The sequence below is a fragment of the Carica papaya genome, chromosome 3 (genome assembly GCF_054855325.1).
Source record: "Carica papaya isolate Zhongbai chromosome 3, ASM5485532v1, whole genome shotgun sequence".
NCBI lineage: Eukaryota > Viridiplantae > Streptophyta > Magnoliopsida > Brassicales > Caricaceae > Carica > Carica papaya.
The window spans coordinates 27,980,120-28,124,298 of record NC_142311.1 but is presented as its reverse complement, the minus strand read 5'-3'; the positions used below and the strand labels follow the sequence as shown (position 1 = coordinate 28,124,298).

The following is a 144,179-nucleotide window of genomic DNA, read 5'->3' as shown; positions in this document are numbered from 1 at the left end:
TACGGGTGTCCCCGCTACACATGAACTATTTTTCTTAACAATCTTAATTCCAGGGCCGTCCCCATACCCTGTCTAGTATGAGCACCAAATGACCAAATCTCCATACCCATCCGGTATGAGACAACGTTCATAGTAGGGTTCCCTATGAACCCGGTCCGTCCACCATCTCTCAGGATATCTAGTGAGGCTGTCACCTTATCTGTTTATTAGATCACATCCCTTTCCTGTTTTTCCTTAATCTCCGTTACCAAATTAAACACAATCACATAAACAATGAACATGCACCCAGTAATACAATCATATATTAAATCCCAAAATCACACATTGGTCAAGTAAGATAGTAATACATGCATTTAAAACCCTAAACCAGATACCATAATGCCTTTAAACTATAAAAAAATCAACAGGAATCAATAGAGAACAATGTCTGATTTTGGGCTCCATTAGCAATCTGTAATTAATTATGCATATTTGTCTAACTTGTACAAAAGACCGTATTATTATTTATTCAAACTTCACATATATGATAGGAAATAGGGTATTTATTATTATTTTTTTAATTCTTACCTGATTTGAAGCCGAAAACTAAATGGTTACTGCGTCTACCGCCGCACCTAGGTTCCCTGAATTTTTCTTTGGTAACTAGAATGTGCTTATGGTACCTATAAATGTCCCAAATAAGCCCAAAAATCAGTCCTAGGGCCTACTCGGCCAATTTTGAAAATCCAACACGGTGGCTCCACCGTGTTCCAGCGACGGCATCACCACCCACGATGGTGACCCACCTCGGGTTAGCTGTTTTTGGCCGTTTTCAGCCAAATTTAGCAAAACCTGCATCGGGTCCTGCGAGAAAAAATACTTAGGGCCTCAGTGGGCCAAAAAAAATATAAAAAACTGAAACTCACCAGCGGTGGGGCTTTCTAGTGCGGTGGCTCCTCCGGCTCACGTTGCGGTTGGGTGTTTTGCTTCGGTCAACCTGTAGAGAAGGAAACGGTGATCACAACGGAGGAAAAATCACATCCAACAGGAATCGGGAAGGGCCTCATCGGAGGCATTTTTTCAAACACCTCGCGGCGGCACCGCCGAGCTTCAGCGGTGTTTTCCAGTCAATTGACCGATTCTTTCACTCCGATTTGACCATAGGTCGGTTTGAAATTGAATTTCGTGCAAGAGGAAATTTTTTACCATATTTGACGATCGAAAATTGCTCCGGTGATGCGGCGGGTGGTGGCGGTCAGCTTCCCAGCAGCTGGGCTGTCTTCTCCGGCGAGGGGCTCTGGCGGCTAGGGTTAAGGTTTGGGTGTGGATGGGGTTATTTATACCCATCCGCTTTTGATCTGGGCCGTCCATCGCTTTTAATCTGGACCATCCGAACGCGATTAAATAAGGAGTGAATCTGGGTTGTTCATCGCGATTCAATTTGGGTCGTCCGTGCGCGATGCAATCTAAGTCGTCCATGTGTGTTTTGAATCTGGGCTATCCGTGCACGCGGGAATGGATCTCAGTTGTTCGATCACGCGCACGCGGATAGCTCACGAGGCTCCCCCCGCGTGGCCTCCCGCTTTAGCACCTCTGCCACCTGACGTGTCCTGGTTGGTTGGGGCTGCTGACCGAGCATTTGACGTGGCGTAACTTTTCTAAATTGTGTTTTGACCCCTAGTTTCTGATTTTTCTTTCAAAAATACTGCCAGAACTCAAATTTTTACCCCTTTTTTCCAAAATTATTTTCAATTAAATCCTTAACTAATTTTTCACCTCTTTTATTATTATTATTATTATTATTTTCATTAAATCAAATTAAAATAAATTAAATTCAATTCAATTCAATTAATAAATAATTATATTTATAAAAAGATAAAAAAATAAAAAAAATAAATGTTGGATTGTATAAAAGATTTTTTTTAATGAGTGATAAGATGTTATATAACAAAAGATCGTTTTTAGTGATAGTTAAGACTTTATAATTACTTCATTAGAACTATGAGAAAAATTCTTCTGCTTGTTTTAACATTTATATAGGATATACTAATTTTCTAGACTGAGATGATCTTTAACCATGTGCTATTCTTTGGGGGTGGCTTTTTACCGTTCTATTTAATATTTTTATCTTTTGTCTCTCAAAAAAGATTTAATGATCTCATTTGTTTAGAATCCAAGAATTTTGAGTATTAGAAAATATCAAATTCTTTAATAAACCACTATGTTACAAGAAATAATATATGCATATATTTACAAAAAAAACCAATAACATATGACCAGTTTCTACTAAATTAGATTCTTTATTTCATTTAGGGATTTTAGTAAAATTCTCTTAAATAATAGGATTATGATAAATCAAAAAATAAATTTAAGGATACCTCATAATTCTTTTAAGTATTCTATATATGTACATATTTTACAAATATAAATATGCCTATTTAAATAATATGTAGCATTATTGTCAGAGAATTTTTAAGATAGAAAAAGAATATACATATACACACACACACACACATATATCCTCTATTGTCCTTAAGTTATTCTCTCATTAATTCCAAAAAGTTTTCTTTCTCTTCTCCAAATCTCAAATTCTAAACAAAAATTTTCAAGTCTAATCATCACACATCATACAATAATAAACACTTTTAATAAGAGCATCCAATGCATGGCCACCACAGAACATGAGAAAATGACATTAGAGAGTCTTGTCATCCACCACCTCCACCCCTAGACCCTATATAGATGTTGCCACCAGAATTGTAGGAATTTATGTACTATGTGGTGGAAGATGGCACGCGCATCCAAATTCTAATTGAAATCAAGATCGGGCCATTAATAAAAAACATGATCATACAATGTGAATTTTAAATATAGTTAACATAAACTCTGAAAGATGAAACGTCTAATCTGTATAATCATAAAGACGGAGTGATGATTAGGAGATATTAGGGTTGTGCATTGTACATATAATTAATACAGGTGCGGGACTGACAGTCCCTAAAGCGGCACTTGTAGCAACCAAAGCAGACACAAGAGATTCATTCTGCATTTTGGATCACTTGTACACCTTCTACAAGTTTTACGACTTCCCCTTTCTTCATCAGCATTGCAGTTTATCTTTTAGAAACATATATATACACATTACTCAGCATAACATGTAATGGATTTGCACATGAATATATACATATATAACAAAAATAATGATAAAGATTTACCTCTCATAAGGCCAATCGGGGCACCCCCACCTTTTATTAGCCAAAACATCATGGAAGAGTCATTCCTATTTATACCTTTTGCAGGTAATGAACTCCCCCCCGATGGAACTGCTGCTTTCCACCAGTGAGCCTTCATATGTTGTTTAGGTTTATAGAAAGCTTGTAGCATTTCATTTTGTACTTCTAAACAAACAAGAGATCTTATAGGTATTCCTTCTACCCATAAAACTCATGGGACAAATAAAAAATTGAATGATTTTTTACTTCTATAAAAATAGGAGATCTGGTACGTATTCTTTTTACCCATAAAAGTCGCGTGACAAATGATAGATACTCAAAAAAGTAAACTATGTCACATAGTTATATAAGTAATTAGTATCTTAATAGTAGTTTATTTTATCACAAGACTTAATATTTTGAAATAGTACACATTGAATTACTGATTGCTTCTCTTTGCCACCAATCCCACCTACTCAATATTAATTAATAATTCTAGCTTTTAAGTGTACATACACATCAATTTATACATAATGTGAGGAAATCATTGAGGCTAAAAATTAGTTTTAAGCCTAAAAATTGAGTTGAAAAAGAAGAGACAACATAATGTGAGTAAAAAAAAAGTTGATCGTGAGCTAAGAGGAAGAGAGAAGAAGTTGATTACTTGAATAGAAAAGCTTCCAAGGAGGATGAATTTTTCATATTGAAACTCTAATAGAACATGTGGTGGAATAATTGTTTTATGTATAATTATCTTTTAAATTTTCGTATTAGGTCAATAGTAAGTTAATACTAACTTAAAAAGCTTATAAATATATCACATTAATTAAACTTGAAATATTAGTAATAAGTTAAGTTAATGTTACAAAGTAAAGTTTGTACGAGTATACAATCATTTAACAGGCTCACAAGCTGCTAAATGTTGTGACCATATAAATCTTTGGTTTACAATTCAAAATGTTACCATTATCAACCTATATTTTTTATATTACACTATTTTGGATGTTAAAAGGTATTTTAAAATTTTCATTAACAAATAAATCATATTTGTGATATTAAATTTTACCTATTTTTTTATATTGGTATATAAACATATGATTTAAACTAAAATATTGCATTAAAATAATTAATCACACTAGTATATAAACATATGATTTTATCCAACTGTGCAGGCCTACTTTGCCGACGATGCCTGCATACGGCACACGGAGCTACTCCCATCTGTGTGCGATGGGAAGTGCACGCAGACTGCGCCTCCCGCCCCGCGCGAATGGGACTTACGCACAGTGCACATGTCCTGCGCTAGCCACGCGGCATGTGAAGCTCTTGCAGGCTTGATCCTTCCCGTGGGATTTTCGACCTTTTTCTCCATTTTTTCCTTGAAATATTTTTGAATGATAAATAAAATAAAATTTTCCTATGATAAAATAAAATAATTAATTTCAAGAATGATTTAACTTAATAAATACGAAATTAAAATGAAAAATACAATATTCATCTAGAAAAATTAAAATTACGAAATATTAAGGAGTTTTAAACATTCTTAGGGTTTGAATAAATAGGGATTCACATTACAAATTAAGCGTGAAGGTTTTTGGGGTGTTACAGGCACTTTGGTGAGAAATTTTCTATAGCTCCATTTATCATTTTAATTAAACAAAATGCCCTAAAGATAGCCTGCATGTAATAGAACATGTTTGAAGTTCAAATTAAACAAAAATCAAGCCATGCATACATGCATGAAAAATTGCATGCAAGTTTTGGGTTTATCACTAACCCGAGAAGGAAGTTTTCCCTATAGTTTTTTTCTCAACTTTGGGGAAATTTTTGGAGCTCGAATCATTTCGTAGGGACATCCAAATTGTAAGTATAATTAATTTGTAACATAAAGCCTTAAAAGATTAGTTTTTTATCGAATTTCGTTAACTAGATAAGAATTTACAAGCTTGCAAAGAGGGATTGGTGAGCTGGGTTTAAAACCCATCTAGGAAACTATCCAGGCAGTTCAAACCACCAGGAAAGGTTCTAAAATTTTCTGTTTGAGTTTTTCTTTAATGATTTTAACTCTATTTGCTTTATTTTATTTGTACATGTAATACCCCGCCCATCACTGTGCTCAATTAATTTAGAAAATCCTATTTATTCGAGCATTAGGCCATATTTAACTCATTTAATTTACTCCGCATATTATTTATCATAATACGTGAATTTTACTAATTTTTAATTATTTTAATTTTATTTAATCTTATTTAATTTTAATTATTTCTATTTAATTCTAATTTAATCGGAATAATTTTATTTATTTTATTTCAGTACAAAAAAATGAAAATTTGAAAAAACGGCGAAACATAAAACATCCTGTAGAAAAATCCCGTGTGGAAGGGAAGCTGCCCGCGCGAGATGCTTGCGCACTGTGCATGCGTGCACATCCAATTCCCTTGCGTGGCACGAGGTCAGACCCTGTGCACGTCCTGTTGCAGGTAGGCGGATCGTCCGCGCATCACGTCGCACTCAGACAAGCGACGCATACGGTGCACTCGTCATCTGCGCGGATAGGCCCTTGTGAGTGAGTCACTACCACCTCGGGCAGTATCTTGCCGCTGCCAACAGAGGAGACTTTCCTCTCTCTCTTCACCAGTTTTGCCACTTGGCGTGAATCTGATAGTTCTTAATTTCTATAAATAGGTCTTCACTTACCATTCTTTCCCACACTTATATTCTTCCATTTTTCAAGAATTAGAGAGAAAAAAGAGAGAGAATGAGAGAAAAAAAGGAGAACGATGAAGGAAAAAATATCAAGGTTTTAGTAAGGAATTTAGTATTTTTTTAGATGTCTAAAGGAGTATTTGTAGATAAAAAAGATTATTAAATACGATAATTGTGATTTTGCCTGTTATGCATGCTTTTGTGTTTGTAGGTCTTATAAGCTAAATTGTTCTTATTTTCAAGCATGTTATGTGATTTATAGACACTTGATGATTTGCATATAAAAAAAATAATATGAAGTCAATATTGTTATCTGGAAAACTAAAAATAAGAAAATGAAAAAAAAAAGAGAAAAGTGGAATGAAGCATGAATGGTCCAAAGTATGTATCTGTATTAACATGGATAATGCATCAAGTGTCTTGTTAGGCTTCTTATCTCTAAAGGGTATCTGTTCCCTTAACCCCATCTGGGATATATGTTCCCCTAACCCCATTCGAGGTATCTGTTTCCCAATCCCGGTCTGAAAAGATATAAGAGGACCACTCCTTGTGGATGACAGTGTACCCTCTAACGAGAGTGGTGATGCATATATCTATTAGGGGTCACCTTTGACTAAGTACTATTGTGACTGTAGATATCTGATAGGACCACTATAGTTAGTATAGCTGTGGTTGTAAATCATACCATGGTTTGGCTAACCGAAATTGTACCTAAGCAAATTGCTGTTATCTGTATCTGATCTGGTCATTCCACGTGGGTAGTTGAAAATCTATATCTGCCTTCAAAGATGGAAGTTGTAATGACTTCACGAAGCATGGCACAAAAATATGAGTATTTTATGATTTATTTGATTTTCTCTATTATCTGGCATGATGTATGTTTATTTGATTATATTAACATATTATTTTCCTAATAAATAAATTATTTTCCTAGTATAAGATAGACTTATGAAGTAGCCAAATAGTAAGTATTTATGTTAGAATAATTCACCTTTAAAACCTTACATTGTTATTTAATTATTATTTTTGTTACTGAGCATATAGAACTCACTCTTTCCATGCCCCTCCCACCCAGATGAGGAAAAAAATGAGGAACCGTAAGTTAACCTACCCATTGAAGTCTATGAGGATCCCGCACTTTGATGAGTCCAAAAGTATAGTGAAAGAAGTGGCCTTCTTTTGTATTTTGACCTTGTATTTTATAGCCACTTCTACCCTCAGTTATATATATGTAATTAGAACTCATATATATTTTTAAGGGGTTTGTATTAATTTGTTCCACTGAATAAAATTTCATCATGCACTCATTATTTTGTTTCTGTATCTAACACCCATTTGTCTTAAGTAGCATTTAGGATATCACAGATGGTATCAGAATAGAATTACGCGGATCAAATTCCTTATACTGAGGCTTAGATGGAAAGACCCTTAGTACCTAGGAAGAATAAGTCCTCTTATCAAAAAATTATACCACCAACTCATGTCTTCATTTCTTTTATAGGAATGAAACAAGGAAGGCCATCCGTAGAGCGTACTCAGTGACCTGAAGCCTTGGATCACCCGACCAAGGCTGAATTTGTCAAACTCTTTCGAGCCATCCAAGGATTGACTCCAGCCTTAGGATAAAATAAAGCCAACCCCTATCCTCCTCCTGCCTCCAAATAGCAAACAACTGAGAGGTCCATCTCCTAAAACATACCAGAGTTTAAGAAGCTTAATCCACCACATTTTGAAGGTGGTCCTAATCCTTAGTAGCCCAAGCCTAGATCCTATAGATAGAGAAATTTTTCTCTGTCCTAGGCCTGACTGAGGAATAGAAGTTTCCCCTAGCAGCCTTTATTCTCAATGGTATAGTCGAACAGTGGTGGCAACTCAAGAAGGAAGTCTTACCTACCCTTACCACCCAGGAAGTTTTAGTGGATGCATTCTTTGATAACTTTTTTCCTGCCTATGTCTGAGAAAAGAAGGAGGAATTTCAGGAACTCCGTTAAGAAAATCTGACGGTTGCCTAGTATACAACCCGTTTTGTCCAACTGTCTAGGTTTTCTCCTCTAATGATCACCTCCCGAAAGTTGAAAAGCTAGGAAATTTCTAAAAGGCCTTCATGCCAACATCTATGAACGGGTTGTGATTCTGAGACCCACCCAGCTCATATGCGGAGGTGCTATAACATGCCTATTTAGCTGAAGACCTCATCTCGGCCAACCACCAACGCATTGCCCAAGTCCGTACCCAACAACATCCCCAACAACGTAGGAGGAGATTGCCTGATCCAATAAGTAGCCACCCCGATAAATACACTACAGTTGCTTTTCCCCCTGCCTTGCCTCCACCTACAGTTTGACCTACCCAACCTAACCAACCTTGTTAGCATTTTGGTTGCTTGCATGGTGACCTGCCCTATTGGGGTATCAATCACGCTTGCTATCAGTGCAGAAGCACCCAACATCGCATAAAAGATTGTCCCCAACGAGCAAAAGACGTACCCAGGCCTGTATCTTAGGTAGCAAGTTTTTCTTTTTAGCATCTCATTCTAAGTACACCACACATACACCTCCAATAAATTTTTTTACTCTAATATTCACAACTATCTCTATTATTTTTAAACAACTCTAATGGGGCTTTTCAAATGTCGATTCGCACTTATAACCATCTCTTAGGAATTGTAGCTAATATTTCATCTCTTCACACTATAAATGGTTGTCTTTGATTACATATTGAACATGACTTGTTTGAGAGTTGCCTATTCAAAAAAAATTAATTAATTTTCTCTTATGTTTGGGTGAATATCAATACTCATAAAGAACTCTCTAAAACATATCTAGAATTGTGTGCTTTAAAAAAATAAATTAAATTATCTATCATGTGATGAGTGAGATGTAACGTAAAATGCACTCACAATGAAAGGAAAAAAAAAAGAGAGTGCAAATAATAATCTACTCTTCTAGTCAAATTACTATGAGTAACACTAGTAGCCACTTAAAACTGGTGACCAACTGAGTAACTAGGTGCATTCATCACAAATGTTTGCCCTTCCCTCAAAAGGTTGGTGACAATTAGATCAAAAGTATCGTGAAAAGTCAATTACCTTCTCTATGTATTTTATATTGTTATCATTATTAAGTTATGTTTTTATATTATGCTATACTTTGAATATGATGTTAAAAGGTATTTCCAAATTTTTATTAACAATTAGATCATGTTTCTAAGGTTAATTACTAACCAATCTTTATATATTGGTATATAAATACATGATTTAAAGTAGAGATATTACATTAAAATAACTAGTCACCTTATTGTAAAGTACAGTCGACGTTTTTCTACAACGTGGCTTTTTATCTTATGCATGGTGATAAACTTCTATCATTATCTCAATAGAATTTTGTTTTAACTTTTAAAAAAATAAATGACCAATAAGTTCTTTAGCACATGGATTAAAATTTAAAAGTTAATTTTAGTACAGTTGGCGACCATAGAATTAATCAAATCAATATTTTTACTTATTTTATATATATGAAGTAAGATATCATATGAATATAATAATATTACATCTCAAATAGCAATGGATTCTTCATTTAAGTTCAAGATTTCAAAAAATAAAACCACTTGGCAAATAGCCATAAATTCTTTATTTAAAATAAATGATTTTTATAATACTCCGCTCACCATCATGCCAAATTTGTATCTTGAAACCCCTATTTATTCGGACCTTAGGGCCACTTGAACTCATTTAAATTTATCTTATAGTTTTATATCATATTTTGTGATTTAAATTAGTAATTTTACTTTTATACTAATTTAATTATTATTATTATTATTATTTGTTATGTTTTTATTAAAATAATTTTTAGGAGAAAAATTAAAAAAAAAAGGGGCAAAATCCTGCAGGAAAATGCCCGCGGGAAAGGCCTGCCTGTGTGGGCATCGCTCGCTGTGCGCGCGGGGCTAATGCTAGATGTGCGCACATCCCATCTGTGTAGGGTACGAGGCCTATTTATGCACGCGTCCCATCGTGCTATAGGCCCTGCACCCACCAGGATGGGTCGGTGCCTACAGGCTAGGCCTACAGCATATGGCTAGCTTGGGGAGGCGTACTGCTACCTCTTGAGCATCTGCGCCTCCTTGGGTGATGTGCCACCACCACTTTGGGTGGAGAGCCACCACTTTGCATCACCGTCGCGTCGCATCATATCACTCATCTTCCACTCAACTTTCTCTCTCTTCACCAGATTTTAACACTTAGTCCAAATCAAATGGTCCCTATTTTCTATAAATAGCGACCCCTTTCTTTCATTTTCCTCATCACTTCTATTTCATTCTTCCATCATCCAAGAGCTTAGAGAGGGAGGGAGTGATCTAGAGAGAGAAGGAGAGGAGAAGAAGAAGAATGGTGTAGGAAAAGTTCAAGGTTTTAGCAAAAAATTTAGTATTTCCTTAAACGTCTTAAGTAGCGTTTCTAGAAATCAAAATTATGAAATTTGAGTTTTATATTTTGCACAATTTATTTTTAATAGTTACAATAAAATGATTCATTCTTGATTAAACATGGATGTGATTTTATAGACACTTGATGATTTGCATGTAAATTAAATAACATGAATATGGTGATAATTTTCTGAAATATAAAAAAAAGGGGGAATGAGCCTGTAATGGTCTGAAAAATAAATGTATCTGTATTGACATACATAATGCATCAAGTGTCTTGTTAGGCTTTTTATCTCTGAGGGATTCCTCTTTTCCCCTCCCCCATCTAGTCTAGAAAGATATGAGAGAACTGCTCTCTGTGAATGATGGCGTACCCTCCAACAATACTTGTTACACGAATATCTGTTAGAGGTCACGTTTGGCTAAGTACTGTTGTGGCTATAGAATATCTGATAGGACCACTGTGGTTGGTACAACCGTGGTAATAGATCGTACCATAGTTTGGCAAGCCATAAATGTGTTGTGAGCAAATTACGGTTATATATTTGATCTGGTCATTCCACATGGGCAGTCAGAAATACATATCTGCCCTCAGTAGATGGAAGTCATAACGACTTTTGAAGCATGACACAAAAGTCTGAGCATTTTATGATTTATTTGATTTTTCTCTATTATCAGCATGATTTGATTTGATTGATATGACTATGATATGATCGATCTGAGGTTTTCTTTAATAAATAAAATTATTTTCATAAAGTAAGAAAGGACCCTTATGATGTTATTTAAATATTATTTTCCTTACTGAGTATATGGAACTCACCCTTTTCATGCCCCCCAGATGAGAAAGATAGTGAGGAACTGATCGCTAACCTACTCCTTAAAGTCTACGAAGATGTTGTGGATCCACCAACTTTGAGTGCATGGCTTGTCCCGCACTCTGATGAGTCTATTCGCATAGTGAAAGAAGTGGCCCTTTTAGTATCTTAATATCTTGTATTTTGTTGCCACTTTTGGCCTCAGTTATATAAGTGTAATTGGAACTTATATATTTTAGTAAGGGATTTGTAATAATTTACTGTGCTACATATAGTTTTTATCATGCACTTGTAATCTGTTTCTATATCTAACACCCTTATGCCTTAATTAGCACTGGAAATGTCACAATTTTATAAATTGTAGTATAATAAAATCTACATTTTTTACAGCCTATTTAAAATTCTCAACCGTATGTCATTTATCCTCCCATCACAATTCAATTCTTCTTCAATTAAAATTAGTCTTCTTAACTGGTGCAACAAAGAAGTATAGTGAAAAGTTAGTTTTTCAAAGTCTATATAACTTCTAAAGTTATTTATTATAGATTAAACTCAAAGGTACACACTTAACCTTCATTCATTTAAAAAAAAAAAAAAGTTTCTTTTCATTCTTCTTAATCTTCAGGCAGAAATACAAAATCTAGATGTTCGATGTTAATATTTTCTACAGTCTAAATCTTAGGTCATAAGGTTCAAAGGAGGAAGCTTTAGAGAAGATTTGTACTAGCAAACTCTTACGGGACCCAAGACCATGTTGTACTCATTTTCACTAGGTAAGGCTTCCCTTGTGCCATCCATACCATCATCCTTTTCCACTGTAGATGAGTTTTCCTCTGATGGTTTTTTTTATATGATAAATTACTAACTATATGTATAAAATTAAGATTAATACTGCAGCTAAATGACTTCAATTTCATTCACACATTTCACTAGGAGTCTCACTAGAAGAATAAACTTGACATGTTTGTTCCTGATCCATACAAGATTAAGTTTAACAAGATATTAGGTTACAAGTTTGATGAGCATGAAATAGAGCTGGTGAAGTTTTTTATGAGAAAAACAATCAACTTGGGAATTTGGTTCTTGTAACTCCTAAGAAAAATTCTCTTAAAATTGATCATAATATTGCATATTATTATAGCAATCTTTTTCTATCCTAAAGTGCATCGAGACAAGCTCGAATATCAATTTATGAGCCTTCCAACAATACTGATCATCTCTTGATTTAAATTTGGCATATAATTGTGCGTTTACTATTGTTTTGACGAAATATGATAAATGAATCAAATACACTTAGTTTAAGTATATTATATTGAATTATTAATGAGATATATTACTATAATATTAGTTATCCCATCAAAAAAAATTTTTTTTTAAAGAGTGATAAGATGTTATATAATAGAGATAGTCTATAGTGATAGTTAAGACTTTATAGTCACTTCAATAGATCTTTGAGAAAATTTCTTCTACTTTTTTACCATTTATATAGGATACAATAATATCTTAAGCTAAGACAATCTTTGACCATGCACCATTCTTTGGTGGTGGCTTACTACCAATCTATTTAATAATTTTATCTTTTATCTCTCAAAAATTTTAATGATCTCATTTTTATATAACCAAAGAATTTTGAGTATTAAAATAATTATCCAATTCTTTAATAAGCCATTATTTTTTAGGAAATAATACTGCATATATTTAAAGAAGTTCAATAGCATATCACTAGTTTCTACTAAATCTTATTCTTTACATTATTTAGGGACAGTAAAATTCTCTTAAATAATAGGATTATGATAAGTCAAAAAATAAATTCAAGAATACCTCATGCTTGTTTTAAATATACTTTATTCGTACATATTTTACATATATAAATATGTCTACTTAAACAATATGTAGCATTATTGTTATAGAATTTTTGAGATAGAAAAAGAGTATACAAATATACATATATATGTATAGATCCTCTATTGTCTTTTATTTTTTCTCTCATTAATTTCTAAGAGTTTTCTTTCTCATCTCCAAAACCCAAGTTCCAAACACAAATTTTCAAGGCTAATCATCACCCATCATGCAGCAACAAGCACTTTTGATAAGAGCATCCAATGCATTACCACCATAGAACCTGAACAAATGATTACTTGTTACAGAGCCTTGTCATCCACCACCACAGCGCCCAAAACCTCTGCAGATGCTGCTGCCAGCACTATAGAGATTTGTGTACTATGCGATCAAAGATGACACGTGCATCAAGATTCCAATCGAAGGTGGTGATCAAGCTCGAACCGTTACTCAAAAACATGATCATGGAGTCTGGATTTTACGTATAGTCGACATAAAATCTGAAATATGAAACTTTTAATTTGCACAATCATTAAGCCAGAGTAATGATTAGGGGAGATTAGGGTTGTGCATTCTGCATATAATAAATGCAGGTACGACACTAACAGTTCCTAAAGCGACACTTGTATCAACTAAAGGAGACACAAGAGGTGCATTCTGCATTTGGATCTCTAGTACACCCTCTGCAAGTTTTGTGACTTGCCCTTTCTTAATCAGCATCACAATTTAACTTTTAGAAATACATATATACATATTACTCAGTATAACATGTAGTCGATTTGCACATAAATATATATATATATATAACGAAAATAATGATAATGATTTACCTCTCATAATGCTAGTCGGGGCACCTCAACCTTTTAGTAGCTAAAGCATCACAGTAGAGCCTGTAATCTCTAGTAGTGCAGAGGTAGAATTGTTAGTCCTTTTTACTCCTTCTGCAGGTAATGAACTCACCCCAATGGAACTGTTGCTTTCCATCAATGAGCATTGATCTGTTGTTTAGGTTTACAACAAGGTTGTAGTATTTGATTTTGCACTTCTATACAAATAGAAGATCTTGTAGGTATTCTTTCTGCCCATAAAAGTCATGAGACAAATGAAAAATTTATTAATTTTTTACTTCTATACAAATAGGATATCTTATACATATTCCTTGTACCTATAAAAGTCATGTGACAAATGACAGATACTCAAACAAATAAAGTAAGTCATAATATTATAAAAGTAATCAGTATCTTAATAACTGTTTACTTTATTACAAGACTTAACATTTTCGAATAGTACACATTGAATTGATAATTGTAGCTCTATGTCACCAATCCCACTTAATATTAATTGATAATTCCATCTTTTATATATATATATATATACATCTATTTATACATAATGTGAGGAGAAAATTGAGGCTAAAAAATAGTTTTAAGGCTAAAAAGTGAGGTAAAAATTAAGAGACAATATAATATGAGGAAAACAAATGTTGACTGTGAGCTAAGAGGAGAGAGAACAAATTGATTACTTTAATAGAAAAACTTCCAAGGCTGATGAAATTTTCATTTTTTAGCTCTAATAGACCATGTGGTGGAATAATTTTTTTATGTATAATTATGTTTTAAAATTTCGTATGAGTTCAGTAATAAGTAAAAGCTATCTCAAAGAACTTATAAATGTATTACATTAATTAAACTTACAAGATCAGTAATAAGTTAAATTAATATTACAAAATAAAATTTGTACGAGTGTTCAATTATTTAAAAGACTCACAAGGCACTAAATGTTGTGACCATATAAACCTTTAATTTACATTTTAAAATGTTATAATTGTCAACTTATATTTTTTATATTACACTATATAGGATGTTAAAAGATATTTTAAAATTTTTGTTACCAATTAGATCATGTTTCTAATATTAAATTTTAACAAATTTTTATTTATTAGTATATAAATATAGGATTTAAATTAAAATATTATATTAAAATAACTAGTCACATTATTGTAAAGTATAATAAATTTTTCAAAAGAAACAAAAAATGTGTCATGTTAATTAATAAGAACTACACAATCAATGAAAAGAAACAATGAAAATTTGGGGATGAAATAAAAAATTTATTATTGTAATCAAGCACTCATACTTAACAAGAACTAATGATCACATTTTTTATGAATTCAGGGGAAAATTCAGGGAATTTAGGGACAGCCTGTAGGCGCACTGTAGAGCCGATTTCAGACCCTAAAACAAGTAAGGATTTCTCACCCTATTTTCTATCACTGCATTAAAGCCTAATAATTGATAAAACGGTATTTTATGACTTTATAGATATGTATAATTGATTGAAGTTGCCAATGGAGTCCGAATATGATATATTGTTGGTCAGTTGTATTTTGATCTATTTTTCAGTATTAAATGCAGTATGGTATTTGATGTATTTATTTTATGGTTTTGTATGCATGAGTCATGGTTTCTTTTATTATGGCTTGAATTATGGCGAACACGATGTTGTGTTGTTTTGTTTGGTATTATTATTGCTTTACGTGTTTGTGTATGATTGGAAAATTGAGACAAGAAAAATGGAAAAAAGGTTATGTGAATTGGTAAATGGATAATGTGGACAGCCTGACTAGATATCTTGGGAGATGGTGGACGGACCAGGTCCATAGGGAAACCTATCGGGAACGTGGTCTCTCATATTGGACGAGGTATGGAGACCTTATGTATTTTGGCGCCCATACCAGACGGGGTATGGGGACGGCCCGTTTCACCTTCATACCGGACTGGGTATTGAGGTTCATGGTTTTGGCGCCAATACCGGACGGGGTATGGGGACGGCCCTGGAATCAGATTATTAATGTTAATGGTTCACGTGTAGCGGGGACCCCCTATGGATCCCCATGGATACTAGTAGGCTGGTAAAAGAGGAAATTTATTGTCCGATTATTGAAGTGCAGAGTATAACATGTGTTATGTTGCAAAGCGTATATGATTTTATGATGGTTATAATGTTATTGTTTCCATATGATATTTTCATGAATCTCACCGAGGTAAATGGACAGTAAAAGTTTTTATTGTTGATAAATGAGTTTATTAATAATTATGCTCTATTGGTCGTTTTTGTTTTCTACCAACCTTTACTTCTGTGGCAGTGAGATAGTGTGATGTCTTTACTGGGCTAGTGTAGCTCATTCCTTACTTAACCATTTCAGATCAGGAAGACGTGGTTCCCGTGCCCGTTCCACAGGAAGACGGCAAGTTAGACGTCTATAGACTTTATAGTTCTATTTATAGTTTTTATTTCGAGTATTTCTTTTAATCAACTTATTCTTTCATACGTTAAATACGTTTATGGTTATTGTATAAGGGATGTTAATCAGAATTTTTATTTCGCTTCCGCATTTAAGATTTTTTATACATACATCTTCATTTAAATTTCTGGGGTCGTTACAACAGTTGTCGACCATAAATTAATCAAATCAATATTTTTAATTATTTTATATTTATTAAGATAGATATAATATAAATTTGACAAAATTGCATCTCAAATAGCAATGGATTCTTCATTTAAGTTCAAGATTTCAAAAAATGAAACTATTTTCCAAATAGCCATAGACTCTTCATTTAAGTTCAAAGATTTTATAAGTTATAGTATAATAAAATCTATATTTTCCACGACCTATATAAAATACTAAATTATATGTCATTTATCCTCCCATCATAATTCAATTGTTCTTTAATTTAACTCAATCTTCTTGATTGGTGCAACAAAGAAGTATAATGAAAAGTTGGTTTTCCAAAGACTATATAACATCTCAAGTTATCTATTATAGATTAAGCTCAAAGGAATGCACTTAACCGCCATCCATTCGAAGGAAGAAAAAAAAACAAGTTTCTTTCCATTCTTCTTAATCTTTAGGCACAAATATAAAATCTAGATGTTCAATGTTAATATTTTCTATAGTCTAAATCTCAAGGCATAAGGTTTAAATGAGGAAGCTTTGGAGAAGATCTGCACCAGCAAAATCTTATGGGTCCCAAGACCATGTTGCACTCGTTTCCACTCAGTAAGGCTTCCTTGTGCCATCCATACCAACATCCATTTCCATTATAGAATTTTTTTCTTTTTGGTTTTCTTTATGATAAATTACTAACTATATGGATAAAATTAAAATTATTACCACAGCTGAATGGCTTCAATTTCCTTCACACATCTCATTGGGAGCTTCAGTTGAAGAACAAACTTGATATGTTTGTTCCTGATCTATATAAGTATGATGAGCATAAAAAAGAGTGGGTGAAGGTTTATTTGAGGAAAACAATCAACTTGGGAATTTGGTTCTCATAACTCCCAAGAAAAATACTCTTAAAAATTGATGATAATGTAGAATATTATTATTGCAAGCTTTTTTATTCCTCAAGAGCATCGAGATAAGCTCAAATTTCTATTTATGAGCTTTCCAATAATACTGATCATCTCTTGATTTAAATTTGACATATAATTGTTCATTTACTATTTTTTTAGTGAACTATGATAAATGAATCTAATGCACTTAGTTTAAGCACATTAGATTAAAGTACTAATGAGATATATTACTTCAATATCAGTCATCCCATTTAAAGAAAGATTTTTTTAAAGAGTGATAAGATATTATATAATAGACATAGTTTATGGTGATAGTTAAGACTTTATAGTCATTTCAATAGAATTTTGAGAAAATTCTTTCTACTTTTTTTACCATTTATATAGGATATACTAATTTCTTAGGCTGAGACGATCTTTGACGATGTACCATTCTTTGGTGGTTGCTTACTACCAATCTATTTAATAATTTTATCTTTCATCTCCCCAAAAAATTTAATGATCTCATTTTTCTAGAAACTAAGAATTTTTAATATTAGAAAAAACATCCAATTTTTTAATAAACTATTATTTTTCAAGAAATAGTATATGCATGTATTTAAAAGAAAGCCAATAGCATATCACTAGTTTCTACTAAATTAGATTCTTTATTTCATTTAAGGATTTTAGTAAAGTTCTCTTAAATAATAGGATTATGATAAATCGAAAAATAAATTCAAAGATACCTCCCACTTCTTTTAAATATACTTTATATGTACATATTTTACAAATATAAATATGCCTATTAAAATTTTGTAGCATTATTGTTAGAGAATTTTAGAGATAGAAAAATAATATACAAATGTATACATATATTTATATATATATATATATACATATAACAAGTTTCTTTCCATTCTTATTAATCTTCAAGCACAAATACAAAATTTAGATGTTGGATGTTAATATTTTCTACAGTTTATATATCAAGTCATAAGGTTTAAAGGAGGAAGCTTTGGAGAAGATTTGTACTAGCAAAATCTTACAGGACCCAAGGCTATATTGCACTCGCTTTCACTTTGTAAGGCTTCCCTTGCGCAATCCATACCAACATCTTTTTTCATTATAGATGTGTTTCTCTTAGATGATTTTTTTTTATGATAAATTACTAACTATATGGATAAAATTAAAATTATTATTGTAGTTAAATGGCTTCAATTTCTTTCACACATTTCACTAGGAGCTTCACTAGAAGAAAGAACTTGATATGTTTCTTCATGAGCCATACAAGATTAAGTTTAACAATAAATCAGGTTACAAGTTTGAAGAGCACGAAATAGAGCTAGCGATGTTTTTTTTGAGGAAAATAATTAACTTGGAAATTTAATTCTTGTAACTCCAAAGAAAAATGCTCTTAAAATTTATCGTAATGTTGTATATTATTACTGCAAGCTTTTCTATTCATCGAGAGCATCGAAACAAACTCGAATATCTATTTATACTGATTTCATTGTTTTATTTTATTTTATTTATTAATATTATTATTATTTGTTATGTTTTTATTAAAATAATTTTTAGGAGAAAAATTAAAAAAAGGGGAAAATGCTCTAGGAAAATGCCCGCAGAAAAGGCCTGCCCATGTGGGCATCGCAAACTGTGCGCACGCGGCTAGTGCTGGACGTGCACACTTGCGCACGTCCTGTCTGTAGGAGGCACAAGGCCAGTCTGTGTACGCATCCCATTGCGCGCAGATAGGCCAGTCTGCTCGTGTCACATCACGCATGGCCAAGGCCAGGTGTCATGCGCCCTGTGCGCGTGTCATTTGCCCAGTAAGCTTGCGTAGCATGCATGGGCCTATGCACTATAGGCCTTACACCTGCAGGATGGGTCGGTGCCTATAAGCTAGGTCTACAACGTGCGATTAGCTTAGGGAGGTGAATTACTTCCCCTTGAGAGTCGTGCTCCTCCTTGGGCAATGTGCCGCCGCCACTTTGGGTGAAGAGCCACTACCAGTTGGAGTATTCCTCCTTCTTTTTTTGGATCGCCGTTACGTCACATCATATCACTCATCTTCCACACAACTTTGTCTCTCTTCACCAGATTTTGCCACTTAGCAGAAATCCAACGGTCCCCATTTTTTGTAAATTGGGACCCCTTTCTTTCATTTTCCTTATCGCTTCTATTTCATTCTTCCATCCTCCAAGAGCTTAGAGAGGGAATGAGTGATCTAGAGAGAGAATGAGAGGAGAAGAAGAAGAAAGGTGTAGGAAAAGTTCAAGGTTTCGATAAAAAATTTAGTATTTCCTTAAACGTCTTAATTAGCATTTCTAGAAATCAAAATTATGAAATTTGAATTTTATGTTTTGCACAATTTATGTTTAATAGTTACAATAAAATAATTTGTTCTTGATTAAGCATGCTATGTCATTTTATAAGCACTTGATGATTTACATGTAAATTAAATATCATGAATCTAGTCATAATTTTCTAAAATATAAAAGAAAAGAGGGAATGAGCTCGTAATAGTCTGAAAAATAAATGTACCTGTATTGACATGCATAATGCATCAAGTGTCTTATTAGGCTTTTTATCTTTAAGGAATTTCTATTTCCCTCTCCCCAATCTGGTCTGAAAAGACATGAGAGGATCGCTCTCTATGGATGATGGTGTACCCTCTAACAAGAGTGGCTACGCGAATATCTGTTAGAGGTCCGTTTGGCTAAGTACTGTCGTAGCTATAGAATATCTAATAGGACCGCTATGGTTGGTACAACCGTGGAAATAGATTGTACCATGGTTTGGCAAACCATAAATGTGTTGTGAACAAATTACCGTTATATATTTGATCTGGTCATTCCACATGGGCAGTCAGAAATCCATATCTGCACGACTTCGTGAAGCATGACACAAAAGTCTGAGCATTTCATGATTTATTTTATTTTCTCTATTATCAGTATGATTTGATTTTATTGATATGATTATGATATGATGGCAGCCCAGATGAGGAAGATAGTGAGGAATCGATCGCTGACCTACTCTTTGAAGTCTATGAGGATCTTGTGGATCCACCAACCTTGAGTGCATGACTTGTCTCACATTCTGATGAGTCTATTCACATAGTGAAAGAAGTGGCCCTTTTTGTATCTTGATATCTTGTATTTTGTTACCACTTTTGACCTCAGTTATATATGTGTAATTGGAACTTATATATTTTGGTAAGGGATTTGTAAAAATTTGTTTCTGTATCTGGCACTCTTATGCTTTAATTAGCATTGTGAATGTCACAATTTTATAAGTTTTAGTATAATAAAATCTACAGTTTTTACAGCCTATATAAAATTCTCAACCATACGTCATTTATCCTCCCATCACAATTCAATTCGTCTTCAATTAAAATCAGTCTTCTTAATTGGTGCAACAAAGAGGTGTAGCAAAAAGTTAGTTTTTCAAAGCCAATATAACTTCTAAAGTTATTTATTATAAATTAAACTCAAAGGTACGCACTTAACCTTCATTCATTTTAAGAAAAAAAAAACAAATTTCTTTTCATTCTTCTTAATCTTCAGGTAGAAATACAAAATCTAGTTGTTTGATGTTAATATTTTCTACAGTCAAAATCTTAAGTCATAAGGTTATAAGGAGGAAGCTTTGGAGAAGATTTGTACTAGCAAACTCTTACGGGACCCAAGACCATGTTGTACTCATTTTCACTTGATAAGGCTTCCCTTGTGCCATCCATACCATCATCCTTTTTCACTGTAGATGAGTTCTTCTTGGATGGTTTTCTTTATAATAAATTACTAATTATATGGATAAAATTAAGATTAATACTGCAGCTAAATGACTTCAATTTCGTTCACACATTTCACTAGGAGCTTCATTAGAAGAATAAACTTGACATGTTTGTCCTGATCCGTAAAAGATTAAGTTTAACAAGATATCAAGTTACAAGTTTGATGAGCATGAAATAAAGCTGGTGAAGTTTTTTCTAAGAACCTCTGCAGATGCTGCTGCCAGCACTATAGAGATTTGTGTACTATGCGATCAAAGATGACACGTGCATCAAGATTCCAATCGAAGGTGGTGATCAAGCTCGAACCGTTACTCAAAAACATGATCATGGAGTCTGGATTTTACGTATAGTCGACATAAAATCTGAAATATGAAACTTTTAATTTGCACAATCATTAAGCCAGAGTAATGATTAGGGGAGATTAGGGTTGTGCATTCTGCATATAATAAATGTAGGTACGACACTGACAGTCCCTAAAGTGACACTTGTAGCAACCAAAGGAGACACAAGAGGTGCATTCTGCATTTAGATCTCTAGTACACCCTCTGCAAGTTTTGTGACTCGCTCTTTCTTAATCAGCATCACAATTTAACTTTTAGAAATACATATATACACATTACTCAGCATAACATGTAGTCGATTTGCACATAAATATATATATATATATAACCAAAATAATTATAAAGATTTACCTCTAATAATGTTAGTCGGAGCACCTCAACCTTTTATTAGCTAAAACATCACAATAGAGCCTGTAATCTCTAGTAGTGCAGAGGTAGAATCGTTAGTCCTTTTTACTCCTTCCGCAGGTAATGAACTCACCCCAATGGAACTGCTACTTTCGATCAATGAACATTGATCTGTTGTTTAGGTTTACAGCAAGCTTGTAGTATTTGATTTTGCACTTCTATACAAATAGAAGATCTTGTAGGTATTCCTTCTGCCCACAAAAGTCATGAGACAAATGAAAAATTTATTAATTTTTTACTTCTATACAAATAGGATATCTTATACATATTCCTTGTACCTATAAAAGTCGTGTGACAAATGACAGATACTCAAACAAACAAAGTAAGTCAGAATGTTATAAAAGTAATTAGTATCTTAATAATTATTTACTTTATTACAAGACTTAACATTTTGGAATAGTACACATTGAATTAATAATTGTAGCTCTATGCCACCAATCCCACTTAATATTAATTGATAATTCCATCTTTTATATATATATATATATATATATATATACATCCATTTATACATAATGTGAGGAGAAAATTGAGGCTAAAAAATAGTTTTAAGGCTAAAAAGTGAGGTAAAAATGAAGAGACAACATAATATGAGAAAAACAAATGTTGACTGTGAGCTAAGAGGAGAGAGAACAAATTGATTACTTTAATAGAAAAACTTCCAAGGCTGATGAAATTTTTATTTTTTAGCTCTAATAGACCATGTGGTGGAATAATTTTTTTATGTATAATTATGTTTTAAAATTTCGTATGAGTTCAGTAATAAGTAAAAGCTATCTCAAAGAACTTATAAATGTATTACATTAATTAAACTTACAAGATCAGTAATAAGTTAAATTAATATTACAAAATAAAGTTTGTACGAGTGTTCAATTATTTAAAAGACTCACAAGGCACTAAATGTTGTGACCATATAAACCTTTAATTTACAGTTTAAAATGTTATAATTGTCAACTTATATTTTTTATATTACACTATATAGGATGTTAAAAGATATTTTAAAATTTTTGTTACTAATTAGATCATGTTTCTAATATTAAATTTTAACAAATTTTTATTTATTAGTATATAAATATAGGATTTAAATTAAAATATTATATTAAAATAACTAGTCAGATTATTACAAAGTATAATAAATTTTTCAAAAGAAACAAAAAATGTGTCATGTTAATTAATAAGAACTACACAATCAATGAAAAGAAACAATGAAAGTTTGGGGAAGAAATAAAAAATTTATTATTGTAATCAAGCACTCATACTTAACAAAAAAAAGAACTAATGATCACATTTTTTATGAAGGCAAGACTTTTGAATATTAGGAAAAATATCTAATTTTTTAATAAACTATTATTTCTCAGAAAATAACAAATGCATTTGAAGACAAAAAATAATCCAATTGCATATCACAAATTTCTATCGAATAAGAATCTTGTTATCTTATAAGGATTTTGATTAAGTTCTCTTATATAATAGTGTTATAACAAAATCAAAAAAATAAATTCAACTTTACCACACTTTTTTTACATACCCCATATGTGTATATAAAAAATATTAAACATTTGCAGCTTTGAATTTAAATAATTAGCCAATTTTTGTAACATATTTTTTATTCTTAAATCACTAATTTGAAATAAAAAATTATTAAGTGATTGTGATCCGCTAAATTTTGTTTCTATAAGTTTTTAGCAAAAATTTATGGTATTATAGTTGTATGGTTGACAAATTTATTTATATTCTAAAGAAATTAACACATAATTATCTAATTTTAATTAATTATCAAGGTAATAACTCTACATACATATGTATGTACAGTGTGTTAAAAAAATGTGAATATGATAAACTTAGTTAACCGTTATCATTAAATTGGTCTTTGAAAGACAAAAATTAGGAAATTAAAAAGTAGTTAGCAGAAAATATTCAAAGGTATTTCCATCTATCTCATTTTCCTTAATGCACTTTTCCTTTTGAGCTTCATTGTTTTAATAGCACTCACTATCTTCATCTAAAATTCCCAATTCCCATGAAACACATCTTCTAAAAATTGACAAAACATTGTAAAACTATATAAATTGTTAGAGCATTTCTCATATTAAAAAGACTAGAAGGTCAAGTTTTTGTTGCTTATAAGTCAAAAGAAATTGCGGCGTGATAAACTTTTAGTATTATCTCAACAAAATTGTTTCTTACTTTCTAAAGTAAATTGCTTATAGGTTCTTCCGCACAAAGATTAAATTTAATAGTAAATTTTATTTGAAGTCACTCATTTTGTACTACAATGGCGGCAACTAAACTAATAAAATCAATTTTCATCAGAATTTTATATAAATTAAGTAAAATATCCAATAATTATAATAAAATCACATCTCAAATAGCCATAGATTCTTTATTTAAGAAATCACATTTTAAATAGTCATAATACTTTATTTACTTTAAATAATTTATGATTCTTTATTTCAATTCAAAGATTTCATAAGTTATTGTATAAAATAATCAACCTTACACAATTATTCTCTTCTCAAATTGTAATTATTCTTCAATAATTAGTTTGTCATCTTCATTGATGTGAAGAGGAAGTATCATGGAAAGTTGGTTATCTTCTCTATATATTTTATATTATTATCGTTATCAATTTATATTTTTATATTACACTATACTTCGAGTAGGATGTTAAACGGTATTTTAAAATTTTCATTAACAATTAGATCATGTTTCTAAGGTTAATTACTAACAAAACTTTATATATTGGTATGTAAATACATTTCTAAAGTAGAGAGATATTATTAAAAAAACTAATCACATTATTGTAAAGTTAATATTTTTTTGTAACTTTTTACCTTATGCGTGTTGATAAACTTCTTTCATTATCTCAATAAAATTGTCTTTTTTAACTTTAAAAAAAATTAAATGACGAATAACTTCTTTAGCGCATGGATTAAAATTCAAAAGGTAACTTTAATATGATTGGCGACCATAGAATTAATCAAATAAATATTTTTAATTATTTTATATATATTAAGTTAGATATCACATAAATATTATAAAATTGTGTCTCAAATAGCGATGGATTCTTCATTTAAAAAAAAATTACTATCCAAATATCCATAGACTATTTATTTAAGTTCAAAGATTTTATAAGTTATAGTATAATAAAATCTACATTTTTCACAGTATATATAAATACTCAACCGTATGTCATTTATCCTCCCATCACAATTCAGTTGTTCTTCAATTAAAATTAATCTTCTTGACTAGTGCAACAAAAATGTATAGCAAAAAGTTAGTTTTCTGAAGCCTACATAACCTCTCCAGTAATTTATTATAAATTAAACTAAAGGGTACTTAATCTCCATTCGTTCAAAGAAAGAAAAAATGAACAACTTTCTTTCCATTCTTCTTAATCTTCAAGAAAAAATATAAAATCTAGATGCTTGATGTTAATATTTTCTACAGTCTAAATCTTTGGTCATAAAGTTTAAAGGAGGAAACTTTTGAGTAGATCTATACCAGCAAAATCTTATGGGTCCCAAGACAATGTTGCACTCATTTCCACTAGGTAAGGCTTCCCTTGTGCCATCCATACCAACACCCTTTTCTATTGTAGATGTGTTTTTCCTGGATGATTATTACTAACTATATGGATAAATTTAAAATTATTACTGCAACTAAATGACTTCGATTTCCTTCACACATCTCACTAGGAGCTTTACTAGGATAAAAATTGATATGTTTGTTCCTGATCTATGCAAGATTAAGTTTAACAAGATGTTAGGTTACAAGTTTGATGCACATGAAATAGAGCTGGTGAAGTTTTTTCTAAGGAAAACAATTAACTTGGGAGTTTGATTCTTGTATCTCCTAAGAAAAATGCTCTTAAAATTGATTTTAATATTGCATATTATTATTGCAAGCTTTTCTATTCCTCGAGAGCATCGAGACAAGCTCAAATATCTATTTATGGGCCTTCCAACAATACTGATCATCTGTTGATTTAAATTTGATACATAATTGTCTATTTACTATTTTTTAATAAATTATGATAAATAAATCCAATACATTTAGTTTAATCATATTAGATTGAATTACTAATCAGATATATTACTTCAATATTAGTCGTTCCATCAAAAGAAAGATTTTATTTTAAAGAGTGATAAGATGCTATATAACAAAGATAGTTTTTAGTGATAGGTAAGACTTTATAGTCACATCAATAGAAGTTTTAGAAAATTTCTTATGTTTGTTTTACCATTTATATAGGATATACTAATTTTATAGGCTGAGACATTTTGACCATGTACCATTCTATGATGGTGGCTTACCACCAATCTTTTTAATCATTTTATCTTTTATCTCTCAAAAAAATTTAATGAAATCATTTTTTTAGAACCCAAGGATTTGTATTAGGAAAAATAAATTCTTTAATAAACCATTATTTTTCAAGAAATATTATTTACATATATTTAAAAGAAAGATAATAACATATCACTAGTTTTTACTAAATCATATTATTTTTTTTCATTTAAGGATGTTAGTAAAATGCTCTTAAATAATAGGATTATGATCAATCAAAAAATAAATTTATGTATATCGCACACTTCTTTTAAATATACTTTTTATTTATTTATTTTATAAATATAAATATGCCTACTTAAACAATATATGGCATTATTGTTAGAGAATTTTTGAAATAGAAAAAGAATATACATATATGTATATATGTATATTCTCTATTGTTCTTTTATTATTCTCTCATTAATTTCAAAGAGTTTTCTTTCTCTTCTCCAAAACTCACACTCCAAACACAAATTTTCAATTCTAATAGTCACCCATCATACAACAACAAACACTTTTGATAAGAGAATCCAATGCATGGCCGCTAGAGAACCTTAACAAAGGAGGACTAGTTAAAGAGCCTTGTTGTCCACCACCTCCATACCCAGATCCTCTGTAGCTGCTGCCACGAGCACTATAGGGATTTATGTACTATGTGGTCGAAGATGGCCCATGTATCCAAATTTTAATTAAAAGCTTTGATCAAGCTTGGGCCATTAATAAAAAAACTTGATCATGTAGTCTGAGTTTATGTATAGTCAACATAAATTCTGAAAGATGAAACATGTAGGGCAGATTAGGGCTATGCATTTTACATATAATAAATGTAGGTGTGGCATTTACAATCCTTAAAGCGACACTTGTAGCAACCAAAGGAGACACGAGAGGTGCATTATGCATTTTGGATCTTTTGTATGCCCTTTGCAAGTTTTACGACTTGCTCTTTCTTAATCAGCATCACAGTTTATCTTTTAAAAACACATATATACACATTACTCTACATAATATGTAGTGGATTTGCACATAAATATTTGTATATACAACCAAAAAAATGATAAAGGTTTTCCTCTCATAAGGCTCGTCAGGGCATCTTCACCTTTTATTAGCCAAAGTATCATGATAAAGGCTGTAATCCCTAGTTGTGTAGAGGTGAAAGCATTGGTCCTTTTTACACCTTGTACAGGTAGTGAACTCGCCCTGATAAAACTGTTGTTTTTCGCCAATGAGCCTTGATCTGTTGTTTAGGTCTACAGCAAGTTGTAATATTTGATTTTGTACTTCTATACAAATAAAAGATCTTTTACGCATTCCTTCTACCCATAAAAGTTGTGGGACAAATGAAAAATTGAATGATTTTTTACTTATATACAAATGTGAGATCTTGTGTGTATTCCTTTTAACTATAAAAGTCATCTGACAAATGAGAGATACTCAAACAAGTAAATTATATCACAAAGTTATAAAAATAATCAGTATTTTAATTGTAGTTTATTTTATCATAAGACTTGATATTTTGGACTAGTACATATTGAATTGCTAATTGCATCTTTATGCCATCAATCCCACCTACTTAATATTAATTAATAATTCCATCTTTTATATATATATATATATGCATCCATTTATACATAATGTGAGGAAAAAAAAAGTTGACTGTTAGCTAAGAAGAAGAGAGAACACATTTATTACTTGAATAGAAAAACTTCCAAGGAGGATGAATTTTTCATTTTTAAACTCTAATAGACCATGTGGTGGAATAATTTTTTTATGTATAATTATCTTTTAAAATTTCGTGCAAGTTCAGTAATAAGCTAAAGGTAACTCAAAAAATTTACAAATGTATCACATTAATTAAACTTAAAAGATCAGCAATAAGTTAAGTTAATATTAGAAAGTAAAGTTTGTATGAGTATACAATCATTTAAAAGGTTCACAATGCGCTAAATGTTGTGACCATATAAACCTCTAGTTTACAATTTGAGTAAAATCCAATAAGTATAATAAAATCACGTCCCAAATAGAAATGGATTCTTTATTTAAGAATTCACATTTTAAATAGCCATAATTCTCTATGTACTTTAAATATTTTATGATTTTTTTTTGAGTTCAAAGATTTCATAAGTTATAGTATAAAATAAGGTTTACATTTTTCACAACTTGTATAAAATAATCAACCCTATACATTTATTCTCTTCTCATATTATAATTGTTCTTCAATAATTAGTTAGCCCTCTTAATTGATGCAAAGAAGAAGTATCGTGGTTACCTTTTCTATGTATTTTATGTTTTTATTGTTATCGACTTATTTTTTTATATTACACTATACTTTGAGTATGATGTTAAATGGTATTTTAAAATTTTTATTAACAATTAGATCTTGTTTCTAAGGTTAATTACTAACAAAACTTTTATATATTGGTATATAAATACATTTCTAAAGTAGAGATATATTATTAAAAAAACTAATCACATTATTATAAAATAAAGTTAATTTTTTTTGTAACGTGGCTTTTTACCTTATGTGTGTTGATAAACTTCTATCATTATCTCAATAAAATTGTCTTTTTTAACTTTTAAAAAAAATAAATGATGAATAATTTTTTTAGCGCATGGATTAAAATTCAAAAAGTAACTTTAATACAGTTGGCGACCATAGAATTAATCAAATAAATATTTTTAATTATTTTATATATATTAAGTAAGATATCACATAGATATTATAAAATTGTGTCTCAAATAGCGATGGATTCTTCATTTAAGTTAAAGATTTCAAAAAAATGAAACCACTTTCCAAATATTCATAATTATTTATTTAAGTTCAAAAATTGTATAAGTTATAATATAATAAAATCTACATTTTCCACGGCCTATATAAAATACTCATTGTATGTCATTTATCCTCCAATCACAATTCAATTATTCTTCAGTTAAACTTAGAATTCTTGATTGGTACAACAAAGAAGTATAGTGAAATGTTTTTTTTTTCTAAAGCCTACATAACCTCTCAAGTTATATATTATAGATTAAAGTCAAGGATACATATTTAATCTCCATTCATTCGAAAAAAGAAACAAAAAAGTTTCTTTCCATTCTTTTTAATCTTCAGGCATAAATATAAAATCTAGATATTCGATGTTATATATAGTCAAAATCTCAAGTCATAAGGTTTAAAGGTGGAGAAGATCTGTACTAACAAAATTTTACGAGACCCAAGACCATGTTGCCCTCGTTTCCACTCACTAAGGCTTCCTTTTTGCCATCCATACCAACATCCTATTATTATTGCAAGCTTTTCTATTCCTCGAGACTAGTTTGAATATCTGTTTATGTGCCTTCCAAAAATATTGATCATCTATTGATTTAAATTTGACATATAATTATCCATTTACTATTTTTGTAACGAACTATGACAAATGAATCCAATACAATTAGTTTAAGCATATTAGATTGAACTACTAATGAGATATATTACTTCAATATTAGTCATCCAATCAAAAGAAATATTTTTTTAGAGAGTGATAAGATGTTATATAATAGAGATAGGTTTTAGCGGTAGATAATACTATATAGTCACTTCAATAGAACTTTGAGAAAATTTCTTCAATTTATTTTACCATTTATATAAGATACACTAAATTTTTAGGCTGAGATAATCTTTGACCATGAACCATTCTTTGGAGGTGGCTTACTACCAATCTATTTAACAATTTGATCTTTTATCTCTAAAAAAAAATTAATAATCTAATTTTTCTAATACCCAAAAATTTTGAGTATTAAGAAAAATATCCAATCCTTTAATAAACTATTATTTTTCAGGAAATAATATATGCATATATTTAAAAGAAAGCCAATAGCATATCACTAGTTTCAACTAAATTAGATTCTTTATTTCATTTAGGGATTTTAGTAAAATTCTCTTAAATAGTAAGATTATGATAAATCAAAAAATAAATTCAAGGATTATAATCAATCAAAAAATACATTTATACATATGTATATCCTCTATCGTTCTTTATTTCTTCTTTCATTAATTTCAAAGAGTTTTCTTTCTCCTCTCAAAAACCAAATTCCAAACACGAATTTTTAAGTCTAATAATCACCCATCATACAACAACAAGGACTTTTGATAAGAGTATCCAATGCATGGCCACCACAGAACTTTAACAAAGAATGACTAGTTAGAGAGATTTGTCAATCACCACCTTCATGCCCAAAGCCTCTTTAGATGCTACTGCCAGCACTATAGCGATTTGTGTATTATACGGTGGAAGATAGCACGTGCATCTAGATTCCAAATGAAAGTGGTGATTAAACTCGGGTCATTAATCAAAAAACATGATCATGCAGTCTGAATTTTATATATAGTAGAAATAAAATCTGAAAGATAAAAATTCCAATCTACGTAATGATTAAGCCAGAGTGATCATTAACGGAGATTAGGGTTATCTATTCTACATATTATAAATGTAAGTGTGGCACGATATTCCCTAAAGCGACACTTGTAGCAACCAAAGCATACATAAGAGGTGCATTCTGCATTTTGGATCTCTTGTATCCCCTTAGTAAATTTTGCAACTTGCCCTTTCTTCATCAGCATCATAGTTTACCTTTTAGAAACACATATATAAATAATACTTAGCATGATGTGTAGTGGATTTGCACATGAATATATACATATGCAACCAAAATAATGATAAATATTTACCTCTCATATGGCCAGTTGGGGAACCTCCACCTTTTATTAGCCAAAGCATTAGTAGAGCTTGTAATCCATAGTAGTGTGGAGGCGGATGTGTCGGTCCTTTTTACACCTTGTGCAGGTAATGAACTCCCCCCGATGGAACTATTTTTTTTTCCACCAATGAGCTTTAATATGTATTTCTGGACAAATAGGAGATCTTGTAGATATTCCTTCTGTCCATAAAAGTATTGGAACAAATGAAAAATTTAATAATTTTTACTTTTATACAAATAGGAGATCTTGTACGTATTCTTTCTACCTATAAAAGTTGTCTGATAAATGATAGATACTCAAAAAAATAAACTAAGTCATAAAGTGATAAAAGTAATTAGCATCTTAATAGTAGTTTATTTTATCACAAGACTTAACATTTTAGAATTGTACACATTTGTAACGACTCCGGAAATATTAAAATGAAATGAGTATTTAAATATATCAAATGCGGAAGCGAGATCAAAATTTCATTTAACATCCCTTACACGAAAACCAAAAACGTGCTTAAAATATAAAAGATTAAACTAACTAAAAGAGAAACTCGAAAATAAAGCTATGAGTATGACTACAGAGTCTCTAGGCATCCCTTTCGTCGTCCTCCTGCGGAACGGGCTCGGGAACCATGTCTTCCTGATCTGAAATGGTTAAATAAGGAGTGAGCTACACTAGCCCAGTAAGAACATCACGATATCTCACCGTCACGGAGGTAAAGGTGGGTAGAAAACACAAAAAGACCAATGGAGCATAATTCACAATAAACTCATTTATCAGTAATAAAACCCTTTACCATCCACTTACCTCGGTGGAATTTATGAAACAATATAAGAAAAACAATAACATTATCATAATCATGGAATAATATAAGCTATAAAACATAACACTTATCACGCCTCTTGTAATTCAATCATTATACAACATATCTTTTTCTCATTTACCAGCCTACTAGTATCCGTGGGGGTCCATAGGGGTCCCGCTACCCGTTAACCTTTAACATTCATAATCAGTTTCCAGGGCCGTCCCCATACCCCGTCCGGTATGGGCGCCAAAACCATAAACCTCAATACCCCGTCCGGTATGAGGGTGAAACGGGCCGTCCCCATACCCCGTCCGGTATGGGCGCCAAAACCATAAGATCTCCATACCCCGTCCGGCATGTGAGACCACAATCCCGGTAGGGTTCCCTACGGACTCGGTCCGTCCACCATCTCCCAGGATATCTAGTCAGGCTGACCCCATTACACAATTATCAATTTATACAATCTTCCATTCTTTTTTCCCTCAATCAGCATCGTCAATTCACATTTAAACAAGCAAATCGTAATTCATGCCAAACAGACAACATACAGTATCAGTTTTTCAGTCATTCAACCCATAATTAATAAAAACGTAGTATATGCACACAAATCTGTAAAATGAACACATCAAACCTCATTTTGTATTTAAAGTTGTAAACAGGCCAAATAACAGTAAATCACCAATCACACTAGACTCGGGCTCCATTAACCACCTTAAGCAATTTCACACATTCGTTAATTCAAGAAATACCGTTTTATCATTTTGAACTTTAATACCGTGATAGGAAATAGGGTGAGGGGTCCTTACTTGTTTCAGGGTCCGAACACGGCTTCACAGTGCGCTTGCAGGCTGTCCCTAATTTTCCCTGAATTTTCCTCGGGGAACTGAAACACACTACTGGTACCTGCACGTGTTCAAAAAAAAAATCCCAAATTAGGCCCAGGGCCCCTTTCGGCCCAAATCGCAACTCCGGCACGGCGGCTCCGCCGTGCTCCGGCGACGGCGCCGCCGCTGGCGGTGGCGAGTCACCTCGGGTTGGCTGTTTTCGGCCGTTTCTGGCCGAATTCGGCCACACTCGCATCGGTCCCTGTGAGAAAACAACCCTAGGGCCCTCGGGGGGCCAAAAAATCACGGAAAAACGAAGCTTATCGGCGGCGGCGCTCTCGGGTGCGGCGGCTCTCCGGCGAGGTTCATGTTTTGGTGATTCGGCTCTGGTCAACCTGTAGAGAAAAGAATGGTGATCACGGTGATATAAAAATTGCATCAAACAGAGGCCGGGAAGGGCCTCATCGGAGGTAAAAACTGAGAAGGGGCGCGGCGGCGCCGCTGGGCTTCGGCCGTGTATTCCGGCCGTTTGGCCGGGATTTTGGCTCCGATTTGGCCATAGGAGGAATCAGCGTGGAAAAACGAGTCGGGGGTACGAAATTTACCTCGATCGGCGGTCGGAAGTTCCTCCGGTGCGGCGGCGGGTGGCGGCAGCCGGCTTCTGGTTCGTCTTCTCCGGCGAGCGGTAGGTGGCTAGGTTTTGTGGTCTGGTGTGGGGGTTCTATTTATAACCCCTTGCCCTTTGATTTCAGCCGTCCATTTTGTTTTAATCTGGGCCGTCCATTTTTTGATTAAATCTGGGCCGTCCGTGCGTTTAAATCTGGGCCGTCCGATCGCCCGCTTGATCTGGACCGTCCGATCGCGCCCACGCGGATCGCCAACGTGGCCCTTTTTAGAACGACGTGGTTTTGCCACGTGGCAGGTCTCGGTTGGCTGGGACTGCTAACCGGGCCTGCTGACGTGGCTGCTGACGTGGTTTTTTTTTTTTTTTTTTTTTTTTTTTTTCTCTTTCCTCCTCCTTTCCGGGCGCTACGACATTGAATTGCTAATTGCATCTTTATGCCACATGTTACCCCTACTTAACATTAATTGATAATTCCATTATATATATTTCTATACATCCATTTATACATAATGTGAGGAAAAATTTAATGCTAAAAATAAGTTTTCAAGCTAAAAATTAAGGTGAAAGTAAAGAGACAACAAAATGTGAGGAAAACAAAAGTTTATTGTGAGCTAAGAGGAAGAAAGAACAAATTGATTACTTGAATAGAAAAGCTTCCAAGGAGGATGAATTTTTTATCTTTTATTTCTTCTACTTTTTTACCATTTATATAGGATACACTAATATCTTAAGCTGAGACAATCTTTGACCATGCACCATTCTTTGTTGGAAGCTTTTCTATTCAAGTAATCAATTCGTTTTATCTTAAGCTGAGACAATCTTTGACCATGCACCATTCTTTGTTGGTGCCCTACTACCAATCTATTTAATAATTTTATCTTTTATCTTTTATCTCTAAAAAATTTTTAATGATCTCATTTTTATATAACCAAAGAATATTGAGTATTAAAAAAATGATCCAATTCTTTAATAAGTCATCATTTTTTAGGAAATAATACTACATATATTTAAAGAAGTTCAATAGCATATCACTAGTTTATACTAAATTTTATTCTTTACATTATTTAGGGATAGTAAAATTCTCTTAAATAATAAAATTATGATAAATCAAAAAATAAATTCAAGAATACCTCATGATTGTTTTAAATATACTATATTTGTACATATTTTACATATATAAATATGTCTACTTAAACAATATGTAGCATTATTGTTATAGAATTTTTGAGACAGAAAAAAATATACAAATATACATATATATGTATAGATCCTCTATTGTCTTTTATTTTTTCTCTCATTAATTTCTAAGAGTTTTCTTTCTCTTCTCCAAAACCCAAGTTCCAAACACAAATTTTCAAGTCTAATCATCACCCATCATGTAGCAACAAGCACTTTTGATAAGAGCATCCATCACAAAACCTGAACAAATGATGACTTGTTAGAGAGCTTTGTCATCCACCACCACTGCGCCCAGAACCTCTGCAGATGCTGCTGCCAGCACTATAGGGATTTATGTACTATGCAATCGAAGATGACATGTGCATCCATATTCCAATCAAAGGTGGTAATCAAGCTCGAACCGTTAATCAAAAACATGATCATGCAGTCTTGATTTTAGGTATAATCGGCATAGAATATGAAAGATAAAACTTTCAATTTGCATAATTATTAAGCCAGAGTAATGATTAGGGGAGATTAGGGCTGTGCATTCTGCATTTGAATCTCTTGTATACCCCTTTGTAAATTTTGCAACTTGCCTTTTCTTCATCAACATCATAGTTTATATTTTAGAAACACATATATAAACATTACTTAACATAATGTGTAGTGGATTTACACATGAATATATGCATATACAACCAAAATAATGATAAATATTTACCTCTCATAAGGCCAGTTGGGGCACCTCCACCTTTTATTAGCCGAAGCATTGGTAGAGCCTGTAATCCTTAGTAGTAGGGAGAGAGATGTGTCGGCATTTTTTACACCTTGTGCAGGTAATGAACTCCCCCCGATGGAACTACTTCTTTCCACCAATGAGCTTTAATATGTTGTTTAGGTTTACAGTAAGCTTGTAGTATTTGATATTGCACTTCTAGACAAATAGAAGATCTTGTAGATATTCCTTTTGCCCATAAAAGTATTGGAACAAATGAAAAATTTAATAATTTTTTACTTTTATACAAATTGAAGATTTTGTACGTATTCTTTCTACCTATAAAAGTCGTGTGACAAATGACAGATACTCAAACAAATAAACTAAGACACAAAGTTATAAAAGTAATCAACATCTTAATAGCAGTTTATTTTATCACAAGACTTAACATTTTAGAATCGTACACATTGAATTATTAATTGAATCTTTATGCACATATTTCCCCTACTTAATATTAATTGATAATTCCATTATATACATCCATTTATACATAATGTGAAGAAAAATTTGATGTTAAAAATAAGTTTTAAGGCTAAAAATTGAGGTGAAAGTAAAGAGATAACAAAATGTGGGGAAAAAAAGTTCACTTTGAGCTAAGAGGAAGAGAGAACAAATTTATTACTTGGATAGAAAAACTACCAAGGAGGATGAATTTTTCATTTTCAAGCTTTAATAAACTATGTGGAAGAATAATTTTTTTATGTATAATTATCTTTTCAAATTTCATACGAGGTCAGTAATAAGTTAAAATTAACTCAAAAAACTTACAAATATATCACATTAATTAAACTTATAAGATCAGTAATAAGCTAATTTAATATTAAAAAATAAAGTTATGTACGAGTATACAATCATTTAAAAGGCTCACAAGGTGCTAAATGTTGTGACCATACAAACCTTTCATTTAGAGTTTAAAATGTATTCATTATCGACTTATATTTTTTATATTACATTATGTAGGATGTTAAAAGGTATTTTAGAATTTTTATTAACAATTAGATCATTTTTCAATATTAAACATTAACCTATTTTTATATATTGGTATATAAATATATAATTTAAACTAAAATATTGAGTTAAAATAATAATGACATTATTGTAAAGTATAGTAAATTTTTCAAAAGAAACAAATAAATGTATCAAATTAATTAATAAAAACCACACAATCAATGAAAAGAAACGAAGAGAGTTTAGGGATGAAATGAAAAATTTAGCATATTGGTCAAGCATTCATACTTAAAAAAAAAAAGGTAATGATCTAATGAAGTCGAGAGTTTTATGTAACACCCAACATTTAATTATTTTTATTTTTATTTAATTATTATTTCTTTTTTTATAAATATAATTATTATTTATATGATTTTAATTTAATTTATTTTATTTTAATTTGATTTAATGAAAATAATAATAATAATAATAATAAAAAGGGTAAAAAATTTATTAGGGATTTAATTGAAAATAATTTTGGGAAAAAGGGGTGAAAATTTGGGTTATGGGGGTATGTTTGAAAGAAAAATTAGAAACTAGGGATCAAAATGCAATTTAAAAAAGTTACCCACGTCAGCTGCCCGGTCAGCAGCCTCGACCAACCAGGACGCGCTAAGTCGATGAAGAGCTGACGCGGGAGGCCACACGGGGGGAGCCACGTGGGCGATCCTCGTGCGCGTAATCGAACGACTGAGATCCATTCCCGCACGCACAGACGACCTAGATTGAAAATGCACACGGACGACCCAGATTGCATCGTGCACGGACAGCCCAGATTGAATCGCACATGGACAGCCCAGATTGAATCGCGATGAACGATCCAGATTCACTCCCTATTTAATCGCAATAGGACGGTTCAGATTAAAAGCAATGGACGGTCTAGATCAAAAGTGAATGGGTATAAATAACCCCATCCGCACCCAAACCCTAACCCTAGCTGCCAGAGCCCCTCACTGGAGAAGACAGCCCAACCACCACCCGCCGTCGTACCGGAGTAATTTTTGACCGCCAAACGAGGTAAAAATTTCCTCTCTTGCATGAAATTTAATTTTAAACCCACCCATGGCAAAATCAGAGTGAAAGAACTGGCTGATTGACCAAAAAATGCCTCCGATGAGGCCCTTCCCGATTCTCGTTCGATGTGATTTTTCCACCATTGTAACTACCGTTTCCTTCTCTATAGGTTGACTGAAGCAAAACACCCAACTGCAACGTGAGCTGGAGGAACGGCCACACCGGAGAGCCCCACCGCAGGTGAGTTTTGATTTTCTATGTTTTTCAGCTCACCGAGGGCCCTAAGTGTGTTTTCTCGCAGGAATTGATATAAGTTCGATTGAGTTTGGCCAAAAACAGCAAACTTGAGGCAGATCGCCGCCGTAGGCATCGGCGCCATCGCTGGAGCATGGCGAAGCCGCTGTGCTGGAATCCCAAAATTGGTCGAGTAGGCCCTGGGTCTGATTTTTGGGTTTATTTGGGACACTTGTAGGTACCGTAAGCACGCTTAAGTTCCCGAAGGAAAATTCAGGGAACCCAGGGACCGCCCGTAGGCGCAGTAACCATCTAGTTTTCGGCGTCGAATCAAGTAAGGACCCTTCACCCTATTTCTTATCATAGATTTGAAGTGTGAATAAATAATAATACAGTCCTTTATACAAGTTAGATAAATATGCATAATTAATTATATTTTTGCTAATGGAGCCCGAAATCGGACATTGCTTTCTGTTGATTCCTGTTGATTTATTTTACAGTTTAAATGCTATCTCGTTTATTTATTCTATGGTTTTAAATGCATGTATTACTGTATTACTTGACTACTGTTTGATTTTGGGAATCTAAGATATGATTGCATTGTTGGATGCATGTTACTTGTTTATATATTTATGTTTGATTTGGTGACAGAGACTAAGGACAAACAGGAATGGGATGTGATCTGATAAATGGATAAGGTGACAGCCTCACTAGATATCATAGGAGATGGTGGACGGATGGGGTTCATGGGGAACCCTACCATGAACATTGTCTTATACCGGACGGAGTATGGAGACTTGGTCATTTAGCGCTCATACCGGACGGTGTATGGAAACGACCCACTTCACCCTCATACCAGACGGGGTATTGAGGTTTAATATTTTGGTGCTCATACCGGATGGGGTATGGGGACAGCTCGCTTCGCCCTCATACCGGACGGGGTATTGAGGTTTAATTTCTTGGCACTCATATCGGACGGGGTATGGGAATGGCCCTGTAATTAAGATTGTTAAGGAAAATGGTTCACGTGTAGTAGAGACATCCCTATGGATCCCCATGGATACTAGTAGGGTGGTGAAACGAGAAGCGGTGATGATTAATTATTGTTAATGAATACGAATTTATGATATGTTCTATGTTACTGATTATATATGAAATTGTGATCTGTATGATATTATTGCTTTTATAAATTGTTTCCATAAATTCCACAGTGGTAAGTGAACTATAAATGATTTTATTTATGATAAACGAATCTATTTAAATCTATTGCTCCATTGGTTGTTTTGATTTTCTACAAACCTTTACTTCTATGATGCGATATAGTGTGATGTCCTTACTGGGCTAGTGTAGCTCACCCCTTATTTAACCATTTCAAATTAGGAGGACCCGGTTCCCAAGCCCGATCCGCAAGAAGGCTAAGAGTAGATGCTAGATACTTTATAGTTTCCTTTATTTTTTCTATTTTTCGTATTTCTTTTAGAGAATTTATTCTGTGATGTTTGTTAGTACTTTTGAGTTATCGTGTAAGGGATGTTAACCTTAACCTTTATTTCGTTTCCGCACTCAAATTATTATATGCATTTCTTTTTAAATTTTTGGGGTCGTTACATTTATGTATTAGAAAAAATATCTAATTCTTTAATAAACTATTGTTTCTCAGAAAATAACAAATGCATTTGAAGACAAAAAAAATCAAGTTGCTTATCACAAATTTCTATATAATCATAATCTTCATATCTTGTAAGTATTTTGATGAAGTTCTATTATGTAACACCCATTATTATTATTATTATTATTATTATTATTAATTTTTAATTTATTTTATTTAGTTTATTTTGTAATTATTGAAATTTTAATTGATATTTTTTTTATTTAATTTAATTTAACAAAAATAAAGATAATAATAATAATAAAATTGGGTAAAAATATTATTTGGATTTAATTGAAATTGATTTTGGGAAAAAGGGGTGAAAATTTGGATTCTGGGGGTATTTTTGAAAAGAAAATCAGAAACCGAGGATCAAAACATAATTTAGAAAAGTTGTGCCACGTCAGCACCACGTCAGCAGCCACGTCAGCGGCCCGGTCAGCAGCCCCGGTCAACCAGGACGCGCCGCGTGGTAAGGACACGCTGACCAGCGGACGGGCCACGGGGGTGATCCACGTGCGCGCGATCAGACGGCCCAGATCAGTTCCCGCACACACGGACGGCCTAGATCAAACTTGCGCACGGACGGCCCACATTCACGCGCACGGACGGCCCAGATTCACGCGCACGGACGGCCCAGATTCAATCAGGCACGGACGGCCCAGATTGTATCGCGATGAACGGCCCAGATTTAATCCCAATTAAATCGCGATCGAACGGTCCAGATTCAATCTTGATGGACGGTCAAGATTAAAAGGCGAAGGGTATAAATACCCCACCCACACCTGACGAAAGAAACCCTAGCCGTCAGTGCTCGCCGGAGGAGCCGGCTGCCGCCACCCGCAGCCCACCGAGGAAATTTCTGACCGCCGATCGAGGTAATTTTTCTCCCCCTTGCTCGTTTTTTGACACTGAGTCCGCCTATGGCCAAACCGGAGCTAAACCACCAGCCAAACGACCGAAAAACTCAGCTGAAACCCAGCGGCGCCGTCGCGCCATTCCTCAATTTTTGCCTCCGATGAGGCCCTTCCTGGCCTCCGTTTGATGCAAATTTTATACCACTGTGATCACCGTTCTTTTCTCTACAGGTTGATCAGAGCCAAACATCAAAACGCGACTCACGCCTGAGGAGCCGCCGCACCCGAGAGCACCGCCGTCAGTAAGTTTCAGTTTTTTGTGATTTTTTGGCCCACCAAGGGCCCTAGGGTTGTTCTATCATAGGGACCGATGCAAGCGTGGTCGAATTCGGCCGAAAACGGCCAACCCGAGGCGAATCGCCGCTGCAAGCGGCGGCGCTGTCGCCGGAGCACGGCAGAGCCGCCGTGTCGGAAGTGCGATATTGGCCGAAAGGGGTCCTAGGTCTAATCTGGGATTTTTTGGGACACGTGCAGGTACTAGTAGTGCGTTTTAGCTCCCCGAAAAAAATTTAGAGAAAATTAGGGGCAGCCTGTAGGCGCACTGTAGAGCCGTATTCAGACCCCGAAACAAGTAAGGACCCCTCACCCTATTTCCTATCACCGTATTAAAGTTCAATAAATGATAAAACGGTATTTCATGAATTAATAGATGTGTGAAATTGTTTAAGGTCGCTAATGGAGCCCGAGTCTGGTGTATTTTTCAGTTAGTTGTTATTTGTTCTATTTTACAGTTTTAAATGCAGTATGATGTCTGATGTTCTCCTTTCATAGTTTCGTGTGCATATATCACTGTTTTATTGATTATGAGTTGAATGACTGAGAACCCGATGTTGTGTGTTATCTTGTTCGGCATAAACAACTGGTTTACATGTTTGTGTGTGATTTGATGATGGTGACTGAGGAAAAAAGAATAAAAGGTTACATGAATTAATAAACGGATAATGTGGACAGCCTGACTAGATATCCTGGGAGATGGTGGACGGACCGGGTCCGTAGGGAACCCTACCGGGAATGTGGTCTCTCATACCGGACGGGGTATGGAGACCTTCGGTGTTTTGGTGCCCATACCGGACGGGGTATGGGGACGGCCTGTTTCACCCTCATACCAGATGGGGTATGGGGACGGCTCTGGAATCAAGTTATAAATGTTAAGGGTTCATGGGTAGCGGACCCCTATGGATCCCCATGGATACTAGTACGCTGGTAAATGAGGAAAATATGTTGTGTAATGATTGAAATGCAAAGGCGTGGTAAGTATTATGTTATACAGTTCATATGATTTTATGATGATGAAAATTTTATTGCTTTCGTATGTTGTTTTATGGATCTCACCGAGGTAAGTGGACAGTAAAGGATTTTATTATTGATAAAAGAATTTGTTATAAATTATGCTCTATTGGTCTTTTTGTGTTTTCTACCCACCTTTATCTCCGTGGCAGTGAGATAGTGTGATGTCTTTACTGGGCTGGTGTAGCTCATTCCTTATTTAACCATTTCAGATCAGGAAGACATTGTTCCCGAGTCCGTTCCGCATGAAGACGGCGAAGGGGACGCCTAAGGACTCCGTAGTTATATTTATAGTTTTATTTTCGAGTTTCTCTTTTAGTTAGTTTGTTCTTTTATACTTTAAGCACATTTTTGGTTTTAGTGTAAGGGATGTTAATCAAAATTTTTATTACGCTTCCGCATTTGACATTTTTAATACATATATTTCATTCTAAATTTCTGGGGCCGTTACATATTATATAATAGTGTTATATGAAAATCAACAAATTAAATTCAACTTTTCCACACACTTTTTTATACTATATGAGTACATAAAAAAATGAAATATTTGTACCTTTAAATTTAAAAATTAGATCATTTTTGTTACGTATTTTTTATTCTTAAATCTCTAATTCGAAATAAAAAATTATTAAGTAATTGTGATCCTTTAAGTTTTGTTTCCATAATTTTTTGACAAAAATTTATAATGTCATACTTGTATGATCGACAAATTTATTTATATTTTAAAGCACTTAACACTTAATTATAAGATAATAACTATACATATATATTTATGTACAGTACGATAAAGAAATGTGAAGAGGGTAGACTTAGTTAACTGTTATCATTAAATTAGTCTTCTAAAGATGAAAATTACGAAATTAAAAAGTAGTTAGCAGAAAATATTCAAAGCTATTTTCATCTATCTCATTTTTCGTTCCTTCACTTTTCCTTCTGAGCTTCATTGTCCCAATAGAACTCACCATCTTCATCCAGAATTCTGAATTCTTATAAAACTCATTTTCTAAAAATTTAAAAAAATGTTATAAAACTATATAAATTTTTAACATTATCTCAACAAAATTATTTCCTACTTTTCAAAGTAAATGTCTTATAAGTCCTTCCACATAAAGATTAAATTCTAAAGTAAATTTTATTTGAAGTGACTTGTTTTGTACTATAATGACAAATATAGAACTAATAAAATAAATGTTCATAAAAATTTTACATAAATTAAATAAAATATCTAATAAGTATAATAATATTAAGTCCCAAATAGCCATGCATTGTATATTTAAGAAATAATATTTTAAATAGCTACAATTCTTTATTTACTTTAAATAGTTTATGATTCTTTATTTTAGTTCAAACATTTCATAAGTTATAGTTTAAAATAAGACATATGTTTTTCACAACTTGCACAAAATAATCAACCTTACACATTTATTCTCTTCTCACATTGTAATTGTTCTTTAATAATTAGTTAATTCCCTTTATTAATGCAAAAAAGAAGTATCATGCAAAGTTGGTTACCTTCTCTCTGTATTTTACATCGTTATAGTTATCGACATGATTTTATATTACATTATAGCTTGAGTAAGATGTTAAAGGGTATTTTAAAATTTTTATTAACAATTAGATTAAGTTTTTAAGGTTAATTACTAACTAATCTTTATATTGGTATATAAATACACGATTTATAGTAGAGTATTGCATTAAAATAACTAATCACATTATTGTAAAGTACAGCTGATGTTTTTGTATGACATGATTTTTTATCTTATATGTAGTGATAAACTTCTATTATTATCTCAATAAAATTGTCTTTTTTAACTTTAAAAAAAATAAATGATGAATAACTTTTTTATCACATGGATTAAAATTAAATTGTTAATTTTAATACAACTTGCAACCATAGAATTAATCAAATCAATATTTTTAATTATTTTATGTATATTAAGTAAGGTATCACATAAATATAATAAAATCACATCTCAAATAGTGATGGATGCTTCATTTAAGTTAAAGATTTCATAAAACTAAACCACTTTCCAAATATCCATAAATTATTTATTTAAGTTCAAAAATTTTATAAGTTATAGTATATTAAGATCTACTTTTTCCTTGGCCTATATAAAATACTCAACTGTATGTCATTTATCCTCCCATCACAATTCAATTGTTTTTAATTTAACTTAGTCTTCTTGACTAGTGCAACAAATAAGTATAGTGAAAAGTTTATTTCCCAAAACCTAAATAACCTCTCAAGTTATATATTATAGATAATAGTCAAGGGTACGCACTTAACCTCTATTCATTTGAAGAAAGAAAAAAAAAGTTTCTTTCTATTGTTTTTAATTTTCAAGCCCAAATATAAAATATAGATGTTCGAGGTTAATATTTTCTATAGTATAAATCTCACATCAAAAGATTTAAAAGAGGAAGCTTTGGAGAAGATCTGTACCAACAAAATCTTACGAGACCCCCAAGACCATGTTGCACTTGTTCCCACTTGATAAGGCTTCAGTTGTGCCATCCATACCAAAATCCTTTTCCATTAATTTTATTGTAGATGTGTTTTTCATGGATGGTTTTCTTTATGATAAATAACTAACTATATGGATAAAATTAAAATTATTACTATAGCTGAATGGCTTCAATTTCCTTCATAGATCTCACTTGGAGCTTCACTAGAAGAACGAACTTGACATGTTTGTTCCTTATCCATACAAGATTTAAGTTTAACAAGATATCAGGTTATAAGTTTGATTAGCATGAAATAGAGCTGGTGAAGTTTTTTTGGAGGAAAATAATCAACTTGGGAATTTGGTTCTTGTAACTCCTAAGAAAAATACTCTTAAAATTGGTTGTAATGTTGCATACTATTATCACAAGCTTTTCTATTCCTTGATAGCATCAATATAAACTCGAATATCTGTTTATGAGCCTTTCAACAATACTGATAATCTATTCAATTAAATTTTATATATAATTGTCCATTTACTATTTTTTTAACAAACTATGATAAATGAATCTAATACGCTTATTTTAAGCATATTGGATTGAATTACTAATGAGATATATTATTTCAATATTAGTCATCCCATCAAAGGAAAGATTTTTTTAAAAAAGTGATAAGATGTTATACAACAGAGATAGGCTTTACTGATAGTTAAGACTTTATAGTCACTTCAATAGAAATTTGATAACATTTTTTTTTGCTTATTTTATCATTTATATAGGATATGCTAATATTTTAGGCTAAGATGATCTTTGACCATGCACCATTCATTGTGGGTGGCTCACTACCAATCTATTTAATAATTTTATATTTTAACTCTCAAAAAGAATATAAGTATCTCATTTTTCTAGAACCCGCAGATTTTGAGTATTAGGAAAAACATCCAATTCTTTAATAAATCATTATTTTTTAGGATATAACATCTGCATATATTTAATAGAAAGCTATTATCATATCACTAGTTCCTACTAAGTTAGATTCTTTATTTCATTTAGGGATTTTAGTAAAATTCTCTTAAATAATAGGATTATGATAAATCAGAGAATAAATTCAAGGATACCTCACACTTATTTTAAGTATACTTTATATGTATATATTTTTAAATATAAATATGCCCACTTAAATAATATGTACCATTATTGTTAAAGAACTTTTTAGATAGAAAAAGAATATATACATACATATATATAATCAATTGTCCTTTAGTTCTTCTCTCATTAATTTCAAAGAGTTTCCTTTCTCTTCTCTAAAACCCAAATTGCAAACACAAATTTTCAAGTCTAGTCATCACCCATCATACATCAACAAAAATTTTTGATAGGAGCTTCTAATGCATGGCCACCACAGAACCTTAACAAACGACTAGTTATAGGGCCTTGTTGTTTATCACCTCCACACCCAGAGCCTCTGCAGATGTTGTTGCTAGCACTGTAGAGATTTGTGTACTACGCAGCCAAAGATGGCATGTGCATCCATAATCCAATTGAAAGTGATGATCAAGCTTGAGCCATTAATAAAAAAAACATGATCATGCAGTCTAGATTTTACGTATAGTCGACATAAAGTTTGAAAGATGAAACTTTCAATCTGCATAATCATTAAGCAAGAGTGATGACAGGGAGATTAGGGTTGTGCATTCTGCATATAATAAATGCAGGTGCGGCACTGACAGTCTCTAAAGCCACACTTGTAGCAACCATAGCAGACACAAGAGATGCATTCTTCGCTTTGGATCTCTTCACACTCTCTGCAAGTTTTGTCACTTGCCCTTTCTTCATCAGCAACACAGTTTATCTTTTAGAAACACATATATACACATTACTCATAACATATAGTGGATTTCACATAAATATATACATATACAACAAAAATAATTATAAAGGTTTACCTCTCATAAGGCCAATCGGGGCACTTCCACCTTTTATTAGCTAAAGCATCATGGTAGAGGCTATAATCCCTAGTTGTGTAGAGGCAAAAACATCGGTCTTTTTTACACCTTGTTCAGGTAATGAACTTGCCTCGATGGAACTGCTGCTTTTTGCCAATGAACCTTGATATGTTGTTTAGGTTTACAGCAAGTTGTATTATTATTTTTTACTTGTATACAAATAGGAGATCTTGTACGCATTCCTTCTGCCCATACAAGTCATGAGACAAACGAAAAATTGAATGATTTTTTACTTCTATATAAATAAGAGATCTTGTAGGTATTCGTTCTACCTATAAAAGTCGTCTCACAAATGGTTGATACTCAAACAAGTAAACTAAGTCACAAAGTTAAAAAAGTAATCAGTATCTTAATGGCAATTTATTTTATGAGAAGACTTGACGTTTTGGAATAGTACACATTGAATTGCTAATTGCATCTTTATGCCACCAATCCCACCTATTTAATATTAATTAATAATTTCATCTTTTATATATATATTTATATGCATCAATTTATACATAATGCGATGAAAAAATTGAGGCTAAAAAGTAGTTTTAAGGCCAAAAATTGAGGTGAAAATGAAGAGACAACATAATGTGAGGAAAAAAAAAGTTGATTGTGAGCTAAGAGGAAGAGAGAACAAATTGACTACTTAAATAAAAAAGCTTCCATAGAGGATGAATTTTTTATTTTTAAGCTCTAATAGAACATGTAGTGGAATAATTTTTTTTGTATAATTAATTTTTAAATTTTGTACGAGGTCAGTAATAAGTTAAAACTAACTCAAAAAAGTTACAAATGTATCACATTCATTAAACTTACAAGATTAGTAATAAGTGAAGTTAATATTACAAAGTAATGTTTGTAGTATACAATTATTTAATAGACTCAAAAGGTGCTAAATATTGTGACCATATAAACCTTTAGTTTACAGTTTGAAATGTTATCATTATGGACTAATATTTTTTATATTACACTATATAGGATGTTAAAAGTTATTTTAGAATTTTAATTAACAATTAGATCATGTTTCTGATGTTAAATTTTAACTGATTTTTATATATTGGTATATAAATATATGATTTAAACTAAAATATTGTATTAAAATAACTAATCACATTATTGTAAAGTATAGCAGATTTTTTAAAAGAAACAAACAAATGTATCACATTAATTAAAAAAAATGACGCAATCAATGAAAAAAAAATAAGAATTTAGGAATTTTGATGAAGTTCTCTTATAGAATAGTATTATATCAAAATAAAAAAAATAAATTCAACTTTACCACATACTTTTTTATAGCATATGTGTACATAAAATATGTGAAACATTTGTACCTTTAAATTTAAAAAATTAGCTAATTTTTGTTACGTTTTTTTTATTCTTAAATCACTAATTTTACATAAAAAAATTATAGAGTGATTGTGATCGTCTAAGTTTTGTTTCTATTATCTTTTAACAAAAATTTATAGTATCATACTTGTGTTATCCACAAATTTATTAATATTCTGATGCACTTAACATACATATTTATGTACAGTATTGTAAAGAAATATGAAGATGGTAGACTTGGTTAACCATTATCATTAAATTTGTCTTCTAAAGATAAAAATTTTGAAATTTAAAAATAGTTAGCAGAAAATATTTAAAGGTATTTCCATCTATCTCATTTTTCTTCCTTCATTTATTCTTTTGAGCTTCATTGTTCCAATAGCGCTCACCATCTTCATCAAGAATTCTGAATTCCTATAAAACTCATCTTCTAAAAATTGAAAAAAAAGTTGTAAAACTATATAAAATTTTAACATTTTTTCAACAAAATGGTTTCCTACTTTTCAAAGTAAATGGCTAATAAGTTTTTTCTACACAAAGATTAAATTCAAAAGTAAATTATTCTTTGAAGTGATTCATTTTGTACTATAATGGCTACCATAGAACTAACAAAATTAATGTTAATAACTATAATAAAATATCTAATAAGTATAATAATATTAAGTCCCAAATAGTCGTTAATTCTTTATTTAAGAAATAATATTTTAAATAGCCACAATTTTTTATTTACTTTAAATAGTTTATGATTCTTTATTTGAGTTTAAATATTTCATAAGTTATAGTATAAAATAAGACTTACGTTTTTCACAACTTGCACAAAATAATTAACCCTACATAGTTATTCTCTTCTCACATTGTAATTATTCTTCAATAATTAGTTAATTCCCTTGATTGATATAAATAAGAAGTATTGCGAAAATTTGGTTACCTTCTCTATGTATTTTACATTGTTATCATAATCGACTTATGATTTTACATTACACTTTACTTTGAGTAGGATGTTAAATGGTATTTTAAAATTTTCGTTAACAATTAGAACAAGTTTTCAAGGTTAATTACTAACCAATCTTTATATATTGGTATATAAGTACATGATTTAAAGTAGAGATATTGTATTAAAATAACTAATCACATTATTGTAAAGTACAGTCGATGTTTTTTTTACAACATGACTTTTTACCTTATGTGTGGTGATAAATGCGTCTATCATTATCTGTAACGACCCCGGAAATGTGAAAATGAAATGAGTATTTAAACACATAAAATGCGGAAGCGAGATCAAAATTTCAGTTAACATCCCTTACACGAAAACCAAAAACGTACTTAAAATATAAAAGATTAAACTAACTAAAAGAGAAACTCGAAAATAGTACTATGAGTATGACTACAGAATCTCTAAGCATCCCCTTCGTCGTCCTCCTGCGGAACGGGCTCGGGAACCATGTCCTCCTGATCTGAAATGGTTAAATAAGGAGTGAGCTACACTAGCCCAGTAAGAACATCACAATATCTCACCGTCACGGAGGTAAAGGTGGGTAGAAAAACACAAAAGACCAATGGAGCATGATTTACAACAAATCTTTTTATTTATGATAAAACCTTTACCATCCACTTACCTCGGTGGAATTCATGAAACAATATAAGAAAAACAATGACATTATCACAATCATGGAATAATATAAGTTGTAAAACATAGCACTTATCACGCCTTTTGTAATTTAATCATTATACCACATATCCTTTTCTCATTTTCCAGCCTACTAGTATCCATGGGGGTCCCTAGGGGTCCCGCTACCTGTTAACCTTTAACATTCATAATCAGTTTCCGGGGCCGTCCCCATACCCCGTCCAGTATGGGCGCCAAAACCATAAACCTCAATACCCCGTCCGGTATGAGGGTGAAACGGGCCGTCCCCATACCCTGTCCGGTATGGGCGCCAAAACCATAAACCTCAATACCCCGTCCGGTATGAGGGTGAAACGGGCCGTCCCCATACCCCGTCCGGTATGGGCGCCAAAACCATAAACCTCAATACCCCGTCCGGTATGAGGGTGAAACGGGTCGTCCCCATACTCCGTCCGGTATGGGCGCCAAAACACATAAGATCTCCATGCCCCGTCCGGCATGTGAGACCCCAATCCCGGTAGGGTTCCCTACGGACCCGGTCCGTCCACCATCTCCCAGGATATCTAGTCAGGCTGACCCCATCATACAATTATCAGTCTACACAATCTTTCATTTTCCTCTTCCTCAGTAAGCATTATCAATTCACATTTTAAACAAGCAAATCGTAATTCATGCCAAACAGACAACATACGGTATCAGTTTTTCAGTCATTCAACCCATAACCAATAAAAACGTAATATATGCACACGAGACTATAAAATAAACACATCAAACCTCATACTGCATTTAAAGCTGTAAAACAGGCCAAATAACAGTAAACCATCAATCACACTAGACTCGGGCTCCATTAGCAACCTTAAGCAATTTTACACATTCGTTAATTCAAGAAATACCGTTTTATCATTTTGAACTTTTAATACCGTGATAGGAAATAGGGTGAGGGGTCCTTACTTGTTTTCGGGATCCGAATACGATTCACAGTGCGCCTACAGGCCGTCCCTAATTTTCCCTGAATTTTTCCTGGGGAACTGAAACACACTAATGGTACCTGCATGTGTTCCAAAAAAACCCAAATTAGGCCCAGGGCCTCTTTCGGCCCAAATCGCAACTCCTTCACGGCGGCTCCGCCGTGCTCCGGCGACGGCGCCGCCGCTGGCGGCGGTGAGTCGCCTCGGGTTGGCTGTTTTCGGCCGTTTTCGGCCGAATTCGGCCACACTCGCATCGGTCCCTGTGAGAAAACAACCCTAGGGCCCTCGGGGGGCCAAAAAATCACAGAAAAATGGAGCTTACCGGCGGCGGCGCTCTCGGGTGCGGCGGCTCTCCGGTGAGGTTCGTGTTTTGGTGATTCGGCTCTGGTCAACCTGTAGAGAAAAGAATGGTGATCACGGTGATATAAAAATTGTATTAAACGGAGGCCGGGAAGGGCCTCGTCGGAGGCAAAAATCGAGAGGGGGCGCGGCGGCGCCGCTGGTCTTCGGCCGCGTATTCTAGCCGTTTGGCCGGGATTTTGGCTTCGATTTGGCCATAGGAGGAATCAGCGTGGAAAAACGAGTCGGCGGTATGAAATTTACCTCGATCGGAGGTCGGAAATTTCCCCGGTGCGGCGGCGGGTGGCGGCGGTCGGCCTCTGGTTCGTCTTCTCCGGCGAGTGGCAGGCGGCTAGGGTTTGTGGTCTGGTATGGGGGTTCTATTTATAACCCCTTGCCCTTTGATCTCAGCCGTCCATTTTGTTTTAATCTGGGCCGTCCGTTTTTGATTAAATCTGGGCCATCCGATCGCGCGATTGATCTGGGCCGTCCGATCGCGCCCACGCGGATCGCCAACGTGGCCCGTTCAGGAGTGACGTGGTCTTGCCACGTGGCCCGTTCCGGTTGGCCGGGCCTGCTGACGTGGCTGCCGACGTGGCTTTTTTTTTTTTTTTTTTTCAGCCCTTTTCCGGGCGCTACAACTCTCCCCCCATAAAGAAATTTGGTCCCCAAATTTGCCTCATTACTCTTGATCAAACAGATGAGGATATTGGGCCCTAAATTCTGATTCCAGTTCCCAAGTCGCCTCCCTGGGCGTGTGGTTCTGCCACATGACTTTTACAAATGATATTTCCCGGTTGTGGAGTATTCTGCTTTCTCGGTCCGTGATGCTGACCAGTACTTCTTCATAAGACAAGTCCTCTCGGAGTGGAAGCGGTTCATGAGCCAAGACATGAGAAGGGTCCGGATTGTACTTACGTAGCATAGATACATGAAACACATTATGAACCCGGGAGAGCTCAGGAGGCAGTGCAAGTCTGTAGGCAGTGGTACCAATCTTGTCTAAGATTTCAAAGGGTCCAATATATCTGGGGTTTAATTTTCCCCTCCTGCCGAACCTACTAATTCCCTTGAAGGGGGTGACTTTAAGAAACACCCGGTCGCCTTTCTCAAAGGCCAGGTCTCTCCTCCGGGTATCAGCATAACTCTTCTACCTACTCTGAGTTGTCTGGATGTTCTTCTTGATCTTAACTATCTTGGACGTGGTTTCTTCTACCAAATCCAGGCCAAACAATCTTCTATCGCCCACTTCTTCCCAACAGATCGGCGACCTGCACAGACGCCCGTATAGCGCCTCGTATGGGGCCATGCCGATGCTTGCTTGGTAATCGTTGTTGTAAGCAAACTCTATCAGGGGTAGGTGGTCGTCCCAATGGCCCCCGGAGTCAAGGACACAAGCTCGGAGCATATCCTCCAGCGTACGAATTGTCCTCTCTGATTGTCCATCGGTTTGGGGGTGGAAAGCAGTACTAAGAGACAGCTTTGTTCCCATAGCTTGCTGGAAACTATTCCAAAACTGAGAAGTGAATCTGGGATCCCTGTCGGATACCACTGTTACTGGAACTCCATGTAGTCTGACTACCTCCCGGATATACATTCTTGCCAACTTGTCCAAAAGATCAGTCATTCTGATGGCCAGGAAATGGGAAGACTTAGTGAGTCGGTCAACCATTACCCATATAGCATCATGTCCCGATCGTGCCTTGGGTAGTCCCGATACGAAGTCCATGGTGATATGTTCCCACTTCCACTCTGGAATCGGTAAAGGCTGAAGTAACCCGCCCAGGCGTTGATGTTCTGCTTTGACCTGCTGACATACCAAGCACTTAGATACAAAGTCGGCTATATCTCTCTTCATCCCATTCCACCAGAACCGAGGTCGCATAGTTTGGTACATTTTCGTACTTCCTGGATGCATGGCGAACCTTGAACTATGGGACTCTATCATGATGTCTCTTCTTAACTCACTGTCGTCTGGGACACACACTCTGTCCCTAAAACTAATCAATCCGTCGGCGGAGATCTGAAATTCTGAGCTCACTCCCTGTTCTGCACTCTTCTTGTGGGTTACCAGGGCGGGGTCGACTGACTGGGCTTCCTTTATTCTTTGGATTAACTCGGGTTGGACTGCTAGGTGGCCCAAACATGTGACTCTCTTCAGGTCTCGCAGGCGAACCTGCTGTGTAGCCCCAATGGACCTACATTCTGAAACCATCAGATGGGCTAGGGTGCCTGCACTTTTCCTGCTGAGGGCATCGGCCACCACGTTGCCCTTACCTGGATGGTATAGGATGTCACAATCATAGTCCTTGAGGAGTTCCATCCACCTTCTCTGACGCATGTTGAGATCCTTCTGGGTGAAGATATGCTTCAGACTCTTATTATCGGTGTAGATCTGAAAGGTCTCTCCATACAAATAATGGCACCAGGTTTTCAAGGCATGTATGATGGCGGCAAGCTCCAAGTCATGGGTAGGATAGTTCTTCTCATGATTCTTTAGCTGTCTAGACCCATATGCTATAACCTCTCCATGCTGCATTAGGACACAACCCAGGCCCAGATAGGAGGCATCACTATAAACTGTGTACCCTCCTGATCCACTCGGTAGAGCCAGCACTGGTGCAGTAGTCAGTCGCTTCTTCAACTCTGAAAAACTCCTCTCGCAGTTCTCATTCCATTCAAACCTTGCATTCTTCTTTGTGAGTTGGGTTAGAGGAGCTGCTAGACTAGAGAACCCTTCGACAAACCAGCGGTAATAACCTGCCATCCCTAAGAAACTGCGAATTTCCTTAACTGTTGTCAGTCTTTCCCAACGAAGTACTGCTTCAACCTTTTCGGGGTTCACCGACACCCCTTCCTTCGATATAACATGTCCTAGGAAGGCGGTTTGTTCGAGCCAAAATCCACACTTGCTCAACTTCGCATACAACTTCTTTTCCCTGAGTACCTGTAGGACTTGGGCAAGATGATGAGCATGTTATTCCCTACTTTTTGAGTAGACTAAGATATCATCGATGAACACGATGACAAATTGGTCCAAGAATTCTCTGAAGATTCTGTTCATTAGATCCATAAAGATGGCCGGGGCGTTGGTTAGCCCAAACGGCATAACCAGGAACTCGTAGTGTCCGTACCTGGTTCGGAATGCCGTCTTGGGGATATCCTCCGCTCTTACCTTTACCTGATGGTAACCTGATCGTAGATCTATTTTAGAAAAGATCTGTGCACCCTGCAACTGATCGAAAAGGTCATCAATCCGAGGAAGAGGATATTTGTTCTTGATTGTTACCTTGTTTATCCTTCTGTAATCAATGCACAGTCTCAACGTTCCATCTCCCTTCCTTGCAAAAGTAACCCCGACACCCCATGGGAAAACACTGTGCCTAATGAAGCCACTGTCTTGTAGCTCAGTGATCTGTTTCCTTAGTTCTTCCATCTCGATGCGACTCATTCGGTAAGGAGCTACTGAGATGGGCTGGGTACCTGGCTGTAAGTCTATGGTGAACTCGACCTCCCTGTCCCTTGGTAGACCGGGCAGTTCATCCGGAAATACATCTGGAAAGTCTCGGACTACTGGAATCTCTTGGATACAAACTTCTTTCTTGGGTTTACCTAGTTAGAGAAAATACAAGATTAAGGCACTGGAAATCAAGAAAAACTTGCCATTCGGGAAATCAGTACTGGATAATTTTATTAACTTGTAAAAGGCTCCCCGTTGGGAGGATTAAATACAATCTTTTTATTAAAGCAGTCTATGGTGGCGTGATACGCCGCTAGCCAATCCATTCCTAGGATTACATCAAAATCCCCTGTGTCTAACCCTATAAGGTCTACCCTCAATTTCCTATCTGCTATCTCCACGGCACATGCCCTGTAGACAACCTCTCCTAGCAATGTCTCCCCCCCAGCGGTAGATACAAGCAATAATGAATCAAGTCTATCAGGTGATACACAAATTTTGGAAGCAAGAACATGTGAAACAAAAAAATGTGATGCACCAGTATCAAACAAAATATGAGCAATGTGGCCAGAGATAGTATACATACCATGTACCACGTCCGGGTCTGCGTCGGCATCCTTCTGGGTAAGATTGTAAACTCTGCCCTGGATTGGAGGCCTCCCTTGATTCTGGTTTCTAGGGCACTCCCTCGCATAGTGCTGGGCACTGCTGCATATGCGACAGGTGTTGTTGAGGCGGTAACAGGGTCGGTCCCCATGATCCCTGCCGCAGTACTGGCAGATCTTCCCACGTGCTGCCCCCATAGCCTGAGGAGGGGCCTGAACGGCAGGCCTGGGCCTCTTACTGGTTGGACAGGCATGGTAGGCGCTGGCCTGCGGAGCGGGGCTGAGGGTCGGGAACTTCCCGCTAACTGAGGGCGGGTGTCGAAGCTCCTTTCTATGATCTGCGCCTTTGCCAGGACTGCCGAATATGTCTCGAGCTCCATCACCAATAAGTGCTGTCTGATCGCCGGGCGGAGGCCCCACTGGAATTTCCTGGCCTTTCGGCCCTCATCCAACAATGTCTCCGGGGCATGTCGGCCCAGCTCCAGGAACTTGTGGGCATACTTCGACACTGTCATATTACCCTGGACCAATTGAGAAAATTCCAATTCCTTTAAATGTTGGATGTGTTTAGGGAGATACTCCGCATGGAAGGCCGCTAGGAACTTCTCCCAAGTAACTGGTACAGGCAGGGTGGCCCGCTTGAGCTCCCACCAGCGTACCGCTTCCCCTACCAGCATGTAGGAGGCAATGGCAGTCCTCTGCTCAGGAATTACTCCCAAGGTCTCGAAAGCTCTCTCAGTCTCTGCCAGCCAGTATTGGGCTTCTTCGAACGAGGATCCCCCTGAGAAGGTAGAAGGGTTCAGTCTCCTGTACCTCTCTATGAAGCCGGGGTCGATCAAGGAAGGAGCAGGGTCCTGGGGCAGAGGGACTGGGACGGGCTGAGGGTGAACTGGGGGACCCTGTGGTGGAACCTGCTGATGTGGTAGGGGCACTGGAAAGTGCTGTGGCGGCGCCTGCTGGTACTGTGGCTGTGGTACCGGGTCGTACCGCGGCTGTGGTGCCGGTTGGTACTGTGGAGGAACAGGCTCCTGCCGGGGTGGTACGGGATCAGCCTGCTGTAGCGGGGGCTCAACCTGCGCTAGCGGAGGAGGTCCCGGTAACTCCCTTCTCTCCTCTTGCCTTCGCTGGGCAGCTACGAGAGCCTCCACAGTCTGTCAAGATCCTCCCGAAGTGAATTATCCTGAGCCGCTCGGTTTAGTGGGGGCCTTCCTCTCCTCATTCCCGTGTACCTGCATTCACAAGGAATGATTGAGTAACGATATATCGGTGAGTATTTATCTAAGGCACTATCGTGTAAGGGATGGGTCCGAGGAAACCTGGCTCTGATACCAACTGTAACGACCCCGGAAATGTGAAAATGAAATGGGTATTTAAACACATAAAATGCGGAAGCGAGATCAAAATTTCAGTTAACATCCCTTACACGAAAACCAAAAACGTACTTAAAATATAAAAGATTAAACTAACTAAAAGAGAAACTCAAAAATAGAACTATGAGTATGACTACAGAATCTCTAAGCATCCCCTTCGTCGTCCTCCTGCGGAACGGGCTCGGGAACCATGTCCTCCTGATCTGAAATGGTTAAATAAGGAGTGAGCTACACTAGCCCAGTAAGAACATCACGATATCTCACCGTCACGGAGGTAAAGGTGGGTAGAAAAACACAAAAGACCAATGGAGCATGATTTACAACAAATCTTTTTATTTATGATAAAACCTTTACCATCCACTTACCTCGGTGGAATTCATGAAACAATATAAGAAAAACAATGACATTATCACAATCATGGAATAATATAAGTTGTAAAACATAGCACTTATCACGCCTTTTGTAATTCAATCATTATACCACATATCCTTTTCTCATTTTCCAGCCTACTAGTATCTATGGGGGTCCCGCTACCTGTTAACCTTTAACATTGATAATCAGTTTCCGGGGCCGTCCCCATACCCCATCCGGTATGGGCGCCAAAACCATAAACCTCAATACCCCGTCCGGTATGAGGGTGAAACGGGCCGTCCCCATACCCCGTCCGGTATGGGCGCCAAAACCATAAACCTCAATACCCCGTCCGGTATGAGGGTGAAACGGGCCGTCCCCATACCCCGTCCGGTATGGGCGCCAAAACCATAAACCTCAATACCCCGTCTGGTATGAGGGTGAAACGGGTCGTCCCCATACCCCGTCCGGTATGGGCGCCAAAACCATAAACCTCAATACCCCATCCGGTATGAGGGTGAAACGGGCCATCCCCATACCCCGTCCGGTATGGGTGCCAAAACACATAAGATCTCCATGCCCCGTCCGGCATGTGAGACCCCAATCCCGGTAGGGTTCCCTACGGACCCGGTCCGTCCACCATCTCCCAGGATATCTAGTCAGGCTGACCCCATCATACAATTATCAGTCTACACAATCTTTCATTTTCCTCTTCCTCAGTAAGCATTATCAATTCACATTTTAAACAAGCAAATCGTAATTCATGCCAAACAGACAACATACGGTATCAGTTTTTCAGTCATTCAACCCATAACAAATAAAAACGTAATATATGCACACGAGACTATAAAATAAACACATCAAACCTCATACTGCATTTAAAGCTGTAAAACAGGCCAAATAACAGTAAATCATCAATCACACTAGACTCGGGCTCCATTAGCAACCTTAAGCAATTTTACACATTCGTTAATTCAAGAAATACCGTTTTATCATTTTGAACTTTTAATACCGTGATAGGAAATAGGGTGAGGGGTCCTTACTTGTTTTCAGGATCCGAATACGATTCACAGTGCGCCTACAGGCCGTCCCTAATTTTCCCTGAATTTTTTCCAGGGAACTGAAACACACTAACGGTACCTGCACGTGTTCCAAAAAAAACCCAAATTAGGCCCAGGGCCTCTTTCGGCCCAAATCGCAACTCCAGCACGGCGGCTCCGCCGTGCTCTGGCGTCGGCGCCGCCGCTGGCGGCGGCGAGTCGCCTCGGGTTGGCTGTTTTCGGCCATTTTCGGCCGAATTCGGCCACACTCGCATCGGTCCCTGTGAGAAAACAACCCTAGGGCCCTCGGGGGGCCAAAAAATCACAGAAAAACGGAGCTTACTGGTGGCGGCGCTCTCGGGTGCGGCGGCTCTCCGGCGAGGTTCGTGTTTTGGTGATTCGGCTCCGGTCAACCTGTAGAGAAAAGAATGGTGATCACGGTGATATAAAAATTGCATCAAACGGAGGCCGGGAAGGGCCTCGTCGGAGGCAAAAATCGAGAGGGGGCGCGGCGGCGCAGTTGGTCTTCGGCCGCGTATTCCGGCCGTTTGGCCAGGATTTTGGCTTCGATTTGGCCATAGGAGGAATCAGCGTGGAAAAATGAGTCGGGGGTATGAAATTTACCTCGATCGGCGGTCACAAATTTCCCCGGTGCGGCGGCGGGTGGCGGCGGTCGGCCTCTGGTTCGTCTTCTCCGGCGAGTGGCAGGCGGCTAGGGTTTGTGGTCTGGTGTGGGGGTTCTATTTATAACCCCTTGCCCTTTGATCTCAGCCGTCCATTTTGTTTTAATCTGGGCCGTCCGTTTTTGATTAAATCTGGGCCGTCCGATCGCGCGATTGATCTGGGCCGTCCGATCGCGCCCACGCGGATCGCCAACGTGGCCCGTTCAGGAGCGACGTGGTCTTGCCACATGGCAGGTCCCGGTTGGCCGGGCCTGCTGACGTGGCTGCCGACGTGGCCTTTTTTTTTTTTTTTTTTCAGCCCCTTTCCGGGCGCTACATTATCTTAATAAAATTACCTTTTTTGGAGATCCAAATGAGCAAATTAACAGCATCTATGAGTAGGTTAGAATCCAAAGACTAATTACCATATTAAACTAAGGCTTACGGAAAGATACAGAATCTGAAGCTACAGTTGATGGCAAGAAAATTGGAACAAAGATAGACTCTAACTAGGCAGCATCATTCATAATCCTTCCACCATTTCCACAAAGATTTGCACAATTAAGGAAAGAAAGAGAAGACAAGGAGATCCTATAAAATTTTCACAAAGTCAAGGTAAACATTCCTTTACTCAATATAATTAAACAGGTACCTCGGTATACTAAGTTTTAAAAGAGCTATGCACTAATAAGAAAAAGCTGAGCTGCAATGAAAGAGTAAGTGTGGGGAAAATTGTTTAAGCTATAATTCAGAGAAGACTACCCTCTAAATGGAAGGAACAAAGTATGTTTGCTATTTCTTGCAAGATAGGCACTTTAGAAATAAAGAAAACCATGTGTGATTTAGGAGCATCAATAAATGTCATGCCTTTATCTATTTATTCAAGGTTAAATGCTGGTCCATTAAAAAAAGTATGTGTTATACTTCAGCTAGCTGATAGATCAGTAGTTTATCCTGAAAGAGTTCTAGAGGATGTGTTTGTCAAAGTTGATAGTCTCATTTTTTCTACTGATCTTTATATGTTAGACATGGATGATAATAAATTATCTAATCCCTTTAATATTTTGCTAAGAAGACCTCTCTTTAGTACGGCTAAAACGAAGATAGATGTATAGGATGGTACACTCATTATGGAATTAAATGGAAAAATTGAAAAATTTAATGTTTATGATGATGTGAAGAATCCTAGTGATGCGTCTTGTGTGTATGGTGTTAATACTGTAGATCTAATAAGTCAAAGATATTTTGATTCAAGCCATGATGATAAACTGAACATTATGTTTTCTAATGATTTTGATGTAGACAGCTTAAGAATTTTAGAAGACGATCTTGTTGCTTAGAAGAATTCACAAAATATGGTGTTCGAATTGGAGTCACTTAAACCTCAAAGGAGCAATGCATTGTGTGTTGATCTTTCTATTTCTAACACAAAAAGTCCACCTTTTATTTTGCAAGCACCAAAACTAGAGCTCAAACCACCACCTGAACATTTGAAATATGTGTTCTTGGGAAGATAAGAGACCATTCTAGTGATAAGTTTTAACGAACTAAGCAGGATATAAGAAGATAAACTGATTTGAGTGCTTAAAAATTAACAATGTCGACCCTAGGACATTAAACAAGGGCACTTGATGGGAGGCAACCCATCCATTTTTCTTCATTCTTTTTCAATTTTTGTTATTTGCATTACTAATTTCAATTTATTTACAATATTTTTCTCTGAGTTAACATGAGTTCTATGGTGATTAGAATGCAGGGATAGGAAATTCAGGTGCTAGAGTAAAAAAAAAAACCAAACTCTAGAATAGCCGAACAAGCCTTGCCCAAGGCAAGTGTCAGGCCAATAAGACATGGCCGTGTGCTCGGGAAACATGGTCGTGTGACATGCCTCATCCATATGACACGGCCATGTGTTACCACAAAAGCATTTATGTGAGGGAAACACAACCATGTGTTCGCCCAACACGGCCGTGTGTCAATCTACACATAAGCCTTGCGTATGGCTTGTGCCAAACTCTTAAAACACGACTGTGTGTTACCACGAAAGCATTTTTGTAAGGGAAACACGGTCGTGTGCTTGCCAAACTTGGTCTTGTCATGTCTACAACAAGGAAATCAACGGAATACAAAGAAAAATACAATCGTATGCATGCCAGACAGGCCATATGTCATTCCCCACATAAACCTTGCCCCAAGACTTATATCACCTGGCAACACATTTGTTGGTTCTCAAAAAGTGATGTTTCCCAATGTATCCCACCTCCAAGTCAAGTAACCCAAGGAGCTAATATGTCACTTCATTTTGTCTTTTATTATTTGCATCACATTGGGGACAATGTGTAGTTTAAGTGTGGGGAAGAGGCATTCTGTATTCTGTATCTTAGGTGGCTAATTTTTCTTTTTAGCATCTCATTTTAGGTATTTAGATTTTGCCTAATTTTGTCCACACCACACATACACCTCCAATAATTTTTTTGCTCCAATCTTTATAACTATCTCTATTATTTTTAAACAACTCTAATGGGGCATTTCAAAAGTTTATATACCCTTATAACCATCTCCTAGGAACTGTAGCTTGTTTTTCATCTTTTCATACTATAGATGGTTATCGTTGATTACATATTGAACATGACTTGTTTGAGAGTTACCCATTCAAAAAAAAAAATTAATTAATTTTCTCTTATTATATCAATACTTGAAAGAACTCCTCTAAAACTTGTCTAGAATTATGTGCTTTAAATGAATAAATCAAATTATTTATCATGTGATTAGTAGGATGGAGCGTAGAACACACTCACTTTCAAAAACAGTTAGAGTAAAAGTGTGAGATAAAGCGTAAAATGCACTCACAATGGAAGAAAAAAAAAACAAGAGAGCACGAATAATAATCTACTCCTCTAATTAAATGACTATGAGTAGCTTTAGTAGCCACTTGAAACTAGTGACCAACTGAGTAACTAGGTGCATTCATCATAAATGTTTTCCCTTGCGCCAAAAGGTTGGTGAAATTTCAAGCAAGCAGAGGTGCTCAAGCTTTTTTATTTTTAGTATGAACCAATTGCACGAATCCTTATATCTGAAAAGGTTTGGTGGCTATTCTATTATGTATTGGCTTTTCCCCTCAATGAAATTTTTGTGCGCTAAATTTGTATAACTCTCTCATGTCGTGTTTGGATGTTGTCAAAGTGGTTATTTATTAGTGTGGTTATACGAAACTCAATCCTAAAAATTACTAATTGATGGTTATTTTTGCAATTTGAGGGTTGAGGTGTAACATACGTGTTGTGATGAAATGATTGGGAGTAAGTGAGTTGAAGGTGAAGAAATGGGGATTAATGGAGTGTATTATATAGTGCTTGAGGGCAAGAACAAGATAAGTGTGGGGGAGTTTGATAGTACTTAAAAACAACATCATTATCACCCACGTTTAGGTCATTAAACTTGATGGTGCGTTATCTAATCCGAGCAATTTTCTATGCTTTGTTGTAATACGAGATATAAGGAAGAAACGAGAAAAAATAGCATGAAAAGAGGAAGAGTTTGTGAAAAGAGTCGTCAGCCCAGAAACAAGCCTTGGGCAAAGCTTGGGTCCTGCCCCAAACAACTTAGCCTTAGGCAATGATAAGAGTCACACCCAGCAGTAGATTAAAATTAAAACGTGTGCTTTTCAAATCTGTAAAACAAATATTATTCAAGCAAATATATGGGGCTAAAAATAAAGGGCAAAATATTCTTGAAGGCTTGGGATATACCAAAAATCAAAGAAAATTATCCTAATCAACAAAAGAAGAAACTCTGATTCCTTTTCTATAAAGAGGGTGGTTATCAAAGTAAAATCATCATCTCTCTTCTTCCTGACACCATATACAGCAGCTTCTGCTACTTTTGCAATTTTTTCTTCATCTTTATTCTATTCTTCAAAAACTCATTTGTGTTAAAAACACACCATGAGTGGCTAATTTATTTTCCTTTTCCTACTTGATAGATCTATCAAACTCCAACAATGTATTTATGAGATCTAATCAAACTAATTTAAGTTTTGTTTCAAAGCTAGTGTTTATTTACTTCATGCACCTAAATATATTTATTATTTTGAATCTATTTGGACAGGGCTCGTCATACAAGAAGAGAAACCGCAAGCAACTAGCCAAAGGCCTCAAATATGTAATTGTTTGAGTGGTTTTGGCACCAAGTAGCGATCAGTGCCCCATTGAGGAGGTAAGTAGTCTAATTGACCAATTCACGCAGATGAATTCGACAACTTGAACCAGGTCCTTCTAGCTCTCAAGGCCGTTGACAAGTTAAATCCTGTGGATGTTTCCAGGATTGCTTGACAGTGAAGAACCAACTAACAAATGTTTCTTAGTTGGTTTAGGAACAAGGAAGGATTGGTTCTCGAATGTTTCCGACAACTATAACCAATTTGCCATATTTTGGGTAAAACCTATGATCAATTACGTTACTAGAGCTAGCTTTTTCGTCAACTAGAAATTCTTCTTACAATTGTTTTAGTTTCTAATTGGCATCCAAAAGTTTGTTTAATATTATTATGCTTATTGTATATTTTATATTTTGTGTATTGAATTTTACAAAACCCTTTCCCCTTATTTGTTTTTTACTCATTGGTCAAAAAATAAATTAGTTTCTAGTTCCCTGTGGATTTGACCCTTCTTACCACTACTACAATATTATTTTATTAGTTAATTAGGACTTTATTTTTGGTGGATTCAGCACTTATTGAAATTTTTAACATTATCTCAACAAAATCATTTCTTACTTTTCAAAGTAAATGACTAATAAGTTCTTTTGCACAAAGATTAAATTCAAAAATAAATTTTATTTAAAGTGACTCATTTTATTCTATGGTGGAAGCCATAGAACTAATGAAATCAATGTTCATAAGAATTTTTTATAAATTAAGTAAAATATCTAATAAGTAAAATAAAATCAAGTCCCAAATAGGTATGGATTCTTTATTTAAGAAATCACATTTTAAATAGCCACAATTTTTTATTTACTTTAAATAGTTTATGATTCTTTATTTTGAGTTGAAAGATTTCATAAGTTATAGTGTAAAATAAGACTTACGTTTTTCACAGCCTGCACAAAATAATCAACCCTACACAATTATTCTCTTCTCACATTGTAATGGTTCTTTAATAATTAGTTAGTCCTCCTGATTGATGCAAAGAAAAAGTATCATGGAAAGTTGGTTACCTTCTCTATGTATTTATATTATTATCCCTGTTGACTTATATTTTTATATTATACTAAACTTTGAGTAGGATGTAAAAGGGTGTTTTAAAATTTTTATTAACAATTAGATCATGTTTCTAAGGTCAATTACTCACAAATCTTTATATATTGGTGTATAAATACATGATTTAAAGTAGAGATATTACATTAAAATAACTAATAACATTATTGTAAAGTACAGTCGACGTTTTTGTGTTACGTAGCTTTTTACCTTATACGTGGTTATAAACTTATATCCTTATCTCAATAGAATTGTATTTTTTAACTTTAAAAAAAATAAATGACGAATAACTTCTTTAGCGCATGGATAAAAATTTAAAAGTTAGTTTTAAAATAGTTGGTGACAATAGAATTAATCAAATCAATATTTTTAATTATTATATGTAAGATATCAAATAAATATAATAAAATTATGTTTCAAATAGCGGTGGATTCTTCATTTAAGTTAAAGATTTAAAAAAATTAAACCACTTCCCAAATATCCATAGATTATTTATTTATGTTCAAAGGTTTTACAAGTTATAGTATTAAAATCTACATTTTCCACGGGTTATATAAAATACTCAATTGTATGTCATTTATCCTCCTATCATGATTCAATTTTTCTTCAATTAAACTTAGTCTTCTTGATTGGTGCAACAGAGAAGTATAGCAAAAAGTTAGATTTTCAAAGCCTACATAACCTCTTAAGTTATATATTATAGATTAAAGTCAAGGATACCTACTTAACCTGCATTCATTCGAAAAAAATAAAAGTTTTTTTCCATTCTTCTTAATCTTCAAGCATAAATATAAAATCTAGATATTCGATGTTAATATTTTATACAGTCTAAATCTCAAGTCATAAGATTTAAAGGAGGAAGCTTTGGAGATGATCTGTACCAACAAAGTCTTACAGGATCTCAGACCATGTTGCATTCGTTTTCACTCGGTAAGGCTTCCGTTGTGCCATTCATACCAACAACCTTTTCCATTTTAGAAGAAAATATATAGGTGAAGTAAAATTTGATTATAGATATGCATATGAATAATTAAACTAGGACATAAATTTATTAATTTATTTAGTTTATATAGCATGTATAAGTAAACATTAAGTATAAATAAATGAACAAATGTGTGTATAAATAAACACGCAAAAAAATAAACAGATATATGTATAAAAATATATATAAGTGTTATACAAATATATGGGAATATATATTTAGATACATATAGATATGTATATGTAATAAGAAAATAAACATATATACGTGTATTTGTGTGTATATATATATCTATAAGAAATGTAGTGATACCTTGATAAAATATATGTATAAACATTTATATTCAACTGTTGTATGCATATATATATGTAGGTATATTATATATATCTATGTGTACATAAAATAAACTAAAAAAATGAAATAAAAATAAAAGTAAAAGAAATTATTTTGAGTAGCTTGCTGCAAGAAATGATTAGCACTCAGGGGCAGATTGATTGCCCCTAATTTGCACCACTCACCGTTCCAAGTTGTGGCTAGAACTGAGCCACATGGTGAGCTACTGTGATGACCGACTAGGTGTCAATAAAACTAGCCATTTTTGTTAGTTGTGGTCGGCCATCCAACATATCAATGGTTGGGACGCCGTGCATGTGTTTGGATAGCTGAGATGTTGGATAAATTTAGATAAAAGCTTCCTTCTCTTCACAACTTCGTCTTCGTCTTCGTCTTCTTCAAACACAAAATTCTAGTTAAACAAGTGAATGAGAGTGAAGGTTGAGAGCAAAAAATAGTAGAGAGAGAGAGAGTGACGCACCAAAACAGAACACGTGTTATGTGTGAGTATCAGAGGAGAAATTGCTTCTTCTTGATGAGGTGAGTTATTTCTTCCTCTTCTGATTTGTTTTTTTTCAGTTTTTTGGTATCTTAAGACCATTTCTATTTTGAAAATTAGCTATTAAATTGTTGCTACTAGTCCCAGAACTTAGAACAGTAGCTGGCGCACCTGAACGACGCCTTTGTTTAGGTAGGCGTTTGTTCTCCATTCCAATTCTTTTTCTATTTCATTTTTTTTACAAATTCATAATCAATCATTAAGACAACGTGTTTAGAAATGTTAGAATTTATTTTTCAACAGTAAAACAAATCACAAACCCGAATCTAACCTGAAAACATCATTAAACTCTGCATGCATAGTCATACTGAATTGTAGAGAAGAATCTTCAAATTTTCAATAATTCTTTCGTGCGATTTAGCTAATGTCTCGTGTGTTTTTCAGGTAAAAAGGGTAATATTTTAGGTTATACAAAAAATGGCCTTTATAGATTAATTTGCATATGGTAAACTCTTTCAAAAATTAAAACTAAGCAGTGTTTTAAATGGATAGAGTGAGTGAGTGTCATTTGCATTTTTTTGGTAATTTTTATTTACTAATCTTATGAGTCTTAACATTTAATTATTATATTGATTTAGAACAAATTAAATGATGAATAATTATTAGTAAAACTAGGAAGAATGGGATGAAAAACAGAAGTTCATCTGTTTCTGATCAAAATGTCGAGCGCCAAAGTGCCCTGTGGTTACGCAATGTTGTTCTGCAGTACTAGTTCACGGAAGAGACATTTTTTCGAGACATGGGGTAGAAATGCATATGCCAAGTCAGAGGGTGCAGAGATGATCCGGGCATCTGTGAATGCCAAAGATGGAAAGCTGACAATGTGACATTACACATAGTCTGTTTTCCTTGGGCCAGTTGCTTGTGCAATACACCAGCATACCGTGCTGGTTCGACTGGCATGAAATCATGCCGAGGAGCCTTCACAGAAGCCCACTGGGCAAGGGGCCCAACATGGGGACTTTCCCATTGGCTGAACAGTTGGAGAGGTTGGGATCTTTGGGAAGAACCAAGAAAGAAAAATTAATAAAAATGGGGACAAAATAGAAATTTGTAAACGTTAAATTTGAAACTCATTAAGTGTATTATGAGATGAAAATTGGGTTTGGTAATTGTGATGGTGGCATTAAAAATAAATAAATTATTTATGAGCTTATGTTTTTCGTCCTTTTCTTTCTAGTTTTTCTAATAATTGTTCGTCATTTAATTGCTACTAAATCAATATAATAATTAAATGTTAAAACTCATAAAATTAATAAATAAAAATCAACACAAAAATGCAAAAATACTCACTCACTCTATCCATTTAAAATACCACTTAGTTTTGATTTTTAAAAGAGTTTACCATATGCAAACTAATCTATGAAGGCCATTTTGTATAATCTAAAATATCACCCATCTTAGCTAATAAATGCACAAGAAAAAAGCTAAATCACACGAAAGAATTGTTGAAATTTCGAAGATTCTTCTCTGCAACTCAGTGTGATTGTGCACGCAAAGTTGAGTGATGTTTTCTGGTCAAATTTGGATTTGTGAGTTGTTTTTCTACTTGAAAAAAAATTCAAACATTCCTAATATGTTTTAACGATTGATTAAAAATTTAAAAAAGAAAAACAAAATAAAGAAGGAATTGGAATAGAAAATAGATGCCTACCTGAACAGAGTCATTGTTCAGGTGAAGCAGCTATAATTGTAAGTTTTGGGACTTGCAGTAACAATTTAAGAGTTAATCTTCCAAATAGAAATGGTCTTAGGCCACCAAAGAACTAAAAGGAAAAATAATAAGAGGAAGAAACGACTCACCTCATCAAGAAGAAGCGATTTCTCTTTTGATATGCATACGGAACATGCGTTTTGTTCTGGTGCATCACACTCTCGCTCTCTACTATTTTATGCTCTCAACCTCCCCTTTCACTCACTTGTTTAACTAGAATTTTTTGTTTGAAGAAAATGAAGACGAAGTTGTGAAGAGAAGGAAGCTTAAAACTAAATTTAACCCATCATCTAACCGTCCAAATGCATGCACGACATCACAGCTGTTGATATGTTGGATGGTCGACCACAACTTGAAAAGATGGCCAGTTTTCATGACACCTAGTCGCTCATCACAGCAGCTCACCATGTGGCTTGGTTCTGGCCACAATTTGGAACAGTGAGTGGTGTCAAATCAGGGGCAACCAATCTGCCCCAGAGTGCTGATCATTTCCAACAGCAAACTATTCAAATTAATTTCTTTTATTTGTATTTTATTCTTTAAAAATTTATTTTATTTACACACATATATATACTATACCTATATATATGCATACAATAGTTGAATATAGATGTTTATATATATATTCTATCTAGACATCTCTATATTTCTTAGAGATATATATACACACACAAATACATATATGTGTGTTTATTTTCTTATTACATATACATGTCTATATGTATCTAAATATATATACACACAAATACATGTATATGTATATGTTTATTTTCTTATTACATATACATATCTATATGTCTCTAAATATATATTCCTCTATATTTGTATAACACTTTTATATATTTTTAAACATATATATTTTTTTGCGTGTTTATTTATGCACATATTTGTGTTCATTTATTTATACTTAATGTTTAGTTGTTTATGTTATACAAACTAAATAAATTTATATCTAGGTTTAATTGTTCGTATTTATAATCTAATTTTTATTCACCTATATAAATGTATATTTTTCTAGTTCTTATTATTATTTAATTTATTTAAAATAATAGCAATTTTAAGAAGTTATAATTTTATCAAAGTACCTTAATTGAGAATATGCATTTCTTTGAAATTGTATAAGTTTATTCTCCTATTTTAGAGCAATTGTATTTAAATTGTTAATTCATTTTTATTTCTTTTTATTTAAATTAGAGAATATAATATTTATTTTACATTAGTAAATAAATCACATGATTAAAAAATTTTATTAAACCAAATATATGGTATAATCCAGCTGACTGTTACAAAAAAGTATTGTAGAATTTTATTAACAATTAGATCGTATTTTTTATATTAAATTTTAACTAATTTTTATGTATTATTATATAAATATATTATTTAAACTAAAATATTACATTCAAATAACTAATCACATTATTGTTAAGGATAGTAAATTTTTCAAAAGAAACAAATAAATGTATCACATTAATTAATAAAAACCACGTAATAAATGAAAAAAAAATGAGAATATAGAGATGGAATAAACAAATTAGTATGTTGATCAAGCATTCATGCATAATAAAAAAAACAATTAATGATCACATTTTTCATGAAGCCCAGACTTTTGAACAAATGACTAGTTAGAGAGCCTTATCATCCACCACCGCCGTGCCTAGAGCCTCTGCAGATGCTGATGCCAGCACCATAGTGATTTGCATACTATACGGTAGAAGATGGCACGTGCATCCAAATTCCAACTAAAAGTGGTGATTAAGCTCGAGCCGTTAATTAAAAAATATGATCATGCATTCTAGAATTTACATATAGTTAACATAAAGTTTGAAAGATGAAACTTCAAATATGCACAATTATTAAGATAGAGTGATGATTAGGGGAGATTAGCGATGTGCATTATGCATATAATAAATGTAGGTGTGACATTTACAACCCCTAAGGCGACACTTGTAGAAACCAAAGCAAACATAAAAGGTGCATTCTGCATTTTAGATCTCTTATACACCCTCTGCAAGTTTTTCGACTTGCCCTTCCTTCATGAGCATCATAATTTGTCTTTTAGAAATACATATATACACATTACTCAGCATAACATGCAATAAATTTGCACATAAATGTATACATATACAACCAAAATAATAATAAATGTTTATTTCTCATAAGGTCAGTCAAGGCACCTCCACCTTTTATTAGCCAAAACATCATGGTTGAGGTTATAATCCCTAATAGTGCAGAGGTGAAATTGTCGAACCTTTTTACACCTTGTGTAGGTAATGAACTTGCTTTGATGGAATTGCTGCTTTCCACCAATGAGTCTTCATATGTTATTTAGGTTTACAGCAAGCTTGTATTATTTGATTTTATACTTCTATACAAATAGGTGATCTTGTAGGAATTCCTTAGGGATGAAATAAAAAATTTAGCATGTTGATCAAGCATTTATACTTAACAAAAAAATAATTAATGATCAAATTTTTCAAGAAGCCAGGTATAGAGGCCTGGAACTTTAAAGAAAATAAAGATATGAATTGAACGCGGAAGCGGAATAATAGAGTTTATATTCCTTACACAATAATTTGAAATACCTAATAGGGCTACAGGAATGTTCCTTCTAAAAGAACAAACGAAACTTAAAGAAATAAACAAAAAGTAAACAACTGAGCATCTTAGGACGACCTTCACTAGCTTTTAAAGGAGTCCGGATGGTGAATTATTATTCATAACCCTCTTGTTGATCGGGATATAGATTTTGGTCCTCTTGATCTGAAATAGTTAATGAAAGGGTGAGCTACACTAGCCCAGTAAGAATATCACACTACTCACTGAAACAAAAACTGAAGGTTGGTAAAAATCATAAAAACAACCAATGAAGCTCTTGATTTAAGCAAATTGATTTATCATAAGAAAAACCATTTATTGCATGTATTTACCGTTGCAAGATTTTCAAAATCGACCTATAGAGACAATAACCCAAATAACATTCCAATCTCATATTCAAGTGAGCAAGAATAATAAATTTTATTTTTTATTTGCCTACTGGTATCCCTGAGGCCCATAGGGATGTCCCACTACTCGTGAATTATTATTCAACATTGTCAACTAACCGGCCATCCCATACCCTGTCCGGTATGAGTGCCAAGAATACCATCCCTCAATATCCCGTCTAGTATGAGGATGAAACGGGCCATCCCAATACTCCGTTTGGTATGAGGCGACGTTCACAGTAGGGTTCCTTATGTATCCGGTCTGTCCACCATCTCCCAAGATAACCAGTAAGGCTACCATTCATTCATTCACTTAATCAATCAATTTTTCGTTTTATATTTAATTTTCAGTTTCACAATTTAACTGTAAATCAATGCAAGACAAATAATACATGCATCAAGGAAGCACAACTGAATTATTTTACCAATTCCAATATATTATCATGCATTTAAAGCTGTCAAATCAAGAAATTGGTTAAATAGGATAAACAATAATAAATAATCGGTTCTGCCTCCATTAGTAACCTGTAGTTTATTAAATTATATAAAATACTATATTATTGATAATTAAACTTCAGTTCCATAATAGGGAATAACGTGAGGGATTCTTACTCGAATCGATGTCAAAATACCAAACTTTCAATTGTGCCTACTAGCGGTCCCTGGGTTTTCTGAATTTTTCTAAGGGATTAAAACATGTTTCACGTACGTAAAAATACCCCAAAAAATCCAAAATCGGTGTTAAAAATCTTTTTTGACCAATTTCAAAATTTCGGCACGGCGGCACCTCCTTTCTCTAGCGAAGGCACTGCCGCCCCCAATGGCAGTTTGCCTTGGCCTAATCGTTTTCAGCTGATTTTACACCCATCCCTATGAGAAAACATGTTAGGGGGCCTCGGTTGGTTAAAAAAATTAAAAAATAAAAACTTACCGACAACGAAATATTTTAGTGCGATGGCTCCACCGGCTCATCTTCCCTATTGGCCATTTTTTCTTTGGTCAACTTGTAGAAAACATAATGGTGAACACAATGGTGGAAAAATCGCACGAAACAGGAAACGGGAAGGGGCTCATCGGAGGCGATTTTGCATTTACCCATAGTTTTTGGCTCATCCACCGTTCCTTTTGCTCCGATTTGGCCATGGAGGTGTTCGGAATCAAATTTTGAGCGGATAGGAAAATTTAACCTTTTTTGGCGGTCGGAGGTGGCTCCAGCACGGCGGTGGGCGACGGGCGGCTCCCTTCTCTAGCGACTAGTTCTTCTTCTCTAGTAAGAGGCTGGTGGCTAGGGTTTGGGTCTGGTGTGATGCGAGATATTTATACCCGTCTCCCTTAAATCTGGGTTGTTCATCGTGTTTGATCTCGATCGTCCGATCACATTTAAAGAGAAAATGAATCTCGACCATTCGTCGTGATTTGATCTCGACCATACAATCGCATTTAGAGAGGGAATGAATTTTGACCATTTATCGCATTTAATCGCGACCATCCGATCGCGCCTAAGGAGGGAACGAATCGAGACAATCCACAAGCGCGGGAACACATCCAAGCCATCTGATCGCGAGCACGCAGATTGCCAGCGTGGCCTCCTGCATGGCACTAAGTCAGCGAGCCTTGTCACACGGCGTGCTCCGGTTCGTCAGGGTTGCTGACTGGGCGGTCCTACGTGGTGCAATTTTCCTTAATTATGTTTTCTCAAAAATTATTTTCAATTGCATCCTCAACCTATTTTTTTCCTAATTTTACATTAAATAAAAATTTATAAATTTAAAAATTATATTTTTATACATTTTTTTAAATTTTAAAATTAATCCCGGCTAAATTCTGGGCCCGAGTATTACACTAGGACTTTTGAGTATTAGGAAAAATTCCAAATTATTAAATAAACTATTGTTTCTCATAAAATAACAAATACATTTGAACACAAAAAAAATCTAGTTGCATATCACAATTTCCTATCAAATCAGAATCTCAATATCTTGTGAGGATTTTAATGAAGTTCTTTTATATAATAGTATTATGACAAGAATCAAAAAACTAATTTCAGCTTTACCACACACTTTTTTTATACCATATGTGTACATAAAAAATGTGAAACATTTATACCTTTAAGTTTAAACAATTAGCTAATTTTTTTACATATCTTTTGTTCTTAAACCACTAATGTGAAATAAATTTTTTTAAGTGAATGTGATCTTTTAAGTTTTGTTTCTATAATTTTTTAACAAAAATTTATGGTGTTATACTTTTATGATCAACAAATTTATTTATATTATGAAGTACTTAACACTTAATTATATAATTTTAATAAGGTAATAACTGTACATACATATTTATGTACAGTATGTTAAAGAAATATGAAGAGGGTAGACTCTGTTAACTATTATCGTTAAATTGGTCTTTTAAAGATAAAAATTACGAAATTAAAAAATAGTTAGCAGAAAATATTCAAAGCTAGTTCAATCTATCTCATTTTCCTTCCTTCACTTCTCTTTGTGAGCTTTATTGTTCTAAGCACTCACCATCTTCATAAGAAATTCTCAATTACCATAAAACTCATATTATAAAAATTGAAAAAAAGTTATAAAACTATACAAATTGTTACAGGATTTTTTAGATTAAAAAGACCAGAATGTCAAGTTTTTGTTGTTTATAATTAAAAACAAATATATTGCAGTGTGATAAATTTTTACCATTATCTCAACAAAATTATTTCTTACTTTTTAAAGTAAACGGCTAATAAGTTCTTCCGCACAAAGATTAAATTCAAAAGTAAATTTTATTTGAAGTGACTCATTTTGTGCAATAATGGCAGCCAAAAACTAATAAAATCAACGTTTATAAGAATTTTATATAAATTAAGTAAAATATATAATAAGTATAATAAAATCAAGTCCCAAATAGGCATGGATTCTTTATTTAAAAAATCATATTTTAAATAGTCACAATTCTAAATTTACTTTAAATAATTTATGATTTTTTATTTGAGTTCAAAAATTTTATAAGTTATAGTAAAAAATAAGACTTACATTTTTCACAGGCTTCACAAAATAATCAACCCTTCACATTTATTTTCTTCTCATATTGTAATTGTTCTTCAATAAGTAGTTAGTCCTCTTGATTGATACAAAGAAGTTTCGTAAAAAGCTTGTTACCTTCTCTATGTATTTTACATTGTTATTTCTATCGACTTATGATTTTATATTACACTATACTTTGAGTAGGATGTTAAAGGACATTTCAAAATTTTCGTTAACAATTATATTATGTTTCTATGGTTAATTACTCACAAATCTTTATATATTAGTATATAAATACTTGATTTAAAGTAGAGATATTGCATTAAAATATAAAATCTAGATCTTCGATGTTAATATTTTCTATAGTCTAAATCTCATATCATAAGGTTTAACGGACGAAACTTTGGAGAAGATCTGTACTAGCAAAATTTTATTGGACCCAAGACCATGTTGCACTCATTCCCACTCAGTAAGGCTTCAGTTATGCCATCCATAGCAAAATCCTTTTCCATTAATTTTATTGTAGATGTGTTTTTCATGGATAGTTTTCTTTATGATAAATAACTAACTATATGGAAAAAAATTAAAATTTTTACTACAGCTGAATGGCTTCAATTTCCATCACACATCTCGCTAGGAGCTTCACTAAAAGAATGAACTTGATATGTTTGTTCTTGGTCAAGACAAGATTAAGTTTAACAAGATATCATGGTAAAAGTTTGATAAGCATGAAATAAAGCTAGTGAAGTTTTTTCTGTGGAAAACAATCAACTTGGGAATTTGGTTCTTGTAACTCCTAAGAAAAATGCTCTTAAAATTTATTGTAATGTTGCATATTATTATTGCAAGCTTTTCTATTCCTCAAGAGCATCGAAACAAGCTTGAATAACTATTTATGAACCTTATAACGATACTAATAATCTGTTGATTTAAATTATATATATAATTATTTGTTTACTATTTTTTTAACGAATTATGATATATGAATTCAATATATTTATTTTAAGCATATTAGATTGGATTAGTAATAAAATATATTACTTCAATATTATTCATCCCATTAAAAGAAAGATTTTTTTTAATGAGTGATATATAACAAAAGATAGTTTTTAGTGATAGTTAAGACTTTATAGTCACTTCATTAGAACTATGAGAAATTTTCTTCTACTTGTTTTAACATTTATGCAAGATATACTAATTTTCTAGACTGAGATGATCTTTAACCATGTGCCATTCTTTGGTGGTGGCTTTTAACCATTCTATTTAATATTTTTATCTTTTATCTCTCAAAAAAAATTTAATGATCTCATTTTTCTAGAATCCAAGAATTTTGAATATTAGAAAAAATATCAAATTCTTTAATAAACCACTATGTTACAAGAAATAATATCTGCATATATTTTTAAAAAAGCTAATATCATATCACTAGTTTCTACTAAATTAGATTCTTTATTTTATTTGGGAATTTTAGTAAAATTCTCTTAAATAATAGGATTATGATAAATCAAAAAATAAATTTAAGGATACCTCATAATTTTTTTTAAGTATTCTTTATATGTATATATTTTACAAATATAAATATGCCTATTTAAATAATATGTAGCATTATTGTCAGAGAATTTTTAAGATATAAAAAGAATATATATATATACACACAAACACACATATATATATCCTCTATTGTCCTTTAGTTCTCTCATTAATTCCAAAAATTTTTCTTTCTTTCTCCAAATATCAAATTCCAAACACAAATTTTCAGTTCTACTCATCACCCATCATACAACAATAAATACTTTTGATAAGAGCATCTAATGCATGGCCACCACAGAACCTGAGAAAAGGACATTAAAGAGTCTTGTCATCCACCACCTCCGCAACTAGAGCCTCTATAGATCCTGTCGCTAGCACTGTAGGAATTTATGTACTATGCAGTGGAAGATGACACGTGCATCCAGATTCCAATTGAAAGTAATGATCAAGATCGGGCTGTTAATCAAAAACATAATCATGCAGTCAGGATTTTGCGTATAGTTGACATAAAGTCTGAAAGATGAAACTTTCAATTTGTGCAATCATTAAGACAGAGTGATGATTATGAGAGATTAGGGTTGTGCATTCTACATATAATTAATACAGGTGCGGGACTAACAGTCCCTAAAGCGGCACTTGTAGCAACCAAAGCGGACACAAGAGATTCATTTTGCATTTTGGATCTCTTGTACACCCTCTGCAAGTTTTGCAACTTTCCCTTTCTTCATCAGCATCATAGTTTATCTTTTAGAAACACATATATACACATTACTCAGCATAACATGTAATGTATTTACACATGAATATATACATATAAAATAAAAATAATGATAAAGATTTACTTCTCATGAGGCCAATCGGGGCACCCCCACCTTTTATTAGCCAAAGCATCATGGTAGAATGTAACGGCCCTGGAAATTTAAAAAGAAATGCATATAATAATTTGAGTGCGGAAGCGAATTAAAGGTTAAGGTTAACATCCCTTACACAATAAATAAAAAGTACTAACAAACATCACGGAACAAATTTTCTAAAAGAAATACGAAAAATAAAAAAAATAAAGGAAACTATAAAGTATCTAGGGTCTACTCGTAGCCTTCTTGCGGATCGGACTCGAGGACTGGGTCCTCCTGATCTAAAATGGTTAAATAAGGGGGTGAGCTACACTAGCCCAGTAAGGACATCACAATATATCACCGTCACAGAAGTAAAGGTTGATAGAAAACCAAAAACAACCAATGGAGCACAAATTTTAAGCAAATTCGTTTATCAATAATCAAACCATTTACCGTCCACTTACCACAGTAAGAATTATAAAAACAACCTATGGAAACAATAACATTATAAATATAATGAATTCGTACATAATCTGTAACATAGCACATATTATATTTTTATATTCATATCATCAAACAACAATTTCTCTTTTTTATCAGTCTACTAGTATCCATGGGGATCTATAGGGGTGTCACCGCTATACGTGAACCCTTTCCATTAACAATCTTAATGCCAGAGCCTTCCCCATACCCCGTTCGGTATGAGCGCCAAATGACCAAGTCTCCACACCCTGTCCGGTATGAGACAACGTTCACGGTAGGGTTCCCTATGAACCCGGTCCGTCCACCATCTCCCAGGATATTTAGTGAGGCTGTCATCTTATTCATTTATCATATTACATCCCTTTTCTGTTTATCCTTAATCTATGTTGTCAAATTAAACACAATCACATAAATAATGAACACGTACCCAGTAATACAATCATATCTTAAATTCCAAAATTACCTAGTGGTCAAGTAATATAGTAATACATGCATTTAAGACTCTAAAACCAGATACCATCATGCCTTTAAACTGTAAAATAAATCAACCGGAATCAACAGAGAACAATGTCCGATTTCAGGCTCCATTAGCAATCTGTAATTATTTATGTATATTTATCTAACCTGTACAAAAGATCGATTATTATTTATTCAAACTTCACATCTATGATAAGAAATAGGGTGAGGGGTCCTTACTTGATTCGACACCGAAAACTAGATGATTACTACGCCTACGGGCGGTCCCTGGGTTCCCTGAATTTTTCTTCAAGAATTGAAATGCGCTTACGGTACCTACAAATGTCCCAAATAACCAAAAATCAATCCCAGGGTCTACTCGGCTAATTTTAAAAATCCTGCACTGCGGCTCCGCTGTCCTCCAGTGATGGTGCCACCGCCCGCGCCGGCAATCCACCTCGGGTTGGCTATTATTGACCGTTATTGGAAGAATTCAGCTAAACTTGCATCGATTCCTGTGAAAAAACACACTTAGGGCCCTCGGTGGGCCAAAAAAATGTAAAAAACTGAAACTCACCGGTGATGGGGCTCTCCTGTGCGGCAGCTCCTCCGACTCACGTTGTGGTTGGGTGTTTTGCTCCGGTCAACCTGTAGGGGAGGAAACACTGATCACAACGGTGGAAAAATTACATCAAATGGGAATCAGAAAGGGCCTCATCGGAGGCAAAAACTGAAACACCCGGCGGCAGCGCAGCTGAGCTTCGACGGCGTTTTTCAGCCAATTGGCCGGTTCTTTCACTCCGATTTGGCCATGGGTGGATTTGAAATTAAATTCTGAGCAAAGGATAGAATTTTTACCTCGTTTGGCGATCAAAAATTGCTCCGATGCGGCAGCAGGTGGCGACGGTCAGCTCCCCGGTGGCTGGGCTGTCTTTTCCGGCAAGAGGCTCTGGCGGCTAAGGTTAGGGTTTAGGTGCTACCCATCCGCTTTTGATATGGGCCGTCCATCACTTTTAATCTGGACCGTCCGATTGCAATTAAATAGCGAGTGAATCTGAATTTTTCATCGTGTTCAATTTGGGCTGTCCGAGCGCGATTCAATTTGGACTGTCCGTGTGTGATGCAATCTGGGCTGTCCGTGTGCGTCTTTGATCTGGGCCGTCCGTGCGCACGAGAACGAATCTCAGCCATTCGATCGCAGACACGCAGATTGCCCACGTGGCTCCCCTCGCTTGGCCTCCTGCGTTAGCGTCTCTGCCACCTAGCATGTCCTGGTTGGTCAGGGCTGCTGACCGGCCAGCTGACGTGATGTAACTTTTTTAAATTGCGTTTTGACCCCTGTTTTCTAATTTTTCTTTCAAAAATACCCCCAGAACCCAAATTTTCACCCCTTTTCTCCAAAATTATTTTCAATTAAATCCTCAATTATTTTTTTCACCCTTTTTATTATTATTATTACTATTATTTTCATTTAATCAAATTAAATTAAATTCAATTCAATTAATACATATTTATATTTATATAGAAATAATAAAAATAAAATAAAATAAAAATAATTGGGTGTTACATAGAGCCTATAATCCCAAGTAGTGTGGAGGTGGAAGAGTCGGTCCTTTTTATACCTTGTACAGGTAATGAACTCCCCCTGATGGAACTGCTGCTTTCCATGAGTGAGCCTTCTTCATATGTTGTTTAGGTTTTTAAAAAGCTTGTAATGTTTCATTTTGTACTTCTAAACAAACAAGAGATCTTATAGGTATTCCTTCTACCCATAACAGTCATGAGATAAATGAAAAATTGAATGATTTTGTACTTTTATAAAAATAGGAGATCTGGTACATATTCCTTTTACCCATAAAAGTCACATGACAAATGATAGATACTCAAAAAAATAAACTACGTCACAAAATTATATAAGTAATCAGTATCTTAATAGCAATTTATTTTATCACAAGACTTAGTGTTTTGAAATAGTACACATTGAATTACTGATTGTTTCTCTCTGCCACCAATCCCACTTACTCAATAATTAATAATTCTATCTTTTATATGCACATACACATCAATTTATACATAATGTGAGGAAAACACTGAGGCTAAAAATTGAGTTTAAAATGAAGAGACAACATAATGTGAGGAAGAAAAAAAGTTAACTGCGAGCTAAGAGAAAGAGAGAAGAAGTTGATTACTTGAATAGAAAAGCTTCCAAGGAGGATGAATTTTTCATATTTAAACTCTAATAGACCATGTGGTGGAACAATTGTTTTATGTATAATTATCCTTTAAATTTTTGTATCAGATCAGTAATAAGTTAAAGCAAACTTAAAAAGCTTACAAATATATCACATTAATTAAACTTAAAAGATCAGTAATAAGTTAAGTTAATAGTACAATATAAAGTTTGTATGAGTATACAATCATTTAAAACGCTCACAAGGTGCTAAATGTTGTGACCATATAAACCTTTGGTTTACAATTCAAAATGTTACCATTATCGACTTATATTTTTTGTATTACACTATGTTGGATGTTAAAAGGTATTTTAGAATTTTTGTTAACAATTAAATCATATTTCTGACATTAAATGTTAACCTATTTTTTTTATGTTGGTATATAAACATATGATTTAAAATAATTAATCACATTGGTATATAAATATATGATTTTAACCTACTGCGCAGGCCTACTTTGCCAACGACGCCTGCATAAGGCGCACGAAGCTGCGCCCATCTGTGTGCGATGGGAAGTGTGAGGAGACTGTGCCTCATGCCCCACGTGGATAAGACATGCGCACAGTGTGCACATCCTGCACTGGCCGCTGCATGCAAAGCTTGCGTAGGCTTGATCCTTCCCGCGAGATTTTCTACCTTTTTCTCCGTTTTTTTTCCTAAAATCTTTTTAAATAATAAATAAAATGAAATTTTCCTATGATAAAATAAAATAATTAATTTAAAAAATTATTTAACTGAATAAATACAATATTAAAATATGAAATATGGTATTCATATGGAAAAATTAAAATTACAAAATATTAAAGAGTTTTAAACATTCTTAGAATTTGAATAAATAGGGGTTCACATTACAAATTAAGTGCAAAGGTTTTTGGGGTGTTACAGGAACTTTGGTGAGCATTTTTTTATAGCTCCATATATCATTTTAATTAAACAAAATGCTCAAAAGATAGCCTACATATAATAGAACATGTTTGAAGTTCAATTAAACCAAAATCAAGCCATGCATGCATGCATGAAAAATTGCATGCAAATTTTAGGTTTATCACTAACTTGAGAAGGAATTTTTCCCTGCTGTTTTTTTGTCAACTTTGGGGACATTTTTGGAGCTCAAATAATTTCATAGGGACTTCCAAAATGTAAGTATAATTAATTGGTAACATGAAGCCTTCATAGCATCAATTTTTATCGAATTGCATTAACCAGATAAAAATTTACAAGCTCGCAAAGAGAGGTTGGTGAGCTAGGTTTAAAACCCCTCTAAGAACCTATGCAGTCAGTTCAAACTACTTGGAAAGGTTTTAAAAGATTCTGTTTGAGTTTTTCTTGAACGATTTTAACTCTATTTGCTTTATTTTATTTGTACATGTAACACCCCGCCCATCACTATACTAAATTAAGTTGAAAAACCCTATTTATTCAGGCCTCTAGGCTGTATTGAACTCACTTAATTTACTCTGCATATTATTTATCGTAATTTATGAATTTTATTGATTTTTAATTATTTTGATTTTATTTAATTTTATTTAATTTTAATTATTTCTATTTAAATCTAATTTAATTGCAATAATCTTATTTATTTTATTTCAGTACAAAAAAATGAAATTTTAAAAAAATGGCGAAATGAAAAAAATCCTGCATGGAAGGGGAGTTGCCAGTGCAGGATGCCTGCACACTGTGCACACGTGCGTGTCCTATCCCCGCGCAGGAGAAGGGATAAATGTATTTGCAGCGTAGAATGGACTGATGAGATCATACCATCACTAATGCACTGGATCCCATCAGAACTCTGCAATGAAGCGTGCTTGTGCGAGAGTAGTACTAGGATGGGTTACCTCCTGGAAAGTCCACTTGTTGCACCCGTTTTTTTGTAGATAGGGCATTAAACTTTACACACAACCGGAGCCACAATTCGCCAGCGTGCATCGTGGAGTCGGGTCATTTTGCTTAATATTTTTCGTGCGTTTATTTGTAGTCCATCACAATATAAGAGTGTCATTACGAGTATCTTACATAATAGAAAAATGAAAAACGAGTTGCAGTAGGCGGTCCGTTCATCTGGACATGAGCCGAGGCACTAGGGTATTTCGCTTAATATTAGAACTTGAAGCAAAAGTGAGGTGTGTGTGCACAGCAAAAGAAATGACAAAAGGGGGGAGAGAAGGAGAAGGGGCACTTATATTTACAACGTGAAATTGTACGTGCGTGATCATACCAGCACTAATGCAGCAGATCTCATTAGAACTCTGCAGTTAAGTATGCGTGGGCGAGAGAAGTACTAGGATGGTTGACTTTTAGGAATTCTTTATGTTTTACCCGTCTTTTTACGGACAGGGCGTTGAACATTACGTGGGACCGGAGCCACGCTCTGTCGGTTTATTCACCAACGTAAGTTGCAGCATCAGGGCATTTTGCTTAATATATTTCATGCATTCATTTATAGTTCACCATGTAATAAGAGTGTCATTACGAATATCTTACATAGTAGAAAAATGAAAAATGAGGTACGATGGGCGATTCGTTCATCTGGACGTTAGTCGAGGCTTCGGGGTATTTGGCTTGATATAAGAACTAAAAGCTGAGGTGATGTGTGTGCGCACAACAAAAGAAATGACGGGAGGGGAGAGGGAAGGAGAAAGGGCACATGCATTTACAATGCAAAATGGTAAGAGTGCGATCATACTAGCACTAATGCACCAGATTCCATCATAATATTGTAGTTAAGTGTGCTTGGGCAAGAGTAGTACTAGGATGGTGGCCTCATAGAAAGTTCTTGTGTTGCACCTATATTTTTGTAAACGGGGCGTTAAACGTTACGCATGACCAGTGCCACAGTCTGCCGGCATGAGGCGCGGCGCTGGGGCATTTTGCTTAATATTTTTTATGCATTTATTTATAGTCCTCAACATGATATGAGCTTTATTATGAGTATTTTATATACTAGAACAATGAAAAATAAGGTACGGCAGGCGGTCCGTTCATCTGAGTGTGAGTCGAGGAGCTGGGGCATTTCGCTTGATATTAGAACTTGAAGCAGAGGTGCGATGTGCGTGTACAACAAAACAAATAACGAAAGGGGGGAGGGAAGTAGAAGGGAAATATGTATTTACAGCAGAGAATGGAATGGCTGCAATCATACCAGTACTAATGCACTGGATCCCATCAGAACTCCACAGTTAAGCGTGCTTGGGCGAGAGTACTACTAGGATGGGTGACCTCCTTGGAAGTTCTCGTATTGTACCCTTCTTTTGCAGACAGGGCGTTAAACATTATGCACGAACGGAGCTAAGGTTTGCCGATTCATTCGCAAAAGTGAGTTGCGGTGCTCGAGAATTTTGCTTAATATTTTTTCATGTAATCATTTATAGTCCATCACGTGATAAGAGTGTTATTACGAGTATCTTACATAATGGAACAATGAAAACAGAGGTACGGCGGGCGGTCCATTCATCTGGACGTGAGTTGAGGCGCTGGGGCATTTCGCTTGATATTAAACTAAAAGCAGAGGTGCAGTGTGCGCTTATAGAGAACAAATGACGGGAGTAAGGAGGGAAGGAGAAGGGGTATATGTATTTACAGCGCGAAATGGAACGGGTGCTATCATACTACCACTAATGCACTTGATCCAATTAGAACTTCGTAGTTAATCATGCTCGGACGAGAGTAGTACTAGAATGTGTGACCTCCTGGGAAGTCCTCATGTTGCACTCGTTTTTTTACAGACGGGGCATTAAACATTATACGCGATTGGAGACACGATCCATCGGTTCATTTGCCGGTATGAGTTGCGACACCGGGTCATTGTTCTTATTATTTTTCGTGCATTTATTTATAATCCATCGTGAGATAAGAGTGTCATTATGAGTGTCTTACATAGTAGAAAAATGAAAGCAGAGGTGCGGCGGGCGGTCTGTTAATCTAAACATGAGTCAAGGTGCCCGGACATTTTGCTCTATATTAGAACTAGAAGTAGAGGTGTGGTGTGCACGCACAACGAAACAAATAATGTGAGGGGGGAGGGAAGGAGAAGGAGTATATGTATGTGTAGCACGAAATGGTACAAGTGCGATTGTACAAGCATTAAAGAACCAGATCCCATTAGAACTCCACAGTGAAGCGTTCAAGGGCGAGAGTAGTACTAGGATGGGTGACCTTTTGGGAAATCCTCCTGTTGAACCCTTTTTCTTGCTGATGGGGCGTTAAACATTACGCATGACGAGAACCACAGTCAACCGTAATATTTTGCTTAATATTTTTTGTACATTCATTTACAGTCCTCTACGTGATAAGAGTGTCATTACGAGCATCTACATAATATAACAAAAAAATGAGGTATGACGAGTGATCCGTTCATTTGGGCGTGAGTCGTGCCGCTAGGGTATTTCGCTCGATATTAGAACTAGAAGCAGAGGTGTGGTGTGCACGCACAACGAAATAAATGATGGGAGGGGGGAGGGAACGAGAAGGGGTAAATGTATTTTGTAGCGCAAAATGGGACGGGTGTTATCATACAACACTAATGCACCGGATCCCATTAGAACTCTGCAGTTAAGCATGCTTGGGCAAAAGTAGTACTAGTTGCACCCGTCTTTTTACAGACGGCACGTTAAACGTTATGCGTGATGGGAGCCACGGTCCACCGATTCATTCACCAGCGTGAGTCGCGATGCCAGAGCATTTTGCTTTATCTTTTTTGTATATTCATTTATAGTCCACCATGTGATAAGAGTGTTATTTCGAGCATCTTACATAGTAGAATAATAAAAATAAAGGGGCGGCGGGCAGTCCGTTCATCTTGGCATGAGTCAATCTACCGGGGCATTTCACTCAATATTAGAATTAAAATTAGAGGTGTGGTGTGTGCGCACAACAAAATAAATAAAGGAAGGGGAGAGGGAAGGAAAAGGGGTAGATGTATTCGCAACGCAGTATGGGACGTGTGCGATCATACCAGCACTTATACACCTTATCCCATCAGAACTCTACAATTAAACATGTTTGGAATAGAGTAGTACTAGAATGGGTGACCTCCTAAGAAGTCCTCTTGTTGCACATGTATTTTTACAGACGGGGTGTTAAACATTACGCACGACCAGAGCCACAGTTCACCGGCATGAGTCATGGCACCAGGGCATTTTGCTTAATATTTTTTGTGCATTCATTTACAGTTTATCACATGATAAGAGTGTCATTATAATTATTTTACATAGTAGAATAATGAAAAATGAGGTGTGGCGGGTGGTCCGTTCATCTGGTCATGAGTCGAGGCACTAGGGCATTTTGTTTGATATTAGAACTAGAAGCAGTGGAATAGTGTGCATGCACAGTGAAATAAATGATGGGAGGGGGGAGTGAAAGAGAAGTGGAATATGTATTTGCAGTGCAAAATCGAATGGGTGCGATCACACGGGCACTAATGCATTGGATCCCATCAAAACCCCGCTATTTAACATGCTTGGGCGAGAGTTGTTCTAGTATGGGTGACTTTCTCGGAAGTCCTTGTATTGCACCCGTCTTTTCACAGACGTGGCATTAAATGTTACGCGCAATCTGAGACACGGTCTGCCTATTCATTCGCCAACGTGAGTCGCAATGCTGGGGCATTTTACTTAATATTTTTCATGCATTTATTTATAGTCCACCACATGATTAGAGTGTCATTACTAGCATCTTACATAGTATAACAATGAAAAAAGAGGTAAGGTGGATGATTCGTTCATCTGAGCATGAGTTGAGCTGTCGGAGTATTTCGCTTGATATTAAAACTAGAAGTAGAGGTGCGGTGTGCGTTCACATCGAAACAAATGATGGGAGGGGGGAGGGAAGGAGTAGGGGTATATGCATTTGAGCGCGAAATGGGACAGGTGCAATCATACCAATATTAATGCACCAAATTCCATCAAAAATCGTAGTTAAGCATGCTTGGGTAAGAGTAGTACTAAGATGGGTGACCTCTTGGGAAGTTCTCGTGTTGCACACATCCTTTTACAGACAGAGGGTTAAATATTATGTGCGACTGGAGCCACAGTCTGCCGGTTCATTCACCATCATGAGTCACGGCACCAGGACATTTGCTTAATATTTTTTGTGCATTCATTTATAGTCCACCACGTGATAGGAGTGTTATTATGATTATCTTAGTTAATAGAACACTGAAAACAGAGGTGTTGTTGGCAGTTTGTTCATCTTGGCTTGAGTAGAGGCGCTGGGGCATTTCACTTGATATTAGAACTAGAAGTAGAGGTGAGGTGTGCGCACATAGTGAACTAAAGAATAGGAGGGGGAGGGAAGGAGAAGGGGCATATGCATTTACAGCACAAAATGGGACGGGTGCAATCATACCAGCACTAATGCACCGGATCCCATCACAACTTGCGGCTAAGCGTGCTTGGGCGAGAGTAGCACTAAGATGGGTGACCTCCTGAGAAGTCCTTCTGTTGCATCTGTCTTGTTGCATATGGGGCATTAAACATTGTGTGCGACCGAAGCCACAGTCCGTTGGTTCATTCGCTGGCGTGAGTTGTGGCAACGGGGCATTTTGCTCTTTATTTTTTGTGTATTCATTTATAGTCCACCATATGATAAGAATTTCATTACGAGCATCTTAAATAGTAGAACAATGAAAATAGACGTGTGGCGGGCGATTAGTTCATCTAGGCGTGAGTCGAGGCACTAGGGTATTTGCTTGATATTCGAACTAGAAGCAAAGGTGAGATACGTGCGCACAGTCAAACAAATGATGGGACGGGGGAGGGAAGGAGAATTGACACATACATTCGCAGCATGGAATGGTACGGGTGCGATCATACCATAACTAATGCACCAGATCCCATCAAAACTTTGCGGTTAAATGTGTTTGGGCAAGAGTAGTACAAGGATAGGTGACCTCTTGGGAAGTCCTCTTGTTACACCTGTCTTTTTGCAGACGGAGTGTTAAACATTACGCATGACTGGAGCCACGATCCGCCGGTTCATTCGTTGGCGTGAGTCATGGTGCCGGAGCATTTTGCTTAATATTTTTCATGCAGTCATTTATAGTCCACCAAGTGATAAGAGTGTTATTACGATTATCTTAAATAGTAGAACAATGAAAACAGAGGAGCCGTGGGCGGTCTGTTCATCTAGGCTTGAGTCGAGGTGCTAGGGCATTTCGCTTGATATTAGAACTTGAAGCAGAGGTGTGGTATGCATGCACAGTGAAACAAAAAATGGGAGGGGGGAGGGAAGGAGAAGGGACATATGCATTTACAGCCCATTTTGGGACAGATGCGATCATACCAGCATTAATGCACCAGATCCCATTCGAACTTGCAGCTAAGCATGCTTGGACAAGAGCAGTACCAAGATGGGTGACCTCCTTGGAAGTCCTTGTGTTGATTCCATCTTGTTGTGGATGCAGCGTTAAACGTTAAGCGCGGCCAGAGCCACGGTTCACTGGTTCATTTGCAAATGTGAATCATGGAGCCAAAATATTTTGCTTAATATTTTTCATGCATTCATTTATAGTCCACCACATGATAAGAGTGTCATTACGAGAATCATTAATAGTAAAACAATGAAAACAGAGGTGTAGCGGGCGGTCTGCTCATCTATGCTTTAGTCGAGGCATCGGGGCATTTTACTTGATATTAGAACAAGAAGCAGAGGTGAGGTTTGCATGCACAGTGAAACAAAGGTTGGGAGAAGGGAGCAAAGGAGAAGGGGCACATGCATTTGCAGCGCGAAATGGGACGGATGCGATCATACCAGCAATGATGCACCGGATCCCACCAGAACTCTATCATGTAGCGTGCTTGGGCGAGATTAGTACTATGATGGGTGACCTCCTGGGAAGTCCTCATGTTGTACCCTTCTTTTTATGGATAGGACATTAAACATTATGCGCGACCAAAGACATGGTCCACCGGTTCATTCATCGACGTGAGTCGCGGTGCTGGGATGTTTTGCTTAATATTTTTTGTGCATTAATTTATACTCTATCACTAGATAATATTTTCATTACAAGTATCTTACATAATAGAACAACAAAAACAGAGGGCAGAGGGCAGTCCATTCATCTGGGCGTGAGTCGAGGCGCTGTGGCATTTCACTTGATATTTGAACTAGAAGCAGAGGTGCGGTGTGCGCGCATATTGAAGTAAATGATGGGAGGGGGAGGGAAGGAGTAGGGGTACATGCATTTGAGCGTAAAATTGAAAGGATGCGATCATACTAACACTAATGCACCGGATCACATCAGAACTCTCCAGTTAATCGTGCTTGGGCGAGAATAGTACTAAGATGGGTGACCTCTTGGGAAATCCTCGTGTTGCACCCATCTTTTTGGGAATGGGGCGTTAAACGTTACGCACAATCAGATCCATGGTATGCCATTTCATTCACCGCAATAAGAGTGTCCTTACTAGCATCTTAAATAATAGAACAACAAAAATGGATGTACAGCAGGTTGTCCATTCATCTAGGCATGAATCGAGGCGTTAGGGCATTTCGCTTGATATTAGAAGTAGAAGCAGAGGTGAGGTGTGCGCGCACAACAAAACAAATGATGGGAGGAGGGTGAGAAGGAGAAGGGGCACATGTGTTTGCAACGTGTAATGGAAGGGGTGCGATTATACCAACACTAATGCACTAGAACCTATCAGAATTCCGTAGTTATGCGTGCCTAGTTGAGAGTAGTACTAAGATGGGTGATCTCTTTAAAAGTACTTTTCACATAAAGCATTAAACGTTACTCGTGACCAGAACCACAGTCTGCCAGTTCATTCACAAACGTAGCACCAAGACATTTTGCTTAATATTTTTTGTGCTTTCATTTATAGTCCACCACGTGATAAGAGTGTCATTACGAGCATCTTACATAGTAAAACAACGAAAAACTAGGTGTGGCGGGCAGTTCGTTCACCTGGGCATTAGTCAAGCTGCTGGGGCATTTAGTTTGATATTAAAATTAGAAGCAGAGGTGTGGTGTACGCAGACAGCGAAACAAATGATGGGAGGGGGGAGGGAAGAAGAAGGGTTATATGTATTTGCAGCACAAAATGGAACAGGTACGATTATACCAGCACTAATTCACTAGATCCCATTAGAGCTCTAAGGTTAAGCATACTTGGGCGAGAGTAGTAATAAGATGGGTGACCTCCTAGAAAATTCTTGTGTTGCACCCATCTTTTTGGGGAAGGGGCCTTAAACGAGGCACCGGTGCATTTTGCTTGATATTAGAACTAGAAGTAGAGGTGCGGTGTACACACACAATGAAATAAATGACAGGAGGGGGGAACGAAGGAGAACGGGTATATGTATTTGCAGTGCAAAATTAGATGGGTGCGATCATACCAGCACTATTGCACCAGATTCCATCAGAACTTCGGAGTCAAGCGTACTTGAGCTAGAGTAGTACTAGGATGGCTGACCTCCTGGGAAGTTCCTGTGTTGCACCTGTCCTTTTGTGGACCGAGCGTTAAAAGTTTCGCACGACCAAAGCCACATTCGCCGACTTGAGTCGCAGGGTCGGGGCATTTTTCTTAATATTTTTTGTGCTTTCATTTATTGTTCACCACGTGATAAGAGTGTCATTACGAGCATTTTATATAGTAGAATAACAAAAAATGAGGTGCGGGGGGCAGTCCGTTCATCAATACATGAGTTGAGGCACTGGGATATTTTGTTTGATATTAAAACTAGAATCAAAGGTGCAGTGTGTGCGCACAGTGAAACAAATGATGGAAGGGATGAGGGAAGGAGAAGGGGTATACGTATTTGCAGCGTAGAATGGAATGGGTGCGATTATACCAGCTCTAATGCATCGGATCCCATAAGAACTTCGTAGTGAAGTGTGCTTGGGTGAGAGTAGTACTAGGATGGGTGATCTCCTAGGAAGTCCTCGTGTTGCACCCGTCTTTTTGCAAATGGGGCGTTAAACATTACACCTGACTGGAGCCACAGTCCGCCAGTTCTTTCGCAAACGTGAGTCATGACATTAGGGTATTTGGCTTAATATTTTTCATGCATTCATTTATAGTCAACCACATGATAAGAGTCTCATTATGAGTATCTTACGTAGTAGAACAATGAAAACAGAGGTGCGGCGGGCGATCCATTAATCTGGGCGTAAGCCGAGGCACCAGGGCATTTCACTTGATATTATAACTAGAAGTAGACGTGTGGTTTGCGTGCACAGCGAAACAAATGATGGGAGGGGAGAAGGAATGAGCATGGGTATATGCATTTACAGCGTGAAATGGGACGAGTGCGATCATACCGGCACTAATGCAACGGATCTCATTAGAACTCCACAGTTAAGTATTCTTGTACGAGAGTTATACTAAGATGGGCGACCACCTAGGAAGTTCTCGTGTTGCACCCATCTTTTTGTAGACGAGGCGTTAAATGTCACGCATGATTGAAGACACGGTCGATCGGTTCATTCACCAGCATGAGTCATAGTGCCAGGGCATTTATCTTAATATTCTTTGTACATTCATTTATAATCCACCACGTGATAAGATTATCATTACATCCATCTTACATAGTAGAACAATAAAAAAAGAGATGCAGCAGACGGTCCATTCATCTGGGCGTGAGTCGAGGCGCCGGGACATTTTGCTTGATATTAAAACTAGAAGCAGAGGTGCGGTTTTCTAGCACAACAAAACAAATTATGGGAGGGTAGGGGGAAGGAGAAAGGATATATGTATTTTTATAGCGGAATGATATGGGTGCAATCATACCAGCACTAATTACCGTATCCCATCAGAACCTCACAGTTAAGTGTGCTTGGGCAAGAGTAGTACTAGGATGGGTGTCCTCCTGGGAAGTCCTTGTGTTGCACCTATCTTTTTGAACACGGGCTGGTAAACGTTACTTGCGACTGGAGCAAAGTTATGCTGATTCATTTGCCGCCGTGACTCGCGGCGCCGGGTTTCTTAATATTTTTTGTGCTTTCGTTTATAGTCCACCACGTGATAAGAGTATTATTACAAGCATTTTACATAGTAGAACAATAAAAACAGAGATGCAGCGGGAAGTCTGTTCATCTGGGCATGAGTCGAGGTGTCGAGGTATTTCTCTTGATATTAGAACTAGAAGTAAAGGTGTAGTGTGCGCCACCCGCTAAACAACTAACGGGAAAGAGGAGGGAAGGAGAATGAGTATATGCATTTGTAGCGGGAATGAGACGGGTGCGATCAAACTAGCACTAATATATCGATTCCCATTAGAACTTGACAGTTAAACGTGCTTTGTCGAGAGTAGTATCAGGATGGGTGACCTCTTGAAAAGTACTCGTGTTGCACCCATCTTTTTACGGACGGAGCATTAAACATTACGTGGGACCGGAGTCACGGTCTGCCAGTTTATTTGCAAATGTGAGTCGCGGTGCTGGGGCATTTTGCTTAAGTTTTTTATGCATTCTTTTATAGTCCACCATGTGATAAGAGTATCATTACGATTATCTTACATAGTAGAACAACATAAATAAAGGTATGGTGGGTGGTTCGTTTATTTGGGCATGAATCGAGCCGTGCAGGGCCTTTTGCTTGATATTAGAACTGGAAGTAGAGGTGAGGTGTGCGCGCACAGCGAAACAAATGATTGGAGGGGGGAGGAAATGAGAAAGGGTATATGTATTTGCAGCGCGGAATAGGATGGGCGTGATCATACCAGCAGTAATGCACCGGATCCCATCAAAACTCAGCAGTTAAGTGTGCTTGGGCGAGAGTAGTACTAGGATGGGTGACCTCCCTGGAAGTCCTCATTTTGCACCCATCTTTTTACAGAGGAGGCGTTAGGCGTTACTCATGACCGGAGCCACGGTCTGCCGGTTCATTCACAAATGTGAGTCGCGACGCTAGGGCATTTTGCTTAATATTTTTCGTGCATTCATTTATAATTCACCATGTGATAAGAGTGTTATTATGAGCATCTTACATAGTAGAACAATGAAAAATGAGGTGTGGCAAATGATCCATTCATCTAGGCGTGAGTCGAGCTGCCAGGGCATTTCGCTTGATATTAGAAATAGAAGCAGAGGTGCGGTGTGTGCGCACAACGAAACAAATGACGGGAGGGGGAGGGAAGGAGAACAGGCAGATGTATTTACAGTGCAAAATAGAGTGGGTGCGATCACATCAGCACTAATGCACCAGATCCCATCTGAACTCTGCAGTTAAGCATGCTTGGACGAGAGTAGTACTAGGATGGGTGACCTTCTAGGAAGACCTCGTGTTGTACCCGTCTTTTTGCAGACGGTTAAACGTTAGCGCGACCAGAGCCATAGTCTACTAGTGTGAGTAACGGCTCTGGGGCATTTTGCTTAATATTTTTTGTGAATTCATTTACAGTCCACCACGTGATAAGAGTGTAATTACAATTATTTTACATAGCAGAACAATGAAAAACGAAGTTCGGCGGGTGGTCCATTCATCTGAGCGTGAGTCAAGTCGTCGGGGTATTTCGCTTGATATTATAACAAGAAGTAGAGGTGTGATATTTGCGCATACCGAAATAAATGACGGGAGGGGGGAGGGAAAGAGAAGGAGTATAGGTATTTACAGTGCAGAATGGAATAGATGTGATCATACCAACATTAATGCATCAGATCCAATCAAAACCCCACAATTAAGCGTGCTTGGGCGAGAGTAGTACTAGCATGGGTGTGACCTCTTTAAAAGTCCTCATTTTGCACCCGTCTTTTTATGAACAGGGTGTTAAACGTCACTTGCGATTGGAGCCACAATCCACCAACGTGAGTCGCGGCACTGGTGTATTTTATTTAATATTTTTCATGAATTTATTTATAGTCCGCCACGTGATAAGAGTGTCATTACGAGTATCTTACATAGTAGAACAACAAAAATAGAGGTGCAACGGGTGTTCCGTTCATCTGAGCGTGAGTCAAGGTGTCGAGTAATTTCGGTCTATATTAGAATTAGAAGTAGAGGTGTGGTGTGCACGCACAACAAAATAAATGACGGGAGTGGGAGGGAATGAGAAGGGGTATATGTATTTGATGCGCGAAATGGAATGGGTGCCATAATACCAGCACTAATGCATCGGATCCTATCAGAATTGCATAGTTAATCGTACTTGGGCGAGAGTAGTACTAGGATGAGTGATCTTGGGAATTCCTCGTGTTACACTCGTCATTTTATTGACAGGGTGTTAAACGTTATGCGCGACTGGAGACACAGTTCGCCAGTTCATTCGCTGGCGTGAGTCGCGTGCCAGGGCATTTTGCTTAATATCTTTTATGCATTTATTTATAGTACATCACGGGATAAGAGTGTCATTACGAGTATCTTACATAGTAGAACAACGAAAAAAGAGGTACGGCAGGTGGTCAGTTCATCTTGGCGTGAGTCAAAGCACTGGGGCAATTCGCTCTATATTAGAACTACAAGCAGAGGTACGGTATTCGCGCACAGCAAAACAAATGACAGGAGAGGTGAGGGAAGAAGAAGGGGTATATGTATTTATAGCGCGGAATGGGAGGGGGGTGATCATACCAGCACTAATACACCAGATGACATTAGAAGTCTAAAATTAAGCATGTTTCTGCAAGATTAGTAATAGGATAGGTGACCTCCTAGGAAGTCCTCGGGTTGCACCTGTCTTTTTACACACGGGGCTTTAAATGTTACGCACTGAGCCATGGTTTGTCGATTCATTCAAAAATGTGAGTACTGGCACCAGAGAATTTTGCTTAATATTTTTTGTGTATTAATTTATAGTCCATCACGTGACTAGAGTGTCAATGCGAGCATCTTACATAGTAAAATAACAAAAAAATGAGGTACAGCGGGCAGTCCGTTCATCTGGGCATGAGTTGAGCCATTAGGGCAATTCACTTGATATTAGAATTAGAAGCAGAGGTGCAACATGAGTCGCAACACTAAGGCATTTTTCTTTCGTGCATTTATTTTTAGTCCACCACGTGATAAGTGTGTCATTATGAGCATTTTATTTAGTAAAACAACGAAAGTGTGGCGAGTAGTCTGTTCATCCGGGCATGAATCGAGGTGCCGAGTCATTTCGCATGATATTAGAACTAGAAGCAGAGGTGAGGTGTGCGCGAACAGAGAAACAAATTATGGGAGGGGGGAGGGAAAAAGGAGGGGCACATGCATTTGCACCGCGGAATGGGAAGTGTGCAACCATACAAGCACTAATGTACCGTATCCCATCAGAACTCTGCAGTTAAGCGTGCTTTGGTGAGTGTAGTACTAGAATGGGTGACCTCCTGAAAGGTAATCATGTTGCACCCTTCTTTTTACAGATGTAGCATTAAAAATTATGCGCGACCATAGCCACGGTCTGCCGGTTCATTTGCAAACGTGAGTAGCGGCGCCAGACCATTTTACTTAATATTTTTTGTGCAATTATTTATAGTCTACTATGTGATAAGACTGTCATTACAAGCATCTTACATAGTAAAACAACGAAAATAGAGATGCGGCATATGGTCCGTTCATCTAGGCATGAGTCGAGGCGCTGGAGCATTTCACTTGATATTAGAAATAGAAGTAGAGGTGCACTGTGCGCACACAGCGAAATAAATAACGGGTGGGGGAAGGGAAAAAGAAGGAGTATATTTATTTGCAACACAAAATGGGATGAGTGCGATCATACTAGCACTAATGCCTTGGATCCCATTAGAACTCTACAATTAAGCTTGCTTGGGCGAGAGTAGTTCTAAGATGGGTGACCTTTTGGGAAGTCATCGAGTTATACCCGTCTTTTTGCAGACAGGGCATTAAACGTTATGCGCGACTAGAGTCATAGTCCGCCGGCATGAGTTGCAGTACCAGGACATTTTTTTTAATATTTTTCGTGCATTCATTTATAGTCCTCCACATGATAAGAGTATCATTACAAGCATCTTACATAGGACAATAACAAAAAATGAGGTGCGGCGGGCGGTCTATTCATCTGGGCATGAGTCAAGCTGTTAGGCCATTTTGCTTGATATTAAAATTAGAAGTAGAGGTGTGGTGTGCGCGCACAGCAAAACGAATGATCAGAGGGGGAGGGAAGGAGAAGGGGTACATATATTTACAGTGCAGAATGGGACGGGTGTGATCATACCAGCACTAATGCACCCAATCGCTTCAAAACTTTGCAGTTAAGTGCGTTTCTGTGAGAGTAGTACTCGGATAGGTGATCTTTTTGGAAGTCCCCTCGTGATGCACCAGTCTTTTTGTGAGCTGGACATTAAAAATTTTTCTCGACCGGAGATACCATCTGCCGGTTCATTCGCTAGCATGAGTCGTAATGCCGGGGCATTTTGCTTAATATTTTTCATGCATTTATTTATAGTCCATAACGTCATAAGAGTGTCATTACGAGTATGTTACATAATAGAACAACAAAAATAGATGTGCGGCGAGCAGTCTGTTCATCTGGGCATGAGTCGAGGCATTGGGGCATTTCACTTGATATTAGAAGTAGTGCGTAGTGAAATAAATGATGGGAGGGGGGAGGGAAGGAGAAAGAGCACATGCATTTGAAACGCAGAATGAGACGCGTGCAATCATACCAACCCTAACGCACCGGATCCCACCAGAACTCCATAGTGAAGCATGCTTGGGCGAGAGTAGTACTAGGATGGGTGATCTCCTAGGAAGTCCTCGTGTTGCACCCATCTTTTTGTGGATGAGGTGTTAAACATTATGTGTGATCGAAGACACAGTCCGCTGGTGTAAGTCGCGGCGCTGGGACATTTTGCTTAGTATTTTCGTACATCCATTTATAGTCAATCATGGGATAAGAGTGTTATTATGAGTACCTTACATAGTATAACAACAAAAACAGAAGTGCAGTGGGCGGTTTGTTTATCTTAGCGTGAGTCGAGGCGTCGGGGTATTTTGCTCTATATTAGAACTAAAAGTAGAGGCGCAGTGTGCGCGCACAGAGAAACAAATGATTGGAGAGGGGAGGGAAGGAGGTATATAGATTTCAGCACGAAATTGAACGGAACTAATTATACCAGCACAAATTCATTGGATCACATAAGGACTCCACAGTTAAGCGCGCTTGGGTGAGAGTAGTACTAGGTTGGGTGATCTCCTAGGAAGTCCTTGTGTTAGACCCTTCTTTTTGCATACGGGGCATTAAATGTTTTGCACAATCGAAAATAAGGTCTGCCAGTTCATTCACCGGCGTGAGTCGCAGCGCCGAGATATTTTTTTTAATATTTTTCGTGCATTCATTTATAGTCTACCACGTAATAAGAGTGCCATTACAAGCATCTTACATAGTAGAACAACGAAAAACAAGGTACATCGGGCGGTCCGTTCTTCTGAGCGTGAGTCAAGGCACTGGGAAAATTCGCTTGATATTAGAATTAGATGCAGAGGTGAGGTGTGCGGGCAAAGTGAAATAAATGATGGGAGGGGGGAGGGAAGGAGAAGGGGCGCATGCATTTGCAGCATAGAATGGGACGGGTGCGATCATACTAACACTAATGCATTAGATTCCATCAAAACTCTGTAGTTAAGTGTGCTTCAACTTAAGTAGTACTAAGATGGGTGACCTCCTCTACAGTCCTTGCTTTGCACCTGTGTTTTACAGGGCATTAAACGTTACGCGCGATCAGAAACACAGCTCATTGGTTCATTCACCAGCGAGAGTCGCAATGTAGAGGCATTTTGTTTAATATTTTTTTGTGAATTCATTTATAATCCATCACGATATAAGAATGTCATTACGAGTATCTTACATAGTAAAAAAATGCAAATAGAGGTGCAGCCGACGGTCTGTTAATATAGACATGAGTTGAGGGGTTAGGACATTTTGCTCTATATTAGAACTAATATCAAAGATGCGGTGTGTGCGCTCAGCGAAACAATGACAGGAGGGGGTAGGGATGAGGAAGGGGTATATGTATTTGCGGAGCGAACTGGAACGACTGCGATCATACCAGCATTAATTCACCGGATTCCATCAGAACTCTACAGTTAAGCGTGCTTAGATGAGAGTAATAATAGGATAGGTGACCTCCTTGGAAGTTTTCGTGTTGCACCTATCTTTTTGTGTATAGGGCATTAAACATTACGTGTGATCGGAGTCACGATCCGCCAGTTCATTCACATACGTGAGACGCGGCACTGGAGCATTTTTTTATCTTTTTCATGTGTACATTTCTAGTCCACTACGTGATAAGAGTGTTATTACGAGTATCTTACATAGTATAAAAATAAAAAAAGAGGTGCGGTGAGCGATCCGTTCATCTGGGTGTGAGTTGGGTGACCGGGGCATTTTGCTTAATATAACAAATAAAAACTGAGGTGCGGTGTGCGTGCAAATTGAAACAAATGATGGGAGAGGGGATGGAATGATTAGGTGTACATGCATTTGAGTGCGATCATACCAACACTAATTCACCATATCCAATCAGAACTCCACAGTTAAGCGTGCTTGAGCGAGAGTAGTACTTAGATGGATGACCTACTTGGACATCCTTATGTTACACCCGTCTTTTTGTAGACGGGGCATTAAACGTTATGTCCGATTAGAGCCACAGTCCGCCAGTTTATTTGCCCAAATGAGTCGCAGCACTGGGTTATTTTGCTTAATATTTTTTGTGCCTTCATTTATAACCCACCATGTGATAAGATTGTCATTACAAGCATCTTAATTAGTAGAACAACAAAAATAAAGGTGCGATGGACAGTTTGTTCACCTAGGCGTGAGTCGAGGTGCTGGGTAATTATTCTCGATATTAGAACTAGTTTTAGAGGTGATGTGTGCGCACACAGTGAAATAAATGATGGGAAGGGGAGGGAAGGAGAAGGGGTATATGTATATCTAGCACGAAATGGGATAGGTGCAATCATACAAGCACTAATGCACCGGATCCCATCAGAACTCCGCAGCTAAGCGTGCTTGGGCGAGAGTAGTTTTAGGATGGGCGACTTTCTGGGAAGTCCTCTTATTGCACTCGCCTTTTTGGCACGGGGTGTTAAATGTTACGCGCGATCAGAGCCACAATCCACCAGCATGAATCGCGGCGCCGGAACATTTTGCTTAATATTTTTTATGCATTCATTTATTGGCCAACATATAATAAGAGTGTCATTACGAGCATCTTACATAGTAGAACAACAAAAAATGAGGTACGGCAGGCAGTCAGTTCATCTGGGCGTGAGTCGAGGTGCCTGGGAATTTCACTTGATATTAGAACTAAAAACAAAGGTGTAGTATGCGCGCACAACGAAACAAATGACGGGAGGGGGGAGGGAAGGAGAAGGGGTATATGTATTTGCAGCGCAGAATGGAAGGGGTGCGATCATACCAACACTAATGCACCAGATGCCATCGAACTCCGCAGTTAAGTGTATTTGGGCGAAAGTAGTACTGCGATGGGAGACCTCCTGGGAAGTTCTCGCGTTCTACCCGTCTTTTTGGGGACGGGGAGTTAAACGTTACGTGCAACTGGAGCCACAGTCTGCCGACATGAGTCGCGACGTTGAGGCATTTTGCTTAATATTTTTTTTGCATTCATTTATAGTCCACCACGAGATAAGAGTGTCATTATGAGTATCTTACATAGTAGAACAACAAAAATAGAGTTGCGGTGAGTGGTCCGTTCATTTACACATGAGTCAAGACGCTTTGGCATTTCGCTTGATATTGAAACTAGAAACAGAGGTGCAGTGTGCACATACAGCGAAACAAATAACAGGAGGGGGCAGTGAAGGATAAATGGTATATATATTTGCAGCGCGGAAGAGAAGGGGTGCGATAAAACTAGCACTAATGCATTAGATCCCATCAAACTCCGTAGTTAAGTGTGCTTGGGCAAGAGTAGTACTAGGATGGATGACCTCCTAAAAAGTTCTCTTGTTGCACCCTTCTTTTTGCAGAGGGAGTGTTAAATGTTATGGATGATCGGAGCCACAGTCTACCAGTTCACGCACAAACGTGATTCGCGGCACAGGGGCATTTTGCTTCATACTTTTCGTGTATTCATTTATAGTCAACCACGTGATAAGAGTATCATTACGAGCATCTTACATAGTAGAACAACGAAAGTAGAGGTGCGGCAGGCGGTCCGTTCATCTAGGCATGAGTCGAGCCACGGGGCATTTTACTTGATATTAGAACTAGAAGCAGAGGTGCGGTGTTCGTGCACGACGAAACAAATGATGGGAGGCGAGAGTAGTACTAGGACTGGTGACCTCCTTGGAAGTCCCCGTGTTGCACCTGTCTTTTTTAAAATATGGCGTTAAATGTTACACATGACAGAGTTATGGTTCGCCAGTTCATTCGTTGGCATGAGTCGCGGTGCCAAGGCATTTTGCTTTATTTTTCGTGCATTCATTTATTGTCCACCACATAATAAGAGTGTCATTATGAGCATCTTAATTAGTAAAACAATAAAAACAGAGGTGCGACGGGTGGTCCATTCATTTAGGCATTCGCTGGGGCATTTCGCTTGATATTAAAACTAGAAGCAGAGGTACAGTGTGTACGCACAGTGAAACAAATGATGGCAGGGGGGAGGAAATGAGAAGGGCCACATGTATTTGCAGTGCATAATGGGGCGGGTGCGATCATACCAGCACTAAAGCACCGGATCCCATCAAAACTCTAGAGCTAAATGTACTTGGGCGAGAGTGGTACTAGGATGGGTGACCTCCTGGGAAGTCCTCATGTTGCACCCCTCTTTTTACAGACAGAAGAGTAAACATTATATGCGATCGAATCCACGGTCCGCCAGTTCATTCTCCGGTGAAAGTCGCGGTGCTAGGGTATTTTTCTTAATATTTTTTGTGCATTCATTTATAGTCCATTATGTGATAAGAGTGTCATTACGAGTATCTTACATAGTAGAACAACAAAAATAGAGGTGTAGGGGCAGTTTTTTTATTTGACCGTGAGTCAGGGTGCAGGGACATTTTGCTTAATATTAAAACTAGAAGCATATGTTTTGTGTGCGCGTATAGTGAAACAAATGATTGGAGGGGGGAGGGAAGGAGAAGGGGTATATGTATATACAGTGTGGAATGGGACGGGTGCGATCATACCAGCACTAATTCACCGGATCCCATCAGAACTCTACAATTAAGCATGTCTAGGCAATAGTAGTACTAGGATGGGTGACCTCCTGGGAAGTTCTCGTGTTGTACCCATTTTTTTTGAACAAGGTGTTAAACGTTACACGAGACTAGAGCGACAGTCTGCTGGTTTATTCACAGGCATGAGTTGTGGCATCGGGGCATTTTGCTCTATCGTTTTTATGCATTCACTTATAGTCTACCACATGATAAAAGTGTTATTACAAGCATCTTACATAGTAGAACAACGAAAAAAAAGGTTCGATGAGCGATCAGTTCATCTAGGAATGAGTTGAGGCACGAGGCATTACACGTAATATTAGAACTAGAAGCAGAGTGTTGTGTGTGCGCACAACGAGACAAATGATGGGAAGGGGAAGGGAAAAAGAAGGGGTATATATAGTTGCAGCGCAAAATGGAATAGTTGCGATCATACAAGCACTAAAGCACCAAATCCCATCAGAACCCCGCAATTAAGCGTGCTTGGGTGATAGTAGTATTGGGATGGGCGACCTCCTTGAAAGTCCATATTTTGCACTAGTCTTTTTGCAAACGAGGTGTTAAATGTTACGCACGACCGAAGCCACAGTCCACCAGCATAAGTCGCAGCGTCGGGGCATTTTGCTTAATATTTTTTGTACATTCATTTATAATTCATCACTAGATAAAAATGTCATTACGAGTATCTTACATAGTAGAATAATGATATAAGTGGTGCGACGGGCGATACATTTATCTAGACATGAGTTGTGGTGTCGGGCTATTTTGCTCTATATTAAAACTAGAAGCAGAGGTTTAATGTGCGTGCACAACAAAATAAATGGCGGGAGGGGGGAGGGAAGGAGAAGGGGCACATGCATTTATAGCGCAAAATGGTACGGGTCCGATCATACCAGAACTAATGCACCAAATCTTGTAAGAACTTTGCAGGTAAGCATGCTTGGACGAGGGTAGTACTAGGATGGGTGACCTTTTGGGAAGTCCTTGTGTTGTACCCATCTTTTTGCAGATGGGGCATTAAATATTATGTACGACTGGAGCCATAGTCCTCCAGCATGAGTCGCGGTGCCGAGTCATTTTGCTTAATATTTTTTGTGCATTCATTTACAGTCCATCACGAGATGAGAGTGTCATTACGAGTTTCTTAAATAGTAGAACAATGAAAACAAAGGTACGACGGATGTTTTGTTCAGCTAGCCGTTAGTCGAAGCGTCGGGGCATTTCGCTCTATATCATTACTAGAAGTAGAGGTGCGGTGTGCGCGCACAAAGAAACAAATGACGGGAGGGGGAGGGAAGGAGAAGGAGTATATGTATTTGCAGTGCAAAATTGATGGGTGCGATCATACCAGCACTAATGTATTGGATCCCATCAGAACTTTGCAGTTAAGCGTGCTTGGGTAAGAATAGTACTAGGATGGGTGATCGCTTGGGAAGTTCTCGTGTTGTACTTATCACTTTGCGGATGGGGTGTTTAACATAATGCGCGATTGGAGCCATACTCCGCTGGTTTATTTGCTGACGTGAGTTGTGGTGTTGGGACATTTTTCTTAATATTTTTCATGCATTCATTTATATTTCACCACGTAATAAGAGTGTTATTACGAGCATCTTACATACTAGAATAATAAAAAATGAGGTGCGGCGGGCGGTCCGTTCATCTGGGCATGAATTGATGCACTTGGGCATTTTACTTGATATTAAAACTAGAAGTATAGGTGCGGTGTGCACGCACAGTGAAAAAAATGACGGGAGGGGGGTGAGAAGGAGAAGGGGCACATATTTTTGCAGCGCAAAATGGTACGGGTTCGAGCATACCAGTACTAATGTACCAAATCCCATCAGAACATTGCAGTTAAGTGTGCTTGGACGAGGGTGGTACTAAGATGGGTGACCTCTTGGGAAGTTCTTGTGTTGTACCTCTCTTTTTGTAGACAGGGCGTTAAACGTTACGCTCGACCGGAGCCACAGTCTCTAAGCGTGAGTCGCAACGTCAAGTTATTTTTGTCTAATATTTTTTGTGCATTCATTTATAGTCCATCACGAGATAAGAGTGTGATTACAAGTATCTTAGATAGTTGAACAAGAAAAACAAAGATGCGTGAGCCATTGCATGGCAGCAATTTGCTTAATATTTATCATATATTGATTTATAGTCTACCACATGATAAGCTTGTCATTAGGAGCATCTTAATTAGTAGAAGAACGAAAAAAAAGGTGCGACAGGTGGTCTATTCAACTTGGTGTGAGTCGAGGCGCCAGGACATTTTGCGCGACAAGGAAGGGTTACGATCATACTAGTACTAATGCACCAGATCGAACTCTGTAGTTAACCATGCTTGGGCAAGAATAGTACTAGGATGGGTGACCTCCTGGGAAGTCCTCGTGTTGCACATATCTTTTTGTGGACAGGATATTAAACGTTACATGCGACAAGAGATATGGTCCACCGGTTCATTCGCCAGCATGAGTCATGACGTAGGAGAATTTTACTTAATATTTTTTATGCATTCATTTATAGTCTATCACGAGATAAGAGTGTCATTATAAGTATCTTACATAGTAGAACAACAAAAACAAAGGTGCGGCGAGCAGTTCGTTTATCTAGGCATGAGTCGAGGTGGCAGGGCATTTCACTTGATATTAAAACTAGAAGCAGAGGTGCGGTATGCGTGTACAGCGAAACAAATGATGGGAGCGGGGAGGGAAGGAGAACAGGTATATGTATTTGCAGCACATAAAAAGGCAGGTGCGATAATACTAGCACTAACGCATCAGATCCCATCAGAACTCCACAGTTAAGTGTGCTTGGGTGAGAGTAGTACTAGCGTGGGTGATCTATTAGGAAGTCCTCGTGTTTTACTAGTTCTTTTGCAGACGGAGCGATAAACGTTACGTGTAACTTGAGCCATAGTCCACTAGCGTGAGTCGTGGCACCGAGGCATTTTACTTAATATTTTTCATAAATTTATTTATAATCCAGCACATGATAAGAGTGTCATTACGAGCATCTTACATAGTAGAATATCGAAAAAGAAGGTACAGCGGGTGGCCCATTCATCTGGACGTGAGTTGAGGCACTGGGCCATTTTGCTTGATATTAGAACTAGAAGCAGAGGTGCGGTTTGCATGTATATTGAAACAAATGATGGGAGGGGAGCAGGGAAGGAGAAGGGGTATATGTATTTGTAGCGTAGATTAGGAGAGGTGTGATCATACCATCACTAATACACCAGATCCAATCAAAACCCCACAGTTAAGCGTGCTTGGGTGAGAGTAGTACTAGGATGGGTGATCTCGTGGGAAGTTCTCGCGTTACACCCGTCTTTTTACGGATGAGACATTAAATGTTACGCGGGACTGGAGACACAGGCCGTCGACGTGAGTCGCGACGCTGGAGAATTTTTTCTTAATATTTTTTGTGCATTCATTTATAGTCCTTCACGTGATAAGAGTGTCATTACGAGCATCTTAATTAGTAGAATAATTAAGACAGAGGTGTGGCGAATGGTCCGTTCATCTTGGCGTGAGTCGAGGAGTCGGGGCATTTCACTTGATAATAAAACTAGAAGCAAAGGTGGGGTGTGCGTGTACAATGAAAAAAATTATGGGAGGGGGGAGGGAAGGAGAAGGGGTATATGTATATGCAACACGAAATGGGATAGGTGCGATCATACAGACTAATGCACAGGATCCCATCAGAACTTCATAGTTAATCATGTTTGGGTGAGAGCAGTACTTGGATTTGGTGACCTCCTAGGAAGTCCTCGAGTTGCTCCCTTTTTTGTGGATGGGGGCGTTAAACACTACTCGTGACCGGACCACCGGTCCGCCAGTTAATTCATAAAGGTTAGTCACGACATCAAAGAATTTTGCTTTATCTTTTTTTTTTCATGTATTTATAGCCAACGACATGATAAGAGTATCATTACGAGCATCTTACATAGTAAAACAATGAAAAAAGAGGTACGGCAGGCGATCGATCATCTTGCCGTAAGTTGAGTTTGTCATGGTATTTTGCTTAATATTAGAACTAGAAGCAGAGGTACAGTGTGCACACACAACGAAACAAATGACGGGAAGGGGGAGGGAATAAGAAGGGGTATATGTATTTGCAGTGAAAAATGAAAAGGGTGCGATCATACCAGCACTAATAAATTGGATCCCATCATAACTCAGTAGTTAAGTGTGCTTGGGCGAGATAGTCCTAGGATTGGTGACCTCATGGGAAGTTTTTATGTTATACCAATCTTTTTGCAGACAGGGTGCTAATCGTTATGCACGACTAGAGCCATGGTCCGCCAGTTCATTCACAAACGTGAGTCGCGACGTCAGGGCATTTTGCTTAATATTTTTTGTTCATTCATTTATAGTCCACCACGTGATAAGAGTGTCATTAAAAGCATATTACATAGTAAAACAATAAAAATAGAGCTGCGGCAGGCGATCTGTTCATCTGAGCGTGAGTCGAGGCACCGTGATATTTCACTTGATATTAGAACTAGAAGAAGAGGTGTGGTGTGCACGTACATCGAAACAAATAATGGGAGGGATGAGGGAAGGAGTAGGGGTACATGCATTTGAGTGCAAAATTTGAAAAGTGTGATCATATCAACACTAATGCACTAGATCCAATTAGAACTCTGCAGTTAAGCATACTTGGTCGAGGATAGTACTAAGATGGGTGACCTCCTGAGAAGTCCTCGTGTTGCACTAGTCCTTTTGGGGTTGGGACATTAAACGTTACGTGCGACCATAGAAACGGATTACCAGTTCATTCGCAAATGTGAGTCGCGGCGCTTGGGCATTTTGCTTAATATTTTTTATGCATTCATTTATAATCCACCACATTATAAAGTATCATTACAGGCATCATACATACTAGAACAATGAAAACAGAGGTGCGCCAGGCAGTCCGTTCATCTTGGTGTGAGTCGAGGCACCGGGACATTTCGCTTAATATTAGAACTAGAAGCAGAGGTGCGATGTATGCACACAGCAAAACAAATGACAAGAAAGGGAGGGAATGAGCAGAGGTATACGTATTTGCAGGGCGTAATGGAACAGGTGTGATCATACCAGCACTAATTCATCGGATCCCATTAGAACTCCACAGTCAAACGTGTTTGAGCGAGAGTAGTACTAAAAAAGATGACCTCCTTGGAATTTCTTATGTTGTACCCGCCTTTTTACAGGCGGGGCATTAAACATTACGCTTGACTAGACCCACGGTCCGCTGGTTCATTGGCAAACGTGAGTCGTGGCACCCAGGTATTTTGCTTTATCTTTTTCATGCATTCATTTATAGTCCACCACGTGATAAGAGTGTAATTACAAGCATCTTGCATAGTAGAATAATGAAAACAGACGTACAAGGGGTGATATATTTATCTGGGTATGAGTCGAGGAGTTAGGACATTTCGCTTGATATTAGAACTAGAAGTAGATGTGTTGTGTGCATGCACAACAAAACAAATGATGGGAGGGAGGAGGGAAGCAGAAGGAGTATATGTATTTGCAGCGTAAAATGGGATTTTGTGATCATACCAGCATTAATCACTAGATTCCATCAAAACTCTACAGTTAAGTGTGCTTGAGCGAGAGTAGTACAAAGATAGATAACGTCCTGGGAAGACCTCGTGGTGCACCCTTCTTTTTACGGACAGAGCATTAAACATTACATGCAACTAGAGCCGCAGTCCGCAAGCATGCGTCGTGGCGCTGGGGCATTTTCTTTATTATTTTTCGTGCACTTATTTATAGTCCATCACAAGATAAGAGTGTCATTATGAGTATCTTACATAGTAGAACAACGAAAACAGAGGTACAACGAGCGATCCCTTCATCTGGGCACTAGTCGAGGCACCAAGATATTTTGCTCTATATTAAAACTAAAAGCAGAGGTGGTATGTGCGCACAGCTAAAAAAATTATGGGAGGGGGGAGGGAAGAAGAAGGGACATATGTATTTGCAGCGTATAATAAGATGGGTGCGATCATACCAACACTAGTGCACTGGATCCCACAAGAACTCCAAAGTTAAGTGTACTTAGTGAAGAGTAATACTAGGATTGATGACCTTTTGGGAAGTCCTCGTGTTGCACTCGTCTTTTTACGAACGGGGCATTAGATGTTACGCGCGATTGAAGTCAAGGTCCGCTAGTTCATTCACTGGTGTGAGTCACATCACCGAGGTATTTTACTTAATATTTTTTGTACATTTAGTTATAGTCCATCACGACATAAGAGTATCATTACGAGTATCTTACATAGTAGAAAAATAAAAAAAGAGGTGTAGTGGGCGGTCCGTTCATTTGAGCATTAGTCGATGCGCCAAGGCATTTCGCTCTATATTAAAACTAGAAGCAGAGGTATAGTGTGTGCGCACAACGAAATAAATGGCGGGAGGGGGGAGGGAAGGAGAAGGGATATATGTATTTGCAGCGTAAAATAGGATGCGTGCATCATACCAGCACTAATGCACCGAATCCTATAAGAACTCCTAAGTTAAGCATGATTGGGCGAGAGATAGTACTAGGTTTGATTACCTTTTGGGAAGTCCTCATGTTGCACCCATCTTTTGGCGGCTGGGGCGTTACATGTTACGCGCAACAAGAGCCACAGTCCATCGGCATCAGGACATTTTGCTTAATATTTTTCGTGCATTCATTTCTAGTCCATCACGTGATAAGAGTGTCATTACGAGTATTTTACATAGTAGAACAACAAAAATTAAGGTACGGCAGGTGGTCCGTTCATCTGGGCGTGAGTCGAGGTGCCGGGGCATTTCACTTGATATTATAACTAGAAGAAGAGTTGTGGTGTACGTGCACCGCGAAACAAATGATGGTAGGGGTAGGAAAGGAAAAGAGGGATATATATTTACAGCACAAAATGGGAAGGTTACGATCATACCACCACTAATGCATCGAATCCCATTAGAACTCTATAGTTGAGCGTGCTTAGACGAGAGTAGTACTAGGATAGGTGACCTTCTGGGAAGTCCTCTTTTTGCACCTATCTTTTTGCGGACGGGGCATTAAACAATACACGAGACATGAGGCACAGTCCCCTAGCGTCAGTCATGTCACCAGAACATTTTGCTTAATCTTTTTCCTGCATTCATTTATAGTCCACCACGTGATAAGAGTATCATTACAAGCATCCTACATAGTAGAACAACAAAAAATAAGGTGTGGTAGGTGGTCCATTTATTTGGGCATGATTCGAGGTGCTGGGGCATTTTACTCTATATTAGAACTAGAAGCAGAGGTGTCATGTGTGCGCACAACGAAACAAATGAGGTAGTACTACTCTCGTCCAAGCACGCTTAGTTGTGGAGTTCTTATGGGATCTGTTGCATTAATGCTGGTATACCCCTTCTCTTTCCCTCTCCCATCCCGTCATTTGATTTGTTATATGCGCACACTACATTTCTGCTTCTAGTTCTAATATCGAGCGAAATGCCCTGGTGTCTCGACTCAAGCCTAGATGAACGGACCACCGACCACACCTCTTTTTTTATTGTTCTACTATATAAGATACTCGTAATTACACTCTTACCTCGTGATGGACTATAAATGAATGCATGAAAAATATTAAGCAAAATGACTCGAGGTCGCGACTCACGTTGGCAAATGAACTGGAAGAACGTGGCTATGTTTGTGTGAAACATTTAATGCCTTATCTGTAAAAAGACAGGTGCAACACGAGGACTTCCCTGGAGGACAACCATCCTAGTATTTCTCTCGCCCAAGCATACTTAACTATGGTGTTTTGATGGGATACGGTGATTAGTGCAGGTATGATCGCACCAATGCTATTCCGTGTAATAATACATATATCCCTTCTCATTCCTTCCCCCCCCCCTAATTTATTTCGCTGTGCGCACACACCGTACCTCTACTTCTAGTTCTAATATAAAGCAAAATGTCCCAGCACCTCGACTCATGCCCAAATTAACGCACCGTCCACTGCATCTCTTTTTTCATTGTTATACTATGTAAGATGCTCGTAATGACACTCTTGTAATGTAGTGGACTATAAATGAATACACAAAAAATATTAGAATAAATGTCTCGGCACCACGACTCACATCGATGAATGAACCGGCAGACCGTGGTTCCTCTCGCATGTGGTCGACTATAAATGAATGCATGAAAAAGATAAAATAAAATGCCCTAGCGCTGCGACTCACTTTTGCAAATGAACCGACGGACCGTGCTCCAGTTGCGTGTAACATTTAACGCTCCATCATAAAAAAGAATGGTGTAACACGAGGACCTCCCAGGAGCTCACCCATCCTAGTACTATTCTCGCCCAAGCATGCTTAACTGCGGAGTTCTGATGGGATCTCGTGCATTAGTGCTGGTATGATCGCACCTGTCCCATTATGCGCTGCATATATATATACCCCATTCTCCTTCCCTACCCCCTCCCATCATTTGTTTCGCTGTACGCACACACCACACCTCTGCTTCTAATTCTAATATTAAGCGAAATATCCCGGTGCCTCGACTCACACCAAGATGAACGGATCACCAGTCGTACCTCTGTTTTCTTTGTTTTACTATATAAGATACTCATAATGACACTCTTATCACGTGATGTACTATAAATGAATGCATAAAAAATATCAAGTAAAGTGACCCGGCGCCGTGACTCACGCTAGCGAATGAACCGACGGGCTGTGTCTCTAGTCGCGTGTAACTTTTAACACCCCGTCCGCAAAAAGGCAGGTGCAACACGAGGACTTCCCAGGACATCACCGATCCTTGTACTACTCTTGCCCAAGCATGCTTAACTGTGTTGTTATGATGAGATCAGCATTAGTGCTAGTATGATTGCACCTGCACTATTCCGTACTGCAAATGCATGTGTCACTTCTCCTTCCCTCTGCCATCCCATCATTTGTTTTGCTATGCGCACACAGCTCACTTTCGTTTCTAGTTCTAATATCAAGCGAAATGCCCCAGTGCCTCGACTCACGCTCAGATGAATGGACCGCCCGCCGCACCTCAGTTTTTGTTGTTATTTAAGATGCTCGCAATGACACTCTTATTATGTGGTGGACTATAAATGAATGCACAAAAAATATTATGCAAAATGCCCTGGCGCTGCGACTCATGCCAGCGAATGAACCGGGGGACTATTGCTCCGGTCGCACGTAACGTTAAACACCCCGTCCGCAAAAAGAGGGGTGCAACACTATGACTTCCTAGGAGGTCACCAATCTCAATACTACTCTCGTTCAAGCACGTTTAGTTGTGAATTCTAATGGGATACTGTGCATTAGTGCTAGTATGATCGCACCTGTCCCATTCCATGCTGCAAATGTGCCCCTTCTCTATCTTTCCCCCTTTCCATCATATGATTCACTGTGCGCGCACACCTCACCTCAGCTTCTAGTTCTAATATCAAGCGAAATGCCCTGGTGCCTCGACTCACATCGAGATGAATGGATCTCCCGCTGCACCTCTATTTTTATTGTTCTACTATGTAAAATGCTCATAATGACATTCTTATCACGTGGTGGACTATAAATGAGTGTACAAAAAATATTAAGCAAAATGTCCTGGTGCTGCAACTCGGCTGATAAATGAGCCAGTGTACAGTGGTTTCATCGCGTGTAACGATTAACACCAAATCCGCTAAAAGACGGGAGCAACATGAGGACTTTCAAGAAGGTCACCCATCCTAGTACTACTTTTGCCCAAGCACGCTTAACTACGGAGTTCTGATGGGATCCGGTGCATTAGCACTGGTATGATCGCACCTGTCCCATATCGTGCTACAAACACACGTACCCCTTCTCCTTCCCTCCCCCTACCATAATTTGTTTCGCTATGTGCGCACACTGAACCTCTACTTCTACTTCTAATATCAAGCAAAATGCCCCTGCTCCTCGACTAACGCCGAAATGAACGGTCTGTGCGCCACACCTCTATTTTTGTTGTTCTACTTTTTAAGATGCTTGTAATGACACTCTTATCACTTGGTGAACTATAAATGAATGTACAAAAAATATTAAGCAAAATACCCGGCACTACAACTCAAGCCAGCCAATGAACCGGCGGACTGTGGCTTTGGTCGCGTGTTACCCCTATTCGCAAAAAGACGGGTGCAACATGAGGACTTCCTAAGAGGTCACTAATCCTAGTACATCTCTCACCTAAGCACGTTTAATTGCAGAGTTCTTATGGGATCTGGTGCATTAGTGCTAGTATGATCACAACCGTCCCGTTTTGTACTGTAAATGCATATACACTTTCTCCTTCTCTCTCCCTTCCCATCATTTGTTTCGTTGTGCACGCACACTGCACCTCTACTTCTAGTTCTAATATCAAGTGAAATGTCCTGACATCTCGATTGATGCCTAAATGAACGGACTGCGTGCTGTACCTCTTTTTTTGTTGTTCTACTTTTTAAGATACTCGTAATGACACTCTTATTACGTGGTGAACTATAAATGAATACACGAAAAATATTAAGTAAAATGCCCCAGCACAGCAACTCAAGTTTGCGAATAAACTGGAAGACCGTGGCTCCATTGGCACATAACATTTAATGCCCCGTCTACAAAAAGACGGGCACAAGGACTTCCCAAGAAGTCACCCATCCTAGTACATCTCTCGCTCAAACATGCTTAGCTGCACAGTTCTTATGGGATCTGGTGCATTAGTGCTGGTATGATAACAATAATCCCATTTTGCGCTGCAAATGCATATACCCCTTCTCCTTCCCTCCCCCTCCCATCATTTGTTTTGTTGTGCATGCACACCACACATCTGTTTCTAGTTCTAATACCAAGCAAAATGCCCCGGCGGCTCGACTCACGCTAAGATGAACAGACCGCCCGCCGTACTTCTGTTTCCGTTTCTACTATGAAAGATCCTCGTAATTACCCTATTATCATGTAGTGGACTATAAATAAATACATAAAAAATATTAAGCAAAATGCCCCAGCGTCATGACTCAAATTTGCGAATAAACTAGCAGACCGTGGCTCTAGTGGCGTGTAATATTTAATGCCCTATCTGCAAAAAGATGGGTGCAACACGAGGACTTCCCAGAAGGTCACCCATCCTAGTACTATTCTCGCCCAGGCACGCTTAACTACGGTGTTCTGATGGGATCCGGTGGATAAATTCTGGTATGATTGCATCGGTCCCATTTTGCCTTGCAAATACATGTGCCCTTTCTCCTTCCCTCCCCTCTCCCATCATTTGTTTCACTCTGCGCACACATGCACCTCTGCTTCTAGTTCTAATATCAAGTGAAATGCCCCTGTGGCTCAACTCATGCCCAGATGAACGGAGCATCCACCGTACCTCATTTTTTGTTATTCTACTATGTAAGATGCTTGTAATAACACTCTTATCACATGGTGGACTATAAATAAATGCACGAAAAATATTAAGCCAAATGCCCCAGCTCCGTGACTCACGCCTTCGGACTGTGCCCCCGGTCGCACGTAACGTTTTACACCCCTTGCGCAAAAAGACAGGTACAACACGAGAACTTCCCATGGGGTCACTCATCTTAGAAGTATTCTCGCCCAAGTACGCTTGACTTTGGAGTTTTAATGGGATCCGGTGCATTAATGCTGATATGATTGCGCCCATCTCATTCTACGATGCAAATGTGTGTGCCCCTTCCTCCCATCATTTGTTTCACTGTGTGTGCACAACTCACCTATGGTTCTAGTTCTAATATCAAGTGAAATACCATGACGCTTTAACTCACGCAGAGATGAACGGATCGTTCGCTATACCTCATTTTTCATTGTTCTACTAATTAAGATACTCATAACGACACTCTTATAATGTACTATAGCCCATCCCATTTCGCGCTGCAAATGCATGTGCCCCTTCTCCTTCCCTTCCCCCTCCATCATTTATTTCACTGTGCGCGCACACCTCATATCTGCTTCTAGTTCTAATATTAAGTGAAATGCCCTTGTGCCTCGACTAAGGCCCAGATGAACGGACCGCCTGCCGCACTCTATTTTTATTGTTCTTCTATTTAAGATACTCGCAATGATACTCTTATCATGTGGTGGACTATAAATGATTGCACAAAAAATATTAAGCAACATGCCCTGCCGCCGTGACTCATGTTTGTGAAACCGACAAATCGTGGCTCAAGTCACTGGTAACGTTTAACACCACGTCTGTAAAAAGACGGGCGCAACACAAGGACTTCCCAAGAGGTCAACCATCCGAGTACTACTCTAGCCCAAGCATGCTTAACTGGGGAGTTCATATGGGATTTGGTGCATTAATAATGGTATGATCGCACCCATTCTATTTTGCGTTGCAAATACATATACCCCTTCTCCTTCCCTCCCCCCTCCCATCATTTGTTTCACTATGCGTGTACACCTCACCTCTGCTTCTAGTTCTAATATAGAGCGAAATGCCTTGGTGCCTTGACTAATGCCCAGATGAATGGACTATTCGCCGCACCTCTATTTTTGTTATTCTATTATATAAAATGCTTGTAATAATACTCTTATCACGTGGTAGACTATAAATGAATGCACAAAAAAGATAAAGCAAAATGCCTTGGCGCTACAACTCACATTTGCAAATTAACTGACGGACTGTGGGTCCAGTCACGCGTAACGTTTAACGCTCCTTCTGCAAAAAGACAGGTGCAACACGAGGACTTCCTAGGAGGTCACCCATCCTAGTACTACTCTCGCCCAAGTATGCTTGACCGTGGAGTTCTAATTGGATCCGGTGTATTAGTGCTGATATGGTCGCACTAGTCCCATTTTGTGTTGTAAATAGATATACACCTTCTGCTTCCCTCCTCCCTCCCATCATTTGTTTCATTGTGCGTGCACACTACACATCTACTTCTAGTTTTAATATCAAGCAAAATGCCCGGGTGCCTTGACTCACACCAAGATGAACGGACCGCCTGCCGCACCTCTATTTTCATTGTTCTACCATGTAAGATACTTGTAATGACACTCTTATCATGTGATGGACTATAAATAAATGCACAAAAAATATTAAGCAAAATGCCCTAACGCTGTGACTCACATCGGCAAATGAACTGGCAGACCGTGTCTCTAGTCACGCGTAACATTTAATGCCCCATCGACAAAAAGACATGTGCAACACGATGACTTTCCAAGAGGTCACCCATCTTAGTACTACTCATGCCCAGATGAACGGACCATAGGCTGCACCTTTATTTTCATTGTTCTACTATCTAAGATGCTTGTAATGACACTCTTATCACGTGGTGGACTATAAATAAATGCACAAAAAAGATAAAGTAAAATGCTCCAGCGCCGCAACTCATGTCGGCGAATAAATTGGCAGATTGTGGCTCTGGTTGCGCATAATGTTTAACACCCCGTCTGTAAAAAGATGGGTGCAACACGAGTACTTTCTAGGAGGTCACCCATCCTAATACTACTCTCGTCCAAGCACACTTAACTGTAAAGTTATTATCAGATCTAGTGCATTAATGGTTGTATCATTGCACCCGTCTCATTTTGCGCTATAAATGCAAATAACACTTCTAGTTCCCTCCCCCCTCTCGTCATTTGTTGCACTGTGCGTGCACATCACACCTCTACTTCTAGTTCTAATATCAAGCGAAATGTTTAGTGCCTCAACTCATACCTAGATAAACGGACCGCCGCCGCGACTCACGCCTAGATGAACAGACGGCCTGTTGCACCTCTATTTTCGTTATTCTACTATGTAAGAAACTCATAATGACACTTTTATCATGTGATGAACTATAAATGAATACACAAAAAATATTTAGTAAAATGTCTCAGCGCCGCGACTCACGCTAGTGAATGAACCAAAAAACGGTGTCTCCTATCGCACATAATGTTTAACACCCCATTCGCAAAAAGACAGGTGCAACACGAGAACTTCCTAGGAGGTCACCCATCCTAGTACTACTCTCGCCCAAAAATACTTAACTGTAGAGTTCTGATGGGATCCAGTGCATTAGTGCTAGTATGATCGCACAAGTACAATTTTGCGCTGCAAAGACATGTACCCCTTCTTCTTCCCCCCCTCCCATCATTTGTTTCACTGTGCGTGCAGATCACACCTCTTATTTTAGTTCTAATATCAAGTGAAATACCCCGACGGCTCGACTCACGCCCAGATGAACGGACTGTAAGCCACACCTCATTTTTTGTTGTTCTACTATATAAGATGCTCGTAATGACACACTTATCATGTGGAGGATTATAAATGAATGCACAAAAAATATTAAACAAAATGCCCCAATGCTGCAACTCACATTTGCGAAAGAACCGACGGACCATGGCTCCGGTCGCGCATAATGTTAATGTCGTATCTATAAAAAGATGGGTGCAACATGAGGACTTCTCAGGAGATCACCTATCCTAGTACTACTCTCGTCCAAGTATGCTTCAGTACAGAGTTGTGATGGGATCCAGTGCATTAGAGTGAGTATGATCACACCCGTTCTATTCTACGCTGTAAATACTTATACCCCTTATCCTTCCCTCCCCTCTTCCATCATTTGTATTGGTGCGCGTGCACACTGCACCTTTTATTCTAGTTCTAATATCAAGCGAAACACCCTAGCGCCTCGACTTATGCACAGATGAATGGACCACCCGCCACATCTCATTTTTTGTTGTTTTACTATGTAAGATGCTCGTAATAACACTCTTATCATGTGGTGGACTATAAATGAATGCAAAAAAAATATTAAGCAAAATGCCCTTGCATCGCGACTCACAACGGCGAACTATGGCTCTGGTCGCGCATAACATTTAATATCCGGTCCGCAAAAAGATGGGTGCAACATGAGAACTTCCCAGGAGATCAGCCATCCTAGTACTACTCTCGTCGAAGCACGCTTAATATTTTTTGTGCACCACATCCCATCAAATGTGGTATAAGAGTGTCATTATGAGTATTTTATATAGTAGAAAAATAAAAAAATAAATGTGGTGGGCGATCAGTTAATCTGGGCGTGAGCCGAGACGCCTGGGGATTTCGCTTTATATCAGAACTCGAAGTAGAGGTGCGGTGTGTGTGCACAATGAAACGAATGATGGGAGGGGGAAGGGATAGGAAAGGGGTATATGTATTTTCCACGCAAAGTGGAACGGGTGTGATCATATTGGCATTAGTGTACCGGATCACATAAGAACTCTGTAGTTAAGTGTGTTTAGGCGAGACTAGTAATAGGATGGGTGACCTTTTGAAAAGTCCTCGTGCTGCACCCTTCTTTTTACAGACAGAGGATTAATGCGTCGGGGTATTTTGCTTGATATTAGAACTAGAAGCAGAGGTACGATGTTCGCGTACAGTAAAACAAATGATGCGAGGGGGGTGGGAAGTGAAGGGGTATATGTATTTGCAGCACAAAATGGAAAGGGTGCGAGCATACTAGCACTAATTCACCTGATCTTATTAGAACTCTATAGTTAAGTGTGCTTGGGCGAGAGTAGTACTAGGATGGGTGACCTCCTAGGAAGTCCTCATGTTATAACCTTCTTTTTGTAGACAGGGCGTTAAACGTTACGTGGGACTGGAGCAATGGTCTACTGGTTCATTCACAAACGTGAGTTACGGGGTCGGGGCATTTTGTTTAATATTTTTTGTTTATTAAATTATAGCCCACCATGTGATAAGAGTGTCATTACGAGTATCTTACATAGTAGAACAACAAAAGTAGAGGTATGGCGGCGGTCCGTTCATTTAGGCGTGAGTCGAGGCGTCGGGGCATTTCACTTAATATTAGAACTAGAAGCAAAGGTGCGATGTGCGTGTAGAGCGAAACAAATTATGGGAGGGGGGAGGGAAGGAGAAGGGGTATATGTATTTGCAGCGCAAAATAGGACAGTTGCAGTCATACCAGCATTAATGCACCGGATCCCATCAGAACTCCGCAATAAAGTATGTTTGGGCGAGAGTAGTACTAAGATGGGTGACCTCCTGGGAAGTTCTCGTGTTACACTTATCTTTTTATGGGAGCGGCGTTAAATGTTATATGTGACCGGAGCTACAGTGCGTTTGCATGAGTCGCGGTACTGGGGCATTTTGCTTAATATTTTTTGTGAATTTATTTATAGTCCACCACGTGATAAGAGTGTCATTACGAGCATCTTACATAGTAAAAAATTAAAAAATGAGGTTCAACAGGCGGTCCATTCATTTGGGCGTGGTCAAGGCACCGTGGCATTTCGCTTGATATTAGAACTAGAAGTAGAGGTGCGGTGTGTGTGCACGGCGAAACAAATTATGAGAGGGGGGATGGAAGGAGAAAGGGAATATGTATTTGTAGTGCGGATTTAGAGGGGTGCGATAATACAAACATTAATGCATCGAATCCCATTTGAACTCCGCAGTCAAGCATGCTTAGGCGAGAGTAGTACTAGGATGGGTGACCTCTCGGGAAGTCATCATTTCGCAACCGTCTTTTTTGGACGAAGCGTTAAACGTTACATGCAACCGAAGCCAAAGTCCGCCGGCGTGAGTCGCGACGTCAGGGCATTTTGCTTAATATTTTATGTGCTTTCATTTATAGTCCACCACATGATAAGAGTGTCATTATGAGCATCTTAATTAATAGAACAATGAAAATAGAGTTGCAGCAGGCGGTCCGTTCATTTGGGCATGAATCGAGGCACAGGGTCTTTCTTCTTGATATTAGAACTAGAAGCAGAGGTGAGGTGTGCGTACACAGAGAAACAAATAATTGGAGGGGGGAGGGAAAGAGAAGGGGCACATGCATTTGTACTACAGAATGGGACTGGTGCGATCATACCAGCACTAATGCACCATATACCATCAAACCTCCGCAGTTAAACATCTTTTAGCGAGTGTAGTACTAGGATGGGTGAGCTCCTGAGAAGTCCTCGTGTAACAGCCATCTCTTTGTAGATGGGGCCTTAAACATTATGCACGATTGTTGCCACTGTCCGTCGGTTCATTCGCAAACGTGAGTCGCGATGTTGAGGCATTTTACTTAATATTTTTTGTGCAATCATTTATAGTCCACTACTTGATAAGAGTGTCATTACGAGTATCTTACATAGTAGAACAACGAAAATAGAGGTGCAGCGGGTAGTCCGTTCATCTGGGCATGAGTTGAGGCGTCGGGGTATTTCGCATGATATTAGAACTAGAAGCATAGGTGCACTATGCGCGCACAGTGAAATAAATGATAGGAGGGGGAAGGGAAGGAGAAGGGGTATATTTATTTACATAGTGGAATTGGACGGGTGCAATCACACCAACACTAATGCCTTGGATCCCATCAGAACTCTGTAGTTAAACTTGCTTGGGCGAGAGTAGTACTAGGATGGGTGGCCTTTTGGGAAGACCTCGAGTTGCACCCATTTTTTTGCAGATGGTGCATTAAACATTACGTGCGACCAAAGTCACAGTCCGCCAACGTGAGTTATGGCACTGGGGCATTTTGTTTAATATTTTTTGTGTATTCATTTATAGTTCTCCATGTTATGCGAGTGTCATTAAGAGCATCTTACATAGCGGAACTATAAAAAACAATGTGTGGCGGACATTCTGTTCATCTGGGCGTGAGTCGAGCCGCTGGGCCATTTTACTTAATATTAGAACTAGAAGCAGAGGTGCGATGTTCACGCACAGCGAAACAAATGACAAGAGGGGAGAGGGAAGGAGAAGGGGTATATGTATTTGCAGCGTAGAAAAAGGACGGGTGCTATCATATTAGCACTAATGCATTGGACCGCATCGGAAGTTTGTAGTTAAGCGTGCCTGGACGAGAGTAATACTGGGATGGGTGACCTCCTGTGAAGTCCTCGGTTGCACTTGTGTTTTTACAGATGAGGCATTAAACGTTACGTGCAACTGGAGACATGTTCCACCAGTTCATTCGTCTGCGTGAGTCGCGGCGTTGGGCCATTTTGCTTAATATTATTCATGCATTCATTTATAATCCATCACGCGATAAGAGTGTCATTACGAGTATCTTACATTATAGAATAATGAAAATAGATGTGTGGCGAGCAGTCCGTTCATCTGGGCGTGAGTTGAGGCGTTGGTGCATTTTGTTTGATATTAGAACTAGAAGCAGAGGTGTGGTGTGCGTGCACAACAAAATAAATGACGGGAGGGGGAAGAAAGGAGAACAGGTATATGCATTTGCAACACGAAATGGGACGAGTGTGATCATACCAGCACTAATGCCCCAGATCCTATTAGAACTCCACAGTCAAACGTACTAGGGCTAGAGTAGTACTAAGATGGCTACCTCCTCGGAAGCCCTCGTGTTGCTCCCGTCTTTTTGCGGATTAAACATTAAAAGTTACGTGTGACTAGAGCCACAGTCCACCGATGTGAGTCGCGATGTCGGGGTATTTTTTTAATATATTTTATGCATTCATTTATAGTCTACCACGTGATAAGGTTGTTATTACGAGCATATTACATAGTAGAACAACGAAAAATGAGGTGGCGGGCTGTCCGTTCATTTGTACATGAGTCTAGGTGCCGAAGCATTTCGCTTGATATTAGAATTAGAATCAAAGGTGCGGTGTGCGCGCACACCGAAACAAATGACGGAAGGGGGGAGGGAAGGAGAAGGGGTATACGTATTTGTAGCACATAATGGAATGGGTGCGATCATACCAGCTCTAATACACCGGATCCCATCAGAACTCCACAGTAAAGCGTGCTTGGGCGAGAGTAGTACTAGGATGGATGATCTCCTGGGAAGTCCTCATGTTGCACTTGTCTTTTTGTAGACGGGGCGTTAACATTACGCGCGACCGGAGCCACGGTTCGCTAGTTCTTTTGCAAAGGTGAGTCGCGAAGCCGGGGCATTTTGCTTAATATTTTTCATGCATTCATTTATAGTCCACTACATGATAAGAGTGTTATTATGAGTATTTTACATAGTAGAACAACGAAAATAGAGGTGCGGTGATCGATCTGTTAATATGGGCATAAGTAGAGGAGCCGGAGCATTTCACTTGATATTAGAACTAGAAGTAGAGGTGTGATGTGCACGCACAGCGAAACAAATGACTGAAGATGAAGAGAAGGAGAACGAGTATATGCATTTGTAGTGTGGAATGAGATAGGTGTGATCAAACCAGCACTAATATATCGGATCCCATCAGAACACCACAGTTAAACGTGCTTTATCGAGAGTAGTAATTGGATGAGTGACCTCCTGAAAAGTACTTGTGTTGCAACCATCTTTTTACGGACAGAGCATTAAACGTTACGCGCGACTAGAGCCACGGTCTTCCAGTTCATTCACAAATGTGAGTCGCGATGCCGAGGCATTTTACTTAATATTTTTTAGGCATTCTTTTATAGTCCACCACATGATAAGAGTATCATTACGAGTATCTTACATAGTAGAACAATGGAAACAAAGGTGCAGTGGGCAGTTCGTTCATCTGGGCATGAGTCGAGCTACTCGGGACATTTTGTTTGATATTAGAACTAGAAGCAGAGGTGTGGTGCACGCGCACAGTGAAATAAATGATTGGAGGGGGGAGGAGACTAGAAGGGGTATGTATTTACAGCCGGAATAGGATGGGTGTGATCATACCAGCACTAATGCACTGGATCCCATCAGAACTCCGCAGTTAAGCGTGCTTGGGCGAGATTAGAACTAGGATGGGTGACCTCCTTGGAAGTCCTCGTGTTGCCCTCGTCTTTTGGCAGATGGGGCGTTAGATGTTACGCAGGACTAGAGCCATGATCTGACAGTTCATTTGCAAATGTGAGTCGCCGCGCCGGGGCATTTTGCTTAATATTTTTTGTGCATTGATTTATAGTCTTCCATATGATAAGAATATTATTACGAGCATCTTACATAATAGAAAAACAAAAAATGAGGTATGACAGATAATCTATTCATCTGGGCATGAGTCGAGTTGCCGGGGCATTTTACTTGATATTAGAAATAGAAGCAGAGGTGTGGTGTGTGCGCACAGCGAAACAAATAACAGGAGTGGGAGGGAAGGAGAACAGGTAGATGTATTTGCGATGCAAAATAGGGTGGGTGCAATCACACCAACAATAATGCACTTGCTCCCATTTGAACTCTACAATTAAGCATGCTTCGACGAGAGTAGTACTAGGATGGGTGACCTCCTAAGAAGATCTCGTGTTGCACTCGTCTTTTTGTGGACGGGGTGTTAAACGTTATGCGCAACCAAAGCCACAGTCTGCTGGGGCATTTTTCTTAATATTTTTCATGCATTCATTTATAGTCCACCACGTGATAAGAGTATAATTACGATTATTTTACATAGTAGAATAATGAAAAATGAGGTTCAGCAGGTGGTCCGTTCATCTGGGCGTGAGTTAAGTCGTCAGGGCATTTTACTTGATATTAAAACAAGAAGTAGAGGTTCGGTGTTCACACATAGGGAAACAACTAATGGGGGGGGAGGGTAAGAAAGGGGTATATGTATTTGTAGTGCAGAATGGAACATGTGCGATCATACCAACACTAATGCACTGGATCCCATAAGAACCCCACATTTAAGCGTGCTTGGGCGAGAGTAATATTAGTATGTGTATGACCTCCTAGAAAATCTTCATTTTGTACCCGTCTTTTTATGAACGGGACGTTAAACGTTACGCGCAACTCGAGCTACAGTCCACCAGCGTCAGTCGTAACGTCGGGGCATTTTGCTTAATGTTTTTAGTGCATTTATTTATAGTCCATCACGGGATAAGAGTTTCATTATGAGTATCTTATATAGTAGAACAACGAAAACAAAGGTGCGGTGGGCAGTCCATTAATCTAGAAGTGAGTCGAGGCTTCAGGGAATTTTACTTTATATTAGAACTAAAAGTAGAGGTGTGGTGTGCGTGCACAGTGAAACAAATGATGGAGGGAGAAGGGATAGAAAAAGGGTATATGTATTTGCAGCGCCCAGACTATGGCTCCGCTCGTGTGTAATGTTTAACAAGACCGTGGCTTCGCTCGCGTATAACGTTTAACGCTCCCTTCGAAAAAGACGGGTGTAATACAAGGACTTCCTAAGAGGTCACCCATCCTAGTACTACTCTAGTCCAAGCATACTTAACTATAAAGTTTTAATGGGATCTGGTGCATTAGTGCTGGTATGATCACACTCATTCTATTTTGCGTTGTAAATATATATACTCATTCTCCTTCGTTCCCCCTTCCCATTATTTGTTTCGTTATACGCACGCATTGCACTTATGCTTCTAGTTCTAATATCAAACGAAATGCCCCAGCGCCTCAAATTACGTCCTGGTGAACGGATCGCCCACCGCACCTCTGTTTTTGTTGTTCTACTATGTAAGATGGTCGTAATGACACTCTTATTACATGATAGACTATAAATCATTGCACAAAAATTCTCTGGTGCTGCGGCTCGCTTTTGTGAATGAACCGACAAATTGTGACTCTGTTCGCGTGTAATGTTTAACACCGTCTGCAAAAAGAATTGTGCAACACAAGGACTTCCCAGGAGGTCATCCATCCTAGTAGTACTCTTGTGCAAGCACATTTAATCATGGAGTTCTTATGAGATCCAATGCATTAATACTAGTATGATTGCCCTTGTTCCATTTTACGCTGCAAATACATGAACCCCTCCTCTTTCCCTCCCCCCCCCATTATTTATTTCGCTGTGCGCGCACACCACACCTCTGCTTCAAGTTCTAATATCAAGCAAAATGCCCCAGTGGATCGACTCATGCACAGATGAATGGACCGCCTGCCATACTTATTTTTCATTGTTCAAGTATGTAAGATACTCGTAATAAAACTCTTATCACGTTAAGGACTATAAATAAATGCACAAAAAATATAAGCAAAATGCATCGGCGCCACACCTCACGCCGGTGGATTGTGGCTCTGGTCGTGCGTAATGTTTAACACTCCGTCTGCAAAAATACAGGTGCAATATAAGGACTTCCTAGGAGGTCACCCATCCTAGTACTACTCTCACCCAAGCACGCTTAACTATGAAGTTTTGATAGGATCTGGTGCATTAGTGCTGGTATGATCGCACTCTTACCATTTTGCGCTGCAAATGCATGTGCCCCATCTCTTTCCCTCCCCCCTCGCGTCATTTCTTTTGTTGTGCGCACACACCGCACCTTTTTTTCTAGTTCTGATATCAAGCGAAATGCCCTGACGACTTGACTCACACCGAGATGAACGGCGTGCGCGCACACATAGTGCTCAGCACCTACGCGAGCAAACCCTTTTCTCGCAGGATTTTTCTCGTGAGCTGGTTTTCTCACGTTTTGTCATTTTCTAATTTTTTTTTATTAATTTTCCTTTTGAACTGAAATAAAATGATACAAAATAATAGTAAAATTAATAAAATAAAAATAAAAATAAAAAAAGATTAAAATCACGGATCTCCAGAATTGCGTAAATTAATTTAAATTTAAGGCGGCCAAAGGCTCGAATAGATAGAGTTTCCAATTCATTTTAGCACAGTGATGGGTAGGGTGTTACATTGATCACCACTTTTAATTTGAATATGGATGCATGTTGGCATTTTTGATCGCATATTACATAAATCCATTTAGTACTAGTGGCAACATCTACAGAGGCTCTAGGAGTGGAGGCGGTGGACGACAAGGCTCTCTAACTAGTCATCGTTTGTTCAGGTTCTGTGGTGGCCATGCATTGGATTCTTTTATCAATAGTGATTGTTGTAGTATGATAGGTGATGATTAAACTTGAAAATTTGTGTTTGGAATTTGGGTTTTAGAGAAGAGAAAGAGAACTCTTTGGAATTAATGAGAGAAGAACTAAAAGACAATAGAGGATGTATGTATATATGTATTTTTTTTATATAAAAAATTCTCTAACAATAATACTACATATTGTTTAAGTAGGAAAATTTATATTTGTAAAATATGTGCATATAAAGTATAGTTAAAATAAGTGTGAGGTATCATTGAATTTATTTTTTGATTTATTATAATCCTATTATTTAAGAGAATTTTACTAAAATCCTTAAATGAAATAAAAAATCTAATTTAGTAGAAACTAATGATTTGTTATTAGTTTTTTTTAAATATATGCATATATTATTTCTTGAAAAATAATTATTTATTAAAGAATTGGATACTTTTCCTAATACTTAAAATTCTTGGGTTCTAGAAAAATGAGATCATTATATTTTTTTAAGAGATAAAAGATAAAATGATTAAATAGATTAGTAGTGTGACATCCCAAATGCTAATTAAGGTATAAAGGTGCCAGATATAGAAATAGATTACGAATGCATAATAGTTAAATGTATGCAGTGGAGCAATTTATTACAAATCCCTTACAAAATATATGAGTTCCCAATTACATATATAACTGAGGCTATAAGTGGCAACAAAATATCAAAATACAAAAGGGCCACTTCGATCATTATATAAAAGGACTCATCAGATTGTGCGATAAGTCATGCACTCAAAAAGGTTTGTGGATCCATAAGATCCTCAAAGACTTCAAAGGGTAGGTCAGTGATCAGTTCCTCACTATCTTCCTTATCTGGAGGGCGTGAAAAGGGGTGAGTTCCATATACTTAGTAAATAGTATTTAAATAACATCATAAGATTTTAAAGGCAATTTAAAGTAGCATCACTACTTACCATCAAGAGTCTTGTCAGTCCTTTATTAACCCATCATATCATAGTCATATCATATCAATCAAATATATCATGTTAAAAATAGAGAAAATCAAACAAATCATGATATGGACTATTTTTATGTCATTCTTCGCGGAGTCATTTCGACTTCGATCTACTGAAGGCAATACAGATTCCCTACTACCTATGTGAAATGACCACTTCATTTCATTTCTAACAACAATTTGTGGCTTGCCAAACTAACAACATATTTATAGCTTGCCACACCAAGACACAATCTATGACTACGATTGTGCCCATCATAGTGGTCCTACATGTTAACTATAGCCACAGTCGTACTTTATCAATAGTGACCACTACAATCATATTGTGTCACCACTCTCGTTAGGGGGTACATTGTCATCCATAGGGAGCGGTCCTCTCACGTCTTTTCAAACCAAATGGGGGAGAAACAGAAACTTCTCAAAGATAAAAAGCCTAATAAAACACTTTATGAATTATGCATGCCGATACCAATACATATTTCTCACGTCTATACATCATTTCATACTTAATCTTTTTTTTTCATCATCAATACCATCATTTATCAACATTTATTTGAGTATCAAATCATATAAATTAAACATATAATTTAATAAGTTCATATATAATCATAAAGCATGCATTATCACATTAAATTACTTTGTTTAGGCATAAAATTTAACCATGCAAATCATAAATTTAAACTTCATTAATTTTTATTTTAAAAATGCTCCTTAGGATGTTTAAAAGTAAATACTAAATTCTTTACCAAAACCTCGATATTTCCTACACCTTTTTTTCTTCTTCTCATCTCCCTCTCTCTCTCTAAGCTCTAAGAGGATGAAAGAATGGAATGGAAGTGATGAGGAAATGGTAAACAAAAGGGTCCCTATTTATAGAAAAAGGACTGTCGGATTTATGCCAAGTGGGAAAATCTGGTGAGGAGAGAGGAAGTCAATGGGAAAGATGTGATGTGATGATTGATGGATGGACGACGTGACGCGACGACAATGCAAAAAACATAGGAACACCACCCAAGCAATAGCGGTATTCCACTCAAGCAACAGTGGCACACCACCTAACTTGCGGTGCACGTCACCTAAAGATGGGGCATGGTGCCCAAGGGGGTGGCTTGCGTTGCTCGAGGCAGTTGCATGCTACACCAGTCAGTCGTACACTGCAAACCTAGTCTACAGCACGCGCTGGCCTAGCCTGCTGTGTGCTGGCCTAATCTACTGCGAGCAAGCCTACAATGGGCAGGCCTATTGTGCGCAAGCCAGTGCACGTAGGCCTATCGTGCGGACAACATGTGCATAGGGTGCACGGAGCTGCACCCATTTGTGCCCGATGGGATGTGCGAGCAGATTGCACTTATCTGCACACGATGGGATGCGTGCACAAACCACGTTTTGTACCCCGTGCAGACAGGATGTGCTCATAGTGTGCAGGTCCTACGCTAGTTGCACATGCGCACACACTCAGTGGTTTGCAGAGCCCATGGGGGTGGGATCCTTCCTGCGGGATGTTTCAGCCATTTTCTCTGTTTTTCTTGAAATTTATTTTAAATAACAATATAATATAATTTTTCTTACGATAAAACAAAATAATAAATTTTAATAATTATTTAATTAAATAAAATACAAAATTTAAAATACGAAATAGGATATTCATCTAAAAAATTATAATTACTAAATACTTGTGGCATCATCTGTAGAGGCTCTGGCGTGGAGGTAGTGGATTACAAGGCTCTCTAATTAGTTGTCGTTTGTTCAAGTTCTGTGGTGGCCATGCATTAGATGCTCTTATAAAAAATGCTTATTGCTGTATGATGGATGATGATTAGACTTGAAAATTTGTGTTTGGAATTTAGGTTTAAGAGAAGAGAAAGACAACTCTTTAGAATTAATGAGAGAAGAACTAAAGGACAATAAAGGATATATATATATGTATATATGTATTTTCTTTTTTCTGTTCCAAAAATTCTCTAACAATAATGCTACATATTGTTTAAGTACGCATATTTACATTTATAAAGTATATTTAAAAGAAGTGTAAGGTATCCTTGAATTTATTTTTTGTTTATCACAATCCTATTATTTAAGAGAATTTTACTAAAATCCTTAAATGAAATAAAGAAAATGATTTAGTAAAAACTAGTGATATACTATTAGCTTTCTTTTAAATATATATAGATATTATTTCCTAAAAAATAATGGTTTATTAAAGAACTGGATGTTTTTCGTAATACACATAATTCTTAAGTACTACAAAAATGAGATCATTACATTTTTTTGAGAGAAAAAAATAAAATGATAAAATAGATTGGTAGTAAGCCGCTAACAAAGAATGATACATGGTTAAAGATCGTCTCAGCCTAAAAAATTAGTGTATCCTATATAAATGGTAAAACAAGAAGAAGAAATTTTCTCAAAATTCTTTTGAAGTGACTTTAAAGTCTTATTTATCACTAAAAACTATCTTTGTTGTGTAACATCTTATCAGTCTTTAAAAAAAAAAAATTTTTGATCGGACGACTAATATTGAACTATTACATCTTCTTAATAATTCAATCTAATATTCTTAAACTAAGCTTATTGAATTTATTTATCAAAGTTTATTGAAAAAATAGTAAATAAACAATTATATGTCAAATTTAAACAAACAGATGATTCGTATTGTTGGAGGCTCATAAATAGATATTCAAGCTTGTCTAGAACCCCTCGAGGAATTGAAAAGCTTGCAATAATAATATGAAACATTATGATCAATTTTAAGAGCATTTTTCTTATGACTTACAAGAAATAAATTTTCAAGTTGATTGTTTTCCTCAGAAAAAAGTCTTTGATAGAAGGGTCATATAATGGCCTACCTAAAAATGATTAAACTCTCTACCAATTCCATTTCCTTTTATGGTTACGTACTACATCATTTGCTCCCCAATGTTGCAAGTGCTTTGGAATCTCCAAGGTGGTGGACAACAAGGTTCTCTACCTAGTCGATCTTTGTTCAGGTTCTATGGTGGCCATGCATTGGAAGCTCTTTTCAAAAGTGTTTGTTGCTATATGATGGGTGATGATTAGAATTGAATTTTTGTGTTTGGAATTTGAGATTTGGAGAAGAGAAAAAAAACTTTTTGGAATTAATGAGAGAAGAACTAAAGGACAATAGAGGATATATATATGTCTTTGTGTGTAAATGTATATTCTTTTTCTATCTTAAAAATTCTCTGACAATAATTCTACATATTATTTAAAAAGGCATATTTACATTTGTAAAATATGTATATATAAAGTATATTTAAAAAAAGTGTGAGGTATCCTTGAATTTATTTTTTGATTTATCATAATCCTATTATTTAAGAGAATTTTACTAAAATCTCTAAATAAAATAAAGAATATGATTTAGTAGAGCTAGTGATATGCTATTGACTTTCTTTTAAATATATGTAGATATTATTTCTTGAAAAATAATGATTTATTAATGAATTGGATGTTTTTCTAATACTTAAAATTCTTGGGTTCTAGAAAAATGAGATAGTTCAATTTTTTCTGAGAGATTAAATGTAAAATTATTAAATAAATTGGTAGTAAGCCACCACCAAAAAATGGTGCATGGTCAAAGATTGTCTTAGCCTAAAAGATTAGTATATCCTATACAAATGGTAAAACAAGCAAAAGAAATTTTCTCAAAGTTCCATTGAAGTAACTATAAAGTCTTAACCATCACAAAAAACTATATAACACCTTATCACTCTTTAAAAAAATTCTTTCTTTTGATGGGACAACTAATATTAAAGTAATATATCTCATTAGTAATTCAATCTAATATGCTTAAACTCAACCTATTGGATTCATTTATCATAGTTTGCTAAAAAAATATTAAATAGACAATTATATGTAAAATTTAAATTAACAAATGATCAATATTTTTGGAAGGCTCATAAACAGTATTCGAGCTTGTTTTGAAGCTCTCGAGGAATAAAAAAGCTAGCAATAATAAGATGCAACATTACGATCAATTTTAAGAGCTTTTTTCTTACGAGTTACAAGAACCAAAATCCCAAGTTGGTTGTTTTTCTCAGAAAAAACTTCACCAACTCTATTTCATGCTCATCAAACTTGTAATATGATATTTTGTTAAACTTAATCTTGTATGGATCAAGAACAAACATATAAATTTTGTTCTTCTAGTGAAGCTCCTAGTAAGATGTGTGAAGGAAATTAAAGTCATTTAACTGCAGTAATAATTTTAATTTGATCTATTAGTTAGTAATTTATCATAAAGAAAGCCATAAAAGAAAAACACATCGACAATGGAAAATGATGTTGGTACGGATGGCACAAGTGAAGCCTTACCAAGTGGAAATGAGTGCAACATGGTCTTGGGTACCCTAAGATTTTGCTAGTACAAATCATCCCTAAAGCTTCCTCCTTTCAACCTTATGACCTGATATTAAGACTGTAGAAAATATTAACATTGAACATCCAGATGTTGTATTTATGCCTGAAGACTAAGAAGAACTGAAAGAAACTTGTTTGTTTTTTCTTTATTCGAATGGAAGGAGGTTAAGTGAGTACCTTGAGTTTAATCTATAATAAATTACTTGAGAGGTTATGTAGGCTTTGGAAAACTAACTTTTCGCTATACTTCTTTGTTACACAAGTCAAGAAGACTAAATTTAATTGAAGAACAATTGCATTGTGATGAGAGGATAAATAACATATGGTTGAGTATTTTATAAAAGCTGTGGAAAATATAGATTTTATTATACTGTGTGACATTCCAAATGCTAATTAAGGCATAAGGGTGCCAGATACAGAAATAGATTACGAGTGCATGATAAATAATTATATGCAGCAGAGCAAATTATTACAAATCCCTTACCAAAATATATATGAGTTCTAATTACACATATATAACTGAGAGCAAAAGTAGCAGCAAAATACAAAATATCAAAATTCAAAAAGGGTCACTAATTTCACTATGTGAGTGGACTCATCAGAGTGCGAGACAATTCATGCACTGAAGGTTTGTGGATCTACAGGATCCTCATAGCCTTCAAGGGGTAGGTCAACTATTAGTTCCTCACTATCTTCCTCATTTAAGGGGCATGGAATGAGTTCCATATACTCAATAAGAAAAATAGTATTTAAATAACATCATAAGATTTTAAATATGAATAATTATGTCATCAACACTTACAATTAGGGATCACATCGGGGTCTTTTCTTACTTTATGAAAAAAATTAATTTATTAGCAAAAAAATCATATCCATCATATCATAGTCACAACAATCAAATCAATCATGCTGATAATAGAGAAAATTAAATAAATCATAAAATGCTCACATTTTTATGTCATGCTTCACAAAGTCGTTTCGACTTCCATCTATTGAGGGCAGATATGAATTTTTAACTACCCATGTGGAATGACGAGATCAAATATATAACGACAATTTGCTCATGACACATTTCTGGCTTGTCAAAGCACTTCACAATCTATGACCATGGTTGTGCCAACCAAAGTGGTCTTATCAGATATTTTATAGCCATCACAGTACTTAGCAAAGGTGACACTTAATAGATATTCGTGTCACCACTCTCATCAGAGAGTACACCGACATCCACAGGGAGCGGTCCTCTCACGTCTTTTCAGACCAGATGGGGGAGGGAGAAACATAAATCCCTCAGAGATAAAAAGCCTAACGGGACACTTGATGCATTATGCATGTCAATACAGATACACGTTTTTCATACTCAATCTCATTTCCATATTTCAAAAAATTATTATCAAAATCATGTCATTTAAATCACATGCAAATCATCAAGTGCCTATAAAATCTTATAACACGCTTTATCAAGAGAAATTCACTTCTTTTGAACCATTAAACATAAAGCATAAAAATTATAAATCTCAAGCTTCATTTAATTTCTAGAAATGCTCCTTAAGATGTTTAAGGAAATACTAGATTCCTTATCGAAACCTTGAAGTGTTCTTACACATTCGTTCTTCTTCTCCTTTCCTTCTCTCTCTAGATCACTCCCTCTCTCTCTAAGCTCTTGGAGGATGGAAGAATGAAATGGAAGTGATGATGAAAAATGGAAGGAAGGGGTCTATATTTATAAAAAGTGAGGACCGTTGAATTTATGCCAAATGGTAAAATTAGGTGAAGAGAGAGAATGTTGAGTGAAAAATGAGCGATGTAACGTGACGCAACGACGGTGCAAAAAACAGAGGAAGAACCTCCTCAACTAGTAGCGGCAACACACTGCCCAATGTGGCGCACAACGCCCAAGGGGTAGCGACAAACTGCCCAAGGCAGTAGTGCACCTCCTATGTCGACGTGTGATGCCCTCGCAGGTGGTTCTTTCCCACAGGCATTTTTTCATGGGATTCCACCCCTTTTTTCGTCTTTTTAAAAATTATTTTAATAAAAATAAAAAATAATAAAATAAAAAATAATAAAATCAGTTAAAAAATAAAATCATGAATTAATTACGAAATATGATATAAAATTATAAGATAAATTTAAATAAATTCAAGTGGCCATAGGATTCGAATAAATTGGGATTTCCATATACAAATTTAGCGCGAAGGTGAGCGGATTGTTACATACTATAACTTATAAAATCTTTGAACTTAAAGAAAGAATCTATGGCTATTTAGAAAGTGGTTTCATTTTTTGAAATTTAGAAACTTAAATAAAGAATCCATCGTTATTTGAGACGCAATTTTATTATATTATGTGATACCTTACTTAATATATATAAAATAATTAAAAATATTGATTTGTTAATTCTATATTCTTTCGACTATTTTAAAATCAACTTTTAAATTTTAATCCATGATCTAAAGAACTTACTTATCATTTATTTTTTTAAAAGTTAAAAAATACAACTCTATTGAGATAAGGATACTTGTTTATAACCACGCATAAGGTAAAAAGCCACGTTACACAAAAACATCGATTGTACTTTACAATAATATGATGAGTTATTTTAATGTAATATCTCTACTTTAAATCATGTATTTATATACAAATATATAAAGATTTGTGAGTAATTAACCTTAAAAACATGATCTACTCGTTAATGAAAATTTTGAAATACCCTTTTCCATCCTACTCAAAATATAGTATAATATAAAAACATAAGTTGATAGTGATAATAATATAAAATATATAGAGAAGGTAACTAACTGTAACAACCTGGAACTTGAAGGCAAATAAATTATAAATTAAGTGTGAAAGTGAAATAATAGTGTTAGGGTTTACATTTCTTACACAATAATTTAGATTACCCAATAGGACTACGGGAATGACCCTTTTAAAAGAAATAACAAAAAATGAAAGAAATAACTGGAAAGTAAACAACTGGGCATCCTATTCACAACCCTCTTGTGGATCGAGCTCTGGATCTTGGTACTCTTGATCTGAAATGGTTAATGAAAGAGTGAGCTACACTATCCAGTAAGAATGTCACACTACTCACCGACACAGAAATGAAGGATGGTAGAAATCATAAAAATAACTAATAGAGCTCTTAATTTAAGTAAATTCATTTATCATGAATAAAATTATTTACTGAATACTTACCATAGTGAGATTTTCAAAACCGACCTATAGAGATAATAACATAAATAATATCATAATCTCATATTCAATCAGTCAAAACAACAACTTTCTCCTCTATCAGCCTACTGGTATTGATGGGAGTCCATAGGGATGTCTCTACTACGCATGAACCTTTATTCAACATTTTCAAACTAATGGGCCGTCCCTATACCCCGTCTGGTATAAGCACCAAAAGATACCATCCCTCAATATCTCGTCCGATATGAGGGTAAAACGGGTCGTCCCCATTCCCGTCTGGTATGTAACGGCCCTGGAAATTTAAATGAAATATATATATTAAAAATGTCAAATGCGGAAGCGTAATAAAAATTTTGATTAACATCCCTTACATAATAACTAAAATGTACTCAAAACATGAAGGAACAACTAACTAAAAGAGATACTCGAAATAAGAACTATAAATATAACTATGAATTCTTTAGGCGTCCCCTTCGCCGTCTTCCTGCAGAACGGGCTCGGGAATAACGTCTTCCTGATCTGAAATGGTTAAATAAGGAATGAGCTACACCAGCCCAGTAAAGACATCACACTATCTCACCGCCACGGAAGTAAAGGTGGGTAAAAAACAAAAATGACCAATGAAGCATAATTTATAATGAACTCGTTTATTAACATAAAAACCTTTACTGTCCACTTACCTCGGTGAGATCCATGAAAACAACACATGAAAACAATAACCTTATAATATCATGAAATCATACACACTTTATAACATAACACATATCATACCTTTACATTTCAATCATCAGGAAACAGATTTCCTCTTTTACCAGCCTACTAGTATCCCTCGGGATCCATAGGGGGTCCTCGCTACACGTGAACCATTAACATTTACAACCTGATTCCAGGGCCGTCTCCATACCCCGTCTGATATGGGCGCCAAAGTCATGAACCTCAATACCCCGTCCGGTATGAGGGTGAAACGGGCTGTCCCCATACCCCGTCCGGTATGGGCGCCAAAACACATAAGGTCTCCATACCCCGTTCGGTATGAGAGACTACGTTCCCGGTAGGGTTCCCTACGGACCTGGTCCATCCACCATCTCCTAGGATATCTAGTCAGGCTGTCCACATTTTTCACTTATCAATTCACATAACCTTTTTGCCTTTTTCCTTAATCTCAATCATCAAATAATACAAAACATGTAAACTAGTAATTGACACCAAATAAGACAATACAGTACTGGGTTCACCATAATACAAACCATAATAAAAGAAACCATAGTTCATGCATACGAGACCATAACATAATTATATCAAACATCATGCTGCATTTAATACTAGAAATTAGATCAAACAATAACAGACCAACATTGTATCAGACTCGGGCTCCATTGGCAACCTTAATCAATTATACATTTATAAAGTCACACAGTATAGTTTAATTATTTATTTAGCTTTAATACCGTGATAGGAAATAGGGTGAGGGGTCCTTACCTGTTTTGGGGTCTGAATTCGACTCTACAGTGTGCCTATAGGCTGTCCCTAATTTCCATGAATTTTTTTCCAAAAAATTGAAACGCACTACTGGTACCTGCACGTGTCCCAAAAAATCCCAAATCAGACTAGGGCCCCTTTCGGCCAATATCAAAATTCTGGCACGGCGGCTCCGCCGTGCTCCGGTGACGGCGCGGCTGCAAGTGACGGTGATTCGCCTCGGGTTGGCCGTTTTTGGTCGAATTCGGCCACACTTGCATCGGTCCTTGTGATAAAACAACCCTAGGGCCCTCAGTGGGCCAAAAAATCACAAAAAATTGAAACTTACCGGCGGCGGTGCTCTCGGGTGCGGCAGCTCCTCCGACATGAGTTACATTTTGATGTTTGGCTCTGATCAACCTGTAGAGAAAAGAACGGTAATCACAGTGGTATAAAATTTGCATCAAACGGAGGCCGAGAAGGGCCTCATCGGAGGCAAAAATAGAGGAGGGGTACGGCGGCGCCGCTGGGCTTCGGCTGGGTTTTTTAGCCGTTTGGCCAGTGGTTTCACTCCGATTTGGCCATAGGCAGACTCAGCATTGAAAAACAAGCCAGGGGGAGAAAATTTACCTCGATTGGTGGTCGAAAACTTCCCCGTTGCGGCGGCGGGTGGCGGCGGCCGGCTCCTCCGGCGTTTGGTTCTTCTTTTCCGGCGAGGCACTAGCGGCTAGGGTTTTTGTGGTCAGGTGTGGGTGGGATTATTTATACCCTTTGCCTTTTAATCTCAATCGTCCATCAAGATTAAATCTGGACCGTTCGATCGCGATTTAATTGGGATTAAATCTGGACCGTCCATCGCGATGCAATCTGGGCCGTTCGTGTCTGATTGAATCTGGGCCGTCCGTGCGCACGTTTGATCTGGGCCATCTGTGTGCGCGGGAATGGATTTGGGCCGTCCGATCGCGCGCACGCGGATCACCCTCGTGGCCCGTCCCCTGGTCAGCGTTTCCTTGCCACGCGGCGTGTCCTGGTTGGCTGGGGCTGCTGACCGGGCCGCTGACGTGGCTGCTGACGTGGGTGCTGATGTGGCACAATTTTTCTAAATTGCATTTTGACCCCCAGTTTCTCATTTTCTTTTTAAAAACCCCCCAGAATCCAAATTTTCACCCCTTTTTTCCAAAATCAATTTCAATTAAATCCAAATAATATTTTTACCCAATTTTATCATTATTATTATTTTTATTTTCACGAAATTAAATTAAATTAAATCAAATTAAATTAATTAAAAATCTAAAAAATTCAAATAATTAAAAAATAAAATAATAACACTTGGGTGTTACATGGTATGAACACTAAAATACAAATCCTCGATATCCCATCTGGTATGAGGCAACCTTCATGGTAGGGTTGCCTATATACCTGGTCTGTCCACCATCTTCCAGGATATCTAGTAAGGCTATCATTCATCCATTCACTCAATCAAGTAATTTTCAATTTACATTTAATTTTCTATTTTCCTAATTTAACTGTGAAGCATGCAAAACCAGCAATACATGTATCAAGGGACACAAACAAATTACCATACCAATTCTAGTATGTTATCATGCATTCAAAACTATAAAATCAATCAATCAATTAAAACATGACAAATAGCAATAAATAACTAGTTTAGGCTCCATTAGTAACTTTTAATTATCGATATTTCTAAATCATGCAAAAACCATATTATTTATAATTAGACTTCAATCCATAATAGAGAATAAGATGAGGGATTCTTTCTCGAATTGATATCTGAAATGCTAAACTTTCAACTGTGCTTACTGACGGTCCCTGGGTTCCCTGAATTTTTTTTCGGGGATTAAAACACGCTATAAGTACCTAGAAATATCCCAAAAACTCAAAATCGGTGTTAGAATCGCTTTTTAGCAAATTTTAGGATTCCAGCATGGTGGCTCCACCGTGCTCCAGCGACGGCACCGCCACTCGTGACAGTGATTTGCCTTGGGTTGGTTGTTTTTGGCAAGTTTCGGCCAATTTTGGCTAGTTTTGTACCCATCCCTGTGAGAAAACATGTTAAGGGGCCTCGGTTGGCCGAAAAAAGTTGAAAAACTGAAGCTTACTGGTGGCAGGGTTTTCCGGTGCGGCGGCCCTGCTGGCTCACCTTCGCAGTTGGGTGTTTTGCTTTGGTCAACCTGTAGAAAAAGGAATGGTGATTACAATGGTGGAAAAATTGCACGAAACGGGAATGGGGAAGGGCCTCATCGGAGGCAATTTTTGATTTTTCTTGCAGTGGCACTGTCGGGCTTTACTTGCGATTTCTGGCTCATCCGCCGATCCTTTTGCTCCGATTTGGCCATGGGGGTGTTCAAAATTGAATTTCAAACAAATGGAGAAAATTTTACCTCTTTTGGCGGTTGGAAGTGGCTCCGGCGCAACGGCAGGCGACGGTCCCCTCCTTTCCCAACGATTGGCTCTTCTTCTCTGGCAAGGGGGGTCTGGCGGCTAGGGTTAGGGTTTGGTGTGAATTGGGGTATTTATATCCATTTCATTTTAATCTAGGCCGTCCATCATATTTGATATGGACCATCCGATGGCATTTAAATAGGAAGTGAATCTGGACCGTTCATCGTGATTTGATCTGGACCATCCGATCGCATTTAAATAAGAAGTGGATCGGGGCCGTTTATTGCGTTTAATCGACAATCGTCCGATCTCGTCTGAGGAGGGAATGGATCCGGACCGTCTACGCACGTGGGAACAAATCTGGATCGTCCAATCGCAGGCACGCGGGTTGCCAGCGTGGCCTCCCGTGTGGTACCGTGTCAGCGTGCCTTACCACGCGGCGCACTCCAGTTTGTTGGTGCTACTGACTGAGCATCCTACGTGGCACATTTTTCTTAAATTGCATTTTGACCTCCAGTTTCTAATTTTTCTTTCAAAAATACCTCTAGAACCCAATTTTTCACCCCTTTCTCCCAAAATTATTTTCAATTTCATCCTCCACCTATTTTTTCCTAATTTTACATTAAAAAATAATTTATAAAATTAAAAATTACATTTTATACATAAATTTTGAATATTACAAATTAATTTCTTGTATTACATAAACTTTCCACGATACTTTTTCTTTGCATCAATTAAGAGGACTAACTAAATATTGAAGAACAATTACAATGTGAGAATAGAATAATTGTGTACGATTGATTATTTTTTATAGGAACTGAAAAATGTAAGTCATATTTTATACTATAACTTATGAAATTTTTGAACTCAAATAAAGAATCATAAACTATTTAAATAAATAAAGAATTATGGCTATTTAAAATGTGATTTCTTAAATAAAGAATGCATGCCTAGTTAGGACTTAATTTTATTATACTTATTAGATATTTTACTTAATTTATAAAAAATTCTTATGAACATTACTTTTATTAGTTCTATGGCTTCCACCATAGTACAAAATGATTCATTTTAAATAAAATTTACTTTCTTTTGAGTGGAATAACTTATTAGTCATTTATTTTGAAAAGTAAGAAAGAATTTTGTTGAGATAATGTTAAAAATTTTGATAAGTGCTGAACCCACAAAAATTAAAGTCATAATTAACTAATAAAACGATGTTGTAGTAGTGGTAAGAAGGGTCTAATCCACACGGAATTAGAAACTAATTTTCTTTTTTGACCAATGAGTAAAAAGAAAACAAGGGAGAAGTGTTTTGTAGAATCTAATACGCAAAATATAAAATAAACAATGAACATAATAATATTAATAAAACTTGTGGCTACAAATTAAGAACTAAAACAATTGTATGAAGAATTTCTAGCCGACGAAATAACTAGCTCTAGTAGCGTAATTGACCATAGATGCAAGGGTTTATTTTACCCAAAATATGACAAATTAGTTATAGTTGTCGAAAATGTTATGCAAACCAATCCTTCCTTATTCCTAAACAAACCAATAAACATTTGTTAGTTTGTTCTTCACTGCCAAGAATCTTGGGAACATCCAAAGGATTTAACTTGTCAATGGCCTTGAGAGCTAAATGGACCCGGTTAAAGTTGCCAGATTCATCCGCGTGAACTGGTCAACTAGATTACTTACCTCCTCAGTGGGGCACTGATCGCTACTTGGTACCGGAACCACTCAAATAATTATGGATTTGAGGGGTTCATCTAGCTACTTTTGTTTTCTCTTCTCGTATGACGGACCCTATTCAAATAGATTCAAAACAACAAATATATATAGGTGCAGGAAGTAGATAAATACTAGCTTTAAAATAAAACTTAAATTAGTTCGATAAGATCTCATAAATACATTGCTAGAGTTTGCTAGATCTATCAACTAGGAAAAGGAAAATAAATTAGCTACTCATGGTGGATTTTTAACACAAATGAGTTTTTGGAGAGTAGAAAAAAGAAGAAAGATGAAGAAAAAACTATAAAAGTAACAGAAGCTACTGGATGTGACGTCAAAAGGAAGGGAGATGATGATTCTTCTTTGATAACCACCCTCTTTATAGAAATGGAACTAGGGTTTTCTTCTTTTTTGATTAGGATCATTTTCTTTGATTTTTGGCTTATCCCAAGCCTTATAGAATATTTTGATTTGATGTTCGGCCCTATATCTTGGCTTGAATAATATTTTTTTTACATATTTGAAAAGCACACGTTTTAATTGAAATTTACTACTGTGCGCCTATCTTATCCTTGCCCAAGGCTAAGTTGTTTGGGGCAAGACCCAAGCTTCGCCCAAGGCTTATTTCTGGGTTGACGACTCTTTTCACAAATTCTTCTTCTTTTCATGCTGTTTTTGCTCATTTCATCCTTATATCCTTTACTGCAACAAAACATAAAAAATTATTTGGATTAGATAACGCACCATCAAGTTTAATAACCTAAAAGTGGGTGATAAGGATGTTGTTTTTAGGTACTATCAAACTCCCCCACATTTATCTTGTTCTTGCCCACCAGTACTACACAATACACTCCATCAATCCCCATCTCTTCACCTTTAACTCATTTACTCTCAATCATTTCATCACACCTCGTATGTTATACCTCAACCCTCAAGTTGCAAAAATAACCATCAACTAGTAATTTATGGGATTGAGTTTCATGGAACCACACAAATAAATAACCACTTTGACAACATCCAAACACGACATGAGAGAGTTTTGCAAATTTAGCACACAAAAATTTCATTGAGGGGAATAGCCAGTACCTAGTAGAACAACCACCAAACCTATCTAGATATAAGGATTTATGTAATTGGTTCATGCTAAAAATACAAAAGCTTGAGCACCTTTGCTTGCTTGAAATATCACCAACCTTATGACATAAGGGCAAACATTTATAGTGAATGCACCCGGTTACTCAGTTGGTCACTAGTTTCTAGTGGCTATTAGTGCTACTCGTAATCATTTAACTAGAGAAGTAGATTATTATTTGTGCTCTCTTCTTGTTTTTCCTTTGATTATGAGTGCATTTTACGCTTCATCTCACACTTTTACCCCAATAGTTTTTAAAATTGAGTGTATTTTACATCCTACTCATGACATGATAGACAGTTTGATTTATTAATTTAAAGCACACAATTTTAGACATGTTTTAGAGGAGTTCTTTTCAGTATTGATATTCACCCAAAAATAAGAGAAAATTAATTAATTTTTTTTAATAGACAACTCTCAAACAAGCCACGTTCAATAAGTAATCAAAGATAACCATCTATAGTGTGAAAAGATAAAAAAAATAAGCTACAGCTCCTAGGAGATGTTTATAAGTGCAAATCAACTTTTAAAATGCCGAATTAGAGTTGTTTAAAAATAATGGAGATAGTTGTAAAGAGTGGAGTAGAAAAAAAATTATTGGAGGTGTATGTGTGGTGTGGCAAAAAGTACGCAAGGTCTAAATACCAAGAATGAGATGCTAAAAAGAAAAACTAGCTACCTAAGATGCAGAATGTAGAATGCCTCTCCCCTATACTTAAACTACACATTATCCCTAATGTGATGCAAATAATGAAAAATAAAAATGAAGTGACAGATTAACTCCTTGGGTTTCTTGACTTGGAGGTGGAATACATTGGGAAACATCACATTTTGAGAACCAACAAATGTGTTGCCAGGTGATATAAGTCTTAGGGCAAGGCTTATGTGGGGAATGACACAGAGCCATGTTAGGCATGCACACGACCGTATTTTTCTTGGGATTCTACTGATTTCCTTGTTGTAGACACATCATAATCGTGTTTAGCAAGCACACAGTCATGTCTCCCTTATAAAAAATGCTTTTGTGGTAGCACACAGCCATGTCTTAAGAGTCTAGCATAAGCCTTGGGTAGGGCTTATGTGTAGATTGACACATGGCCGTGTTGGGTAAGCACACGAACTTGTTTCCCTCACAAAAATGCTTTGGTGCTAACACACGGCCGTGTCTCCCAAACACATGGCCCTGTCTTATGGGCCTGACACAAGCCTCGGGCAAGGCTTGTTTGGTTGTTCCAAAGTTTGGCTTTTTTTTTTACTTCAACACTTGAATTTCCTATCCCTACATTCTAATTACCATAGAACTCATGTTAACTCAGAGAAAAATATTGTAAATAAATTGAAATCACTAACGCAAATAATGAAAATTGAAAAAGAATGAAAAGAAAGGATGAGTTGCCGCCCATCAAGCGCCCTTTTTGAATGTCCTAAGCTAGACATTGTCAATTGTTAAGCACTTAAATCAGTTTGTCTTCTTATAACCTACTTAGCTCGTTAAAACTTATCACTAGAAGGGTCTCCTATCCTCCCAAAAATTCATATTTTAAATGTTCAGGTGGCGGTTTGAGCTCCGATTTTGGTGCCTGCAAAATAGAAGGTAAATGTTCTGTATAAGAAATAGAATGGTCAACACACGATGCATTGCTCCTTTGAGGTTTAAGTGACTCCAATTCAAACACGATATCTTGTTAAGTTTTCTTAGCAACAAGATCCTCTTCTAAAATTTTTAAACTGTCGACATCAAAATCATTAGAAAACATAATGTTCAACTTATCATCATGGCTTGAATAAAAATATTTTTCACTTAGAGGATCTGCAGTATCAACACCATACACATAAGACACATCACTAGGATACTTCATATCATCATAAACATTAAATTTTACAATTTCTCCATCAAATTCCATAATGAGCATACCATCTTGCACATCTATCTTCATTTTTGTCGTACTAAAGAAAGTTCTTCTTAGCAAAATATCAGAGAGATTATATAATTTATCATCTTCCACATCTAACACATAAAAATCAGTAGGAAAAACGAGACTATTGACTTTGACAAACACATCCTCTAGAACTCTTTCAGGTTAAACTACTCATCTATTAGCTAGTTGAAGTATAATATACATTTCTTTTAATGGACCAGCATTTAACCTTGAATAAATAAACAAAGGCATGACATTTATTGATGCTCCTAAATCATACATGGCTTTCTTTATTTCTAAAGTGCCTATCTTGTAAGAAATAGCAAACATACCTTGGTCCTTGCATTTGGGGGGTAGTTTACTCTGAATTATAGCTGAATCATTTTCCCCCACGCTTACTCTTTCATTATAGCTCGGACTTTTTCTTGTTGGTGCACAACTCTTTTAAAAACTTTGTATATCGAGGTACCTATTTAATTATGTTGAGTAAAGGAATGTTTAGCTCGACTTTGTGAAAAGTTTATAGGATCTCTTTGTCTTCTCTTTTTTTCCTTAATTGTGCAAATCTTTATGGAAATGGTGGAAGGATTGTGAATGATGTTGCCTAGTTAGAGTGTAGCTTTATTCGATCTATCTTGCCATAAACTGTAGCTTCTGATTTTGTGTCTTTTTGTAAGCCTTGCCCAAGACTGAAATTTTCTAGTAGTTCCTTACAACTTCTCAATATGATAACACTAATATTTTGCCTTGGATTAACCTCAATTTGATATGGTAATTAGTCTTCGAATTCCAACCGACTCATAGATGCTGTTAATTGGCTCATTTGGATCTCCAATAAATAAAATTGTATTGAGATAATGACAGAAGTTTATCACCACGCATAAGGTAAAAAGTCACATTACACAAAAACATCGACTGTACTTTACAATAATGTGATTAATTATTTTAATTCAATATCTCTGCTTTAAATCATGTATTTATCTACCAATATATAAATATTAGTTAGTAATTAACCTTGAAAACTTGATCTAATTATTAATGAAAATTTTGAAATACCTTTTAACATCCTACTCAAAGTATAGTGTAATATAAAATCATAAATCCATAGAGAAGGTAACCACTTTTCACGATACTTCTTCTTTGCATCAATCAAGGGGATTAACTAATTATTGAAGAACAATTATAACGTAAGAAGAGAATAATATATAAGGTTGATTATTTTGTATAGGCTGTTAAAAATGTAAGCGTTATTTTATACTATAAGTTATGAAATCTTTGAACTCAAATAAAGAATCATAAACTATTTGAAGTAAATGAAGAATTGCGGCTATTTAAAATGTTATTTCTTAAATAAAAAATCCATGACTATTTGGGACTTAATACTATTATACTTATTAGATATTTTATTATACTTATAAATATTGATTTTATGAATTCTATAGTAGTTATTATAGTACAAAATGAGTCACTTCAAATAACATTTACATTTGAATTTAATCTTTATGCAGAAGAAACTTGAAAATTTAATTAATGTGATACATTAATAAGTTTTCTAGTTAGCTTTAACTTATTACTGGTCTAGTACAAAATTTTAAAATATAATTATACAAAAAAATTATTCCACCACATGGTCTATTAGAGCTTAAAAATGAAAAATTCACCCTCCTTGGAAGTTTTTCTATTCAAGTAGTCAATTTGTTCTCACTTCCTCTTAGCTCACAGTCAATATTTTTTCCTCAAATTATGTTGTCTCTTCATTTTCTCCTCAATTTTTAGCCTCAATTTTTTCCTCGCATTATGTATAAATTGATGCATATAAATATATATATATATAAAAGATGGAATTATCAATTACTATTAAGTAGGTGGGATTGGTGGCATAAAGATGCAATTAACAATTCAATGTATACTATTCCGAAACGTCAAGTCTTGAGTAAACATGAATAAAATATCAAGGCTAATTGGCAAAAAGCAGCAATTCCATAAGGGCAAGTTCACTAATTGCATAAGGTGTAAAAATGACCGATGCTTTTACATTCGCACAATTAGGGATTACAGCCTCTACCGTGATGCTTTGGCTAATAAAAGGTGGAGGTGTCTTGACTGGCCTCATGAGAGGTAAACCTTTATCATTTTTTTGGTTATATATGCACATATTTATGTGTAAATCAACTACATGTTATGCATAGTAATGTGTATATATCTGTTTCTAAAAGATAAACTGTTATGCTGATTAGGAAAGGGCAAGTCAAAAAACTTGCAGATGGTGTAAAAGAGATCCAAAATGCATAATGCACCTCTTACGTCTCCTTTGGTTGCTAAAAGTATCTCTTTAGAGACTGTCAGTGCCCCACCTGCATTTATTATATGCAAAATGCACAACCCTAATCTCCTTGTCATCACTATTGCTTAATGATTACACAGATTTGAAGTTTCATCTTTCAAACTTTATATCGACTATACGTAAAATCTAGACTGCATGATCATTTTTTTTTATTAATGGCTCGAGCTTGATCACCACTTTTAATTAGTATCTGGCTATATGTGACATCTTCCACTACGTAATACACAAATCTCTACGGTGCTAGCAACAGCATCTGCAGAGGCTTTAGGCATAGAGGTGGTGGACAACAAGGCTCTATAACTAGTTGTCATTTGTTTATTTTTGGTGGTGGCCATGCATTGGAAGCTTTTATCAAAAGTTCTTCTTGCTATATGATGGGTGATGATTAGACTTGAAAATTTGTGTTTGGAATTTGAGTTTTTTAGAAGAGAAAGAAAACTCTTTGGAATTAATGAGAGAAGAACTAAAGGACAATAGATTATACATATATATGTATATATGTATATTCTTTTTCTATCTAAAAAATTCTCCAACAATAATGCTATATATTGTTTAATTAGACATATTTGCATTTGTAAAATATCTACATATAAAGTATACTTAAAAGAAATGTGAGGTATCCTTAAATTTATTTTTTTATTTATCATAATCGTATTATTTAAGAGATTTTTACTAAAATTCCTAAATAAAATAAAGAATATGATTTAGTAGGAATTAGTGATATGATTATAAGTTTCTTTAAAATATATGCATATATTATATTATGAAAAATAATAATTTATTAAAGAATTTGATGTTTTTCCTAATACTCAAAATTCTTGGGTTCTAGAAAAATGAGATACTTAAATTTTTTTTGAGAGATAAAATATAAAATTATTAAATAGATTGGTGGTAAGCCAACGTCAATGAATGGTGCATGATCAAAGATCGTCTCAGCCTAAAAAATTAGTATATCTTATATAAATGGTAAAAGAAGAAGAAAAAATTTTCTCAAATTTATATTGAAGTGACTATAAAGTCATAACCATGACTAAAGCCTACCTCTTTTATATAATATCTTATCACTCTTTAAAAAAAATCTTTCTTTTGAAGGGACAACTAACAGTGAAGTAATATATCTCATTAGTACTTCAATTTAATATACTTAAAATAAGCATATTGGATTCATTTATCATAGTTTGTTAAAAAAATAGTAAATGGACAATTATATGTAAAATTTAAATCAATAGATTATTAGTATTGTTGGAAGGCTCATTAATAGATATTTGAGCTTGTATCGATGCTCTCGAGGAATAGAAAAGCTTGCAATAACAATATGCAACATTACGATCAATTTTAAGAGTATTTTTCTTAGGAGTTAAAAAAACTAAATTCCCAAGTTGATTATTTTCCTCCAAAAAAACTTCACCAACTCTATTTCATGCTACTCAAATTTGTAACCTGATATATTGCTAAACTTAATCTTACATGGATTAGGAACAAACATATGAAGTTCATTCTTCTACTAAAGCTCCTAGTTAGATGTGTAATGGAAAATGAAGCCATTCAGCTGCAGTGATAATTTTAATTTCATCTATATAGTTAGTTATTTATCATAAAGAAAACCATCCATGAAAAACACATCTACAATAAAATTAATGGAAAATGATTTTGGTATGGATGGCACAAATGAAGCCTTAACGAGTGAAAACGAGTGCAACATAGTCTTGAGTCCCATAAGATTTTGCTAGTACAGGTCTTCTCCAAAGCTTCCTCCTTTAAACATTCTAACATGATATTTAGACTATAGAAAATATTAACATCGAACATCTAAATTTTATATTTGGGCTTGAAAATTAAGAAGAATGGAAAGAAATGTATTTTTTTTCTTTCTTCAAATGAATGGAGGTTAAGTGCGTACCCTTGACTGTAATCTATAATATATAACTTGAGAGGCTTTGGAAAACCAACTTTTCACTATCCTTCTTTATTGCATCAGTCAAGAAGACTATATTTAATTAAAGAACAATTGATTTGTGATGGACGGATAAATGACATACAGTTGAGTATTTTATATAAGCAATGGAAAAAGTAGATCTTATTATACTATAAGTTGTAAAATTTTTTAACTTAAATAAATAATCTATGGATATTTGGAAAGTGGTTTAGTTTTTTGAAATCTTTAACTTAAATGAAACATCCATCGTAATTTAAGACAAGATTTTATTATATTTATATGATATTTTACTTAATATTTTATAGTTGCCAGTTGTATTAAAATTAACTTTTGAATTTTAATCCACGTGCTAACATTTATTTTTTTAAAGTTAAAAAAGGCCATTTTATTCAGATAATGATAGAAGTTTATCAACACATATAAGGTAAAAAGCCATGTTACACAAAAAAGTCGATTGTGCTTTACAATAATGTTATTAGTTATTTTAATCCAATATCTATACTTTAAATCATGTATATATACACCAATATATAAGGATTGGTTAGTAATTAACCTTTAAAACTTGATCTAGTTAATGAAAAGTTTGAAATATCCTTTAATGTCCTATTCAAGGTATCGTGTAATATAAAATCATAAGTCAATAATGATAACAATGTAAAATACATAGAGAAGGTAATCAACTTGGCACGATACTTCTTCTTCGCATTAATAAAGGAGATTAACTAATTATTAAATAATAATTACAATGTGAGAAGAGAATAATTGTGTGGGATTGATTATTTTGTGCAGGCTATGAAAAATATAAGTTTTATTTTATACTATAACTTATGAAATCTTTGAACTCAAATAAAGAATCATAAACTATTTAAAGTAAATAAAGAATTGTGGCTATTTAAAATGTTATTTCTTAAATATAGAATGCATTGCAATTTGGGCCTTAATATTATTATACTTATTATATATTTTATTTAATTTATATAAAATTCTTATGAACATTTATTTTATTAGTTCCATGGCTGCCATTATAGTACAAAATAAGTCACTTCAAATAAAATTTATTTTGAATTTAATATTTGAAGGGAAGAACTTATAAGTCATTTACTTTGAAAATTAAGAAATAATTTTCTTGAGATAATGTTAAAAATTTATATAGTTTTACAATTTTTTTTAATTTTTAGAAGATGAGTTTGATATGAACTCAGAATTCTGGATGAAGATTTTGTGTTCTATTGGAACAATGAAGCTCAAAAGGAAAAGTGAAGAAAGGAAAATGAGATAAATGAAAAAAGCTTTGAATATTTTCTGCTAACTATCTTTTAATTTCATAATTTTTCTCTTTAAAAAACTAATTTAATGATGACAGTTAACTAAGTCTACCCTCTTTATATTTCTTTATCATACTGTACATAAATATGTATGTATAATTATTACCTTATTAAAATTAGATAATTAAGTGTTAAGTACTTTATAATATAAAAAAATTTGTCGATCATACAAGTATGACACTATAAATTTTTGTTAAAAAATTATAGAAATAAAACTTAGAGAATCACAATCACTTAATAATTTTTTATTTCAAATTAGTGATTTAAGAATAAAAAATACGTAACAAAAATGATCTAATTTTTTAAATTTAAAGGTACAAATGTTTCACTTTTTTTAATGTACACATATGGTAAAATTGAATTTATTTTTGTTATTTTGATATAACACTATTATATAAGAGAATTTCATCAAAATCATTACAAGATGATATCATGATTCTGATTAGATAGAAATTTGTGATAAGTAACTTGATTTTTTTTGTCTTCAAATTCATTTGTTATTTTCTGAGAAATAATAGTTTATTAAACAATTAGATATTTTTCCTAATACATAAAATTCTTGCCTTCATGAAAAAACTAATCATTAACTCTTTTTCTTTAAGTATAAAGGCTTGATCAACACGCTAAAATTTTCATTTCATCCCTAAATTCTCTTTGTTTCTTTCAATTGATTGCATGATTTTTGTTAATTAATTTGATACATTTTTTTTGTTTCTTTTGAAAAATTTACTATACTTTACGATAATGTCATTATTATTTTAATGCAATATTTTAGTTTAAATTATATATTTATATACTAATATATAAAAATAGGTTAAAATTTAATATCAGAAACGTGATCAAATTGTTAATAAAAATTCTGAAATACCTTTTAACATCCTACACAGTGTAATATAAAAAATATAAGTC

General features: G+C 36.5%; 1 long non-coding RNA gene and 31 pseudogenes across 1 annotated transcript; 22 read left to right on the top strand and 10 right to left on the bottom strand.

The window, feature by feature from the left end:
• Positions 1 to 63,914: 63,914 nt before the first annotated feature.
• Positions 63,915 to 66,533, bottom strand: LOC148267543 (uncharacterized). Its single transcript, XR_015817987.1, has 2 exons — positions 64,423 to 66,533; positions 63,915 to 64,337 (listed from the first exon to the last, which is right to left on the bottom strand). It is a non-coding gene; the product is annotated as an uncharacterized LOC148267543 (long non-coding RNA).
• A 14,343-nt stretch (positions 66,534 to 80,876) lies between these two features.
• LOC148267542 (5S ribosomal RNA) lies at positions 80,877 to 80,995 on the top strand (annotated as a pseudogene).
• Positions 80,996 to 85,015: 4,020 nt separating this feature from the next.
• Positions 85,016 to 85,133, top strand: LOC148267541 (5S ribosomal RNA; annotated as a pseudogene).
• Positions 85,134 to 85,949: 816 nt separating this feature from the next.
• Positions 85,950 to 86,068, top strand: LOC148267540 (5S ribosomal RNA; annotated as a pseudogene).
• Positions 86,069 to 87,070: 1,002 nt separating this feature from the next.
• LOC148267539 (5S ribosomal RNA) lies at positions 87,071 to 87,189 on the top strand (annotated as a pseudogene).
• Positions 87,190 to 87,526: 337 nt separating this feature from the next.
• LOC148267538 (5S ribosomal RNA) lies at positions 87,527 to 87,645 on the top strand (annotated as a pseudogene).
• An 819-nt stretch (positions 87,646 to 88,464) lies between these two features.
• LOC148267537 (5S ribosomal RNA) lies at positions 88,465 to 88,582 on the top strand (annotated as a pseudogene).
• An 813-nt stretch (positions 88,583 to 89,395) lies between these two features.
• LOC148267536 (5S ribosomal RNA) lies at positions 89,396 to 89,514 on the top strand (annotated as a pseudogene).
• A 349-nt stretch (positions 89,515 to 89,863) lies between these two features.
• Positions 89,864 to 89,982, top strand: LOC148267535 (5S ribosomal RNA; annotated as a pseudogene).
• Positions 89,983 to 91,893: 1,911 nt separating this feature from the next.
• LOC148267534 (5S ribosomal RNA) lies at positions 91,894 to 92,012 on the top strand (annotated as a pseudogene).
• A 1,257-nt stretch (positions 92,013 to 93,269) lies between these two features.
• On the top strand, positions 93,270 to 93,388 carry LOC148267533 (5S ribosomal RNA; annotated as a pseudogene).
• Positions 93,389 to 95,570: 2,182 nt separating this feature from the next.
• Positions 95,571 to 95,689, top strand: LOC148267532 (5S ribosomal RNA; annotated as a pseudogene).
• A 1,604-nt stretch (positions 95,690 to 97,293) lies between these two features.
• Positions 97,294 to 97,412, top strand: LOC148267531 (5S ribosomal RNA; annotated as a pseudogene).
• A 349-nt stretch (positions 97,413 to 97,761) lies between these two features.
• LOC148267530 (5S ribosomal RNA) lies at positions 97,762 to 97,880 on the top strand (annotated as a pseudogene).
• Positions 97,881 to 98,684: 804 nt separating this feature from the next.
• LOC148267529 (5S ribosomal RNA) lies at positions 98,685 to 98,803 on the top strand (annotated as a pseudogene).
• A 336-nt stretch (positions 98,804 to 99,139) lies between these two features.
• Positions 99,140 to 99,258, top strand: LOC148267528 (5S ribosomal RNA; annotated as a pseudogene).
• Positions 99,259 to 99,608: 350 nt separating this feature from the next.
• LOC148267527 (5S ribosomal RNA) lies at positions 99,609 to 99,727 on the top strand (annotated as a pseudogene).
• Positions 99,728 to 102,402: 2,675 nt separating this feature from the next.
• LOC148267526 (5S ribosomal RNA) lies at positions 102,403 to 102,521 on the top strand (annotated as a pseudogene).
• A 3,547-nt stretch (positions 102,522 to 106,068) lies between these two features.
• On the bottom strand, positions 106,069 to 106,187 carry LOC148267525 (5S ribosomal RNA; annotated as a pseudogene).
• Positions 106,188 to 107,461: 1,274 nt separating this feature from the next.
• Positions 107,462 to 107,580, bottom strand: LOC148267524 (5S ribosomal RNA; annotated as a pseudogene).
• Positions 107,581 to 107,920: 340 nt separating this feature from the next.
• Positions 107,921 to 108,039, bottom strand: LOC148267523 (5S ribosomal RNA; annotated as a pseudogene).
• Positions 108,040 to 108,850: 811 nt separating this feature from the next.
• LOC148267522 (5S ribosomal RNA) lies at positions 108,851 to 108,969 on the bottom strand (annotated as a pseudogene).
• Positions 108,970 to 109,986: 1,017 nt separating this feature from the next.
• LOC148267521 (5S ribosomal RNA) lies at positions 109,987 to 110,105 on the bottom strand (annotated as a pseudogene).
• A 350-nt stretch (positions 110,106 to 110,455) lies between these two features.
• LOC148267520 (5S ribosomal RNA) lies at positions 110,456 to 110,574 on the bottom strand (annotated as a pseudogene).
• A 1,115-nt stretch (positions 110,575 to 111,689) lies between these two features.
• On the bottom strand, positions 111,690 to 111,808 carry LOC148267519 (5S ribosomal RNA; annotated as a pseudogene).
• Positions 111,809 to 112,928: 1,120 nt separating this feature from the next.
• LOC148267518 (5S ribosomal RNA) lies at positions 112,929 to 113,047 on the top strand (annotated as a pseudogene).
• A 618-nt stretch (positions 113,048 to 113,665) lies between these two features.
• Positions 113,666 to 113,784, top strand: LOC148267517 (5S ribosomal RNA; annotated as a pseudogene).
• Positions 113,785 to 115,046: 1,262 nt separating this feature from the next.
• LOC148267516 (5S ribosomal RNA) lies at positions 115,047 to 115,165 on the top strand (annotated as a pseudogene).
• A 1,259-nt stretch (positions 115,166 to 116,424) lies between these two features.
• On the top strand, positions 116,425 to 116,543 carry LOC148267515 (5S ribosomal RNA; annotated as a pseudogene).
• An 815-nt stretch (positions 116,544 to 117,358) lies between these two features.
• Positions 117,359 to 117,477, top strand: LOC148267514 (5S ribosomal RNA; annotated as a pseudogene).
• A 1,319-nt stretch (positions 117,478 to 118,796) lies between these two features.
• On the bottom strand, positions 118,797 to 118,915 carry LOC148267513 (5S ribosomal RNA; annotated as a pseudogene).
• Positions 118,916 to 119,704: 789 nt separating this feature from the next.
• On the bottom strand, positions 119,705 to 119,823 carry LOC148267512 (5S ribosomal RNA; annotated as a pseudogene).
• Between the last annotated feature and the right edge of the window lie 24,356 nt (positions 119,824 to 144,179).